General features: G+C 42.5%; 8 protein-coding genes and 1 long non-coding RNA gene across 12 annotated transcripts in view; 7 read left to right on the forward strand and 2 right to left on the reverse strand.

The window, feature by feature from the left end:
* The first annotated feature begins 4,088 nt into the window (after positions 1-4,088).
* LOC139623407 (rap1 GTPase-GDP dissociation stimulator 1-B) lies at positions 4,089-19,136 on the forward strand. Its single transcript, XM_071481639.1, has 14 exons — positions 4,089-4,454; positions 7,692-7,796; positions 8,356-8,478; positions 9,247-9,372; positions 9,718-9,846; positions 10,051-10,176; positions 10,883-11,026; positions 11,658-11,789; positions 12,217-12,351; positions 12,660-12,785; positions 13,057-13,196; positions 13,413-13,539; positions 14,907-15,035; positions 15,182-19,136. Exons 1-14 carry the CDS (start codon positions 4,442-4,444, stop codon positions 15,307-15,309), a joined length of 1,683 nt encoding a protein of 560 aa, XP_071337740.1. The 5' UTR covers positions 4,089-4,441; the 3' UTR covers positions 15,310-19,136.
* A 691-nt stretch (positions 19,137-19,827) lies between these two features.
* galm (galactose mutarotase) lies at positions 19,828-30,273 on the forward strand. 2 transcript variants are annotated; one of them, XM_071481640.1, is made up of 9 exons: positions 19,828-19,952; positions 20,520-20,713; positions 21,595-21,749; positions 24,404-24,517; positions 24,827-24,919; positions 26,816-26,897; positions 28,763-28,913; positions 29,013-29,187; positions 29,846-30,273. In XM_071481640.1, exons 1-9 carry the CDS (start codon positions 19,900-19,902, stop codon positions 29,921-29,923), a joined length of 1,095 nt encoding a protein of 364 aa, XP_071337741.1. In that variant the 5' UTR covers positions 19,828-19,899; the 3' UTR covers positions 29,924-30,273. The 2 variants fall into 2 exon arrangements, with proteins under 2 accessions (XP_071337741.1, XP_071337742.1); XM_071481641.1 differs by having other exon boundaries at positions 19,923-20,180; positions 20,488-20,713.
* Positions 30,274-39,027: 8,754 nt separating this feature from the next.
* Positions 39,028-78,858, forward strand: LOC139623409 (heterogeneous nuclear ribonucleoprotein L-like). The gene is made up of 14 exons (XM_071481643.1): positions 39,028-39,426; positions 54,763-54,881; positions 56,290-56,399; positions 56,516-56,643; positions 59,117-59,202; positions 59,286-59,382; positions 62,855-62,927; positions 70,780-70,851; positions 72,088-72,305; positions 73,495-73,616; positions 74,227-74,428; positions 74,783-74,840; positions 75,008-75,106; positions 75,735-78,858. Exons 1-14 carry the CDS (start codon positions 39,220-39,222, stop codon positions 75,788-75,790), a joined length of 1,647 nt encoding a protein of 548 aa, XP_071337744.1. The 5' UTR covers positions 39,028-39,219; the 3' UTR covers positions 75,791-78,858.
* LOC139623410 (uncharacterized) lies at positions 41,958-46,219 on the forward strand. Its single transcript, XR_011691502.1, has 2 exons — positions 41,958-43,513; positions 43,784-46,219. It is a non-coding gene; the product is annotated as an uncharacterized lncRNA (long non-coding RNA).
* Positions 78,859-80,194: 1,336 nt separating the features above from the next.
* cdk1 (cyclin dependent kinase 1) lies at positions 80,195-86,635 on the forward strand. 2 transcript variants are annotated; one of them, XM_071481644.1, is made up of 8 exons: positions 80,195-80,302; positions 80,991-81,033; positions 81,252-81,408; positions 82,939-83,062; positions 83,625-83,795; positions 83,920-84,083; positions 85,098-85,239; positions 86,358-86,635. In XM_071481644.1, exons 2-8 carry the CDS (start codon positions 80,997-80,999, stop codon positions 86,472-86,474), a joined length of 912 nt encoding a protein of 303 aa, XP_071337745.1. In that variant the 5' UTR covers positions 80,195-80,302; positions 80,991-80,996; the 3' UTR covers positions 86,475-86,635. The 2 variants fall into 2 exon arrangements, with proteins under 2 accessions (XP_071337745.1, XP_071337746.1); XM_071481645.1 differs by lacking the exon at positions 80,195-80,302 and adding an exon at positions 80,335-80,356.
* Positions 86,636-91,339: 4,704 nt separating this feature from the next.
* ctu2 (cytosolic thiouridylase subunit 2 homolog (S. pombe)) lies at positions 91,340-101,662 on the reverse strand. Its single transcript, XM_071481646.1, has 16 exons — positions 101,476-101,662; positions 100,832-100,906; positions 99,719-99,797; positions 99,466-99,525; positions 97,726-97,786; positions 97,498-97,607; positions 97,031-97,266; positions 96,410-96,545; positions 96,080-96,211; positions 95,395-95,486; positions 95,128-95,225; positions 93,785-93,883; positions 93,339-93,450; positions 92,824-92,890; positions 92,559-92,617; positions 91,340-91,753 (listed from the first exon to the last, which is right to left on the reverse strand). Exons 1-16 carry the CDS (start codon positions 101,529-101,531, stop codon positions 91,693-91,695), a joined length of 1,533 nt encoding a protein of 510 aa, XP_071337747.1. The 5' UTR covers positions 101,532-101,662; the 3' UTR covers positions 91,340-91,692.
* Positions 101,663-103,455: 1,793 nt separating this feature from the next.
* Positions 103,456-117,503, forward strand: rnf166 (ring finger protein 166). 2 transcript variants are annotated; one of them, XR_011691503.1, is made up of 7 exons: positions 103,456-103,878; positions 107,561-107,717; positions 108,217-108,329; positions 108,744-108,858; positions 109,455-109,562; positions 113,610-113,782; positions 116,912-117,503. XR_011691503.1 is itself a non-coding variant. In XM_071481647.1 (6 exons), exons 1-6 carry the CDS (start codon positions 103,700-103,702, stop codon positions 113,673-113,675), a joined length of 738 nt encoding a protein of 245 aa, XP_071337748.1. In that variant the 5' UTR covers positions 103,475-103,699; the 3' UTR covers positions 113,676-117,503. The 2 variants fall into 2 exon arrangements, 1 of the variants encoding a protein (XP_071337748.1); XM_071481647.1 differs by having other exon boundaries at positions 103,475-103,878; positions 113,610-117,503.
* Positions 117,504-125,221: 7,718 nt separating this feature from the next.
* cyp17a1 (cytochrome P450, family 17, subfamily A, polypeptide 1) lies at positions 125,222-140,964 on the reverse strand. The gene is made up of 11 exons (XM_071481649.1): positions 140,263-140,964; positions 140,026-140,164; positions 138,696-138,931; positions 138,285-138,371; positions 137,757-137,975; positions 136,563-136,732; positions 136,292-136,395; positions 135,528-135,754; positions 132,500-132,608; positions 128,418-129,047; positions 125,222-126,614 (listed from the first exon to the last, which is right to left on the reverse strand). Exons 1-11 carry the CDS (start codon positions 140,749-140,751, stop codon positions 126,436-126,438), a joined length of 2,589 nt encoding a protein of 862 aa, XP_071337750.1. The 5' UTR covers positions 140,752-140,964; the 3' UTR covers positions 125,222-126,435.
* Positions 140,965-142,837: 1,873 nt separating this feature from the next.
* The window catches only part of borcs7 (BLOC-1 related complex subunit 7), a 1,652-nt gene continuing 977 nt past the window's right edge, over positions 142,838-143,512 (forward strand). Inside the window, exon 1 of the mRNA XM_071481648.1 lies at positions 142,838-142,992. Within this exon, the coding sequence (XP_071337749.1) occupies positions 142,861-142,992 (132 nt within the window). The 5' untranslated portion in view covers positions 142,838-142,860. The remainder of the gene's footprint in view (positions 142,993-143,512) is intronic.

A 143,512-nucleotide genomic window follows, 5' to 3' on the forward strand; every position in this document is an offset into this window, starting at 1 on the left:
TTTTAAATCCACCAACACAACATGTCACCAGAAGTGAACCTGTTTGTTAAGACTACATTCGTTACAAATACAGACAAATACTGACTTTACTGAGACAGAATGCAGCACTTTTTGAGTTAATATGTTCACCACCAGTGATAAAGAGTGCAGTCTGATGATATATTTGTGCAGGCCAACCAGGAAGTTAGCATCACCCTGGCTCCTTCCACAAACAGCCAATGGCATTTTCCCAAAATAAGATCTATGACAAACAAAAATCTATGATACTTAATCTGCACAGATGAACACCACCTTTATGATGAATACAAATACAATCAGCAGATAAAATTTACAAAGTTTTCTCCTACAAAGTCAGTAACAGTTAGTAAGAGCACGAGTAGAAACACAATGAGGCTGTAAAGGTGGACTGGTGAGGAGATCAGTTTTCATGTTCGGCGTGATGCCGTTTAACATCCTCTGTAGTGTCATTTAGACACTTGTTAGTGACTGGCTTTTTTCAGAGATGTAAAAGCTAAAAAAATCAGGACTGGGGTATTTACTGAAGTATTTTATGTCATAGAATAAAAGTCGACAATGTCTTGAGCTTGTGCTAACCACAGACCAAAACCCATTCAAAACAATGCAGGCACTTTGGGACCAGGGAACCAAAGTGCTAAAATGCAACTAATGAAGCTGTTTGACTGTTTTAGGACTGATTCCTGCAGCACTCTACCTTGAAGCCACAGAGTGGCCACTAGTGCCACTAGATCTGAAGACATTCTACTGAGGCATCAGCATTCAGTCATGGCGGTGGTGCTTTGTTTCAAATGGATCTCTGTATCTTGATCTTTACTACATGCAATACATATCCTCATAACAATAGTTGACTGCCAGAGTTTTTCCTCACAAGGAGAGCTACTCCAGTTGTCCCCCACCTCCTCTTCTCCTACACACACCTTTAAATAATACAGCTCAACTATTCATTTACTTATTTTTGTTCTGACACATTGTGACGGTTTCCAGTCACAATCCCCAGCAGGAAGAAGTGTGTGTTTGTGTTACAACTCCCTGTTTTGTATCCCAGCCTCAGCTTCACTCTGAATCTATTCAAAGCTCATCAGTTGATTATTAGCTGCACATAGTGAATTAGGGAGAAGGAGGAGAAGGCAGCCTGCACTGAGGAAGACAGAGAGACAGTGACAGACAGACAGTGAGGGGAAAAGGATGAGAAATTTCAAAGGAAAAACAAGCTACTGTCACACAATAATAAAGAAGTGAGCTATTTTTGTGATACATTGCAAAACTGCATATTTGAGACTAAAAGGTAAGGAACTAAATGGGGATTCACACTTAATAATAAAAGTATTATAAAAACATATTATAACCGTAATCTTCATAGTAAACATGTATTCTTTTACTGTAATGTATAAGGAATCTTGTAGGTATGTGTTAGTAAGCTGCTGTAGGAGCACTAGGTGCTGCGTGGTGGAGGAGCAGTGATGCAGCAGGTCAGGAGTGCTGAGTGGACCACGGTGAGAGTGAACACTAAACATGGAATGTTTCAAATAAGCCAGCAATAAGGAATCATAGTAAATGCCTATTATACTGCCATATCATATATGGAATCACACTTAAAATGTTATATTAAGAGTTACATTGAGTAATCATACTTAATACAAAACATATATGTTGTGTGTTAGTAGTTATCAAGTATTGATATAAAAATTTATAAAATATTTAAACTATTAGTATTAGATTAAATCAAAATAATTAATATTAAATACAAAATTAAACCCAGGGCACCAGCCTCAACAGCAGAAAATAGCCAATATTGTACAGTCTCAAATTGGTTATTGTTGATTTGGAACTTTGATCAATAATTAAATTAATAATTTTGATCAAAGTTACCACATCAAGAGTAAGTAAGGTTGAAGGATGTAGGTTCTACTGAGAAGAGGTTGGCAAGGTTCTTCTTTGTGCAACATTAAAGACACCAGTAGATGTACTTACAGATGTTTATTTACAGGGCTGTAAATAACATACAATATCTAATCTACTGTCTACAGGTGTATGTGTGTGTGTGTGTTATATACTATATACTGGTAGTTGTTGGGCACTAGGTTGTGTGTTGTACATACATTATTTCTAAGAAAAGTCACCCTGTTGTCTAAGATGATTAAGACAAATTAACAAACACTACTGTGGTGCAAAAACATTGGCCAATAGCCAATTGAGTCATTCTTGTTAATGAAACTGTTAAATGAATCAAGTACTTGCAGAACATGTATGTATTATTTAATTTATATTTTATTGATTAAATTGTGGGGAAACCAGAGAACCTGGCGAAAACCCACAAAAAAATATGAGCAATTTAGAGTGGCCAATTAACCTAACCTGCATGTCTTTGGAAAGTGGGAGGAAACCAGAGCACCTGGAGGAAACCCACGAAGGCATGAGAAGAACATGCAGACTCCACACAGAAAGAGCCCTCTCTTCCTGTTCCTCAGCTGACTGGTTTGATTTTACTGTTGGATGCAGCAAAAAACACTGGATTTGTTTGGGTTTAAGCCTGAAACAAATTGAATGCATAGAGCCACATTTTAAAGTGATATACTGCCTCATTTGACATTTTTGCTTTGTATCTTTGTCATGTGTGAAGCTAAAAGTGAAAACACTGAATTGCTGCAGTAGGAGATTTGAGCCAAAGCTACTTCACCTACAGTGTTCAATGTTCCTTGATCCTCAACCACATCACCAGGGACTAATCTGTGCTCAGTCACATTATGAACACAGTGTGGAGAAACAGTAATGTTAATTTGTCACCATCTAGTGGTTGGTTAGATTTACTGCAAACTAACTGACTCCTTTATCTTCAACTTCACAAATGTTGTACCTCTGATAGCAACAGACAAAAGAGTCATTAAAAGTGAGGTCACAAAGAGCCACCATGCTGCCCTCACTCTTACTCACAATCACAATTACACCTGGAACTTGAAAAACAAAAGCACATATGGAACACACACATGCACGCACGCACACACACACACACACACACACGTGCTCAGCCCATTGCTGCAACCCGTCAACGTCCAGGACCAGGGAGGACCAGGCAAGACTGACCTGTAAACAAGTTAAGAGTAAATTTCCCTGAGTTGTTGTTATATTCAAGGGTTTAAGATATACGTCTCCACTTACTTATAATCGTGATAGTTTACGTTGTATTCTACGAGTCTGCAGGTATTAACATTAGGTTTACATGAACTGAATTACTTGCACTACTTGGAAAATAATTCATTGATATAAGGAGTTGTTAACACTCATTTGTCAAGCATGGATTTGGTTCATCTTCTTTGTTTAATAGGGTAAACTGGTAAAGGGTAAAATACATATATTTTGAATATCAATATCAACATCCATGACTTTACAGCAGAACTAGCTAATTAGCCGGCAAAGGAATTAGCCTTGGGTTAGCCTTCGAATAAGAAACCCAACAATGCTAACATGCTAACAGGAGCTTGCTACAGTTTTAAGCTGGCATGCATCAACGTCTCTGCTCTGCATGCAGCCCAACGCTTTGCCCATTTTTGCATCAGCCAGGGTTTAGGTGGAGCGAGGCACTGTCAAGATGGCGACAGTGGAGCAGCTGACTCTGAGCTTCAAAACCGCTTTCAGAAACCGGTGGGTGACATCACAGGGGCTACGTCCACCTTTCTACAGTCTGTGGTGGAAATAATCACTTTTCTTGTCATTTCTTTCAGTTGAGTTCAGTGAGTTTTAGTCAGTGAACTTATAGTTGAGTCCTTTGCTACTTCAAGCTGTTGTGCTCCATTCAGTTCAGAACAAAAGCTGTCTCTGAGGTTAATACCTGGTCTTTTCTAACTATTATTCTATTAAATCTTTCTGTAAAATGGAGAGTTCTGTTTTTTTCTTACAGTGTTTTAAAATTTAATAAAAATGTGAGTGAGAAAAATCTGCCTAAAATATATATTTATATTTGGATCACATTCAATGATTTATATTCCCAAAAACATTTCAGATATTCAGTTCATCATGTTCTTATGTACAGTAGTTGCTCTGACATACAATTTTGTCTGAACAATAAAACTTATTTGAATTTGTGAATTGAGAAAGAGAGAGAGAATGAGAGAACAAGGTGGGAACAGAGAGCCAATGAGCAAAGAGAGAGAGCGCAGGCGCAGTGGGGGCAGGGAGGATGGAGGAAGAGAGAGAGAGAGAGAGAGATATGGCTAATGGGATTGAGGGAGCGAGAGTGAGGAGTAGAGAGAATCAGGCAGAGTGAGAGACAGAGTTGGGGTACACCTGACCTTAAAAAGGGAGGGGAGCTCCTTTGCTAGCCACACACGCACACACACACACACACACACACACACACACACACACACACAGTGCTAGCAGGCAGAGGCAGTGAGCCAGCCAACAGAGAGCCTGCCGACCAGCAGCCATGACTGACGCCGGTGAGTAGCTTCATATCCAACATCCAGTGTGGTTGTGTGATTGTGTGATTAGGCATCACACACCAGGGCACGTGTGTATTTCAGTGTGTGTATGAGGGCAATAGCAAAAGATAGATAGATAGATAGATAGATAGATAGATAGATAGAGTCAGTCTCTAATACACAACACCTGGAAAATCATTGTTTCCAAAAAAAAATGGCTCCTTTCTCTGTTTTTTTTTTTTTTTTGCATTGCATTGCATCAAATTTAAAATATTTTCATCTTTTTTGGTGCAAGGCGTGGAGCTGCACCACTCCCCAGTCTCACACTCAGTCCAGACAACCCAGCAACATCAAGCTGTTTGTTTCCCTGGCCAGTAAGAGTGGTCTGTTTAGCTCGGAAGTGCAGGGACAGAAGCTATTCTGTAGCCTCTGGTTGTCACGCATTACAAGCTGAAGACACACAACCACCCAACAACCCAGCCTCATCAGAAATTACTGCCGCTGCCGCCTGCTTTGCATCTTGCTAACTGCTGTTGCGAGGCATGAACCCCACAGGAAGAATCGTATGTTTGTTTAAAAATGATCACAGGGGTGAATCAACAGCTCTCTGACAGTCTAAGCACCACTGAACATAAGAAGCTTCACAGCAAAGGGATTTATTGCTGGACTGTTGTATTGGATTAGATTGTGCACTTGCTGCTGATCAACCCCCTGCCTATCTGTATGTTTTTGTAAGTACATAGGCCTCTATCTTTGAATATGTGGAAACATGCGGAGTAGCTGAGACACTGTAATAAGCACCCTGGGGACTCCCTCACAGCACTCTGTGGGACTGATTAGTAAATTGCTCATCTGCTCTCTCGTCAAACACACATGGACACATGAACATGGTCTGTCTCTCTCTCTCTCTCAGACACACACACACACACACACACACACACACACACACACACACACACACAAATATACATACTCACAAGGACGTGGGGGTTAGATCCCAACCTTGCAGACTGCCCCCTCCACTCAGGCTATTTTCATTCGACTTACAACAGATTAGCTGTGGTGATTACCATCTGCAGGTCTCTCCTCACTGTGTGTGTGTGTGCGTGTATTTATTTGTATGTAATGCATTGTATTGTATGTTCATTTGTGTAAGTGGTTACTGAAGCTTGTGTGTGAGCTGCCAGCAGTGGAACAAATACTGAAGATGTTTCGGGTTGAACGGCTGGGACCAGGCCAAAGTAACTGTGATCAGTTTATTCAGTTCTTTCACCAAATGATAACGTCAGTATCGGACAATGCTACAAAACCCAGATTACAGCCACCAGTTATTCTCATTTCCTGTTTCTGCCAATGGAAAATAGGGTAAAATTAAATTTCAGACAAAAAGAAGTGTTTATGGAAAATAATGGTGGTTGAGGTCAGGCTTGGATAATGTCAGGGAAAGCTCCTGCTTCATCTTAATGACAAGGCAAACATGACTGCAGGGCTCAAAGATGAGTGTAGTTGTAGTCGACCTCCACACATTTACTTTGTGCCTTGTGATGTAAAGGGTACAGTGCTTCCTGTAAGTGTTTGTGATGATGCTGTGAGTGCTGGTGGAAAGGTCAGGGGTCACAATAAACATAATGTTTCTTTTGCTGGGGCCCATGAGTATTTAAATAAATTTACCATAACATTTTTATGGAAATCATTCATTTCAAGATGTTTCTCATGTTTCATTCATCTCAGGATGAAACCTTGAATCTATAGCAGTTCTAGAAGAATGGTCAGGGTCAGCACAGTTATCCAGCATCATTCCCTGGGGTATCTGTATATACATACCAAACTTTATAGTATTATAATTTATATCCTTGCTAGTAGCTTTTGAGACCTTTTGTCCTGGACCAACATATATTGTAGAGATAGAGGACTGTAGAGGGCTGTTTCCAAAGTACAGTGATTGAGGAAGCTTCTTTGCACTGATTAGTCTGCATGGTTTTAATATACAGGCTCAGATATCATGATGCAGGCTACTGTTGTATTTTCTTTCTACATACCATGACAGGTATAAACATTAAGCATATAACAGTTTTCCCTTGGCCTCTGTGCTCAAATATTTACATTAAGCAAATGTATTACAGTAGATGTCAGCTATTCAACAATAAAGCAGACATGTTATGTATGCAGATTACTTATAGAGCTTTGCTATCCCCTTTTTTGCTCTGATCATGGAGTCTTTGAAGTACCTGTGGATCCTTAGTATTTTTATACTGGACTACTTACAGGTACACAGTGCACAAACAAGTCAGTGAGTCTAGATTAAAATGGTTTAATGGTTCAATCCAGTTTTTGTGCTCCTGTATCACAACTTTCCTCACAAATGGTTTTTAGTTATTGTCCTATGTAGTGTTATATGTAGTATCCACAGAGATATTGGAGAAGTGTGGATGTGTGGAAGAATAAGATTGAAGCAGACTCTCTTCATCTCCACACATCAACAAAAAACTATAAAGTATTTTAATGAAGCACCGTATGGTGTTGTTGACAGATGGCATACCCAGAGCACACTGTTTGGTTATTACCAGAGGACTGAAGATGGATCAGGCTCTGTAAATCCCTTGATTGGCTTTGATACAGATCCTGCATACTGGTGTGGACAAAACATAAACATAAAACATCATAACTGCGTATGTCAGTTCAGCACACAGTGACTGATTCATGATTCAAGACCAGTTGCTGGTGTCATTTACTCTGACCTAATGGAAATGACAGTGAGACAATTACAATCCACATGCTGCTGAAAAAAACACAAGAGACCAGGGAAAAGTTCAGAGAACAGAAATGAAATACAGTGTGTTGGTTTAAAGTCAGCAGCAGCAGAGTGGAAACCCAGTGGACCCAGCAGTGCTGCACAAGAATGGATCACAGGCTCACAGCTTAGATCCACAGCTGTGTGGGAATCAGCTGACTAGACAAGTCCCATCATATCCATGCAGATGTGCAGCACAGCCAACAATATCCTGACACTTCTCTCTGTAACTCTGCTGACAGCTAATGATGGTGATTTACTCTTAGATATTTTGGTCTATTTATCCAAGATTTAGTATTCATATTTTTATTTAGGGGGGGTTGGGGGAGACTTTTGTAGCTGACATATTATTAACTTTTATTGCTGTTGTCTGGCGGTGGTGTGTGTGTGTGTGTGTGTGTGTGTGTGTGTGTGTGTGTGTGTGTGTGTGTGTGTGTGTGTGTGTGTGTTTGTGTGTGTTACAGACTCTCTGAGCGAGGCACTAAAGGCTATCAGTGTGAGTACAGAGTTGATTGAGGAGGAGCTCAAGCCTCATTTGGACACAGTGCTGGCTTCTCTGCTGGAAAAGAGTAAGTCATGTGACACACCTGCACCATCCCACACAGCATAGCTCTGATGTGCAAGTTAGACTGAACAGGCCATGATGGTTTTTCCTCACTGGGTTTTCATGGTGCTTTGCCTACTGTCATCTGCAGCTCAGTCTCCTCACTCTGCAAGTGAAGAAGGTTATGTATTACTATAAATAAATATTCATGGTCCCCAGAGTCTTCTGGGGAAGATGAATGTGCTCAGGAAATGTCACAGCAATACAGAACGGTAAGGCTGCTCTGCTCATGAAGGCACCTCAGCTGAGCTCATGAGGGAGGGACATGTCTGAAGGTTGTTTCCTTACATTACTGGAATTTTGTGTGCAAACTGAAAATTGGTTGTCAGGGTGACACAGCTGACCTATCACGTATTACTGGGTGAAAGTGAAAGTCTGATGTTGACAGTAGAGAAAAGGTGAGGAGGCCACCACAAACATCTGTGACAGAGTCATAGCAGAGCTTCACTGTGATCAGCCAAAGCTAACTCCACATATTTCTAGAACAGGCTGTGATATGATATCCTGCCGTTGTGTGTCCACAGAGAAGGATGCTGCAGTTGAGGTTGCCAGAAGTGGGATTCTACCCACACTGGCTCAGGCCTTACAGAGTAAAAGCAGCCTGAGCTGCCAGGTGGCTCTGGTGGTGGCAGAGATGGCCCGTGAAGGTACAGTAGGACACTGCTACACTGGTTATCAGTTGTTATGTTCTTGGAGAACAGAAAACAAGATGAAATAGTGGAAATGGTGATAAAATACAGAAGGCACATGGAAGTTGCTTCTTCATAAAAGTGAATAATTTGTCATTACATACACTGTGATTAAATACACTGTAAATCTACTGTGTTGCTCTGTTCTGTACATATCCCATACAGAAATGTAATATAGGAAATATGTCCCTATATCAAGATGAATGTTGCCATCTATCGCCTTTAAAGGGATATATTATCCTCACATATATTTTTATATGCTATTGCATGTTACAACCAGGTGTGTTAACAATGCAAATTGATATGACACACATATAAAAAATCTATATGCTACATATGTTTTTCTTATTAATTTCTCATTACTTTCAAACATGTCTATCTTCTCATTCTGGGAAGATAGACATGTCTGTCTGTCTGTCTGTCCTAGAAGAGGGCCTGGAATGTTCTCCACACTCTGCAAAGCCCCTGTAGGCAAATTTGTGATTTGTGATATTAACCTGTATAAATATATTCTGATCTTTGACTTGATTTTAAGGAAATGATGATAATTGATGACTATTTTTGATTATATTTCCACCCCCCGATGTAATCTGCTGCTGTAGTAACAGACTACATCACAGCTGCATGTGCTCACAGGTACCATTGGGGTTCAGGGGGAGTTGAGGAGGCATTTAAGGGAAATACCAGAGTTCAAGAGGTAAAATCTTATTCTTGTGTGTGTTGTAGCTGCAGTCAGGGAGCCATGCATTGAGGCAGGCCTGGTGAAGATGCTGGTTCCCCATTTGAAAAGCAATAACCCGGAGATGCTGCTGAACACTGGCAGGGCCATTGGACGCATCTGCTTTGACAACTGTGAGTTGGTGTGGCGGTGCTGGCTCAGTCAGAAGGGTTTACTGATGATGAAGAGTGTGCTGATGAGGCAGAGACTGTTCTGTTGAAGGTGACACAGAGTGACAGACTGCAAGTCAGTCTGCATCTTTAAATAGGTGTATATGGCTTTCATTTTTTTATTATCACTCAATTAAATTTGATGAATTGTATGCAGTTATAAACCAGTGAAGCCATGACATAAAACACTGGCCTAGAAGAAATCATTCTTTTTCGCATAAAAAAAAAACATGACTATAAATTTTACTTTATATTCTTCATCACTTCCCCTGTCTCTCTCTCTCTCTCTCTCTCTGACCTCCCAACCAGCATACCAACAGGACCAGCTAGTCCAGAGCGGTGTAATCCCCAGACTGGTGTCTATAATGAGGGAGTATCCAGAGAACGATCCACTGGTTAACGTTTGCCTGCTGGCCCTCTGTAACCTAGCTGACATGGGTGATTATGTAGTGATTGTACTTGTTATAGTAATTTTATCCTTATTGGTTGTGAATTAAATCACATCACAGCTACCTCTCTGCCCTTTTCATTCTTGGTTCTGTTTATGTGTTGGTCATGCGCTCTCAGATGTATGATCACTGGTAGTCAAGATTATTAGTTACCTCCGACGCTGTCCATAGTTATAGACCCCTGTGTTTGCAGACTCTGCGAGAGAAGCCCTGGCAGAGTTGGATGTGGCAGATGTTTTGACGTTCCAGCTGAAACGGGCGCCTGATGCCGAACGCCGACATGTCATCCTGGAAATCCTGGGCGCACTGGGCGAGAGTGGTAAGACCCTGTAGGGTGCTTCAGGAAGGAGGCTGGGAGAGGGAGGAAACTCTGGTTTCATCAGGACTTGATATTTTAACTGAGATCCATTTGGAAACCTCTCATGTTGGGACTGATGAAGTCAGATTTTATCAGAGATTTTCACGACTCTCTTTACTGAGGTCGCCTTCACTTTAATGTCATTGGCTGTATAAAGCAACTGAGGTTAATATTGTAAATCACACCAGCAAATTTCTGTCTGGTCATTTTATCCATGTATTGTGTATTGATTTTTCATAAAATGTGCTGTATCACAATGTAAACTGGTGTCACAATGTAAGATTACATACATTCCAGTTGATATACACACCCCCACTGTCCACTCTGCAATAGAGGAATGCACAATTCAGATTATCTGGGATAAAAGCGCACAATAACTCATAATACTCATTGATCACAAAGACACACAAAAGACAACTGTTCTCTAGCTTCATAAGCAACAACAGTGATTCAATCTGGACAGCAGGCAGCTTTTCACTGAATCTGATGTGGTCAAAATGTAGAAACACATTCCTCACATCAACTTGCTCTTAAACAGTATAATACAAAATCCTGATCCACTGGTATAATTGATTGTGCTTTCCAACATGAAATTAGTTTTTATCTCCTGTTTTTTCATAATGTTGTATATTTATTGGAAGATGACCTGGTTGTCCTGCACCACCAGATACACTGAAGCTGCAGTTTGCAGAGTCAGGAGTACCAGAGGCTTTATCAGAGATGATTCGGGGTCTGCAGGGAGGTTCTGACCCCCATGACCTCTGCAGCATCAAGATCGCCTCCAACCTTATTGTGTCCCTGCTTTTGGGAGGTGAGTGCAGGTCCTTGTGAATGTGTTTTTTTTTTTGTTTTTTTTTTGCCTTTTTCATGTCTTTCCATCCATCTTCCACCTTGTTCACCTTCTCATACTTTACTCTAAGTCAAAGAAATTCTCCACAATCAATGTGCAGAATGTGATGTGACAAGTCTGGTTTAGGGAATTAAAAAAATTCTGTGCATGTAATAGACTCATTTCATTTTCAGCCTCCCAGTTCAAATAACACTGACTGTCATGTCTTGTTCTCTATCACTGCGTCCATGCAGTCTGTCTGAATGCAACATAAATGTAGTGTGGGCTAAATTTCATCAGCTGTCAGCTAAAGAAAGAGAGAGAGGAGAGGGATAGAGGTAGAGGAGTGCGGAGGGTGTGGGCTGGACATGACATAACAAACCAGCCAGACAGGTTGTTTATAGTATTATCACTGCTTTCTGCCCGACTTATCTCGACAGAGTGACCATTCTGCGTGATAGTGTGTCACAGGCAGAGGACAGACCATTATGTCTCTGTGTGTCTGGAAGCAGACGTCTCAGGGCTGTTTTTATCACTGGTTTGTTTACCCAGAGAATATGCAGCAAATCATCCTCACATCACCCACCATGTATTATCATTGTGTCGGTGGCAGATGAGTCCATGCAGAAGTGTTTTGGTGAGGGATCAGGACTGGTCTACCAGGATGTCCTGTCCTGGCTGCAGAGCTCCAACACTCAGCTGCAGCTGTCCGGAGCCTTGGCCATCGCCAACTTCGCCAGGAATGGTGAGATATTTGTCACAGACTGTAAGAGAAATGTATCGTTGTGCAGCTAATGTGGTATATGCACATAATAATCTTAATCATAATAGTGGGTCAAATAACTCTGCATGGTGTCACACATAGCTAGGTTCTTACAGTGCATGTGAAAAATCTGGGAACAAGTTCCTCCAGGATCCTGTAGCCATGTTTGAGACCAGCACCTAGTGGACATCAGAGGAACTGCTGCTTTTCAACATCAACATGTTGCCTTAGACACCAACAGTTCAACTTGTTAAAGGCTAATTTTAAAGTAAAACAGTATTACTTGGAAAATTAAATTGAGTTTGTGTGAGCTGGGATTGCTGGTCTACTCTCTGAAGTGATGTGCTGACATGTAATACAGTATTCAGGTTTTGAAAGCATCTTTGCTGGCCTCCTGTATCTCTGTCAGACAGTAACTGTGTGAAGATGCTGGACCTCGGCGTTGTTCCTCACATCCTGACTTTGCTGGAGCAACATGTCGATGAAGGAGATGTGTCTGTTCAACATGCCGGGCTGAGTGCACTGAGGAACCTGGCCATTCCTGGTACTGATCAGAGTGAAACAGTGGAGATATAGTTCCACTGATCAAATGTCAAATTACTCAAATGTTTAACACTGTTACTGGACAGAGTGATACATGTTCACACCAAGAAGCTCACAACATGCACCGTGTCATCTACCAAAACTCTACTGAAACAACTCAGATGGGTTTCTAATGTCCAAAAATATATTACATGGGCCAGTGTGGATGGTAGAATTGTCCTGAATATGCAATTTGCAATACATGCAAACACAAACACACATAGCATTCACACTGAGGACGTGCGTCAGTACAACACCTGTGTGTTTCAGCCACTAACAAAGTGCGGATGCTGGAGGATGGGGTGACTGAGAGGATAAAGACCCTGCTGCGCTCTGACATGCCGCCAGTCCAGTTCAAACTGCTGGGTACACTCCGCATGATGGTGGATGGACAAGGTGAGTTTAATAATTCATGCATGGAACTAATGGCATTCAGGATATTGTAGAAGAATCTAAGACTGCCTATGACTCGAGTTGCTGCAGCAGCATGTTCAGGCCAAAATGTGAATTTCACCATTAGGTGTCTAACAGGTGTCAGTTTTAATGGGAGCCTCTGTAAATGACTGTGTATGGGTTTGTGCGTGTGTAGGAGAGAATCAAAAAGGTTTCTGATTTTGTTCTCCTCCATTAACGGTTTTCCTTCCCTCTGCTGTGCTGTGTGTGTCAGAGGAGGCAGCCTTAGTGCTGGGGAGAGATGCTGTGCTGCTGGCTCGGGTCATGGAGTGGTGTGAGGCCAAAGACCACGCAGGGGTCCGAGGAGAAGCCAGTCGCCTATTGGCTGCCTTCATCAGACACAGCCGCAGCCCTGTGAGTCAGTTTGATCTGAGAGTTTACACAAGTCTGAGCAAACACTCAGAGTTTCTTCTTGGTAGTCACACTAAGTCTGTTTGAATTTAATGTGATGTTTATGTATACGCATGCACACACACACACACACACCCACACACACACACACACACACACACACACACACACACACACACACTGACTATCAGTGATGGGCTGATATCCTCTCTCTGACAGGAAGTTGTTCGTGCTGTGGCCAAAGCCGATGGGGTTCGCCACCTCATCTCCATGGCAACAAGTGAGCATGTCATCATGCAGAACGAGGCCCTGGTTGCACTGGCGATAGCGTCCGCCATTGACCTTGGTAAAGCAATTTCAGAGTCTATGTAAAGTCAAAAGTTCTGGGCCAGAATTCAGCAGGCATCTCAGAGTCACCACTACAATATTTGACTTTATCTAAACGTGAACTCTCAGTGAGGTTGAGGAGTACACATGTCAGCCCTGCCTGGAGCGTCTGACAGGTTAGAGCAGCTCTGCTGAAGGAGGAGCTGGAAAAAGGACCTTAAGCACTAATTAGGACTGATTTCACCAGTCTGAGATGTTTGCTAAATATGGGCCCTGATGTCATAATGTAACATAATGTTTATTATACGTTTAAAGATACAGGAAAATCTAAATTGTGAATTTGTAACTATATTGTGATGGTGGTCTTCCATCAGGTCATAGAAATATCATCAATAATTGTAATTTGCTGCAGTGTTGTGTTTTTACTTCATTTCTTTTTCCTTGTTCAGACACTGGGTTTGTTAATAGTTGAACAGTATTTCATCACACAGACAAACATGGCTGAATCTCAGGATGTGGCCCTGGCCATCACTCCTCTCTGCAACAAATGTAATGCAGTGAAATACAGAGCTTGTGTTGTCATTCGTGGATTGTTGCAATGATTTGGTGGATCTGCTTTTAGGTGTAACCTGCAGATACACTATCAGTGTCCACCTCAAACTAACTTTCCATTTGGTTCCTTGTTGTGTTGAACTTGGTGACAACTGCTGCTACAGTTTTCAGCTGTGGCTCATTTTGGCTCAGACATTCACACAGTTTATGACTGAGGGATTCTCCTGTGACCTCTTCTCTGTGTACACACATGGAACACACACGGCTGTATTGTTCCTGACTTGACATGCATTTGATCCCCTTTGAACTCCCATGTTTAAAAGGGAAGAAAGATTAGCTCGTGTGTGTGAGTAGCAGTCAGCATCACAGAGGTTGGACAGCTCCGCCTCAGGCTCACCAGTGTTCGTTATCGGCCCAAGACCTAAAATAGATGCTGACACATGTCTGTATGTTATTGTAATGTGTGAATCAGAAGCAAAGAACCACCTACACACAACAAAGCAAGCAAGGTGTTTGCTTGTATACTATCAAACAAACACAAAAACACTGCAAGGGAATGCAAGAACTAATTAAGTAATACACACATGGACCCTTGGGGCCACTCTCAAGATTCAATTAAATAAAGCTAGAAATGATTTACAAGTGCAGCCAGATGCAGTCAGTGTACAACACCAAGGAACACAGGACTAACCACTTCCATCTACTAATGAGGAAGCTGATGCATCAGTTAGCGTAGATGATGTGACATATTCAAGTCTGGAATGGAATTGTGTACATTTTTGCATGTATGTTCACTCATATGTGTTTGTCTGTGGGTTTGTGTGATCACTGCAGAGTCGATGAAGGATCCGTTTGGGGAGGCGGAGCTGCTGCCCATGCTAAAGAAGATGTTGGAGGATCCTGTAGGGGCAGTCGAAGTCAAGTTCAGTGCTTTAGGTCTCATCTGCAGTCTGGCTAACTCCAGTATGTGTTCACTGAGTGTAGACTGTTGTCCTTTAAAACACTGGTGGACACACATGTACACACCACTTACATTCATACTTCTGCTGCTGGTTGCAACCCATCTCACTGTTGTATCTCCTCTTCTTTCTCACCCTTGTCTGCTGCAGGTGTGATGAAGGAGGAGTTGAACTCTGTGAATATGAAGGAGAGCCTCAGTAAACTGACAGATCATAGCAGCAGTAAACTTGCCTCACAGGCCAGCTCCATACTGGCCATCCTCAGTGACACCAGCTAAACCGGCTCACTGCAGCAACAAGGATCTCATCTGCTGAATGGATTTCCCCAGCTTATTCAATTACATGCTTTAATTCAAATAATTTTACTGCACAGGTTTTTGCTAAATATTGAATTGGCTTCTAAAAATGTCACCTATTTTGTGGCAATCACTTGTTTAGTATGCACATGACTAACACGCTGTGCCCCGAGTAGCAACCTCCAGAGGCTGCAATGTTCACAGGAGGAATAGACAACATGCTGTCAGATTTTGTACCCTCAGCAGAAGGAGGGCTGAAGGTGCAGTGTTTGGTGAGTGTTGGCCTAAAGGAAAGTGCTTCGTTCAGTAACCTGACATCAGATTTGGACATTTTCTCACATACAAATGTACAGTAAGTGTTGAGTTGATGGTGGCAGTAGTTACTGAAAATCCAGTGTTCATTTTTCAAATGACCTTTTCATGGAACAGAATGTTGTTCAAAGGAAAATTATGACAATCATATTCTCCTTTTAATGACATTTGACACTGGCACTAAACAGGAAAGTGATAGAGGCAGCTAAGATCTGGTTGTGGCATCATTCTGCTGATCTAGTTTCCTCTGAGCAAAGTGGTGGGTGGAGGGACTGACATCACCTTCTTTTGGTACCACAGATAGAGGATCAAAATTATTTATACCTATGGGATGCAAGATCCCCTTAACAGTTTGGTATAGACTGAAGTTTGCACGGGTTCAATCCTTCAAAGCAGCTATCAAACTTTCAGTTGTGGTATCTGTTCCTTTAGTCGCTTGTATCATTTCCTTTGTTTGGTGTTGTGGGTTGTGAACTGAAATTGTATTTTGTCAGACTGTGACTGACACAACAGCCAGCGACCACTACAAGGTTCAGCTGCAAGTACATTGTGTAAAGTTCAGGAGTCTCAGAAGATTCAGAGATTTACTAAAATGTGTTAAAAATGCACCCAGGATATGAACAAAGAACCTGGCAGCAAGTTTTCTAAAAAGTGACTTGAACTTCCATGGTCCACTTACTGTATTTCCCTCGGAGCTTTCAGCTGTATCTAATGGCCTTCAGCAGTGGATGGCATTGGTCTGCTGTCATGGAGATTGTTCAGTTGTTGTCACATGATCTAAGCATGGGGGAAAAACCTGACTGTGTTAAATAACTGAATCTAAGGTGTCAGCTGCTGCTGCAGAGCAAATTTTCACAAAACAACTTTGTACTTTGTAAAGTTCCTGTATTGTGCAGCAAAATTGTTTGACTTAAAACATTCTGAATGATTTTTAATTTAAGTACAAATAAAATCACTGGCTGAGATTGTTGATATAAAAGTGGAGGTACGGTGCTTTGGGCTTGCTTTCTCAGTATCCTCCCAAATCAGTGGTGCCAAATTTATTTAAAGACTGAGGTATTTTTGACTGAAGCCTGGTCCATCACCAGAGTCTTTACAACATAAACAGCTAATCAACAACCATTCAAGCAGTCTGTATTCACCACTGTTGTCCTGAAGAGTAGAGTCAAACAAAATAATTAAGGGAGCCACATTAACAAGCAATAAATCTGCATGACATGGCCTAATGTAGTCCCTGAACCTTCATGGTATATTGGATGTTGTCTATCTCAAAGGGTCCTCCTGTAAGAACTGTAGGCCACTGTACATACGTTGGGGATGTCTATATGAATGTTTGTATCATGTTACTGTGCTAGCAGGAGTAGATCAAATTTTAAAGATAGTATATGTAGAACAAAATCCTTAACTGATAGCTCCAACTAAAGGTGCTCTTTGCATCTGTACATGTCAGACTGAAGTGCTCTGATGTCGCAAACATTGTTATATGTGATAGATGGTAAAGATCAGATAGATCAAGATGGTTGGGTTGATGCCAAATTGGTGGTGTGAGAAATAGGAAAACAGTTAACTGACACTGTTGCACCATATCCATGGTGCAACAGTGTCAGTTAAAATTATGTTTAATTTAGTTGAATTGAACAATGGACATTATATGATGCATCCAAAGCTGTTTGTATGTTTCTGCTACTGCTACATATCCTGAACAGCTGTACAGCATTAACAGCTGTTTACTTAAGAGTCCAGAAGAAACATTGCAGGTTCAGCATCAAACCTCATTCCTTTAAGCAACACTAGTTTTAATTCTAGTTTTGCTTCTCTCCTGTCCCTCCCTCTCTTTCTCTGAAGTTAGCAAGCTAACCAGCTAGCCCGTCCCATCTTGTAATACTGCTTTGCAATTCTGAGTCACTGTAGCGTCCAGTCTTCCCTCAGTTCAGCATCAGAGGATCAAGAAATAACACAGCCCTGAGGGCGTACCTTAACCTCTTGTTAATGCAACCATGGCTCAAGTTCTTTGCAAGCAGCCATATTTGATGGCAGAGAAAACTTACATATTGTACCTTTAAGGGACAATTCATATATGTCAGAGCTTTAGGGAATTCCAGTCTGCTGGTTGTATTTATGTCTCAGATGTTGAGCTGAAGCTGATATGACATGAATGCAGCATTAAGGTTTTATCACACCAGAATGTAGGAACCAATATATTACGTTTGAATTGTGGCGTTGCAATTATTGGATGCATTCAACTTGGCAAACCTGTGATCAGGTTAACCATGAGCAGCGGCGGACTGAACTCATCTAAAATGGGTGCAGATTCACTGACCGTGGTAAATAAGCTGTGTGAAAACCATTTTATTTTAAACTGTTAATCTCTGGCACAAAAAAAACATTGTCTGTCTGCATCTGCTAAATCCAAGTTACAAAAACATTCATATTAGTATTTCCTCATCTTGGGTTGGTTTGGGCACATAAATGACTCGGTTAAGTTTAGAAAGGCATTGCCATCATGGTTGTGATTAAAAGAACCCACTATAGCTTCTGTCTAAAATCACATGTGCGGGAATCTGTCCAAGCCGAGGTCATGTTTACATTAAACCTGGAAGACCTGGCTGCTGTGCTGCACTTGCAGGATTACTGAGGAGAGGAGTCTGTGGAGGAGAACGCTGGGAGAGATCATGATTGAAGCATTAATTTCTAATTATTTGCAAATACTGTGACCTGTCATGATCTGCAGTGATTAGCAGGTGAAATGGTTTCTGCAAAGAGCAACAGGCCACGGTGTCAGGTCTGCAGCAGGCAGATCACTACAGACTCTAACTATGTTTTTGACCAGAAAATGTTTTTATTTTGATCTGAAAGGGATGATGTGTGTTAGTGTATTGTTACATTCAGAAATGTAAAACAGATGGGTGTGGCTACAGGTGCGACGGAGCAGAGCACAGAGCACACACCCGTGGTCAGAGGTCCAACACACCCCAAAACTTTTAACCAGAACAGACAATCAAGCACAGCTTTTCAGCCTCATTATAAGTTCAAGGATGACTGGAATGAGTGGAACAGCAATAGGCTGGGGGGGGCTGTTATTTTCCATCTAACAGAGGAATCCTATAGAAGCACAATATGAAGAAGCCACACACACACACACACACACACTCACACATACACACGTGGAACTGCAACCATTAAACATTTGTATATACAATAATTGTAATACAACACCCGTACGACCATGCCCTCGGCACCGCAGGGTGCATTTATAGTTCAGTAATCACAGGGGAGGGGAGAGCATGTGTGTCCTAGATAGTATGAAGTGAAAAGTCTGTCAGTGGACATAAGGAAACAGCTTTGTTGTAATGTTTCATGTAATATCTGTATTGATATATATTCTGTGTACATAACTAGATATCATTTAACATTTGTGGACAAATCTGTATATTTTTCAGGGAGGGCAGAGTTTCGTTCTAGAGAGAGCAGAATAAAGTTAAACAATGTCTTCCCCACATGGTGTCTGCAGTTTATTTTCTGTAATTCTCAAAACTTGATTTACAGATTAAAATACTTGTATCTTTAAAAAAGAAATTCTGATCAGATTTGAAAGTGCCTTTGTCTGTTGTTTTTATAAGGACAACCACTTTGAATGAAAGGTCTGACTTATGTGTGGCTAGACGAGACCACTGATTTCTTACTTGGTGGTTGTTAAAACACAATCATCCAATGTGTTGATTATTCCAAGGAAAAAATAAAATCCAGGGGTTCTGTGTTTTTCAGTATATTCAGCCACATTTCAGTGAAACAGTATTTGAAACAGAGGAAAAGTGCTTGATTTTTAAACATGGCCATCACTTCTATTGCAGAAAATTAAGCCATGTCCTCTGTATTCTGGGGGATTAGGAAGCGTTTACACCCCACAAAAAATTTAGTACACAGTGGACATTTTATGAACTGATCCCAGTATTTTTTTTTCTCAATATATTTAAATGTGTCTACTTTAAGGTCAGTAAATATAGAATGATTTTTCCACCCTTATTTAATTCATGTTTGGAAATTAAATGTATATGTTTATATTTATATATATATATATATATATATATATATATATATATATATATATGCATAAAATAATGAAACATTTTTATAGACTTCATTTGTCAGGTTCTGAGCTGGAACAGGGGGTAGGAACTGCAGCGTTTCTAAAATCAGCTGTCAGGCTGTGCTGAGGGTGTAGCCCCGCCCACTCAACGCGTCATCATAATAGGAAGTCGGATGTTACAGACGCGTCGAGATCAAAGTCTCAGGAGTCGGTGGGGTGTCTGGGGGTGAGAGACGTGCAGTGAACCTCTTGGTAGCTGTCGATGAGTCTGAGTCGCGGATTTTACTGTGGAGACGTTTAGGTGGTGATCAGTTCCGTGGTTAGCAGCCAGTTCACTGTGGTGTCCACACGTTTGGCGGTTTTGTGTGTGTACCTGTGTTCGTTCACATGAAAACACATCGTCCGAGCCTGTAAGATACATCCATGTCTGTATAACAGGCCTGCCTCCATGGATGTATTATAATTAATATTATATACATCCATGCCTGCCTCCCACAGCCTTACAGCCGTCAGCCGGTCGCACTGCGCCCTCAGTGGTGACAGAAGTTAGTTGAGGTCAGAAGTAACTGAGGCTGGAGGAAGTGTGACTCAGGATGCACAGTGGCCTCATAAACTCTTCAGACCCCTTCACTTTACTGTGTTGTAGATTTCATTTTAAATGGAGAAAATTGCCATGTTTGCCAATGAATATCCACTAAAGTGTGGAGAGCAGCCACTGGTGCCACTGTAAGTCATAGGGAACTTCTAACTTTAATGTTAAGGTGACTTTCTGTTCTGTTTTGGTTGTTGGAAGGTCTAAGATGACTGAGGTGAGCCATCAGCCATGGGGAGAGGTGTCCGGCCTGGGCAGTGTGGACCTGTGGGTCCTCCAGTCCCCCCAGGTGCGGGTGGAGGTCCTCACCCTGGGTGCCATCCTCAGGTCTGTGTGCAGCAGAGGGAAGGGAGGTCAGATGGAGGACATAGTCTTGGGCTATGACAACCTGGAAGGTAGGAGGGAATATAACTGCATGAGCATGAGACTTCAGGAGGAATATGAAAGACAAATTAAATGATTGAAATGATAATTTAGATGTGTTCGTGTAGGTTTTTCCGATAGATCAGAATTAAAGAAGCACACACAACCTGCAGCCATTAAACATTTTACACACAGTTTACAGTAATTCTAATAAATATGTAAGGAAGCCAAGAAAGGCCATACTCGCCAATAATTTTTTATGTCGTTATCTCAAGATAAAAACTAGACTAGAACTAGAAAACTCATTTTTGTTTTCTTGAGATAATAGGGTAGTTATTTTGTGGTTCAGGTGGGAGCCTGGTGTTAACCTGTGCTGGGAGCCTTGTTGCTCCAGGAAGGAGGTCCAAGAAAAGACAGCTCCAGGTTGCAGCTGTGCTCGGCTGGTGCTAGGAGCCTTGTTGCTCCCACAGAGAAGAGGGCCAGGGAGAAGAGAGAAAGAGGGAACAAAAGAAGGGAGCTGAGTCTTATTGGTCTTCTGAAAAATTGTTTCCCCCTGATAATATCTTGTTGTCTAGAGGTAACGGGATAAGAGAATATTTGTGAGTATGGCCTTTCTTGGGTTCCATAAATACAGTTTGCTGTAAGTGGTAAAGTGTGTATTTATGGTGTAGTTTAAACTGCTGCATTGTGTCACACCAGAACAACAGTGTTAGCTCAGCTGTTTTGAGTTTGAGCAAAAACATTTTAGGCAGCAATTGAACAGAGGAACATTGAACACCTCATAAATTCTGCTCCACAGAGTCTTTATAGTAATACTGTGTGATCTGAATGTGGTAGAGCAGTAGTGGCACATGAGTGTGAGCCAGGCTTCACTGGTGGAGGTGAGGAGGAGTGACCTGTGTTGTGTGGTCAGGTTATGTGTCAGATAAGCGGTACCTGGGAGCTGTGGTGGGCCGCGTGGCCAACAGGATTGCTCGGGGACGCTTCACAGTGGAGGGAAAAGAGTACCAGCTTGATATCAACAATGGGCCGAACGCACTGCACGGAGGGCTGCGCGGCTTCAATAAGGTAAGACTCAGTGAAGGAGTTTGTAAAAATCTTTTTGTAGAACCCGAGTGAGATTCCTCCCTCTTTGTACTTGTTTCACTTCCCAGTTGCAGGTAAGCAAGCTTTTGTAGATACAGTCATAACATGAGCTGCTGCAGTATTTTAGTGTAACCTGTTATTTCATCAGGTTTGCCTGAGGCATGACGGTCTGTCCTAACAGATGGACCTGTTTGTGCCCTTCATTTCCCCTCATTAGTTTTCATTCCAGTGTAAACACATAAACAACTCACATAAAGAAGAGTAAGTGAAATGAGCATCAGTCCAGAGAGGACAGTTTGATCAACACCCAGACAAGATTATCTCCTTATTACCAATAATCATTTCCACTGTTGGGCTGTGCTCTCACTGTGCTCTGACTTGTTGCCACTAGTCTTAAAATGACATTGTTCATACCCAAAGGAACAAACATCGCACTGACCTACAGCTTCTTATTGTGGTAAATCACAGCACACAGGCATCATACAGATGCTGCTGGCCTTTCATCTGCTTTGATCATAACCATCATATCATTTATTTAATGTTTCTCTGTTGAGCCATGTTAGCAGCTCTGTGAGGCTGCATTTTAGCCACAGCAGCACTAGCCGAGCTAAATGCTACGTTTTAATCCTCAGAGGGACAGCTGTCAAGATGTTTCACTTAATATAATATTAACCATCATGATTTCCACTATCATATATTGTTGTACCATATTATACTATCATCATCATACATTACGATTATTACTGCATTGCCTGAATATATGCGTGACATTATATTCTATTGCAATCTTATTACTATTACTATTATTATGATTATTATTATTAATAATAATCATAATAATAATAGTAGTAATAGTAGTAGTAGTAGTAGTAGTAGTAGTAGTAGTAGAAGTAGTAATAATCACAGTAGTAGTAATATTACAGTTATCAGTATTATTATGTCATTGCTGTCATTTTTACAATTTTTACTGTAATGTCTAGGTTATCATTACTATGATACCCATAAGAGCTATCATTGTTATTGTAATTACTATTATTAGGATACACAATAAACTCCCACTATTCTACCACACACACACACACACACACACACACACACACACACACACTTACCTAAATCTTATTTTATGTACACTTTGTCTGTTATGTTCTATGGTCACAATATCCTCTGTCTTTTTGTTTCCTCTGTTTCTCACTTTATGTTGCACAATTTTTAAAAAATAAAGAAAAAAGATGTTTCACTTCAAATGTCAACCTCATGGTGGCATTAAAGCAAAAAAGGATCATTAGAATCATAAAGATTCATCATCTGGGGACCATGAATGACTAGACCAGATCGTGTGCCAATCCAGCCAGTAGATGTTGAGATATTTCAGTCTAGACCAAAGTGGAGGATTGACCAGCAGACTGATAGACCCCTTACCCTGACCTCAACCGTAACTAAATGTAAACTAAATATAATTTATAAAGAATACAACTGAACAGTTAATTGAATTGATGAATATAAAATAATCAAAATAATTAAACAACTCCAGAGACTTTTTTTGGTGTCCTGAGCTGGGACAGTATTTTACAGCGCCGCGCCAGAGACAGCCTGTACGTCCCAGTCTCGTGGACATAATATCTCGGTAACGCCTTGACAGAACTTCTTCACTTCTTGACTCAAGGACGAACTGATTAGACTTTGGTGGTCAGAGGTCAAAGGTCAAGGTCAGTGTGACCTCTCAAAACACTTTTTAGCCACTACTCAAGACTTCACACAGCAGTTATGACAAAATATCACACAGATGGTTAATATTATGACTCTGGATTAACAGGGTTGTGATCTGAAACTAGTCTGAGTCATGGAGGCAAACAGCCGCGAGGCAGTAATTCTAGTTTTCTATTTCAAATGGGTAAAATCTTATTTCCCTGTAGAGTTGTGCGCAGTATATTGATGGACTCAACCTCTCCGTGCCCCTCTCGCTCTTTCTCTCTCTCACAAACACATCGACTGTGACAGTCAGATTATGTAAACACAGAGATGTGTTTGTTCATATATAGAGTAGGGAAGTGAGATCAGATCACAAGGTCACTGGAGACGTACTTAAATGTCAGGTGTGAACTGAGCTGTCGACTTGTCAAATAGAACAAATATAAAGCATGAGTATAAATATAATAGTATATTTTAAACAGTAAACTTGATTGGAAATCATAATTGCACCAATTGTATTTATAAATGACACCAATGAAGAATTATTACTGGGTGCGGCAGCAAAGACAGAGCTCCTCTTAATGTTATAACAGTGATAGTGGACTGTATCTGTAGTCCGATTCCTTTACAAAGCCACAGTACTTTTAGAAAAAAATCCACTGTTTGTGAGAGATTCCTGCGACCGTCACTTTGAATTTTGGTTAAAAAGAGCAGAGCTTTTTATTGATGAAGCCTCATGTTAATACAAAAACAGAAATGACTCATAGTTGTGTATCTGCAGGTGTTCCTCTTGCACCATCACTCCACAGCATGTAGCTGCATGTGTGCTTCCTGTAAATGTAGTAGTAAATGTATTTAGCATTACCAGTTATTGATCTCTTGTAAAAATGACTTCTTCCACATTAGAATCTCATACTGTGTAACACTGTGCATGTGTTTGGCAGGCGCTCTGGCTCGCTACAGCGGTGGAAGGTGGTGTGCAGCTGAGTCTTACCAGTCCAGATGGAGACCAGGGTTATCCTGGAGAGGTCCAGGTCTCTGTCTCCTACACCCTACAGGTAAACACACCTGGTTCATTACTTTACATTACATTGTTCTCAGCTGAGGTTTGCTTCTGGCTGCAGAGTTTTAGCTCATGGGGGATTCAGTTTCACGTTTAATTAAGAAACCAAACAACTTTTGGTGAAACTAAACAACCAGCGATGAAAAATGACAAAGGTGGTAAATGTTGAGAAATTAGAGTATTTGTCACAAACTTAAAGGTGAACAACTTAAAAACAAAGATTTACACAGATGTTTTATTGATTTTGAATATAAACAAATGGCTTGCAGATGTGAGTTCAGTAAGGTCTGAGTTGTGTGTTCAGGGGGAAACACTAACTGCTGAATACCAAGCCAGGTCGACCAAAACCACCCCCATCAACCTGACCAACCACTCCTACTTCAACCTGGCTGGACAGGTAAGAGCTCCTGAGCAGCTGTGATCCTCTCATCCAGTGAGTCAGTCATGTGTCTGCTGAAGGAAAGATGGAAGAAAAACAGGAGGGGAGAGAAATATAGAAGAGGGCTGGAGGAGAGAATACAGGGAGAGATGAGGTTTGTTTAGTCGGTTAAGGTAGATCAGTCAGTCAGTCAGTCAGTAAGTCAGTCATCAGTCAGTCAGTCAGTGTTTTTTTATTCAGGAAATCTCACTGAGTGTTAACTCAGCAAGAGACCTGAGAACAAATTACATAAACACAAGATCACAACAAGAAAATTCATTCACTCAAAACAACCAACATGCACACGCACGCACATGCACACACACACACACACAAACACACACAAACACACACACACACACACACACACACACACGCACACACACACACACACACACACACACACACACACACACACACACATACACATACAAACACACACGAAATATAGCTTGATGAGTGTCTCTTAGTTCAACTAAGTGAGTCCTCACTGGAAACCAGCCTGTCCCAGTTCGGTTGGTATGAGGAACTTTATAAGCTATCCTCACCTGTGACCTGTTGCCATGGTGATCAGCTCTGAACTCAACTGAGGGTGTTAAAAATGTCAGCTACATTGATAACAAGGCCTTATGAAATAAAGACACAGGTGTGTTGATAAGACTATTAAAATATGAACTGGTCTTTTTTATTTATTTTTTTAAAAACACAAACATTTATTCTTTAGCAGCTAATATCTGTGAAGCTATAGCCTGATATTACCATAGAACTACAAAAATTATTCAGTCGGTCCTGCAAGAGTCAAGCCCTGCACACTAGGTGTGTGTCCATTCACCTGCTTAACGTACAATTTGAAATTGCAAACTTAAAAACGAGTAAAGAAAACACATGAATTTTGAAAAAGAATTTAAATGCTTGCATGAGGTGTTTTTTCAGCAATATTTCACAATATTTAAGTGGAAATACTTTTCACATTCAAGTCGTGGCGCCTGCCAGATCAGGCTCCAGGAAGCTGGTTCCAGCTGAGAGACAGACCACTGGAAATCTGTCATCATGTGTAATTGGAGCGATATCATGAGAGGAGAAAACACAGCTTTATTCACATAACATCACTCAGTGGAAACACAGACCATTCGCAATTGTGTTTTATCAACATTTCTAAAGCTCACAATGGAAACCCAGCTACTGTGAGCACTAAGTTTATGGCTAAACCATGGTTTCAGTCATAGACCTTCATCTGCAGGACCTCACACTATCACATGTCTGTCTGCCTAGTGTGCAGGTGACAGTATTTAAAATGACAGTCCTCATTTGTAAATACAAAAAATAAAACTTAAGTGTCCCTCTGACCTTTGTAACAGCAGCTATAAAGCTGAATGACAGAAGCAGCATTTTAAACTGGCTGGCTGTTGTTGTACACACACGATGACCTGTCTGACAGTCAGGATAGAGTACAGAGCAGGTCAGATCCGCCCCTCACTCCTCCTCAGCTCCACCTTCCCATCCAAATATGTTTTTTTCTGGTTTAAAAAACCGAGAAGGTGACGGCGGCCTCAAAATGGGCAGCTCACAAACCAATGGGTGACATCACGGTGGATTGACACTTGGTGATGCAGGAAAAGATGAGCTTGGGGGGCGACTGGGGGAAAGAGCAGCAGGTGAGAGTGGAAGGTGACAGTTGAGACAGAGACTGATGGAAAAGTCCGAGGACATCTGGTGGCCAGGTGGTGAACGACAGGACTTGGTTTTAGGGTTAAGGTTAGAATCAGGTTTAGGTTGGGGTTGGGGCGTTTAGCTGTGATGGTGGAGGTTAGGCTGAGGGCAGGAATGCATAATGAGCATCCTCACAAGGACTGAAATACTCATGCATGTGTGCAGGGTGCAGCAGATATCTACGACCATCAGGTGTCCATCAGTGCTCAGTCCTACCTGCCTGTGGATGACACATCAATCCCTACAGGTACAGTGTTTACATCATGAGACAGAACCCAGCAATGAGGAGTGATTCATGTAGCTGCAGTTTAAAGTCTGTGTTTATGTGGAAAGTGTTGTGCTCCGTGGTGCTCACAGTGAATCGGGACAGTGCAGAATGGTATCAATAATATTTGACCATTTCTACATTATAAACATAACAGCATCTGTTTTGTTGTGGCCTTGTGTAATAGTTGATTCTGGTTAAATACACCAACCACAGAACTGATGGGAAAGTAACCACAGACACCAGATTTAAAACTCCAGAATACTGCGACATACACAGATTTACCTGATGCTGAGAGGCTCAGTCAAAAAACAGGCATTATATGTGTTTTTGGTTTCCCCTCTTTCAAATACACAGTGCAGTACAAACCTACTGGGAAAAATCAGGAGGTAGTAGTTTTTATAGACATTATGCTTCTTTATGTTTTTAACTCCACAGCAGAATGCTCTTCCCTTCTAACCTCCGTGTATCTGGTTCCTGTTGTCTTTGTTGCAGTTTTATTTTCTGTGTAACTGTCTGCTCCTCAGTTACTTTGTGTGAATGACTCTGTGGGCTTGGTACAGTATGAACTTTAATTATGGTGTATGCTCGCTGTAATGCCTGTTAATACAGACGTGTGGAAGCATGAACACTTGTACTTTGGGTGGGAGTGTGTTTCTTCATGCTCTGTCAGACAAACATTCTCATTACTCTGCAATTAGCTTTGGTTTCCCCTGGAGACAGAGGAGCTAATGACTGTCTATTTATATCACAGAATCAGTGTTACAATGGAAATCCACCTCAAACCCCAAATTAGAGCATGACTTTAAAATATGGAATCAATTCTTTGTCATGCACAGTGAAAATTAATGGTTTGTACTCAGCACTTGACTCCCACCCTGTGTTTCCTGTCTGTTACATCCACAACAGAAGGAGAGTTTGAGGGTGAGATATCCACACTAAGTTATATTTACAGTAAATCTGTATTTTTTTCCAGTTCAACCGTCAGTTCAGGCTTAAAATGGAGATCTCCAAAGCTTTTGCAAGCAGTGATGTGAGCAAGCTAGTGAGGGCTGTGAGGCGGTGACGTTAAGCAGGAGCTTCAGTGCCTGTCACTGTAGCCGAATAGACACAGATCTGACGTCATTAACGTGGATTTATGATGAGTTTGTCAGATGATGCCACAGCATTTGAAAAATAATCATTTTATCGCTGCAGTGCAGCATCTTGGGAATGACTGCAGGTAAAATGTCGCATCACAGGGAGCAGGAGGCTGGGGCCTCATTGATTTCAACAGGAATGGAGCATCTGTGTGGAGTTAGAAACACCTGTAAATATAATAAAATCCAAAGGAACTTGTGTCGGTGCTCGGTTATCATATGGTAGGAAGAAATCCAAACAATTGATAAAATCATGCACACAGGTGAATAAAGTGTGTGGTAAAATAATATTTTAAGGAGGACTAATTGTTAAGATAAGACTTGTAATATGGGCCTATGACCTTTAGAATAAAAGCTAGTCAAGTTATATATGGGTGTTAGTGTTCAGTTAATGTCATTTGTTATTTATAACCACTGAACAAAAGCGTAGACCAATAACCTGCCAGAAACACTTGAATCCAAGTCCTCTCCTGTGTGCAGTGCAGGTGTGAGGTTGACACTGTGCATGATTAATGCATGATGTCTCTGTGAGGATAGAGTTAAGACTGGACGAGGTTTTTAAAGATGGAACATGCTGTGACTTGCTTGTTCTCAGTCTAGAGGGAGAGATAGGAGTGGAGTTATAGTGTTTTCACTGTTTCTGAAATCTAATTCTGCACCTTCTGAATTCCCCCTAAAGATCCCAACCAATAAGTCATGTATCCACAGGAGAGATCAGAGCAGTGGAGGGCACGCCCTTTGACCTCAGAAAGCCTGTTCTGATTGGCCCTCAGCTGAAGGAAGTTCCATGTCTGGGGTTTGACCACAACTTCTGTCTGTCATCACCCGGAGACAGCTGGACAGAGAGACAGGCTGCCAGGTTTACACTTACACACACAGTCACACACAGCAGCACACAACAACACACATGCCTTAGTCTTTAATAATTCTGACAGAAAAAATTCTTTCTTAACCTCAGAGTGTATCACCCGGCCAGTGGGCGTGTCCTGGAGGTTTCTACTAGCCAACCAGGAGTCCAGTTCTACACTGCCAACTTCCTGGATGGCTCCATGGCAGGAAAGGGTGGGGCTAGGTATGGGAAGCACAGCTCCTTCTGTCTGGAGACACAGAATTGGCCTGATGCTGTCAACCAGGTATGCTGATGATGATGATGATGATGATGATGATGATGATGAGGATGAAGATGAAGATTAAGAGAAAGTCATACAAAGCTGTTGTGTGGAGAGATGTGTTGTTGTATTTGGTTTCATGATTATTAAGAAAGCTTGTGTGTCCAGTCACTGGAGACCAGTGCCTTGGTTTTCATACAAAGTAAATGAGGTGGTTGTAAAATTCTAGTGTTAAAAACTAGTGTGAGGACAGCTAGTGCAGGAATGTTATTTATCCCCAGATTTATTTATTTAATTAGATAAAAGAAAGATTCTATAGCATTCATGTTTAACCTGAGCCATGCCACACAGCAATGATACCAATCAAATTGCATCCACACAGGGTTAGTGGTAAACAGCTGTTTGTAAAGCAGTGGTAATGGATCAGTACTTGGTATCTGCCAATACACAAGCTGAGGTATCAGTTTCAGAAAGGAAAAAAAATGGTATCACAACGGTGTGTCCAACACCATTTACATAACCTTTTGGTTTCTCAGTATCTCAGCCTGACAAATCTTCCACAACCCCATGCGGTTCTGACCTCAAGGTTAAGCAACCCTGGTTTAGTATGACTCAACTTAGCAAAGTGTTCTACAACTCACAACATTCACTGCCTGTGTGTGCGTGCGTGCGTGCGTTTCAGGTTGCGTTTCCTGACTGTCTCCTGCGTCCTGGTGAGAACTACCAACATGTCACTCGCTTCACCTTCACCACTGTCTGATCTGACCTCGAGCAGCGGGGGGATACAGAAGAAAACTGGATAACTTAGTAGAAAATGAAGTCTGTTGATTAATTGTACATATCAGCTTTTTCACTATAATCATGCACCACAGAGCTCAGCAGCCTGGGCCTTTCTCAGTGCTCATTTCCACGGTGTAACTGTGATTCAGTGCAGATTATTTTCTTAATGTGAATAACTGTCTCAGTGCTGTGATGAGCTCTCCAGGCAGAATAATGGCAGCTGCTCTCATAGTGCAACCTGACCAAATTTGGTCAGGTATGATGTGGTTTGTGATGTGAATGATCCTGTGCCATAATTCTGACATTAAACTAAAAAGTCATTAAAGCTTCCTCACTCAGGCTGTTTATTGGTGTTTGTTTGGAAGTGTCAGATTCGTCCCTGTGCATTGAATCCATTGTAGTCCACCTGTCCTATTTGTGCAGTATCAAGAATTGGAGAGCAGTCAGAATGAGGCTGTACACATTATTTATGTTATGTAACACTGCACTGTGTGCGAGTCTTCACCTGTGTGTGCTCAACATTTTTACATGAGCTGAACTATCCCTCGAGTGTTAGGTTAGGAGGCTGTTACAGGTGAGAGGGCATCCTGCTACTCTGCCAAGAGACATATTGTGTTGCTATGGCAACCTCTCATCCATCACTCAGAGAGGCTTTTAATGGCTGGGATTTCATAAAACATGGTAGAAGTTGTGAGCCTTGCTGGTCCAGAGCTGCAGAAAAGAACAGAAAAGCGATCCCCATCACACAGTGGCTGTGCGTCTTCCTGACATCCCACATTAGACTGTAGGAGCAGAGTGTGAGACACACATCACACTCAGTATCAGGACGCTGCTGGATTTCATGCAGGGAGGAGTGAGAGCTCTGATTCATAGTGGTAACAGTTTCACAGACACCGAGAGAGGAACACTGACATCCCCACCCTCTCACTGTCACTGTTTTATTTCCTGTCATAAACTGGCTCTTCTGTGGAGGAGTTAGTGGTTCTTGCTGTTTTGTTAATAGATAAGGAGGACTGTGATGTCACTGGGGTCTTATCATTTCTACCACATTTGTCTTAACATAAAGATCCACAATTTTTCAAGTCTGGTCCCCTCAACATGCTGACACTGCTTCTGTTTGCTCTAATCATTCCTCCTGTTCATACTGAAGAGGTGAAAGGGTGATAAAATCCACTGCAAGTATATTCCAAAGGTTATAGTATAAAATTCCCTGTTTGTGTTACAGTGCACAGGGTTTTCCCACTGGGCTGCAGTGCAGGGATAGTAAGGGACATGTTGCCATGTGAGATCAGACCCTTTCTTTGCAACTTCTTGATTTAAAACTTAAAACTTCTTGATTTGAAAACTAATTTAAACACTGGTTGGCCTTTACATAGCATAGCTGCAGCATTAGAAAACTACTGAAAGAATACAGATAGGCGAGCAAAGCCGAGCAGCCAACTACAACAAGAACAACACAAGCGTTCAAACAGAACAATGAAAAGGAGGAGTGATGTGAAGGGAGCAAGATGCTGGAACAGGGAACAGAGAGCTGAGGAGGTGATGAGTGGGAGGGAGAACCTCCATCGCAGTAAGAGACAGAGAGCGAGGCTGTGCATGAATCATGTGAAACTGCTCCTGAAGCAAAATACACTGGAGGCAAGATTTTTATTTAAAATTCAGCTGAGTACGACTGATCAAATTTTTAACTTCAGCTTTATTTTAGGACAAGAGCTTGTCAGCCAGTCTGTTGATAGAGGATGGTCAGTTATCACCTAATTCTGTAGCTTCACTGAGCTTTCAGCCCTTTAAGCTCATTGTGTTGGTCGTAGAAACCACCCACATACACCACCAGCCTGTCCAGCTACTGTGATGGTGCCAAGCTGGTGGTGAATGCAGAGGAGTATCTAGCAGCTGTAGGGCCAGATATTGATTTCAGAGTAAAAACGTCAAGAAATTGGGAAAATGACTCTAAACTTTAAATGAATGCTATGTTATTCTGTGTGTGCTAGCAGTAAAGGTAGTGATGATTGCTAACAAGTTAGCAAACACGTAACCATGTTCCTGTGGCCTGTTGTTATGATCTCTATGGTTATTTTAAAGCATCTGCTTCAGTTGGCTTATGATCAGAAGGTCGCTTGTTTGATCATGGGACCAAATGCATTTATCCAGGTGGGGAATGATTTGTTTTTACTGATATGCCTTTGAGCACGGCCTGGCTCACCAGCTGATCAGACTGTGGTTGTATTGGGCAGCTTCACATGTGGAACAGTGTGATTGGGTGTTCCTGAAAAGAGCCTGTCTGGCTGGTGACATGATCACAGGTTGTCATTTATCACTGGTAGGTTGCCAAGCAGCAAGAAAGTGGGTCTTATCTGATATGAGCCTGTCATAGGGCTGACGCCAAGGGGAACAGAGAGCGTGATGGGAGTTGGTGTGACAGACCATAACTGATACTCCTCATCCCTGAGGTTTGTCTGCATCTATTTGTGAACCTGTATGAACCGAAAGCAGCACTGAGCTCAGTGCACAAACTGTTGGTGAAATGAGGAGATGGAGTGGTTCCAAGGGCGTTGGTTTGTCTCAACATTGGCAGGAATGATTTATTAACATATACAATCTGTATAAAGACTAAAGACTAAACTTCAAGAAATGTTACTAGAAAAGAAAGAAAGAAAACATACAATGTTTTTGCATTTTTGCATCAACATGTTTATATTCAGTGGTCCTGCCAGTGACCAGTGCTGCAGTTCCCATTTTCATTAGATTCCACATTTAAAGCTGGCTCCACCATGAGCAGCTACAAAAGTAACATGCTGCTAATCCAGTGATGTAAAAACAATCTAATAATGTAAATTTGGTGACGTGAGTTAGCTAGAGCAGGTTTTCATTTTAAATCACTGTGGATGCAGGATGGTCAGTTTACTACCTATTACCGATGCTCTGGGTGGAGTGAAAGCTCCTGAAGTCTCTTTGCTGGCATGATATCTACAAAGTCCAAACCCTGTGGGCATGGACAAAGTTAAATGATGTGTGCTGTAGTTCAGGCAACAGAGGGGAGGGAGTCATCTGAAGTACTATGCTCAAGGTTGGGACTGACACAAATAACTGACTGCACACTGATCCACTCTCGCCTCCTCCGTATCTGCAGTAACTGTGGTGTTTGTACATGACATGTGTCTCCAGACAGTCCCCGCCCTTTCAGCCAGTCAAATGCCAGCATTCCTAAATCAGTTGTCTGGATATGTGTGAACAACAGCTAATGTGAACATACATAATGTGAACAAGTTCACTCAAATATATGTAGGGACGGTTGTGTCCATATGCAAACCTACACCCATGAGTGGGTCAACCTAACCAAGTGAAGCACAGCAGCAAGCTCAGTGACTGAATCATCCAAGTCTTATCAACAAATCATTTTACCAGTAGTTCTAGCTGTGATGTGACACCGTACAAATAAAGGTTAAAGAAAATGTAACATCCAACCCCAGCGGTGCCCCCCCTCCTTCCATACAAACTGCGTTCTTTGGTGCCACTCTCATCCTAATGATTCATATAAAGATTTCACACCTGTAGTTCAGTCCAGTCGGTCCTATCCAAAGAAATAATACTCATTCCTCTTAGTTCTGGTCCATTTCTTGTTCACACTGGCTTTTTGCAAATAAGTGCAGTAAGTGCAAACATGAAACCATGGAACTATCGGACACCTGCATCATTAGGCTGCATGGACACCTGCATGGAGAAATGGATGATTACAACCAGGAACTGCGTATAGCCAAGTGTAGAGCCCAGAATAAAGGGTCAATGAGGATTTGTTATGAAGATTGTGCACCATTTCCGTAGCGTGATCATCTCCGTGATGATGGAGAAGTGTGCACAGCAGTGCTTAAAGACAGTTGGCACTGATGGGCTGTTACACAATCTGCCTGCAACAGAGGCTGCAATACATTAACAGGAATATGAAAGTCTTCTTCTTAATTCACTAAATCCCTCCTAGAACATAGGCCCTCAACAACAGTTCTCCAGGCATCCTGGTCCTGAACCAACATCTCCAGCTGTCCCCAGGTGTGGCCAATCTTTGTGGCTTTTGTATCCACATCTTGGCGCCATGTAACGATGGTGACAGCCCTGGATGAGAGGATGGTGGTCATCAGGGTAGCTTCCATATGCTTTTAATGCCCAGCATCATAAGTCTTCCTGATAAAGATTCTTTTTTTTTCAGGGGTGGGATTTCTTGGTTTATTCCTGTAGGTGTATCTGTAGCTATCGGGGTAGAGGAGCGAGCCCCCTCACCCAAACCACCTCTCTTCACATCTGGGCTTGGGACCAGCAATATCAGATTTATGAGTATGAAATACCAGGACATTACGGCCTGATGAATGGGTCTAAATTAGTAATTTACTTAGTGATAGACTAAGAAATTGCCAGTGATTTTCATATGAGTTACTGAGTTGATTTACACTTCATGCCCTTTATTTGTTTTTTACTTATTTTCTGATTTAAATTATTAGCACACACTTGTATTGATGACATTCATCTTCTACTGATATTATTGCATAACACTACATACACATACAATAATGCACAGCCAAGATTAACAGGTGCTGGGCTCAGTTGTGTTCCTGCAGGACCTGGCAGTAAATACACACCACCTGGCATGACAGGCAGTGGCTTTAGAATTTCCGGATGAGGAAAGACATTTTCCTGCACTTGTGTAATATCCTGAACAAAACAAAGAGGGTATATCTGTGCAGGCTTGCCACAAACAATGCATACTGCTCTGTTGCTAAGATCTGTGGCGTCAATTCCTGACCAGCCTGTGAAATAACTCAAGATCCTACGACTGCAGTTCATGTGACCATGAAAAGGAGGGACGTCAGGGGGGCTTTCCACTGGTTGTGGGAGTGGGAGGACTCATCAACATCAACAGTATGGCAGCTTCACACATACCTGCTGATTATTATTATTATTATGGGAAAGAGGATCACTCATTCTGCAGGGAACTGTAGACAACAAAATAATAACAACAAGCATTTTGGGATGCGACCTGGTAAAAACTATAATGATGCGATTAGTTTATCAGAAACTCAGGTCCAGGATGGACAGAGTCCTCTGGAGGAGTGGATGTGCCACATTTCGTCCTTGCAGAAGCAGCTAAACAGCGGCTGTGTCAGTCCAACAACAACCACCTCTGAAGAACTCATAGGCTCCTCTAAGGCCAGTTGTCTGCCAAAGGACTGTGATGCATGCGTTAACCCAATTAGTACATTTCACATATCTTTACATTGTGCGTCATGCAACAACTATGAGGAGTGCACAGAACATGTCAAAGTACTTCTTTCTGTCACCAGGAATTTTGGTACAGATAACCAAACCACTAAAATTAGTCTTTTTTTTAATCCCTGAAGTGGTACTGCAAATTCATCACACATTTCCATGTGCTGTTGTTGTTCTTCTTCTTTATCATAGCGCTCTTCTACAGTCAAGTCGTGATGGAGACTTTATTGGAAACAATAAAGAAAGTAAAAGACAAGAGGGAATAAAAAGGGCCCTAACACAGTCCATCTCATATGAAGGCACTCAACAGTTGGTTACTCATATAAAACAGAAACATGTTTGTGAGTCTTTTAAGTATATTTAATGAGGGGAGGGCTTCTAAAGTAACTGTGTAACTCCCTCCAAGGTGTATAAAAGGAGAACTCTGTTTTTCTGAGTGCACCTTTAAAGAATCTGATCAGCAGATCTAGTGCTATAGTAGCTGGTATGGATCAAATAATGATGAAGTTTCATGCATATATGTTATATCACTGTATTCTAATATTGATATGAATGAGCTTTGTGCAGTTTTCTTTCTGGCTTCAAACGGAAAGAGAAGCCAAGTTTGGTCCTCAGCTTTTTCAGTAAATTATCAATGTGCACATTCAAAATAAACTTTTCATATGTCCCTTATAATGTCAAGATTGTGGGATCAGCCACGTCAAGTGTGTGTGTGTGTGTGTGTGTGTGTGTGTGTGTGTGTGTGTGTAACAATGTTTTGAAAGTATTAAGTGAAAGAATCATTTGAAGAGTCTCGTCTTTCCCCTGCAGTCTTGTCCAACAGGCTGTGCCACCTGAAAGCTGATCTGAATCTGTCTGTGTGAGAACAGGCTGTGTGGGAAAGACCAGGTCAGACAGAAGGTAACTGCTCTATTGCATTATTCTGTTTGTGATGTCACTCCCGGGCCACACATACATGTAGAAACACATACACAATACAACACAACAGGCTTGTTCACAGGCTCTGACCCTGTGACACTCAGACCACGGTCACACAAATGTGTTATCTGAGCCACGGCTCGATGACTCGATGAAATGTTGCATCACTGACACATTTTAAGCTCGCAAGATTTCTGCAAGGGTTGTGTCTAAGGATTCTCTTAAAGAGGCAGACCAGATCAGGCAGTGAGCTCATGTTTATTCACTCTCACGGGTGGGTCTGCCCACCTTTCCACATGTCCCAAATCTTTAGAAATGGCTCATAGTTATATTGTTTAAAAAAAGGCTCTAGGGTTTAAGGGCAGCTGTGAAGGTCAAGCAGGTTGTCCACGAATCAGAAGGTCAGTGGTTCGATCCTGGCGTGTGGAAGTGTCCTTGGGCAAGAAACTGAAATCAAAATGACCTCCGATGTCTGTTCCACCAGTGTATGAGTGTGTGTGTGAGGTAGAGCTCTGTATGAGGAGTAGAAAATGCTGGTCACTGTATTTCTCATCACACGTTACTCAAACAGGAGGAAATAATGTAAAATAAAGCACAGTGTGTGTTCATGGTAACAAAGCAACATTACTGGACCCACTGGAGTATCACAGATGGGGATAAATAAACATACAGTAGTTACAGAATGCCACCAAACTTTTACAGCCCTTTTTCTGACACGTCAAGCTACACACTGGTGCAATCCCTAAAGGTATGACCCCTGGTACTAGCCCCCTGTTGGCCACACACCTTATTACACTCTTCACCCCCCACCCTGCAAATGTCCACCGCTACTCTCAGATGTCTAGGGTTAGACTAACTGTCTCATCTATTGGCCAAAGCCTCCCACTCCCACACCTGTGGTCGTCCCAGTTAGGATCACCAACAGATCCAACAAACCATCTCCTTCAGTGAATGTTCTGTGTTATCACAGAAAACTAAATTATTTAATCAGAGTAAATCATGCCTCTTGTGCTCTTGATATTTTGACGCACTCTAAAAGACTTGTTTACAAGGTAAAATGAGTCTTTCCTGCTCCTGACTGAAACCTGGCGATGGAACATGGAATTTATCCATTTAAGTGAACTGTGGACTGATCATATATTGTGGGTCCACAGCTGTCAGGACACAGTGGAGGTCTCACTGTGGTCTGGAAAAATCTGTATTCTTGCCAGTTGGAGAGCACAAAGCTCTGAACTACAACTGACAAAAGTCAGTGCACTAAAGTCGTTAATCGACCCCCTGGCCCAGCTGATCAGTTTCTATCTGAGTTCACTGACTTTAGTTGACCTCTATTATCAAGCTGGACAAGGTGATGTTAATCTATGATATCAACCTGCTCTGATCACACTGAACACAGGCCTGCTGACCTGATTTTCGCAGGCAGTTCATTCAGGAGTTTTGGGGCTCTGACTGTGGATGCTCTTTCACTTCTAGTTTTCAGCCTTGCCTCTGGAATAAAAAATAAAAATAAATAAAATACCTTTGCCCAAGGAAAGTCTGTGAAAAGTCTGTTTGCAGCTGTGGGTGGTGAAAGGTGATGACTCACTGGAGCCTGCAAATCCATCAAGGTAAGGCAAAGTGTGGCAGGTAAGACAAGGACTCAGAGCCAGGTGGAGCAACTCAGTGCTACTGAGCCCAACTTTGCAGATGTTCAGGAGGAAGTACAGTGATACTGGCAGAGCTCACTGCAGCATGGACAGCAATTACCCACCCTATGGAGGCAGGCTGCACAGGCTTCAGTGGAACACCTACACAGAGCCTCCTTGGATGTGACTGGAGTCAAGCTAACAGGGATTAATGGTGCAGTGGACATGATGTGTGACAGGCAGCAATGCCCTGCAGGTACCTGTGCTCCCAGAATGTGAAACTGTTTATAAATGTGTTGTCATTTTTGATGGGAACTGCACCAATTTTGCAAAGGTCAGTTTACCAGCCAAGTTCAGCATTTTGGGAATTGCAGAAGTCAACATTTTTGAACCACACTAGAGACTAAAAGTCAGGACATCTTGGTCTCTGCTGTATTTTCATATTCACACAGCTGTGGAAGATTCACAATACCTAAATCAAACCAACTGAAATAAAATAATAAAATGAAATACAATACACATGTATGTATTTGCCTTTTTTGTCTTAAGGGAAAATAATTTAGCTTTTTGTCTTTAATAATGTCACTGTGTACCTGAGATAATTCTTATATAAATGACAGCTAACTTTATATATGGGAGCTTTAATTGTAAAGTATGGGTGTAATATTGGTTACAGTATGCATTATTAATGCATTCGACTGGAGATACTGCTGCTCTGCTGAAAGCATGCTGTTGCTGCTTTTGTAGCAAGTCCAGGTCTATAGCACAACCTGCTCCAAACATAGGATTACATCTGCCTTTAAAATCTGGTTGACCTCAGTTGACCTCTAGTCCCCAGGTGAACAGGTGATTATTTTACATTTTAGCATTGACAATGCATGATCTTTTATATAAAAGAAAAAGCTCTCTTACAACCTCCTCATGAAAACTAATGACAGTGTTTTGCATTTAATATTGGCAGGTCTTAGCTGCTGACCTCTGCTTGGTGTCTGTAGTAAGACCCAGTGATGACAAAGAGAATGATCCCTTTAATAATGCAGCATGTAAACGCTCGCACTGACACTGTCTCTCCCTCTCTCTGTCTTTTTTCCTACGCTCTGCAATTTTTAAGTGTTCCCTTCTCCTCCGTCCTCATGCAGCCCACCATTCCCTTCCCTGCTCCCTCTCTGCGCACTCCTCTGCAGAGCGTGGAGAGCCGTCTGTTGACGCACCGACACCGGCCAATCACACGCCGTATCTCCAAGGTGCAGGGCCAGACTGGCCAATAAGAGGACAGCACGGGGCGGGATGTATCCAGACCACTCACACCTCCACACAGAAAATCAGTGGTGTTGGAGAGCGACGGGGACCGATGGTGCAGCAGTGAGACGGGGACGCAGATACCCAGGGAGGCAGACGGAGACACAGCTGCTGGCATGGACGCGTCAGTGTGACCCGCTCCACACACGGTCCCGCTCCCCCAACACGTCCACCGAGCATGTCGACGGCAGAAGCGGCCGGCCAGCGTGAGGAAGGGGAGTACGGAAGGGCGGCAAAGCGGCTGAAAACAGAGGAGAGGGAGGAGGGGGAAGAGGAGCTGGAGGAGGGGGAGGATTCGGACTCTGGTTCGCTGCCCGGTAACGGAGAGTCAGCGGCGGACAACCGGGCCCGGTGGAGCTCCGGCCAGTACGGAGCAGGACGGAGGGTAAGGAGAGCAAACATGATGTAACGACACCCTGCAGCACAGCATCACGGCCGTCAGTGTGTGTGTGAGCTGCCTCCCACCTGTCTCACACACACACACACACATGTCAGCATTGTTCATCTCAAACAGGACGTGGGCTGAAAAATCCCGGATCTATTTTTAATTAAAGCTAAAATGATGATCTTTCATGAACAAAAATTACACACCATAAATACACAAAGCATGTCCAATGTACGGGGTCCCACTTGTTATGATGAATGTTAATGTATTTATTCTCTAAACGTAGATGAGATCTGTTTACTCTTTAGTTTGGGTTCAGTTATTTGGGCTGAAAGTAAAAACCCTTTGACTTGTCAGGCTGCAGTCACCAGTGGGGCTGTGACATTTCTTCAGATCACTGTGAACTGAGTTCAGTTTCACAACACCCCCAACTGGAAGTGGTACTCTTCCTGATCCAGAGGGTCGGGGGTGGGGGGTGGGGAGGTGAACCAGAGCCTCTGATAATCTTGAGCCCAATCTGAGATGCTATTGTGTTTGTAAACTGATATATATGTGCACGGTGCATGCTCAGGCTACAGGAAGCCCATATTACCATTAGTAAAGTGTGATGCTGAGTGTTCTGAAGACAGAACAGAGCGGCTTTGAAGTTGATTCTTCAGATTTTAGTCTGGTGGCCTCTCTCGCAGAAGAGATTTGTGAGCAGCGCCGACACACAAGTTGCACAACGTCCCAGCGTCACATTTCACAAATCATTGTTGCTTGCAAGTTGCTAAATGAACAGGAGGAGTTGCTGATCTCATGTTGCAGATGTGTTGAAATGGTTGATTTGGCAGCAACTATGGTTACAGGTGGTAACAGGGAATGTGTTTTAATTAGGGATCCTAGGCTGTGGATAATAAACTTGTGACAACACAGAAGTGTTACAGAAGTGTGTAGAAGTGTTACCACCACCTTCATCAGATAAAGTTTGCAGATTGCCTCATTATTGTTATGAATTAGAATCTGACATATTGTCAAATGGGCACTTCTGCTTTTTGCTTTGTCCCTGGATCCTCTGTTATAGTGTTGTAGTCATGTGATCAAACTCCACTACTCTGTGATGCAACTCTGCTCTGCTGCTGCACAGAGAAGCTACTTTCAGTTTATAATTGTATCTCCCTCTACGTATTGATAACTAAAAGTTAAAAAATGGGTGATGGGTAAGTTCTGTAATCGATGTGTGCCTGAACACCGTGGAGCACCGGTGACGTCGACTCCTGTTGCAACCCTAGTTTCAATAATTCAGGTCCTTTTGAAAATGACACGACCACACTTCTGCCAAAAATGCAACCAAAGAGCAACAAATGTGTGTGTTTCTGTGTCTGCTTGAAGTGTCTGTGCCAGGCTCTCAGTGTGTCCTTGAACACCAGTGGTGGGTTGGAAGGACGGTGTGGGATTTGAAAAAAAAAAAGGTCTTTAGGGTTTGATTAATTTACAGGGATGTCTGTTCACATAGTGTTACCCCACTACTTTGTGAAATGAGAGTGAGATGAGGAGATGGATATCTGTGAAGCCTAGAGCTGGAGTTAGGAAACAGCCTGGCATTGAGAAATCAACAGCTTACCAAAGTCGACCAAAACTTTGTACTGTTCTTGTGCTTCACAAAGCCAAATTTGATCTGCTATGTATTTTTAATGATATGTTTATTTGTAGTTTTACTGCAGAGTCAGTTTTCAACCAGCAGCAGCATTATAGAGACGTGATGCATCTGCAGAATTCATCAGCTGTCTCTTCCTCATCAGCAGCCGTTTCTTAACAAAGTGACTGTGCTCACGTCGTCAGCAGTTACTTGCTGACATATCAGTACCTGAATCTTCTGGCTGCATCAGGAGCCTGTTCCAGTGTGGTACATGTCATGTTTTTGATATTTACTGTGAATAACAACCGGAAAGCAGTGGTCCTATACACTACACTGTAATTTCCATTCTTGCCAAGGCCAGTCCACAGTTATTCTGATCACAGTAGATTTGTGCTGTGTTTTCCAAGCTCAGGTCGTAAAATGGTGAAACTGACATTTGGTTGTTGCTCTTTTATTAAGTCTCCATGTGATGACTTCAGTTGTAACACAGATTTCTCACGGGCGTGAGGACGCAGCTTAATCCAACACTATTATTGTGTTACACTGGATCAAAATGATATAGCTGCCCAGGATGTGGTATTTTGTTGCTTATAATAAACTAATGATAACAGCAGTGTCAGTACCATCATTCTGCATGTGGTTCAGTGAGCACCAGGCTGAACGCCATCAAATGTGCATCAGGCTGCAGTTGAAGATTTCCATTGATATTATCATGTAGATTTAAAGTAATGATTAACATGTAGATCTGTGTTTAGTATCAGGGGCTTAAATAGTGAAAGGGACACCTGTGCTGCTCACATACTGGAGGCAGAAAACAGTCTTATAGATAATACCTATTTATGTGATTTATTTTATCATGCATGCTTCTCCTCAGTACTTCTCCTATGTGCTCTTCTCCTCCCACACTGTTGGTGCCACATACACGTACAAGGGCTGCTCGATTGTGGCAAAAATCATAATGACGATTATTGTGATCAATATTGAGATCACGATTATTTAACACAATTACTCATTGACTTTGGAAACACCACGCATTTACTGAATTCATATGAATAATATCTAAATATATAGCAATAGAGCACATCAACCCTGCCAGCATGCATGTTGATAGTAAAGCTAATATCAGGCACTACCAAAACAGAAAAAACATAAAATAAAAAAACAGATTCCAAAACAAAAAGCCTTGTGTCTATGTAGTTTTTCAGGTTATACATGACATAAGTTACAGATATCTGAGCGAGGAGCAGCAGCCAAACAGGACATGGTCTCTCCTGATTATAAAAAGAAAGTCTCTGAACATGCAAACTGCTCAAGATGACGCACTCCTACGCACGTTGCTAACGTTTGCCATTTTTTTAGGGGGATGAAAGTTGTTCAGAAACAGAATGTGGCACAATAACTATTTTATCTTGATTATCTTGTTTTCATAATCAGCCAGTTGAGGAGCTCTGTTACTGTTACGTATGTCAGAGCATGAGTCAGAACAGCACCACTTTGTCGTTCACACACACTTAAACACAGCCCAGACACACACACACACACACACACACACACAGACACACGCACACAGAGAGCTCTATCTGCTTTGTGCTACTGCTGTTATGAATGCTAGCCCTAAGAGTACCATTTGTGCTACTATTAGTAACACATAGAACATATGAGTAAGTACATCGCCCCCAGTAGCACCCACTCACCATATAAATTACACATCACTGTGTGACGTGTGAGTGACTAACTAATACGTTACTGTGTGTTTTAATAAACCCCCAGCAACAGCCTGACCAGTTTTTTATGTATGATAAGTTCAGGGTTGGTAGAGGAATCTAATACAGTTTCCATATGCTGCAGCCTGTCAGTGGGTTAAGTTTTAAATTGCCATCTGTCTCACCTGTTGTCTTCATGATAAAGCTGTGATCTCTCTGAGCACATCTCTCTAAGTAGTTTTAATGTTTATGCCTCTGTGCTGGTGGATTGTCCTTGTGTGTGTATGTGTGTAAAATTCTTGTTGCAATGATTTTTGCCAGATATTGTGGTTGTGATATGAGTCACAATTTCAGTTGGAATTTTTTTTTCATTTCCCCATTTCAATGTTCCCTTTCGTCTTTAGTATATAATTTGTAGGCTGGAGCATCTTTGTTGCACCACAGTGCTTATAGTGCTAACAATGCACACCAATGTTGTGACATATTACCTTTATCAAAAAAATTGCAGCTCCTGCGATTTGGATATTGGACTTGACCGTATTGCATTTGAATTATATTTTGATTATTGTGCAGCCCTAGTATGTATCTATTTTAGTAATGCTTTGAAGCAAATGTTCACTGGTACTCAAGGATGAACTGATTAGATTTTGGTGGTCTAAGGGCAACAGTCCAACACGGTGGAGGTACGTTCCACCTGAGGGACAAGAGACCTGCCTGCAGGCAAGACAACCAGAAGTGGGAGGAGGCAGGACTGGAATGTGGATCGGTAAGTGGATCGGCCCTGTCCGTCCGAGGTCCGAATAGTGAATGATTTTTCTGTTCCTGAATTGGGCTGCATGACGTAGATAGACCATACAGTCATTTGGCAGCAATGCAAAGCATAAGGTCCTGCAGCTACTGTTCAGGAGCTTCAGTTAATGTTCACCTCAAACATCAGAATGAGGAAAAAAGGTGATGTCAGTAACTTTGACTGTGACATGACTGTTGGTGCCACATAGGCTGGTTTTAAACTGCTGAGCTCCTCTGATTTCCACAGACAGTTCACTGAGAGTGGTGTGACAAGAAAAAACATCCAGCAGCTCTGTGGAGGAAACACCTTGTTGATGAGAGAGGTCAGAGGAGAATGGACAGACTGGTTGGAGCTGACAGAAAGGCTACAGTCACTAAGATAACCACTCTGTACAACTGTGGTGAGCAGAAAAAGTTCAGACTGAACAACAAGTTCAACCTTGAGGTGGATGGACTAAAACAGCAGAGACCATGTGAAGTCCCACTTCCTGTCACCAAGAACAGAAACCTGAGGCTGCAGTGGACACAGGCTCACCAGCACTGGACAGATGAAGACTGGAGAAACTTAGCCTGGTCTGATGGATCTGGATTTCTGCTGAGGCAGCTGATGTAGGGTCAGAATTTGGTGTCAACAGCATGAATCCATGGACTCTACTTACCTTGTGTCAACAGTCCAGGCTGGGGATGGTGTAATGGTGTGATGTACCTGGAATCTGCTGGAGCCAGTCTGCCAGTTTAAAGCCACAGTTCACCATCTCCTAATGGCTACTTCCTGCAGGATAATGCTCCAAGTCTCAAACTGGTTTCATCAACATGACAGTGAGTCCAGTTCGGACTCAGACCTGGATTCAGTAGACCCCCTTTGGGATGTGGTAGAACAGGAGACCTGCAGCATGAATGTGCAGCTGACGGATCTGCAGTAATGATGTGATTCAGTCATGTCAACATGGAGCAGAGTCTCAGAGGAAAGTTTCAACATCCTGTGGATCTGTGACATGAACTGAGGCTGTTCAGATAGATAGATATCTAACTTTATTAATCAAATAAATTAAATTGTCTGTTTGAGAGCAGAGGAAGGAACTACTCAGTATAAGTATGGTGTTCCTAATGAAGTGCATGTTTCTGTTGATCTTTTTGACCCAGCAGTATAACCTGAGCTGATCCACTGATCACTCAGACAACAGTTGAAAAGTAAGGTGACATCAATAGCATGTGTTGAGTTTGTTAGTCAAAGATTTCTCAGTTTCCAGACACATTGATGAAGCATCTTTCATTGTGAACTAGGTTCTGATCTGCACATTTCCACATAATCCAAGGTAGAGTTTAAAGCCGCCCTATGATTCTCTGTCAGCAGCACTCGGTGTGTGTGACAGTAAGTGTCCAAGTGTTATCCATTGCAATCATGACAAATAGAAATATTCAGAGCCTACATTTCTGAAAAGATACATTCAAATGAGTTTTCACTTTCAGTCCAGTGTAACAGTCTACATGTGCATGTGGAGAGAGTGTGCGTAGGCATGCACTGCAAAACCTAAAGCATATGCTTGTTTAACTTTCAGTCCAAAAAATGTGTTCACTTGGCAACATGTCAGCATACAATGTAGAAGACTATATATGTATATATACGCTCTGAAACTTTTTTGCTTTCATTGTAAAAAAAAAAATATATGTTCGTTGTAAAAAGTTGATGTGTTAACAAAGTGCCATAGGGAGGAGTTTTTGGGGCTTTTATCAGAACATATCTATCCTTTTAAATCCAGCCCTTCATGGCGAGCCCCGTTAAATGTGGAAGTAAGAGAGGAGCATGACAGAGAAGTGAAACTCTGATGAAATCATTTCCGAACTTGGAAGATGAATAAATTGTCAAGTGGCTTGGTGCGCTTGGAGCTGACTGTGAAATATGAGGTTTGATCTGTTGTGTGGCAGGTATAGATTTTGTCACTTCTGTGTTTTGTTTAATGATGCAATTTCACATGTGTGACAAAAATACTCTGACTCAGATGACTTCATTTATCAGTCTTAACTTTCAGATGCAGTTCACCTCCAAGTTGTCACTGGAGTCCTCTCTGTTGTCTGTCTTTTGGACTCACCCTCTGTGATCGGCAGATCATTTACTGTAGTGTTGTGACTCCTACCTCTCTGGAATACAGTATGAGGGCTTAACAATCTACACAGATGCAGCAAGGCTTCATCAGACAGATGCGGGACAACAGATGCTTTGTTGAAAATGATGTTTGTGTCACCTGATGGATGAGTATGATCCAAGAGAGCCAGGACGTGAAAGCAGAACTTCCTATTTCTCTTCCAGGGAAAGGAAAAACTCAAAATCACAAAGGCAAATGACAAAAAATTCAGACCCCTGACCGAACGTTACTCAACAGTGTGTCGAACAGCAGTATGTCTACATGTGTGTCTGGGTCTCTGCATGAGAGAGCAACACAGATAAATAACCAGCAGAGTAAACGGAGAAGTGTGGCTCCAGTAGAAGGATGTAAGGTATACCTGTGGCTATCACTGTCAACCACACTGTTTCCCTTCCCTCTGTCTCACCATTACAGGATGCAGGGATACTCTCTCTCTCTCTCTCTCTCTCTCTCTCTCTCTCTCTCTCTCTCTCTCTCTCTCTCTCTCTCACTCACACACACACACACAGACCTGAGTGAAGGTGGTATCACCTTGCCATGTAATCAGCATTACACATACGTCATCTGATCATTAGAGGGTGATTAAGAAGATGGATGGGCTACTTAGGGATATTCATTCCTTCGATCATTATTTACAGTCGGAGCGATGCATCGAGGCGTGGCAGCGTTCAGTCCACAACTCAGAGCAAGATCACACAGAGAAAACAACAGAGGAAATTCAATCTATTTAAAACACACACACACACAAAAATCCATGTTATCTATTGGATCCTCACCCTCACACCTGCATCACAGACCCCCCAGGACTGAGGCCTGCTACAGCAGAGGGTTTTTCGCAGCTTTGTTGAATTTGGTCTCGCAGGTGCAGCAGTAGCTTGATTCACAGTCAGATCTGTGCAAGAAGATTCAGATGAGACAAACTTCATTTGCCCTGTTAGGCTTGTTTTTACCCAGGAGGCGTCAGACAGAGCAGGTTTTTTATTTTTTAAAGAAAGAGCGCTACGATGAGCAGTGCACTGTGGTGCTCAAAATTATTACAGCCCGACTGACACGAGGGTGCCTCTAAATAATTCAATAAAAATAAATTCTCTGTGCATGTAAACAATCTGTATAAATAGAAAGGGAGGAGCAAATTTTTATTAGTTTGGTTTTTGACCAGATTCTTGCAAAAACTATGACATTTACATCTGCATCAGCTGCACTTTGTATCTGGTACTCAGTAATGTTATCATGCTTAACACAGCAAATAAAAAACAAAGCTGGTGAACATGGTGAACACATGAGTGCCAAACATCAGCATGTTAGTGGTTGCACTGCACAGAGCAGCTGGAACAGCTGTAGACTCCTGTGAGCTGATGTTTAGTCATAGATTCAGTAATGCAGGGCCTCATTCTTCATACGTGGGTAACCAAGTTATCCAGATTAGATCAGCCAGATGTTTATGATTTGATACAGACCTAGATTTCTGGCCTCTTCAAAGCTGGGGCTCTGGGGTTGAACTTAGTCTGTCTCTCTCTGGGTTATCTGGCTTCACTGAGTCTAACAGGAGTTATCCTGGATAACCTGTATCATGAAGCTGGTTATCAGCTGGTTCTGTTCACTCTGGCTTTACTGACGCAGCTTCGAGTTCATGTGAGGGAGGAGGAGCTGTTAACTACAGGCCACATCATCAGAAGCATGAATGGAGGGATTAATATGGGATGAGATGAAACAGTGATACCTGCAGGTAAATGCAGACACAGCGGCAGCAGGAAGTGAAATTCAACGACGTGAAATGTAAACAACATGATCACATGACTGGAATAGAAGCTGTAAAAAAGAAACAGAAACAATACATGAAAAATCAAAATATTAAAGTACGGATGAAGAGATACTGTATGCAAGTGCAGGGATTATTAATAAAGGTCTGTAGTGTAGAGTGACAATTTTTTCCTCTGATGATCAAACTATTCTGAACATGTGATGCACAGAAGAAAGTTAAAATTTAGATGAATTGTTTCTGCTGCTAAAGCAGAGATTGAGGACAGAGGGAGAGTCTTTCATATCTTATGAGCTCTGGCTGAAATGATGCATTCAGAATCATAGGAAATATTGAACAGTGTGTGGACTATTTTTCTAATAAAAGACAACAGAGGGTTTAGTTTTACGATTAACATCACCAAGTCTCCTCATGTTATTCTGAGCTGCAGTGATGGAATAAAAGAGTAGAGAGATCAACACTGTTGGGAGTGAAAGAGCATTTGTGCAGTTAGAATGCAGCTTTAATCAAAACAAAATGATTCTACTGGACTGTAAAAGTCTCCTGCACATCCAGCGGTGGAGAACTGCACCAGTCACGCGCCAACATCCGTCAGTCTAACCACTGCACCGGTCAGATCTGAAGTGTCTGATGTGGAACAGTGATGAAAGTGTGGAAACAGTAACAACACAGGAACATTCATAAAATTAGACCTATGTCCATGAATCTATTGCCCCAGTGAATGCTGGGAGCATTCTCAACACATCTATGGTAGATTTTCCCTTTATTTTGTCTTTATTTCAAAATAAGAGCGCACTGTTACTCAAAAAGAAATTCATGCAGAATCAACAAATCAGTACTCTAAGCTACCTTTAAAGAACAGAGTTAGCTGTTTGAGAATGAACAGGTTTATTTTAACAGCATGTTAGCCTAAAGTAGTTACACCACGTTTGAAGAAACTGGAAAATTCCAGGACTTTATCAACTCATTAGCAATCAAATCAATTCAAGTCTGATATCCACACATGAAGAACAGGACCCAACCTTCTACTACATGAATGAGATGTATTTTTTTACATAAACACACAGCAGCTACAGTTTCAGTACTGACATACTTATGACTAATTGTGTAAATGTGGGTACATTTCTGTGACTGAGGAGCAACACAACACTTGTGACACTAGATAAACAGTTTGGTAATAATATATTCTGTTATTTTTTTTCTCCTCTCCTCTCCACATGTCCCCCCCCCCCCCCCTCCCCCCCTTTTTGCTGCGCAGTCATCCTGTTATGTCTGTCTTATTATATGTTGTATGCCCTATGTGTAGACGGGGTGATTGTTGTAATTTCGCTGTAATTGTACTTGTACTGTTACAGTGACAATAAAGCTCATCATCATCATCATCATCATCATCATCATCATCATCATCATCATATGTGTAACGGGAATCTGACAGTTTATTTTGAGCTCGTCACTGTAATTCTAAAACTCCAGGACACAGTGTTGACATGAGTCATTGATCTAATTAGTGTGTGATAAACAGAGGGATGAACTCTTTGCCATGAACACCAAACACACCAACAGTGTCACTGCCTCATGACCACTTCAGGAGTTATTGAATTTCCTCACATCCTTCCTGAAAAAGTGAGTTTTATGGTTTATCTGAAGCCCTAATGTTCAGCTGATGTGATGTTGTGTGTTAGAAACAAGTAGATAACGTTCACATAACATTTAGGTTTATTAATAACTGCAAAAGCTGAGCACAGTTGGTCTCTTCATTCTCAACCAGAGCTGGTGTCAAACTAAATGATTTACTTCACGGTACAACGACATGATTTCAATCACTTCTCAAGACTCCGGTGACTTGCTGTGAATGTAACTGTGCGTGTTAGACCGTGCAATACATCATGGCTTCTCCAGCTTTGTGTAAATCCTATACAGGATTTTGTATTTACATTTTTGATGCATTGTCTTTTTATATAAATGTTGCAAGGTTTTTCTGGCCTTTTTTTTTTTTTTTTTTTTTTTTTTTTTTTCAGTCCAGCCTGGCACAATGCAGGAAAGGACCTCTGTTTGGTTTTAACCTCGGTGGTCTGAGGTCGGGGTCGGCCAACAGTCTGATCTGATATTCAGCACTTTTCCTGTTACTTCCAGTTCATTGTCATTGTGTCTGATCTGATTGCAGATTAAGTAAATGAATTGAAATTTGGCTCCTTTTGCTCTGATGCAGCCTCCTGTCTCTGAAAGGTTACTGCTCATATCAGATTAGTTCCATGTCACGAGTAGATAGCCAGTCAACACTACACTCTGTATTTGTGAGAAAGAGGAATGCAGAGAGCTGCATGGCTGAGACCCGAGGCTGTTTTTTCAAGAGGAAAATGCAGATGTTGTTGAAGTTATAATAAACATCAGCATCATTGTCACCTATTTCAGTGATAATACCCCAGTTTGATTTTTTTGTGGACTCCACTTACAACGCTGAATTTGTTATTTTTTGGCGTAGTCAGTTTTTTTGAAGTCCCAGTCAAGTCTGCTGAAAATGGCTGTAATCAGTATTATATTATCTGCTGCATGCCATCCAGTCTGCTGAGAACACTGCATCATCATATCTAAGGAATGCAAAGCATGTACTGCATTATCCTTACTCCTTTATCTATACAGTTGAACGTGATACTGAGGCAGGGAACAGGGATGGAGCTCTTTGACTAAGATTGACCTATGAGAACCCATCTGGAGACATGGTCATCAGCCTGTGTCACACTTCATAATCATGTTGTAAACAGAGGATAAAGTAACTACTGATATGTACATCAATATATAATATAGATATTCCTTTCCCTTAGAGAGAGTGAGACTCAGATTCAGACTGGACGGTACAGCAGTAAGTACAACAGTAGACGTTTTAATTTCACCAGTTTTGGATCTTTCTGGGTTAAAATTCTGTGGATCTGAGCTGATATTAAACTGTTATTAGAAAATGGATCTATGCAACATTATCCTGCTAAATAAAAGACTAGATTCCTGTTTTCCTCTGCCTGACACCTATGTTGTAAAACTTGACTGGTGTTTACACTGGACTTACTGGGAGCTGTGGTCTTTAACAGCAACAGTCCAGTGACATGACGGCCTCACAGAGCCACAGTGGGGCCGATCACCACACACAGCTCTCTCTCGCTGTCTCCTCCCCCTCTAACCCTCTGAGGAAATCACGTCCGAATTCAGCACGTCAGACATTCTCTTAATGTTAATGAGCTAAAAGAAAATGTAAAAAATAATGATTGTTCATGAGTCCAATATCTGGAGTCGGAGTCAGGTCTCAAGTCACTGTCTGTGTGACTTAAGTGTGACTGGAGTTCAAGTGACAAACTCGAGTCCCCATCTCTGGATGTAGCGTACTAGCAGAAAAAAGAAACGTTAGCAATTTTTCAGGAACCCACCTTTACCAAAGGGTTAGAATGCTGAGGGATTTTATTCATCAGAGGCAAAAGCAGTGGCTTTAAATCAAGTCACTGTTCCCCTCCCTGTGTCCTGTATAATGCACTTTTTACCAGTAGAAGGTAGCTAACGCTATCATTGGTTGAGTTGGTAATCTTAGTGCTAAAGCAGCGAGAGCTAACTGACATTTGTTGTAAATATTCTCATAGCTCATAATAGTAATAATGGTGGTAGCTAGCTAGCTCATGTTTAGCAAACGTAACATCAGCTGTGCCAATGTCAAAGCTTTCACCTCCTTTTCATTCATGTGTGGAGATCAGTGGGAAAATTCTTGGTCACGGTCTGAATCAGTTTAGCCCGGAGGACCCAGGATACAGGGGGACGGGCGGACCCCACCACACTCAGTGCATCTTTTCAGGAAGCCTGACTGAAGCCTTCGTGGTACTGGCTTTGTAACCTCTCTTAAAGCTAATTGTGACTTTACTCAGCACTGTATGGTGTAATGTTTTACTTTCTTGCCCTAGCAACACCAACTACAACACCAAATATTGCACAACCAGTCCGCCTCTGTGTTTGTTCATGAAAGGCAGGCTTTCCGCTCCTCAGATCTGTTCTAAACCCTCCAACCAGAAGCACTTTTATTTGGGGAATTAAAGTGTTAGCTGTTTGTGTTAGTGTGTGAGCTGATGACTAAGAACATGACTTCATGTCAGAGAGCAGTGAGAAGATGGTGGCAGTTTGTGTTCTGCAGGCCGCTGCACAGAGGCAGAGATGAGATTTTCAGACTGCACTGCTGCTTCGAACATGAAGGAAAAGACGCATTAGTCAGAGTGTTAGAGAAAAACACCAGTGCTGAACACTCAGGAACGTTACAGTCCCTGTTGTTTGGTGAAACTGATGATGTTTTTGAGTTACTGGGAAATAATCCCTCACAACAATAATTTCTACCTGCTAAGTATTTAATAGCAAACACACAACTAAGCAACAAACATGTTGCAGTTTTACTTGAACTCTGGAGAAGTCAACCAGGCCCTCTCAGAAAAGCATGTGGCAACAGTATCTTGACATAAGGAAACACACCTTCATATACCTACAGTACACGGAGCAGCAGGCTGTTGATGGAAGCCCTATAAAGAGGAACCTTATCAACAGGCTGATAAGCTGTAGCCACCCTGTTGGACACAGCAGTGCCCTGTGGGTGCTGAGTTCCTCTTTAAATGCAGCCTCTCCTGTACCACTGCAGCTCATAGGGTGCCCTGGCTACCCTCAGATGAACCTGAGGCAAGGAACTGAACTGAATGTTCCTAAACTGCTGTATGAAGCACTGAGCGCGTTGCAGTTTCTCTTATCATAGCGAAGTGTAACTGTCTGCAGGTTTTCACTCAGTCATTTGGAATGAAATCTGCACACTGTTGTCTTCCCTGCTGCAGATCTATGATAAGAGCTGAGAATGAGATGCTAATGTGTTGCATGGTGCTAATGTGGATAAGCCATGTGAACCTGGAGTCATCATGGAGACTCCTCAGCCTATTGATGTACATATGGGTGTGGTGGCCATTTTTTTGTCAGACAAAGATCCGACTGGGATTAAAACGTCAGTTTAAATCTACTTGTGTTTTGCTGGCTGTGAGAGGGTGTAACTCTGGTAACTGATGCCGGTTTTGTGGAGCAGATGGCTGTTAGAAAAAAAAAAATTTTGTTGTATGGGTGACAGTAACAGGAAAGAATGGGTGCCATCATGGAGCATGGTATCCAGTTGTCTGGTGTAATGGTTAATGAATAGTGCACAGCTAAGAGCAATTGGGTTTGGATGTAAGGGATTAGGATGGAGACATGGGGCTGTGTAAAGGTATGCAACAACAGTAGGAGTGAGTCAATAAAAAATAATAGAGTGCTTACAACAACCTCTGTAATTACAGTTGTTTATTGTCCTAAGGAGTCAGCTGCAGATAGTTGATAGAACACACTGATTTATAAATGTGAGTGCTACGGAAATAATGCTTATGTGTCTGAAACAGAGAAGCTGGCACCCCGGTCAGCAGAGAGAAAAGTTAGTCTCATGCCCTGTTTTTCCTCTCCAAACACTCAGAAGAGCCATCTGCCTCTATAAATAGACTAAAAGGAATGTCAATGTGAAAGAGAAGGACAAAAAGAGGGAAGATGGGGGAAGGGATGGATCATAGACGGGGAGTGAGATAAGCAGAGGAGGGTAGAGATTAAAGTTTAAACAAGACAGAGTATCTGAGGGGATAAACGAGATGAGAAGAAAAGATTAGATCAGAGAAGTGTGAGGACTTGACTACAACTCTCACACACTCTCTCTCTCTCCCTCTCCCTCCTATGTCCTGATTGTGAGTCTTCACGAACACTGACAGTCAAAAAGAGCCATATTGTGTTGAACATGGGCTTTTTCCAGCCCTGCTGCTCTGTAGTGAGCAGTGATTTCCTGCTTGTCATCAGTCTTATGATTATTCATAATGAAACACTGGGAGTTGTGGAAATGCTTCAGACTTGCACTGATTAATTTTCCTCCTGACAGAAGTCAGTTGTTGTGCTCAGCAGGCCTGAGCCGACTGGCTGGATGCGTCGCAGCTGACTGGTAAAAATTTCACTTCCAGAACGAGGCCCAAGCCTGAAAGTCCACTGGAGCACTGGCAGTGCACAAATCATATTAGCAACCAGACTGAAGAATGTTTTTTCTGAAGCTGTGCTGACATTACAGTATCTAACTGGTAAAGAGGGTAAATACACTCAGTGCCCACTTCATTATTAGTTATATTGTGTAGTTCCTCCCTTTGCTCTCCAACAGCCTCAGTTCATGTCACAGATCTACAGGATGTTGAAACTTTCCTCTGAGACTCTGCTCCATGTTGACATGACTGTGTCACATCATTACTGCAGATCCGTCAGCTGCACATTCATGCTGCAGGTCTCCTGTTCTACCACATCCCAAAGGGGGTCTACTGAAACCAGTTTGAGACATGGAGCATTATCCTCCAGGAAGTAGCCATTAGGAGATGGTGAACTGTGGCCATGAAGGATGAACATGGTCAGCAACAAGACTCAGACACACTGAGACATTCAAACCATGATTGATTGGCATTAAGAGTATTATGGATCCATGGATTGATGTTGTTCTGAACCTAAGATCTGCAGCCTCAGCAGAAATGCAGATCGATCAGACCAGGTTATGTTTTTCCAGTCTTCATCTGTTCAGTGTTGGTGAGTCTGAGTCCACTTCAGCCTCAGATTCGCTGACCGTGGACCCTGCTCTCCTTCCACTTCCTGGACCTGCACTCAGAGATGCCCCTTCAGCAGAGCGCTGTCGCCTTCCTGGCAGCTCGAGTCATTCTCCTCTGACCTCCCTCATTAACAAGGCACTGTCACCACACAGCTGCAGGCCACTAGATATTCTATACATAAATAAATGTTTCTTCATGTCTGCCAGCACACATATGGATTCAGGTACAGTGTGTCTGTTATAACCCAGTCTGTTAATAATGACCAGCTGTGTCCGTCGGCCCCGAGATATTTTTTTCCAGCAAAAGATCAAAGCTATGAACTCCTCAGGACAGAGCAGGTGTTTAGACAGAAACAGACACAGGGGCTACATTTGTAGAGGGGGTGGTGAGAGGATGAAATATGATCATGGGAGTCAGGAACAGATGACTGTGTTTGGATCTTCATCAGCTGTTATCATTGTGACACTCATTTTATACCAAGGGGAACAGGAAAACAATGACATACATCTTACAAAGTGATGAACCAGTCTTTTTGGACATTGCAGTGCTCTGCTGTATGACATCACATTTCATTGTGGCTAAAGTTGTGCCTGCATCGTTAGGCCAGAGAGCTCTGTGATCAGAACATCAGCCTGATGTGAACTGTGTGTAACTGTGTGTGTTGCAGGATAATGGCGAGGACTCCCACCGTATCTCCCCCAGTCCTGTGGTCCATGTCAGGGGTCTGTGTGAGGCTGTGGTGGAAGCAGACCTGATAGATGCCCTGGAGAAGTTTGGACCCATATGGTGAGACCACAACAACAACCACAGTATGTGTGTGCGTGTGTGTCTGTGTGTCTGTGTTTGTGACAGAGAGGGAAACAGAGAAACTGAGTCTTGTATCTGTCCATCCACTCTCCAAATGAGTGTTTTTGAGCTGCGGGGGTCTGGAAGTTAAATGTATCCCAGCATGGATGTGATGAAAGGTGTTGTCCACCATGTGGTGACAGGTGAGTCACAGTGTCTGTACACAAAGGGAGAACATGTTCACACCAGCAGGACAGTTTTGGAATTGGCCTAACCTAGGTTATAGCTGAGCCATCGATCATTTATCACCTGAAGTCATGTCAGAGCAAACACACAGCCACACCTCCCCGTTCAGCCTGCAGGCCACTGTACTACTGTCTGCTGAGAGCTCAGGTCACGGACCAGGCCCACATCAGCACCAGAGCACAGAGGGACACTGGCAGTGATCTGCAATCTGAGCTTGTCACTATTCCTGTGTGTGTGTGTGTGTGTGTGTGTGTGTGTGTGTGTGTGTGTGTGTGTGTGTGTGTGTGTGTGTGTGTGTGTGTGTGTTGGCAGAATACACCTGTTGCTAAACCTTGTGGCTGACAAATGAGTCATCAAATCTTTTTATTTTTACGTTATATTGACGGTGACAGTGTAACCAGACAGGAAACACAGGGAGAGAGAGCAGGGAGAGAGACATGCCGTAAGCGGTCTGGCCGGCCGGGAGTCGAACCAGGGACCTGCTGCTCAGGACTTGAGCTATCGGATCTCCCTCCTCCCCCCTCCACATTCAGGCTAACAGGCTGCTCACCTACAACCTGTGTGGAGCATTTCTTTCACTGGTTAAAATGAGAAATGTCCCCACTATAGCAGATTATATTAGCTGTTGCTAATTAACGTTAATTCCATCAGTAATTTGACTTGATGTCTCTGTAGGACAGAGTCTGTTCTCAGCCAAAGATTCTTTGAGGAAAGAGATCATAGTTATCTCAGTATGATCAGGACTGGACTGAGTGTAGATCACTGAGACCAAACAAGAAACAATTATTTGTGTTTCTTGTTGGTCGTTCATTTATCACACAGTGTAAAGATAGTTACACATGTTGAATAATTGAAGGAAACATTTTGTGATGCTGCAGTTTCCACTCTAAATGACTCCTGCTCCATTATTAACACTCTCTGCCTGTTGCAGTATTCATTAAGCTCTCATTCACCTGGACCGAGCATGCTGTGGAAGACACACACACACACACACACACACACACACAGTGAAGCAGCTGCTGCTGCTGGCAGAGGAGCTGTGTGTCTAGAGGTGGAAAAGATCTGAATGAGCAGCATGTGTGTGTGTGTGTACTGTCTTAATGTGTGTGTGTGTGTGTGTGTGTGTGTGTGTGTGTGTGTGTGTGTGTGTGTGTGTTCTCAGTTACGTGATGATGATGCCATTCAAGCGTCAGGCCCTGGTGGAGTTCTCTGCAGTGGAGAGCGCTGACCGCTGTGTGTCCTGCGGAGCCAAGGAGCCTGTTTACATCGCAGGTTTGATCCCCAGACTTTTCATTGTGGAGACTCCCTGATGAGGCTGATTGGCCTACGTGTGCTCGTATGTGGCGCAATGTACGTGTTCATATGTGTTTCATCCATTTGATCATCAGGCCAACAGGCGTACTTTAATTACTCCACCTCCAAGAGAATCACCAGGCCGACCAACGCTGACAACCCCAACAGTGGCAACAAGGTCCTGCTGCTGTCCATACAGAACCCCCTGTACCCGATAACCACGGTAAACACACACACCCAAACAAATTTGCATATATGTGAACTTATTTCTATCATATCAGTGGTGTTCAGACAGAAACAAACAAAATATGGTATAATATAGTGTCAAAGCTTTGGTGAAGCAGCTGATTATCAGCCCGATCTTACCGCCCACAAGAACAAGTCAAGCTGAACTATATCATAGTGACAGCAGTCTCCCCAACACAGTATCAATATCAAAATCACCTCCTCATCTCTTACTCCAGCCAAGGTCATCACAAACCTGGGTGTCCTGTTTGAGGACCAGCTCTCCTTCTCTGACCATCTCCCGGGCGTGCTGCTCTCTTACCTGACTCAGTCCTCCACCCAGCTCTTGGTCCAGGCGCTTAGTTATCTCTCGCCTCACCTACTCCAACGCTGCACCATCCACTTGAACTCAACACTCAGCCTGATGCTCCCTCTCCTCCACTGTGTTCCTCTAATGAATGTGGTCTGTCATCACCGTCCCTGCACACAGACAGTCTGAGTCCAGACCGCTCTGTGGTTCCCTGATGGTGGAACCAGCCCCTGAGGTCTGTCAGAGCGGGGGCGTCCCTCTCTATCTTCAAGAACCTCTTGATGAGAAGACTCCTCTCATCAGAGAGCAGCTCCTCCTCTAACACCCAAACATGTCTTACCAGCTCTGACTGTGCACTTCTTTACTTGATCTCTTTGCTCTTATTGAAGAGATGTAGGTCTTAGTACTTACACTAAGGTCTCCTGCTTTAGTGAGGTCCCTCAACGGTAAGTCACCTTAGATAAAAGTGAGTGAATGTAAATGTAAACATCATAATGTAAATTTTACAATAAACACAAGAGGAAAATAAATTCATTGTAATGAACTGATCAGGAGCTGGTTATAAGTCCCTACCAGTTGATTTTCAGTGGCTGCTCAGAATGTATGAAAACACATTGAAAAGAGTTTAAAAATGAAATGTGCTTTCTGATCTGATTTCTGACTCTACTACTAACATTTCATTTACTGTCTGAGAGCCTCTCCCTCTAAACTGGATTCATTATACTTCCCTTAAAAGCAGGAACCATCTGTCTAGACTCCTCTGAGGTTTCTCCTCATCTCATTCCCTCCATCAGAGTCTCTGCCTCTCTCTGAGCGAACATCGAAATGACTGCAAAGGAAATGTTGCTAAATTTAAAATGTATAATTATATTTTACAATGTGGCCTCAGTGAATATTCATATTCAACATAATAGAAACAGCTGAATTATTGACACTGTTTTTCACATTAAGTCCATCAGCCAATCCTAAATATATCATGTGGGAACACTGACAATTCAGATTTGAATAAAATGGAAATTTGCTGTCTTTGAAGATGAGCTGGCTCATCATTGCTTTTTTCAAAATGTTTTCCAACCATCAACCTGACATAAATCAAACAACAACCTTTTTCCAGGACAGTAGTGTCTACTATTTGTCTGTTGTGCAGCCTAATGGGTTCAGTTCCACATAACTTTGTAATAGGGCTGAACGATATGCAAATAAAAAAAAAATCACATAGCGATTATTTAGACAGATATTGTGATATGAGTCACGATTTTAGAGGCAATCTTTGCATTTTATTCTCACTGAAAAAAATGATGATGATGTGATTTTAGTTGGGGCTTGTTCTCTTATGTCTGGAGAATATGATTTGTAGGCCGTGGTGTCTCTGTAGCACAACAATGCTTCGTTTATGGTCTCTTGTTGTGACACATTTTACCTTATCAAAATAAAAACAAGCTCCTGTGATTTGGATATTGCACTTGCATAATATTTGGATTAATTGTGCAGCCCTACTTTGCCAGCTACCTGACCTGTTGATTAGATAAGCAAGGTTTCACTGACATTATCTTTAGATACACATTTTTATTTATAGAATTAAGGCAAAATCAAGCATCCGAGAGAGTTCACAGCTGATTTTTGACCATGTGCTTCATGAGTTTTTCACATGTAACAATCAGGAACACAGTGAAGGTGAAGGAAGACTTTACAAAAATGTTGTCAGGAAATCCAGACTGATCCAAATTGAATTAGGCAGAATTTCCTGAGTGACACAATGACTGACACAAAGCTTTTTTGTCAGCCCATCAGAAAGAATCGACCAAAATATGAGGTTACTTGTTAAAGCGTCATCGTCTTGCCTGGAGGTAAAGTTTGTGTAGAAACTATGACTGATTTGAGCGTTCAAATGTCTGAGGAACATAATAAACACAAACAGTACTTTGAGCTTGAAACTATGTTTGAATTGTTTTTGATAGACTGATTCAAAAAAAAGAGTTTTGAAGAAATCTCCAGATCTCAAAAAAAGTCCTGAAAAAAAAAAAAGTTTTTATGGTATTCATGAAATGCACAGTGGCCTCAGGTCCGAGCATCATGCATATTAAACACACTGCAGACCTGGAAACTTTCACACTGTGTTGAATGTTGAATCTCTGCTCTTTTTTTCCCCACTTTGGTCCAGGATGTTCTGTACACGGTCTGTAATCCCATCGGCAGTGTGCTGAGGATCGTCATCTTTAAACGAAATGGAATCCAGGCCATGGTGGAGTATCCTTACTCAGTGTGTGTCTGTACATTCTCTGTGGCTCTGTGTGGTTGAATGTGTAGTGTCCTTAACACCACTCCCCCAGGTTTGAGTCGGTCCAGTGTGCTCAGAAGGCCAAAGCTGCACTCAACGGAGCTGACATCTATGCGGGTTGCTGTACACTCAAGATTGAATATGCAAGGGTAAGGTTTTCTCCAGGAAGTCACATAGATACATTCAAATCTAGGATCCTGGAATGCCAGTTGTTTTACAAGAAAAATGATAAAAGGCTACATTTAAAATTGTGCTCAAAGTCAATCACATTCCTGGACAGGCAGAGGTGAGGGGTGGGTCCAGTAAGGGGTGACATCATATGTGGGCCATATACAGGAGATGTGCATCTAAGAGGCAAGCACTCATTACTGGACACATCCCTCACCTCTCTGCCTGCCTGAGAATGGCCTGAAGTCACATGACCATATATCCATCCCATCTGTGTGGGCGCCTCTTTAGGCTGATGTGTGTATGTATATGACTGGTTACCTTATTTAAATGTTCTGTGACCCTGATGAAGGCCACACGCTAGAATACACGGTCTGACAATAAGTTTGTTATTTATACTAGAAGTGTTGCTGCTGTTTCACGGGCCAATACTGGCCCGCCAGCAATAATATCTGGCCCACCAGATTATTTTGATAATCAGATTTTTTAAATCCTACAGTATGGACCTGACAGTGTCACATTCAGCTGTAGCTAATGTAGAAACAGAGTCTCCTCCCACCTGAAGATGCTTATTATACTTTTATCCACGTTGAGAGTGAATGACAGACACAACCTGTCACTTCAGGAGCAGCGCACAGCTCCTGGTTCTACAATACCAGTTCAATGAGTCAGTCAAACGTATATATTTGACTGTCGCCACAAAGTAAATTTAAGTTGTATTTTTATCAATCAGGTTCCTAAAATTAGCCTTTCATTGTGTTCTGGCCCAACATGTAATGGGTTAGGAAAAATTGGCCCGAGGCCAAACTAACTTGCCGACCTCTGCCATGCAGCTTGGAATTAGACAGGGTTTTGCCAGAATTACTTGTTTTATTTCTACAAATTTCTGAAATGCAATTTTCAAGATTGTGGAAATCTTCATCAGTCATCGGGTGAAGTTGAGGTATAGATCAATGTGTCATCTGTGTAGCAGCAGTGAAAACTGACGCCATGGTAACAGTCTAAAGCACACGGTCCAAACCACATAGTGCAGGTGCATGTAGCCCAAATCCACTTCTGCTAATATCATGGTTGGAAAAAACGGTCGCAGACACATGGTTCAAAAGGGTTGCACTTAGTTTCTTAATTAATCATGGGGAAGTTTTGGGTGTAACATGCAATAAACCAATCAGAGTGCCATCTTCCATTCCCTTCAAAAGCCAGGCGGGCTTGCACCTTGGTGGATTGTTATTATATTGGCGCAGTGTTTCACATAGAATTAGATTCTTGTGGTGAGTTGTTCACATATTGTGACTGACCAGTGAGCCCAGTCTGTGCCCCCTGAGGGGAAAGGAAGGACTGAGCGAGTCAGTGTACCATGCACAGCTCTAAAAAAAGAGCAATGTATTGTAATGTTCCACCTGACTTATCTAAACATCCAAAGCGCATTTTCAGCTCACTCTGCTTGTTCCTGAGAGCTTGTTGTGCACCCACCTGTGTAGGCACATCTCTTAAAAATGTGCCCTTAAAATAACAGTGAAATACTGCACCACTGACGTCAGACCAGTGTTGTTGGACAAGCGCTGAGATAAAGTTCACAGCTGGGTTTTGCTGATCGGGCGTCTGCATTAGGGATGAAAATTCATTTGTAGATATTGATTTTTAAATGACAGGTGACCAACTCTAAAAAAAAAGAGAGAGAGGGAGTTAGTGAGAGAGGGACCAAGTGTCGGTGTGTGGGCATGTGAGAAAGAGAGGGTTTGTGTGTGTGTGTGTGTGTGTGTGTGTGTGTGTGTGTGTGTGTGTGTGTGTGGACAGAAAAGAGAAGTGAAACTGAAACTTCATGTCATGTGATCAGTGTAGGTCTGTGGTTTATCAGTGAAGTGTATGGATCACTTCTAACAGTGACAACCAGAGGTTCGATCGTTGACAACTGACTCCGCTGAAGTGGGTCAGTTCAGTCACGTTACCCACAGTTTGCTGTATGACAGAGCTGTTAACCTCCAGGTGGAAAAAAGAAACAAGCTCAAAATGGTTTTCTGTTTTCTTTACCTGTGACTGTGATGGATGGATCCCTGTCATCCCCTCAGATCCTCCTTTTTGACGAAATATTTTCAGGAACTAATCCAGTGAACTAAATTGTTTCATTTACACATCCCTGTTTGCAGGAAGATAGACAAAATAATGTGATAAGAGATGAAAAACAACGGTGTTGGGTTGGATGTTTGAGACGTAATAAGAAAACAGCAACACAACCACATTTTTTTTTTTTTTAAATCAGTAAACTTTCCAAGAAATATGCACCTCTTGTATGACTGTGGAGAGTGGCCTGACAGATGAGTTGAAGATGCTGACAATACAATCACAATGACCCCACTTTGAGTGTGGGCGAGACCTTTGTTGCATGTCATCTCCTATCTCTCTCCTCCCTCATTTCTCATCAGCTCTACTGTTACTGTGCAAAAGCAAAATAGAAATTTGACTTAAAAATACCTATAAAAACAACAAACCGGTGCTTGTTTGAATTAAGCTGCTCAGAAGTTGTAGTCAGACCCTTGTTCCTCCAGTTAAAACACTTGCAAGGTTCCTGAGTTCCTTAAATGGTTCCTATTATAGGGCTTCTGCTCTTTTTCTGGATGGTTTGTGTTTTCTTTTTTTAACTGTTGCTGATCTTGGATGAAAACTGCAAATGAGACTAACTGTACTGTATCCTCTCCAACAAATAGCTGTGAAGACCCCAGTGTTAATGCTACTCTGTCAGTGACCTGGCATTATAATGTCTGTGTATAGATGTGATCAGAGAGCAGATACTTTTTCTAGTAGAGTTTTGTAGATAATGTTATATTATAATTTATAAATACTGCAGAGCTAGAAGATCATCCCACCTCACAGGAGACACAGTGATGAGTTGGGGATTCATTAGCACAGTGCAAAGAGCCAAGAGACATTAAGCTGGACATCAGTATAACCAAGCACAGAGGGGGTGGTAGATTAAACAATGATCTTGACTAGCAGAAGATGAGAACATGATTTACATGATGATGAAACATGATGTGCAGAGATTCAGCTCTGATAGTGGGTTTGCTCAGCAGATGCTCCACAGGGGTCTTAAAAATGAGTCTGTTTTCTAAGCATATTTGTAGCATTCAACAGTTTCAGTCTTAAAAGCCTGCAGGGTTTGGATGTTCCTTAAAGTAGCTTAAACTTAGTTTTTTTACATAAAAAAGCTGATGCTGAACAAGAGAGACCTTAAGTGTATCACGAACAGATTGTAGGTTTACATTGGCGACATTAAGAGAAAAGCTTGTTGCATATAAAACTGTGTCATCTGCATAAAATAGTACCTTAGAATGTGGTGTGGCAGAGACATTATTTACGTATAGAGTAAATAAATTGGAGCACGAATGCAGCTTCTGTATATCTGAAATACATTGAACTGGATCCTGAACAATTGTTTTGTCTTTGTGTCAACAGCCAACGCGTCTGAATGTCATTAAGAACGATAACGAGAGCTGGGACTACACTAAACCATACTTGGTCAGACGAGGTAAGACACACACTGTCCCACTCTGTCTCTCTGTCTCTTTTATCTCTATTTTATACTTTGACTGAAGTCAGACCGTTTGGGGTGAACCTACTTTTTTACAATACAGGAGAGCCTGTGTGGAAGGTAGGACTGTTTTCAGTTGGAATTCTCTTTAGCAGCACATTTCCCTCCACTGCAGGCTTCCTCGATTCACAATACACCCGTACACGAAAATGATCTTAGTTTTCACAGTCATTTGTGAAACCGTGTCCAGATCTTCAGTCACTATGGGTCAGTCTCCAACTGTGGATTAAGAATATAGTCATAAACAGTTTGGACCGTAGACCTCCATCACACCAAGACTCCTCTGCCTCCCGTCTCTCCATCTCCAATCTAAACACTCTCACACCAGCCAATCACCGGCCTCTCACAAGCCTGCACCTCCGCTTACCATGGGAGAGAAACATTGAGGGAGAGAGAGAGAGAGAAAGAGGGATGGACGTCAGGCTGACCATGCACAGCAGCTTTCTTCCATCTTCACCTTCTGCAACCCAGCAAAAAGAGAGAGAGAGAGAGGGAGAAACAGAGATGGATCTCACTCCTGCTGACCACCATGCAGCTGCTGCTTCAACATGCCCAGGAGGCCTCAGCCCCACCTCTGTCTGCAGGACTCCAGTAGCACTTCCTTCTATCTATCTACTCCACCCTGTGTTTTTACTCACCTCCTCTGTCTGGAGAAATAGTCTTGCATGGCCTGATGTCTGGTCCACACAGTGTGATTAGCTCTTCAAGGCCTCTAGATTCCAGATTTTACTCTCAGCGTGTCTTTAATGATGATCGTGCAGGTCTTCCAGCAAACAGATGAAGATTTAATTTGTGCACCAAACTTCAATTTTTTTCACAGCAAAATCTGATTAACAGAACTCTGTGGTTAACAGCAGTCAACAGTGTGGACCAGACATAAATGTTGGTAATCAGAAGTCTGGCTCTTCGAGTCTACAGTGTAGAAGTCTGGCCTAATCTGTCACTTTATTCCATTTAAATTAGGGCTGTCACGATATCAACCTCCTCTGACCTTTGACCTTTACTGTGTCACAGAACATCACAATAATGGTAATATCTCCAAACAATAAATAAATAACATTATTAAGAATCATCATCAAAAATGATTGAAGATTAACATTGAACATGTCATTGATCATTTCATTAGCACATGTGTGTGTATCAGGGGTGAGAAGGGACATGGAGGATGAGACAGATGTACATAAACTGTACAAAAAATCTTGTGTGTGTGTGTGTGTGTGTGTGTGTACGTCTGTGTGTGATTAGTACAGTTCAGCCATGTGACACCTAACACAGGGGCGTGTGTGTGTAGGTACATGTGACTGGTAACGATCATTCAGAACATAACATTTAATGTGGTTGAGCTGGAAAGTCAGTAACTCAGTGTGTTTTGATCTATGAATGAATGTGGGTGATTCTTATAGTATCTGCAGTTCACAGCTGCCTTATACTGGATGAAACATTTGTCCTTCACTTCATTAAATCCATGCAGCATCTGAACGAGCGCAGAGCACCGTGCCGTTACTTATTCACTGCGTTTACTTTCATTAAATCACCTGAAAACGACACCAGGCTGCAGTATAACCTCACTGACCTCTACACACATGAGATTAGATAGTTATAAGTGGGTATTTTACTTTTTTAAGAGCATGTGATGAGTCCTGGTAACCACATGTCTGCTTAAAATAGAACCACTGACAAAACAGTAATTAAAACAGTAGCTTTTTTGTCCTGTGTGAAAGGGGCTTTAATTAGTTTAGTTTAGTTTGCAAGGTGAAATTACTGTTTTTGTCAATGGAGTCTGGTCGCTTTGAATAGGATCTTACTCTTGAACAGAAAGGTCTGCGTCTGTAGGAATCCTCCCATAATGTTGTCAGACACAACAATCACAGACAATAACAATCTGAACCTGTCAGTGGCAAAGCTGTTGTCCAGAATCACCCACATTCAGTCAAAGAACAAAGCAGGTTGAGTTACTGTGTTTCCTGCTTTCTGAAGCCTCTTACGTGAAGAGTCACAAGTTCACGGGCAGGTACGTGTGTATGCACAGGTGTATATACACATGCACGCCTGTGTCACACGTGCACAGGCATGAGGGTGGCTGAGCCAATGACACATAGATGCACATATAGTACATACACACACAAGACTTCAAGTAAATAATCACACAAGTGTATATACGTGTGTCTTGCCCTCTGTGTCCCCTCTCACCCCCCATATAGTAAGTGTGTGTGTGTGTGTGTGTGTGTGTGTGTGTGTGTGTGTGTGTGTGGGGGGGGGGGGGGGGGGGCTGAATTAGCTAACTCTGTCCTCTTTATAGAACCCAAACTATTCCAACAATCTAGCAACTTCTGTTCTTTTTGTAATGTTATTTATGTGACCAACACATCATTGGCAACAACACTAACCTGTTGTTGTAAGCAGTGAATACCCAGAATGCTCAGGGCCTGTGTGTGTGTTAGTGAGCAAGGATAGGTCAGAACTATTTGCTGCACTGTTTGACTAAATCACACAATGTTAGTGTACAAACTGTGATGATGGTGTAAACTAGCATATTGTGACAGCCCTAATCTAATCCCCAGATGACAGTAGCTGTATCTTCAGACACGTGCATGGATGTGCCTTTCACATACTGTAGCTGTTGATTGGTATATTTCTGATATAAAAGATTGGAATGTGTCAGTGACTTGTTAAAAACGAGGCCAAACAAAGGTCCTTGTGTAACATGAGCAGTGGCAGTCTGTGTTATCTATGCACGGTCCTGTGTACAGTGAACTACTACAGATGCTGCATTCTCTGTACTGTATGTGGTGTGTAGCTGAGGATTCTCTCTGAAAAGTCTTAAACTGTGAGCTGAGATTAATGCTGGGATCAGTTCATTCTGCATTCAATCAATTCAGGAAACTAGATTCACTTGCAGACAACATGAATGAAAATACCTGTGAGAGCTGAAGCTTCTTTAAACTATTACAAACTGGTGTTTAACAACAAATGCTCTGGTTTAGTGTTGAAGCCGAGGATGGACCAGAAGAAGAGATCTACCCACCTTGAGGCCAGATTTTTCCACTGTTCACAATAAATGTCAGTGTTTAATGAGAAATCCCATTATTCAATAATATAATTAGTATTATAGATTATTATCATCATCATCATCATCATCATCATCATCATCATCATCATCATCATCATCATCATTATTATTATATCATTTCAGAAACAGAACAAACGTAACTTTCAGCTCTGGTGATTGTGGGGCGTATGATGAACAGTGGAGCCTGTAGGAGTCGCTGCAGAAGCCTTCGACTGATTTGTTTCAAAATGATTCATGAACTGATTGATATCATTGTGAACTGGTCCCAACTGTGTTATTGATGATATATTCACTAAATAAATGCATATCTACAATGTTATATGTTTTCAATGGAGGCACATTGCAAGGACACAGACAAGTCACAGTTGAACATTGTCTCAGAGAAACTTTGGGAGTGACTGGTCACACAGTCTGTGTGTAAAAAGTGTGTCTTCAAGCTCCTGTTGGTCAGAAAACCACAGCTGTTAAACAGTATGTACGTATAACTCAGATACAGATTCACAAACGAGGAGTCTCAGAAATGTAGAACTGTAGAGTTAATGTATATGTAATGTGTTGTAAAGGTTTGGACACGTGCACAGTGTAATGTCTGTATATAGATGTAATGAAACACTGTCTTTGTATTTTATGAGGCTGATAATATTTCATGTTTTTAAGATGGTCCTGGAGGATTATATCAGAGAGTTCAAGATGTCCATGCTGCCAAACTCACAGTGTGAACGCTTTCACCCTCATCTCTGCCAGAAAACTCTGTTGCTCTTCTCCTCTTCCCCTTCTTCTTCTCCTTTCAGCTCATCCCTCCTTTTAATCTACCTCCACATCTCTGTTTACCTTCTCATGCTGCTGCTGCCTCTCATCTTTCACACTCTCATCATCTTGTTCCTGCCAACCCCTCTCTTCATCCTGTCATTTTCCTCTCATCTGTCCATCAGCACACCTCTCCTCCCACGTCTCCCTCCTACTCAACAGTCCTTTTGTTCTCTTTCCTCCATCCACATCTTCTCTCTCATTCGCCTCTTCCTCTTTCTCTCATTCCTTATTTTATACCTTTTCTCTCTTTTGTCTTTTTGCTTTTCAACCATCATCCATTCTTCTGTTCCCTTTGCTTTCCACAGCTTCCTGCCCTAGTCTTGTGTAAGCCTACATTATCCATGGTGTGTGTGTCTGTGTGTGTTGAGGCAATGCATGGCTCATATTGTTTCAGATCAGCTGACTCAAGGTCACAGTCAAGGACAGAGGCGGCCGCCCGTCCTGACATGTTGCTATGCCACTGCAGGTTCCTGTAGATCTTAATTTGGTTCTTGTCAGCTGAGCTGCTCATAATAACCTTGATTGAGCAGCTGGTAATTAGTCAAACCTCCAGGGGACGTGGTCTGAGGAGGGTTTGCTTTGATGCAGTGAAGGTAGAAATGAATTGATGTACGTAATGTTACATTTGTTACTGGTGCCAGTTTTACCAGTGAAAATATCAAAAATAGTGATTTATTTGTTGGTTTATATTTTATTTGTGATTTTTTTTTTGCGGGTCCTGCTGCACCACTGACCAGACTCCTGTTGCTTTCAACTGTCAGCAGCTCTTTATGCCTCTTGTGCTGGTGACAGCCGCAGCTGGAGGCATTATGTTTTCTTATCATCCGTCCATCCCATCCTCATGAACTCTCAGTAACATTCATTTGGACTCAAAGATGAACTAAGACAATTCTGTTTTACCTGCACTAATGTGAACTCACACATACTCACAATGTTGTTTTTGCAACTGGGACAAAACAAAAGACGACAGTAACGGAACCAGCACTTGTGAGTGGTGGGTTTAAGTAACGAAACAAAGATGAGCTTGACCCTCTGGAGAAGATGGTGATTGAGCTCTTTATCAGACACCTCCCACACGCCTTGAATAACCAAGTAAATATTTGGCTTGGCTTGCTGAAGTTAAGACTGATCACTGTTTCCCTCTGATTGATTATTTCAGTTCCGGCCTTTGAAACGAGACACCAGTGCTGCTAGAGCCCAGGTAGCGTCTGAGTGTAAATCTGTGTTGGAGCTCCAGGCTCATACTGAGGATGACAGCTGTACTCCAAATGATTTTGTTGCATGAATGTGGAATCACTGTGGAACGGCTCACCAGTGTAAAGCGGAGAAGGTCACACACCGTTAGATCCTTGTTGTGTCGGAAGATGAATAATTACTTATGATACCCACGCTGTGCTAGCGCAGTATAAATTAGATGCAATGCAAATGCTGCTGCTGAATACAAGTATTGAGCAACAGGAAAATAAAAGGCTGAAAGACAGCTTTTTGTCTCAGTATGTTCATTGCAGTGAAGATCAAATGGTAACATTGCATGAAGAGGCCGGTCTGGGCGGCTGATACACACTGAGCTCAGCTGCCTCTGTGACTAAGCAGATTCTCTGATGGTGCTGACTGTTTGTGCTGCTAATCTGTGGTGTGAAGGTCAGTGCAGAAGGCCATCCTGCCGTGTGGATTATCTCCACGCCGTCTCACTTTTCGTTGCTGTAGTATATTTCCTCTAAATGTGTGTGTGTGTGTGTGTGTGTGTGTGTGTGTGTCCCTATCTTCAGGATACAACACAGCAATGCATCAGCACTCTGCCACATAACATTGGCCTGTGTGTGTGTGTGTGCTGTGGGGGAGCTGACTCGGGCTCTTAGAAAAAAAGTCAGTGTCATTTCAATGTGCCTCCAATGTAGTTTTTATGTACTATATACACTGCAGTATGTACACAGTGACGATGGTGATGTTTTTATCATTATGATGACGATGTAATGCAGGTTGATGTTCTTTCGTGCTGAGGGAGAAAAAAGAGAAAGCTTGATGCCTCACAGGTACTGTCTCTTTCATATCTCTGTTCATATGACCTCTGTATCATTATACCTGCCTCTCTGAATAAAACCACATTGAAGCTGTTTTTTTCTTATTTACTCACCTGCATCATCACTATTAAATGTACTGACGTTTTATTTTTCTGTAGAAGGATTGTGCATGATCGTGGTTTACAGAAATGAATGTACTCAAAAACCAACACACATCTGTTGTGGTTTGTAGGACTGAGGAGTGAGTGTGAATAAAGCAGCTGCTCTTCCCTCTGACCTTCTTACCTCACACTCCTGGAGCATTTGTTTTTGTAATTCTAATCTCCGAATGACAGATGACAGCACTGAGGCACAAATGACACACTGTTTAAAAGTCCCATCATGTATATTATAAGACATATCAAATAAGGCCTTCTCTGTCGAGGTAGTATTTCAGCAGTCAACTTCATTGTGTGTGTATTTGGTTTTTTAACAAAGATATTCTAACTTACATATAAACAAAATGCAGAACAAATGGCACAATGTCCCTTTCTTCACCACAGAGAATGCATGCAGTGCTCAGCTAGCTTCACAGCTGTTGTAATGTTTCTGCTCACTCATCCTCTGCTGTCCATCCCTTCTCTGCACTTGGATGATATTAAAAATTCATGAGATTTCATGCACTCAAAGGCTTCTGTTTTGGGGATGCTGTGTGGCAGAGATTTGTCCCACAAAAGTGGCAAGTTATTGTGTCTCAGATCTCAGTTATTAGTCAGGTGAGAACAAGATTCACAGAGACCGTGGACTCTGCCAGGATTGTGCAGTTACATGGACAGAATCTTGAGATGCAGCAGGGGCTGCAGGACGTCCTGTACGGTGGCCTCAGAACTGCGTCTCTGCTTTTTGCAGATGATGTAATTCTGTTGGTTTGATCAACCTGTGATCTCTATGTACTGTGGTGGCTTGTAAAGTTTCAGGACCTCCAAGAACTCCATGCTGGTAGTACTCTGCAGGAGCATGTATGTCAGGGCTGTGGCTCACAAGCGATAGTAAGATGGAAGACAACGTCAACAAGCAGTAATGTGGGTGTTGGGACCTGAGCCTGAAGGCAAAGCTGTTGATTTACCACTAGATCTACGTTCCAACCCTCACCTGTAGTCATGAGCTTTGGTTGGTGACCAAATGAAAGACACTGTGGACTGAGGCACAGGAAATCAGTTTCCTTTGTGGGGTAGCTGGGCTCACCCTCAGAGAAATGGTGAGGAGCTCAGACATGTCCAGGGAACTCAGACTAGAGGATGAGGATGCCTCCTGAGAGCATCTCTCTTGAGGTTTTCCATGTTTTCATGTCCAGCTGTGACACCCCCCACCTCCGGCTCACCTGGAACATGATATAGGGGTGAAGGATGTATAGACACAAACATGACGTGGTATTATACTCTGTGGCTGTCTGTTAAAAGTGCTGCTAAAAATACTGAAGGTTATTTTTTTAAAACTTGGGTCTTATTCTTGTTGTTTCATGTGTCAAGTGAACATTGCAATCACCGAGTTAATTGCTGAGATCTGGGAACGTGTCAACAGAACAGAAAGGTCCGATGGGTCAACACACATGATGTGAGACAGGCAGGTTGTCAACAAAACAAAAAGACAACAAAAGTGACCAGCAGGACGGTTACACAAACCGTCTGTTGTTAGCCCCGTCTGCAACTTGCAGCCGGCGAGTCAGGCAGTTTCATGCAGTGCACATGGGTTCAGTACGTTTTCCACTTTTACTGTGGAGGCTTCTGAAGTAGTGAAAGCAAAGTCTACATCTGTGACTGAAGTCCGCTTTATTAAATTACTGTGGCCCTGCAATAATGTGTGTGTGTGTGTGTGTGTGTGTGTGTGTGTGTATGTGTGTGTGTTTCAGACCGTGGAAAGGGCAGGCAGAGACAGGCCATTTTAGGAGAACACCCATCATCCTACAGTGAGAACGGCTATGGTAAGACTAAGACACACACAGACACACACACTTAGAATTAAAGTGGTAACTGAATCAGCTGCTTTACACAATGCTGCTACTTCATCTACAGTCCATATACCTCAGAGGTGAAACCTGACACTCACTCACACACACACACGCACACACACACACACACACACACACACACACACACACACAAACACACACATTTACTCAGGGTAGGTGCAGATTGTCAGTCCTGTGTAATGGTCAAAGGTGCAGCAGTAGGTATACCTTCACCTGCATGGAAACAGATCCCTGTCAGTTACACTGTCTTTACTTTAAGCTGTCTCACAACACACACACACACACACACACACACACACACACACATTCCCACACTATAGGGGGAGATAAGAGTCATCACAGTACCACATGCCTACTACACCACACTGCACGCACACATGTGTTTGTCTGCCTCTTTACATGCTTGATGTGTGATTGTTCAAATATATTAACGCAACACACACACACACAACATGTTAAGTTTGGATTGTCTTAATGCAGTCGTTTCATACCATATGCACATGTGTGGCTGTGGGTATCTCTGTCCTCTTAGAGGTGGGAAGTGATCTTGTTCTTGTGTGACTCCATAGTGGTGAAATGCATTGTCTTCATCCCGTGTAAACAGTTAAGCTGAAGCTAAGTTGAGGCTTCAGGAGTCTTAACCAGCCAAATTCCTTTTTTGTGTGTCTCTACTCTGCTGTGGGTCTGAAAGGAATCACAGTCTGGAGACACATTGTCTCACAGATTAAAATATGTCTCACATAAAACACTGTCATCATTAAAATCTGTGAAAGTGGTGTCATTTTCAGTGATTAATGTGCATGGTTCTCACTGGATTGTAACTAGTACAATGTATGATAAATAGGCTAACTTCAAACAAAATGGAAATTAGAGCAGGTCTCATTTATTGTTGTGTACAGGGCTGAATGCTCACTCAGGGGACTCTTTGAAAGCTGAGAAAGGAGTTTAACACAGTCCAGTTCGTTTATGAGGTGTGAGGTTGCATTAACATCCCGACTCTTTCTTGGAATCAAATCATCAGCTGTACAGGAGTTTTGTGGAATTTTAACTGAGACCATGTGTAAAAGGAGAGTCACCAATCTAACAGCAGCAGCAGACACAGACGTTGTTGTTCTCATGACTTTGATTGAACTCAACTTTATTGAACCGTCCTGAGAGTCTCAGCTCCTGCTGTCTCTGCCTCCTCAGGTCAACCCTGCCCCCTGCTGCCTCTGCCCAGCAACAGCAGGTATAAGCTCACCTCAGTGGATGTTCCAGACATGGTGTCCTACCCTCTGCCCCAGTCATCCTCTTCATACTCTGGCCACGCCCCCAGCTCTGTTGCCATGGTGAGCGGCCTCCATCCATCCAAGATGAACTGCACCCGCATCTTTAACCTCTTCTGTCTGTACGGCAACATTGAGAAGGTAGGGGTGTGTGTGTGTGTGTGTGTGTGTGTGTGTGTATGTGTAGGATTTTCAGACTTGTAGGGGGGTGGGGTCGTCTTTTGAAAAACGTGCCCCTGAAAATAAAGTGCTTAATTTTACAAAAATGAAATAGGCCTAAAAAGTGCAGCTTCAGTTTCCCTGTTTCTTCAGCAGCTGAACATCTTTGACACCTCCTCTTCTCTGTCTTTCCCTCTTATATCCCACTCTCACATGTATTCTCCAACATTGTGTCTTGTCTCGTCTCCCCCATGTGTGTGTGTCTCACTCACCGACTAAAGTTGCAGTCATTGGCTGAGTAGCATCATGTGACCAGTGTCGTAAAGGCAAGAAAAGATGTGCTGGTTAAAATAGAAATGCTCCGTACAATCCTCAATAATTTATAGATTATAGTCCAGGTCTGGAAAGGACAGCGTCTGGGTCAGGATCTAACCCAATTACTGACCTCTGATCAGTGAAACATATCACAGGGTGTCTCTCCTGTCAGATTGCTGTGGCACTGTTAAGTGAACATTCAGTCACAGTGGATGGTGGTAGAGGAGCTTGTACCAGCGTCTGGTTCAGAGCAGTGGAGCTGACTCCACTGAGTCACCACTGGAGCTGAGAGCATCGCAGCATTTTGAGACTGACATGAGTGACTCCCACCCTGATGATGATAGTGTCCAAGGTCGAGACCTGTGAACACTGTCATCAGAAGAATTTATACAGCTGCATTACACTGAACAAACTAAGCAGTCAAATCCAGAAGAACCTTCTGTAACTTTGGTTAGAAATGCTGAACTACACCATAAAACATGCTCACAGCTCTGATTACAGTTAAATTAATAAACAGTAAATTCTGCAGAGTAATGACCTCATTCCCTTGATAAATGCAAATAAAAACACATATTAGCCCCATATCATCTTAGAACAAACACTGTAGATTTCATGCACACACTGGAAACATCTTAGTGAGGGCTCTACTGACTGGTTGTTAGGAGTGGGTTGTATGAAAAAATAATTACAGCGAGTAAAACATGTTGCAATCTACATATGGGCACCTGGCCTTTGTTCCTTTAAGGAATCATTCCAGATGGAAGATCTGAGCTGTAAGTACAGCTTGATCACAGTGTTTTGCTTTTATTAGACAGCTGTTAACTCTGTGTGTGTGTGTGTGTGTGTGTGGATGTAGGTGAAGTTCATGAAGAGTGTTCCTGGTACAGCGCTGGTAGAGATGGGAGATGAGTATGCTGTGGACAGAGCCATCACACACCTCAACAGCATCAAGGTGTTTGGCAAGAGACTCAACGTCTGGTGAGAAGTAGATCGACACAAACACGTGCAAACATTTTTATTATTTATTAAAATGTAATATTGCTAAATTATTGATCCAAAATGTGTAACATCAGTCTCAAGTGTTAAAAACCGAGAGGATGATCTGAAAAAGCTCACAGAAACATGAATTATAACCAACGCACCACCAAAAGCCTTTAAAGGTTTTTAATCTCATAGTTATTTTTCAATTAATTATTTTGTCTTTAAAAAATAGTTATTGAGAAAAAAAAAAAAATTTGGTTTGTTTGGTTGATTAATGACAAAACTTGTTGTTCATCAGTTTGTTGCCAATCAACTGATCATTAAATCAATAATTAATACTTTCATGTCCTCATCATCGTGCTTGACCTGTATGAACATTTGTAGCAGGGAGTCTGGATCCTTTTGTTGGAAAGCTTTAGTAAATGGGGCCCCAGGTCATGTCCTCTGGGTGGTGCTCGACAGTTCACTGTGTCACTGGATGTGGAATGATGACATGACTGCACACAAACCTGATGTGTGACATGTTGTCAATATGTTGCCGGTGTTTTTGCTCTCATGATTTGATCCAGACTCCGTAGGTAACACAAGTGTGTTGTGTTGTGTGCAGTGTGTCTAAGCAGCATGCAGTGATCCCCAGTCAGGTCTTTGAGTTGGAGGACGGCAGCAGCAGCTATAAGGACTTTGCCATGACCAGGAACAATCGCTTCAGCAGCGCTGGACAGGCTTCCAAAAACATCATCCAGCCTCCATCCGCAGTGCTTCACTATTACAACGTTCCTCCGTGCATATCACAGGACCATTTACTCAGAGTACGGTGCTTCTGTCTGATCACGGTTCTGTTCCCCCCCCCCCCAAGAGAGGCTCATCCTATCCTGATTTTATGAACAGCAGATATTGAAATTGTGTATATATGTACACAAACAATGTTCAATGGATGTTCATTTTTAGTATCATCCTTGAAAATGTGCATGTTTGTGTAGATTCATCATCATACCAAACAGTTTTGAACTGATATCACAAAAATGATGCTGCAGGGAGGAGCAGTGTCAGATGTCTTCAATAAGTGGAGACAGATGGAGAAACCCACCTCCAGGTCAGGCTGTGTGGTGACTGTAGTTGTAGATCAAATCTTGTTTAATGCTTAATTGTGTGTGTTCTGGCAGCTGTGTACGGAGCATGACGTGCCCGGCTTTGTCAAATTCAAGATGTTTGATGCCAAACGTGAGTAGAACTTTACTGTGTGACTTTTTATTGGGTTTTGTTCAAGTTTGAAACAGATATTCTTTTGTAGTCAATCTGTGAAAAGATGTCTGTCCTCCCCTTCTCTGCTGCCGTGCCCACTCATCTAATCCTCTCTTTTCATCTCACATTCTGTATCTTTCTCTCAGCCTCCTCTAAGACCATCTCTGGCTTGTTGGAGTTTGACAATAAGACCGAGGCTGTGGAGGTTCTTACTGTTCTCAATCACTACCAGATCAGGATACCCAGTAAGTCCACTCAGCCAAGATTTCATCCAGCTTGACTATATTTACACCTGGTAGTGAAATCTATGTATTTATATCCAGTGTACACTTTTCTCTTCCCATGGTGCCAACTGGAACATCTTTGGTCACATAGCTAACCAGTGTTAAAGGTCCATACAGTCTGAAGGTAGATGTCCATGTCTTTTTCTGATTCTAAAGCAGGTCTAGGTTCTATATTAATATTGTAAAAGTATCAATGCCTCAATCCCCAGAGAAATGCACACAGCCTGTATTCAGAAACTGAGCCTTAAAACCAGCCGTCAGGACTTCTGGAACTTTGTGATGTCACAAAAAAGCAGTCACCGCTCTCAGCCAAGCCCCAAGCCCCGCCCACCTGGACCCACCATCCAACCTTGCAGGATTTGGTTTACCTGAAATCTGCTATATCTATTATTTGATCACTCAGAAAACAGTCAGCCAATCAGAGCCTCTCCTCTGAGCAATGAATATGTGATGTAAATGTGTTAATAGTCGGTCATTGATTCATTTTAATGTAATCATTGATACTTGGTTTAGTTGTACTTTGATACCCTAACATCTGTGTGTGTGTGTGTGTGTGTGTGTGTGTGTGTGTGTGTGTCTGTGGTTTCAGATGGGTCCAACCCTTACACCCTGAAACTGTGTTTCTCCACCTCATCTCATCTATAAAAAGCTGCAAAGCACAAGGAGAGGCTGCTGAGCCTGGTGATGGTGGTGATGGCTGACCTCTGACCTCTGACCTGAGAGAGGGATGGGGACCATGAGAGACAGACAAGTGGAGGAGAGCTAAAGTGTGAAAGAAGAGAATGGGAAGAATGGGGAAGAGAATGATATTTAAAAAGAAGATGTAAAGAAAGGTGTTAAGGAGCGAGAAGACACCGTCACTGTCTCCAAACCGAACATCAGACATACACCCATCATCCCACCGTCCAGTCAAACGCTGACAGACTCGTGACTGTCTGAAATACTCTAATCATGTCTGTATATTGTCATGAGGGATGTCTGTAGGACACTGCTCATGTGTTTGTCCCAGACGTCTCCACTGCATGGTGTCTTAAACACAGACAGACAGAGACCGACTCTGAGGAATCTACAAACCTGAGTCCACTTCAGGCTCGGTCCGTCATCTCTGAAATCATGATCTTCACTGTTTTACCGTTTAAAAACTGATGAATACAGTGTGTTGCTTTGAATTGTCATTGAACATATATAGTAAATGTGGATATGATTTTAACACAAGTTCTCCTTTAGGGTTCATTAAAACTACATGAACTTCTCTGCCCCAGCAGCAGCGGGGCTTAAGGACACAAGTGTCACTCCACTGCTTGGTCACAGAGTGAGATATCTCAAGTACTGACAAGACGTTAAGTTTGCTGTGGATATTCGTGCTCCTCAGAGGAGGACGTCGTGGTTTAGGCCACCCTCTGACCTGACTTTTCCATACCGCCAGCATAAGGTCAGAGTCTTCATCCAGCACTTGGCATCTGGAAACCTCTTTGCATTTTGGACGTTCCATGATCTTCCTATTAGCGCCACCTTCAGGCAAAAATATCAAGAATAATGCAACTGTTTCCTGACCACACTCACGTTTCCAAGCAGATGAACCCCTTTTGATTTTAAAGCCTCTGTCACCTTTTCTCTAGCACCACCCCAGGACAAACGGTACATTTTCAGGCCCACTGGTGAGGCTCAAGAATAACAAAGTTATTATCATGCACTCTGTTCAGTCTTTCAGATTGTGAGGTGTAATGAAATTACATCCTAAAACTCTTATAAGTCATTTTAGTATTTGAAAATAATCCCATGGTCTGAAAACTTGTGATACCTCTGTCACTCAGTGTTGTATATGCACAATCTTATCTTTATTCTCACATGGTACTAGTGTAATATTACAGAGGCTGCCCATGAGTCTGTGCATTATGTTTATGAGTGTGTTTTGTGCATTATTCAAAATTAACATTTCCACATCAGAAAAACGCATTGGTGATATGTGGCACTGACTTTACTGTCTGAGTGAAAACACGGAGCTGCTGGAGTCTTTACTGTGATGGAGGGTAAATGCCTGGAGAAGAGTAACAACAGTGTAATGAAGAAACTGTTCATACAAACAGTGTGCAGCTTTCATCACATTGCCCCATTGCCTGTGTTGTACATTGTTGGGTTTTCACAAAATACAACAGATAAATGATGTTTTTTCTTAGTGTGTGTTGAGCCAAAAACCATAATAGACAAGTACCAATCCTGCCTGCATGTAAACACAATCAGTGTTTGATGCTTTGACTGAAGATATTGGACCTAATGCATCAACTGGTCAGTATTCACGTCTGACCTTTAGAAAAATACAAAATACAATACAGTCCTTCCTCTTGAAACAGGATTTTGCTGTGGGACACAGTGACCGATCTGTTTATCAGTGTAAACCAAGGGGATATAATTGATAGGACTTGCAGGAAGGCAGGGTTGAGGGAATGACTTAGTTGACTCGATACACCCATTATAGCAGCCTGAGGTCATGAGGTCACCACTGACAACTCATCAAAAGTGGCACTTTTTCAAGAGGGTTGAGGGCCCGTCTTTGAGTCCATGTTGATCCGGTTTGAACCTTTGAAACGGGTGAAGTCACCTGAAATATCTGTTAGTGCACAACTACTGTAAGACCAGTGTATCAAAGTAGAACTGTGAATAATAGGCAAATTTTACATCCAAACTCTGGAATTACATAATATTAAAGTACATGTTGCTTTGTCATATTAAAATAGCATATTCATTTTTACTTGTAATATTTTCATCTTTATAATTAATGCTAAAAACAATTTTTTGGGGCGGGATTTTGCATGAAATGTGTGAATAGACAGGCTACCTAAAATGTGTAAGATGCATAAACATATATGGATTACTGACCAGCCCCAAGGGCCCAAAAGGTCTGGTGGTCCCTGGGCAAGAGCCTCAGTATGAAGTGACTGAATATTTCTCGTTTGAAAGTAAAAGAGCTGTTAGAAAACACAAAGTGACCACAACAAGATACAAAACGACTATATAGAAGTGGGGGCCCATTTTCTCATCATCCATCCATGTCCAGGCCCAGAGTGATCACACACACTGGGCTTCTTTGAGGCCAGTTCTTTGAAGTGCAGTAACAAAAAGCGTAATGTCTCTGTTCTGTCCTGTGTCTTATACAGGACATGTAGATTTCACTACTCCAAGCCTTTTTTTTTAGTACACCAGGATCCATCACACTTGAATTAAGGCATGCTTTTTGTATATGTCAATAAGGAAATCATGAGACAGGTTTCCACAGATGACGCCTGCTTAGTCTGCAGTTAAATTATTGATCCTTTAGATGCTGTGCAACAGCTTCATTAAATTGATTGCGAGAGGTGTGTATGTGTCTTACAGCACTTCAATCTTACCGTATTTCTGATGAGGTTTTATTTATTCTAAGTGTCTGAAGCCTTTAAGGTGGTTGGATGAATGGGGGCTGTTGTCACTCTCAAGCTGATACGAGGTTTTCATCACAGCACTGACAGCGTGAGACAGATCCACAGGTTTCATGATTTTTAGGCTGTAAAGGTGTAATGTTGTTAATAGTCTGTAATCACTGACAAAACATTTAGAAAAATACATAGAACTATATTGTGCCATTCATTTAAGAATCCCTGTGGTTGTAACTTACATGTAAATGTTCAAGCTGAATAAAGTCAAGTCTGGGGCTGTAAGGTCAGCCACACTCAGCTCAACCCAGCTGTCTCTCATGTGTCTTCATTCACAGATAAACATGGTGTATTCACATAAAAAGGATCTTTATCACATTCAAGGTCAGTTGGGTTTTTGGCACATACAGAAAAAATACTGTAATGTCAAGGTTACATTTAAAACAAATGACATTTATCAGACATTTTCTTGTTAATTCAGTGCTATTTTCTTTTCTCAATATGCTGTCGTTATAATTATGTAGGTGCATAAACACTCACTGAGCACTTTATAAGGAAATCCATACTGATACTGGATCGTCCCTCAGCTTGCTCTCAAAACAGCCTCAGTTCTCTAATTAATAAATGACTGTTTATTGAATAAAGTGTCTGAGAATAATGAAAAATGCTCATCATTATTCCCTGAAGTTAACATATTCAAAGATTTACTTTTGAGAAGCTGCTACCAGGGTTCTGTTTTGTTTTGTTATTTTTGCTTAAAAATTACTTAAATGATTAATCAGTTATCATAATGGCATAATTGCTGCTAATTTCAGTCATCTAGTTGAGGTAGGGTAATAGGTAATTGGTTTCCAGAGAAATAATAAAACTGTGTAATAGAGGCCAAACAACAAATGTTAAAAGTCAGCCGTGCCAATACTAACCTTTATAAATTTTAAGAATTTTCTTACTCCACAGCACTGCTGAAATATATGCAAACATATACTCCATCATATTAAACACAGAGCTACTATGTTAGTGCCAGTCTTATACCCAACTTTCAAGTAGGACTGTAACACTTGTCCACCTCCTCAGCCTGAGCTCAAGACGCTTCTAACCGTCCATTCAGTCTTGTATACACTGTCTGGGTATTTTCTTCCATTGACCTGAAACATGTTGCTCTGCTTTTCTGTGCATATTCCAAAATGACTGGCAAATGCTGCACTGGTGAGTAAAATCTGAGCACTACACCCGACAAAACAACTATTATTCTCTTATCCATCACCTTACTTAGGCCTCATAATTGTAACTAAACTACGTAGAAAGACGAAGTGTGTTGTATATCGGCTGTCCGGACATTGTTGTGAAAGAAGTTCATTCTCTGGGACTTGGTTGTGGTACACAGGCTAACCCAGGGTTAGGGCGTCGTTTTAATAAAGATAAATGCAAACATACATGTAAGCCTGCCTGAAATTCCGATTAGTTCTACAGCTACAACCCTCCTGACAGGAAGTCTGCTCGGGAGAGGGATGCGGTGTCTGCCTGGAAGACCACACTCTGGGCAGCGAGCCGTTCGCTGCGTCGGCGCGTTCGCTCCCGCTCATCCCACGTGACTGCGTCCCCTTTCCTGATTGGCTGTTTTAAAATGCACCGCCTGCGTTCATTGGGCAGTTTTGAACCACTGCAGAATTGTGGTGAATTCAAAAGAGTGAGCATTCCAGCGGCAGTCTGTACAGAGAGAGTACACACAGCAGCGAGCCAGGACAGTCCGGTAATTATTATCATATTTTACACAGGTTGAAACAGGAGCTGAATAATCTTTCAGGTTAGTTGAAGACGTAGACAGAAAGAATCTGGACAGAAATTGGTCAGCTTCCGCTGGAACGTAGACAGTCGGTAAACTCGACGATTTAGCATTAGCTAAGCTAACGTTGGCGACCTTATCATGCTCACCTAGCATGAAGAAAACGGTAAACGTTAACGGTAACCAGTTTATATCATGGCTGTCTCACACTAACATTAGTTACCTGTTAAGTTATAGCTAATGCCACAAAACACCGAAAAAGAATAACTTTGTACTGCAGCAGTTTTTCAGGCAAGATAACTCCAACGTTAATGTGTTTCCAGTTCAGTTTGAATCACCGACTTAGTCTCTGTTTGATTAAAAAAAAAGTCTATGAAGCTCTGCTGTACATGGTTGGATCAACAGTCAACCACATAATGTGCTGAATTCAAGCTGTCGATTATGTCTCTGCGAGTTACGCCAGCCTCTCCCAGTCTTGTTACTTACAATCCCACATTTTACACTGCAAGTAAAATGGGCACCTCAACCGAATGTCATCAGTAGATATGTCCCAGTAATGACATCTGAGTGTGTAATGAAAAGGTAAGGATCAGCTGAAGCTATTGGGAAGTAATGATTGTTTTTGAAGTATAACAGTTTTGTTTTGTTTTTTCAGGCAATAATGGAAGACTACTTGAAAATAGAGAAAATTGGAGAAGGTTGGTCTGAATGTTTCCTTGACTTTATCTATTAATGTATTGTTGCTGAAATCACGGAAGGTTTGGGCTTCATGCCTGTAGAGTTACATTGACAAATTGTTCCTAACATCCTTCCATTATCATTATGGGTAATTCAATCAACAATCAACTGTTACGTTTGTTCAGTGTTTGGCTCAGTTTCATACAATCAGAATTACACTGGTAACTTGTTCTTGCAGGTACCTATGGCGTGGTGTATAAGGGCAGGCACAAGGTCACAGGGCAGGTTGTGGCCATGAAGAAGATCCGTCTGGAGAGTGAGGAGGAGGGTGTTCCCAGCACTGCTGTCAGAGAGGTCTCTCTGCTTCAAGAGCTGAAGCACCCCAACGTTGTACGGTATGCTCACTTTGTATGCAGTAGAAGGTGTTAATGCAAATTCTTTCAAGTTAAAAGATTTTAAAAGTCAGATATGATTTTCCATTCTATGAAATGCTAATGGCATCTGGAGACTCTTTTAGAGAACAGCTGCATTACATCCCAGTCAAACAGGCCCCAAAATACGTAACATCTGCAACAAGGTCAAAAAGTAGCAGATGGTCTGCCACTGTTGTTGTAGTGTCCTATGTCACTTCTGAGGTATGTCACTGTCAGTTTTTGGTATGCTGCTGCCGTTTTACTGACTTATGCGCCAATAAACTGTATGTCACTCATTGTCTACTGGAAATGCCACTTTACACAGACCAGTGCGACTGCCACTCAGAAATGACACGTGCCACTAGAACAACTGTTGCATACCATCAACCCCTTTTTCATCTGCATCTCTCCAAAATAATTTCAACATGTTGTGTACAAATCAGAAGAATACATCACCACACAGCAACATGCATTGCCATCCGGTAAAATAGCCTTGTATTAAATGCTATTTTTGTGAATTCTAAAATGAGCAGATTTTGTTGTTTGCTACTATGTCAGCGCGGTGATGATGCAACTCTCTCTAAGTGGAGTTTAGGGCTGCCCCCTAAAAGTCTAGGAGACCCTGAGTCGGTTTTCTGCAATTGCTGCAACAGAAATGATTACAGACAGCGTGGAAGAGAACGCCCAGGCGCTCAACCTGCTGGCTGAGGTGGTTGACAAGCTGCAGGGGCTCATAGTGGCCAGCAAATACCCAGAGTCGTCACCTCCACATAGGCTGAAACAGCACACTTCTCCCCCACTTTCTCGAAGGGTCTCCTCAATCTCTCCAAAAGTAGTCTGTAAATCTCCCATGTGACACCGCTCATTCTCCTCTTCTTCCTCTTGCTCCTCTATGTCTGCCAGTTCCTATGAGGATAGCTTTCTGGCATCTCAGAGTCCAAAATGAATGAACAGAGGCTGTAAAAGGACAGTGGCAGGTGTTTTTACAATTGAGTCTTGTCTTAAAATGACTTAACCACAAAACTAACTGTGATGGAAACTAGGAGTAACACAGTCATGCACAGAGTGTGTGGTGTGGGGAAGCTGAATTGACACTACAAGTGCTGGGGAGAATATGATACGTTTCTCCTATTTGTAGACAAGGTGCAATGATGAGAAAAAATCAGTAATAATGTTGAGTGGCTATAAAAACAAAAAAATATAGATAAGAAAAAGGCTGAGCAAACGAGCCGCAGGTCCCAGAACGGTTAATATGAGTGCGTCCTCTGTCTTTGCAGTCAGAAGAGAGGCTGTATAAGTAAAATTATTCTCCCAGATTTTGATTTTGACATATTCGATTGCCGGAGTGTTGCCAGATGATGTTTTAATTCGTGGAAGCCTGTTACAGTATAAGCATCCAGCCTAAAACATCACATACAGCATGTGATCAAACAAGGATTGTAAGAGTCAGTGTATGAAAGCGTGTAAATACAGCATGGACTAAGCCTGTGTGTGTGTTTGTGTATACCCCAGACTCCTTGATGTCCTGATGCAGGAGTCTCGTCTCTACCTCATCTTCGAGTTCCTGTCCATGGACCTGAAGAAGTACCTGGACTCCATCCCCTCTGGCCAGTACATGGAACCAATGCTGGTCAAGGTAATTATGTGTTAGTGATCAGTAAACTCAGTGCAGTTTATCAGATGGATCTTCAGTCTATTTATGTGGAACAGTAGTTTGACAGTTGTGTTACTGCAACATGGTGGCCTAAAACTCTCACATCAGTCATGTGCTTTGAATTTCTGGCCACGTTAATTACTTTGTGGCAGTTTGTCTCATTCCCGTCAAACTGGTTATACAGCCAAACTGACTTGAGTTAGAAATCTTATAATCCTACACATAAAATCCAGTATCAGTTGAAGTGCATGCTATATTTTGAATATTTCTGCTGCTTTATCTTAACCTTTGAATTTCTGTATTCCTACACATAAGCATACTTACGCAGTGCAGTGCAGATAAGTGGTAAACAATGTTGATATTGTAGTGGCCACCACAAATAAATCAGTGTATAGGAAACACTGCTCAGGTTTCAGTTTGGGAACCACTGCTCTTCAAATGGATCAACGTGCCATTTCTCTTGTTCTGTCAGTTCAGTTTCACAACTCTAAACACATGTCCATCTCCATGTCGACCCCCCCACACCCCACACCCCACCTTTTAGAGCTACCTTTACCAAATCTTGGAGGGTATTTATTTCTGTCACTGTCGTCGAGTCCTCCACCGGGACCTGAAACCCCAGAACCTCCTGATCGACAACAAGGGCGTCATCAAACTGGCAGACTTTGGCCTTGCTCGGGCCTTTGGTGTCCCTGTCAGGGTCTACACCCATGAGGTAAGAGTCCATTCACACACTGCTGCAACTCATGGACTAAAACTGCATGGAGACAGCAGTCAGAGGTAGAGCGTCATTAACAGTGCGTGATAACATGACACACAACCCTTTTGTGTGTTCACAGGTTGTAACTCTTTGGTACCGGGCTCCAGAGGTCCTCCTGGGTTCACCCCGATATTCAACCCCTGTCGACGTGTGGAGCACTGGAACCATCTTTGCTGAACTTGCCACCAAGAAGCCTCTGTTCCATGGAGACTCAGAGATAGACCAGCTCTTCAGGATCTTCAGGTAGACCCACCACACCACACTTACATCTGTTTAGTAAAACCCTCATCAGCTCTTGGACTCCAATGTGAATTAAAACATGTAAAGTAGTTGCTGAAGACAACTGTGAGTTATCACATTTTTTCCACACAGTGCCAGCACACCGACTTCCGTTAGAGTGATGCTGCTGCTATGATCAGAGTTGTTAGGTGTGTGTGTGTGTGTGTGTGTGTGTGTACGTACTTGTACTTGTACTTGTACTTGTACTTGTACTTGTACTTGTACTTGTACTTGTACTTGTACTTGTACTTGCTACATAGTAAGGATTACTATGTAGTATTTTACTAACAGAGTGGGGGCACTTTGGGAAAGTGAGGACATTTTGGCCAGTCCTCACTTTTTGAGACACCTTAAAATCACATTTTGAGGGTTAAGACTTGGCTTTAGAGTTATGGTTAGAATTAGGTTTAGGTTAAGGTTAGGGTCAGGCACTCAGTTGTTATGGTTAAGGTTAGGGTAAGGGGCTCACAAAGATAGAGGTGTGTGTGTCTGTGTGTGTGTGTTGCGGAAAGACTCGGTTTTCTTTTCGCCGATCATGTTAATGAGTTGGGGCACACACTGTCTGCAGGGCTGTGTCGTGTGATTTAGAGATTTGGCGTCTCGCCTATTTTTCACATGTAACACATGTCTCCCAGCAAGACAGAGAAAAGACCTGCTGATGTCATATTAATATCATATCGTAAAATTGACACCTTTCACTATAGTTGTCTATGTCTAGGCCGAATCTGAAAATGACACAGACATGGAAAAATATTTAAAAAAAACATGTAACTAACTGCAGTATTTGAGCAGCAGCAACATTCAGCCCTGCAAGCCCCTCCCTGAAAGTTCCTGAAGTATGAAGTATCATGAAGTAGTGTCACTGGGACAGGTACAGGTCCCTGGTTCCTCCAGTCAAAATGTAGGTTTAGTTCTGAGGTTCTTGTAGCTGTTCTTCTCTGCAAGACCCTCTTTGATTACTTCTGTATGTTTTTCCAGGACTCTGGGAACCCCAAACAATGACGTGTGGCCTGATGTAGAGAGCCTACCCGACTACAAAAACACCTTCCCTAAATGGAAGTCTGGGAACCTGTCATCAATGGTGAAGAACCTGGATAAGAATGGCCTGGACCTCCTGGCAGTAAGGACTACTCCGATGTCTTAATCTTCAGGCCTGCACCGTGTGTCTGTGTAGTAACAAACAGCTCAATTTTAAACATCATGTGTCTGCATAACAAATATCAGATAAAAATGATGCAGGTACTTGTTACCTTGTGAGGTTAACACTGGTTTTCCAAGGTTTCTACTCTTTAAACCAGTCAGTCAGATAAAAATCAGAGGACAGATAGACTTAGTTTAGATGGAAAAACAGAATTTATCTGTAGTGGTACACTTTCTCTTACTCTGTAACTTTAAACCTTTACGGTCCTGACATTCAAATATATTCTGGCTGTATTTGTTAATAACGTACTGTGGTTAAGTTGTTGTTAAGTTGTGTTAGAAATGGTTAGTCATGTACTCCATCAGTGTCATATTGCACCTATGTAAAGTTGGGACTTCTTCTGAGGTTAGAGTTTTTCTTTTGTCTTGTGTCTCCCTCTGACTGAGAATGACAGTCAACTAATTCAGCATCAGTATTTTAGAACGCTCGTCACTGTCACCAAAGTCATTTATCAAGTCTGTCACAGTTTCTCAGAGCCTAAGGTGATAACTTTGTCACATCTGTGCAAAACCCAAAGATGTTCAGTTTACAATGAATGAAACAAAGAAAATCATTAAATCTGCACATTTGAGACACAAACCAGCAAAATTTTTTTCCATTTTTATTTGAAATGATCGAAACATTGAATTGATCATCAAAAGTCACTGATTAGTTTCCTGTTGATAGACTAAGTGATGAACTGACTAATGCTTTCAGCTCTAGTTGGCAGCTCTTAACATTTGTTTCTGGTTGTGACAGTTGGCTCAGATAATATGAGAAGTGCACAGATTTTCATTTGTCTACTGCCAAAGCAACAGAGAAACTGAAATACAGGAATGTGAATCTAGAGTTAGTCATGTGAACTAACAGGGAGGTTGCTATTAAACGGCTACTCTTTTAAAGCCTTTCCTCCATAATGAGACAAACATGTCAGATATCGTCAGCATTTAGAGGCTCCCAGTTCTTACTGACCATCCTCACTGTGAAACAGGTTATCATCACCTAATGTTGCTGCACATTAAACTGTCTCCTCTTCCCCGTCTTCTTCTCTGTTGTAGAAAATGTTGACCTACAATCCTCCTAAGAGGATCTCGGCGCGGGAAGCCATGACTCACCCGTACTTTGATGACTTGGACAAATCCACCCTGCCCGCTGCCAACATCAACAAAATCTGAAACACATACTGACTTTACATGCAAACACATTCATACCCATTGTGAATTATCATTCTGTAAATACTTGTGTGTGAAAAATGTTGTAGACCTTTAGTAACGTTTTGTCTTTCAACAACGTATTTTCAATAAAACTGCACTTTCTGTGATTTTCAAAACTTTAACCGTTGTGCTTTATCTCATTTTTTTCCCCTCAGCATTTGTCTGAAAATATAAAGCACAACTGAGGTTGAAATGTCTCAATTTCTAAAATGGTTCAAGGCTTAAAGAGTACATGATATGTTGAAGTGTGTGAGTTTTTTATGATTGAGGACCTCATAATAGTAGATCAGGCCGTGGTACAAATGTTTACTGGATCCATTCAGCCTAGGTCCAAGGCCCAGAAAATGCAAGCTTCAAAAACATCTTCAGCTACAGGTTTATAAAAACTAAACTGATGCTAAAACATTTTGATATAATCCACAGGGATTTCCCTCCACTTTGATATCGCAGCGTGATGTTATCAGCCTGACTGATGTTGTGTTTGGGACCTAAAACCAAGATCCTGTGTCAGAGAAACCTGAGGTGGTTAATGCTGCAGTGTAAGAATAATAATTTTACATTGTCCATTATTGCAGCTCAGGGTGCAGTTAACTTTAAGTCTTCAGGACAGAATGCAGTTTAAAACCCCTTTCGCCTTCATGCTGTCTGATGTATGACAGTAGGGGTTAGGGTTTGTATTCCCTGATATAATGATCTAGACTTGATGAATGGGTCAAAAATTATTTTTGTGTCATTGTCATTATGTCATTAATCTTCTGTACTAGACTGCTGAACGTGGAAAAGTGAATTGAAGGTTTATTTCTATGAAAATTTCTACTTCTAAATATTGGTTTCAATAACAACTTTATTTTCCCATGAGCCTCAGCATTTAATCCTCTCACATACAAGTACTCCACTCTTCATCTATTCATGTTGCCTGGCTTGTAATGAATAACATGAACGTCTTCATAGCTGAAATAGTAAACTCAGAGTTAACTGAACCAGTTGATAACAGATGGATGAGAACAGCTGATCAGGATCAGTGAAGCTGGTGAATCAGATTGAACTGAACTGTTGTGATAAAGCACCAATACAGTCTGAAACTATGTCCTTACCAGTAAAAGCTCTGCATTCAAAATCTGACTTTAGAGAAAGCATGGGTGGACGACTGAATGGGCCAAAGCTTCTGTATGAAGTGACTTCATATTTCTTGTTTGAAAGTCACAGAGCTCAGTCAACAAAAAAGGATCACAAAGAACAAAACTACTAGAGAGGATGAAACATTAATGGTAAAGAGACACAAGTGAGGCAACACTTCCATAGAGAGACACAAAGCTACCACACAGAGACAGTGACAACAAACAAAGAGACAAAAAGTCAAAGATGTGCAAAGCGACCATAGACAGAGAGAGAGATAGAGAGCATAGATACCGAAGCATGAAGATTGTTTTCTTGACTGAACCTTTGCTAAGCTTCATGTCTTTTCTCTAATCTTTGTTTTTTGTTGAAATATTGACTAATTTCACCTCTTTGTGCCTCAAACAGTGACCACATGAAACCAGAGAAGCTCAGAGGAGAAATGTCTGTGGAGGAACTGCCAGCAGAGACATCTTAACAGATGATGACTCCACTGTCATTCAATTCAATTCAATTCAATTCAATTCAATTTTATTTGTATAGCACCAAATCATAATATACATTATCTCAAGGCACTTTACAGGGTAAGGTCAAGACCTTACTTACAGAGAAAAACCCAACAGTTCCCACAACGAGCAAGCGCTTGGCGACAGGGGGGAGGAAAAACTCCCTTTTAACAGGAAGAAAGGGTGGGGGGGTCTGCCTCGACCGGTTGGGTTTAGGAGGAGATAAAAAGAGGGGGTGGGGGAGGAGAGAGGAGAGAAGAGAGAGAGAGAGAGAGACCAGAACAGCTGTATATGGTGTTATCAATAATAATGACAGGTAACAGTGGTTAATAGTAAAGATGAGTGGTGGTGGATCTGGATCCTGCTGCTCCAGAGGCAGAGAGACCTGCAGAATGAGGACAGAGAGAGAGAGAGAGAGTCATCACCTCAGATCTGAACCAGAATCATTCAGCAGGTGCAGGTGGAGGCGTCTGAGTGAAAGCGGTGACTTCTGAGCGGTGCAGTCAGGTTTTGATGTCTGACAGGAAACACACTTAGTGGAGTAATGTGTTGATGTGTCGTCCACCCATGCTTTCTTTATCATCAACAGGGGGAACAAATGATGGTTTCAGGAGGGGACAGAGGAATTATGAATAAATAATAATAATAAATAAAGTTAGTTACACAACTGCAATCTCAATGCTTCTTGGATTCACAACAGAGATGAGGAGGATTCCTCAAGAAATGGAAAACTGGAAACTACAAATGATGTGACGGCATCATCTGTAGTTGTCTGGGGGTGCTGTATAGGAAGGCTGGGGGCTTTTAACCGTCTATGGCCAGAGACCTCATTTTTCATAATCCATCTATGGTCATGCTCGTGGAGCAAACACATCAGAAAACAAAATTTTTCACAACCTGACAAATCATAAAGTCCCTAGAACTAGTTTTCACTGTGCGGGTGTCTGCTAGCAGAACACCACACCTCCATGTCTGTGGGTGAGCTGAGGGCAACTGGGCTCCAGGGATACAATATCTGAGGGGGGTCCCCTGCCATAGACCTTCCTCAGATATACAGTATGTGTATTTCTAAGTACACAGACATACAGATACATCTATACATATGAGGTAAAAAAAAAAAACAAAAGGGGAAATTGCAAAAACTTATATAATGAATTAAAGTCAAAATTGAGAAACATGGTGCAACATATGCAAGCAGTGAAATCAATGTCTCTATTAGATACAACTATGATCTATGAATGGAAAACATTAGTATGAACAGGTTTGAGTTTGAGGTATTAACAGCACATGATAATTATATTTAGTCTCAGTGTGGCCCCTCACCCACAACCAGTTGGCAGTGGGAGAGCCTTCCAGGAGCAACACAAAACCCTACCAGACTGTTGGATGGTTTTACCTGTCTGTAGCTAAAAGTTATTGTTTTTATTGACTTATAATGAACATATTAAAAGATGATGTCAGGCGAGGTGGAACCAACTTCTCATTTTTATCAACATGCTTAGAAAACATTAGCGTCCTGCATAGAGCGTGCTGTGTGTTTGAAATGGGTTCACATGTAACGTTTTAGTCGCCTCTCCATCCTCACACCACCCCTCTTCTCTCCACTCAGAGCTGAGCCTGATCCTGAGACTCAGCTCTGTCTCTTATTCTGCTCCCTGACTGTTGCACCTCCACCGAGCATTTGGCACAAATTGCACTGAGTGATCATAAAAGTGGTGGACGAGCTAGAGATGACCACAACTCTCTTAAGTCTAAATGTGAGTGGTAAACACTACACAGCTGCAGCAGATGGTGCAGCAGATGGAGCCGAAGATAAAACTTTCAAAATGCAAACATCTTTTTGGTGCAGGACAAGAATCCAACACACTACAATAGTTAAAACCAAGTACCAGCAGATCATTTTCAGATCCTGACATTATGGCAGAGCAGGATGATCAGACTGTCCTGTTCAAGTACATTAAAGCCAGTGGTGGCACTGGAGTTTGCAACAGTGTAAGAGATTTAAAAAGTTCAGACCTGTTCATCCAATAGCAATAATTTGAAGATTTTTGTTTTCAGTGTGATTTTCATCTGTTTTAATTGAGGTCTCACTATCTGTCTTTCATCAGCACACTTTAATCTTCCTGCATCTTCTCTCTGACAGGTGACAGATGTCCAAAACAGTGAGGCAAGTCTGGTTGTGTCACTGTACTTTACATCTGGTGACCCACATTACTTCATTCACACAGGTCTCTTTGCCAGCACAACAGTTAATCTCACATCCAGGATGCAACAGAACACATCTCAGGATCAGCTCTGGGACCAGAAGACTGACGAGAAAACACACCGACCTAAAACACACTAACAGTGTAACATCACAGTGTGTGTCACTGTTGTCTTTAAAGTAGCTTTTATATATGCAGTGATTTGGCATAAACCAAGATTTCATTACAAAAGAGATGCATTTCTTTGCTCCATGAACAGAGCTGCCTCACAGTTATTTGTTACAGAAACCAATCAGAAATTATGCTACATGCTTCCATAGGTTTTAACCTTCTGCCATTTTCGCAGCGTAACCACAGTAACTAAATATATCCACCAGACATACATGTGTAGTTTAGCTACTGATACAGAAGTAAATGCTGTTCAACCCTGTCTGTTCTCGTCTTCCTCACACCTCCTGTCCTCTCCTCAGGTCACCTGGAGAGGATCTTTTTGCAGCCTGATCCATCCTGACAATCTTCAGCAGATGTGTCCAGAGATCCAGCGTCATTGTGTCCAAGCAGGACGTCGCATCATCAGCGTTCACCTGGCATGGGCTGTAACCCGGTCTGTGACAGTTACAAACTGATCTGGATTCAGTCTCCCCTCCCCCCTGTCCTCACCTGGAACAAGTGTTTTTTTTGTCCCAAATTATCTTTTTAGATGTAGACGTAGTAAATTGCAGTTTAAGGTTTCGAACATAACTTTAATAGTTTTTACTTCAAAGTGTTTGCAAGAGACTGAAGAGTTAATGGTGCACTCTGAGTGTCTGTGTGATTGTGTAGCTACACTCTCTTCATACAGCATGTGCTTCATTTTGTGAGTGTGGAGGGAGCTGAGCTCTAACAGCAGCTTCAGCGCATGAGCACGATGGGTTTTATTTCAGAGGCATGCAACACCATGTAACTGCAGAAAATGAGCTAAATGCTAAGCTAATGCTAAAAAATTTCACTGGTTTGAAAGCAGCTTTAAATAAAAACTTTATTTATAACAGCGATTACAAAAACAAAATCTCAGGTCCAGGTCCAGCTCTCCGCACATCAGACAGACAGGAGAAAGAATGAATGAATGAATGAATGAATGAGTGAATGAGTGACTGTGAAAAACTGACAGCTGGGAATGTTACTCTGACAAAAGGTACAGCTTAGCCATTTGATGTATGAGTGACCTGTCTGTGTACTACCCCACCTCTCAGGTGTGGCTGATTTTGTAAATGTTCTCAGTATGTTTGTTAGTATTCAGATCCACTGGCTGCAGGTTGAAGTGAGCAGAGTGGACTGATGGAGGTGAACTGTCAGCTTCAGAGCCTCCTCCCTCTAACTGCCTTCATCACCGTCATCCAGCAGGAACTCACTGATCTCCTCTCTCATCTGAGACCTGCACAACACAGCACAACACAACTTAGCAACAAATATGACAGTACTGGAATATTTCTGTGTCTCATCGTCAAGCGTTTCAGTTTCTGCTCATATTCTTGGCAGGACCACGACAGCAGGGCCAGTCCTATAAATGCTGATGTGACTTTGGTGATTTTTTTTCGGGCGACCTCACAATTATATAAAATCTGGATTTTAGCAGCAGCAGCTTGAAGTGACTACTGGTTAACATGTTGTCTTAATGGGCCACATTTGATGATTTCATACTTGTTCCGTTGCCATGACAACAGAAACAGCTTTATTGTGGACTCAGCTGTATTAATGTACTGTATATATGCACAGATAAAGAGCTGACAGCAGCTGACCCGAGGCTGAATGCAGATGTGACGTGATGACATCATTCACAGCAGTTCCACATTTTACAGGTTTCTATCACTGACCATACGTGGTCCAGCCATATACAACCCGGTGTTGTTTATCTTGAGGTTTAGTTAAATGATATAATACATTGTAAATTTAACAGTTATAGTTTTTAATATGACTGATGACTCTTATTGTTCACTAAATGTAAAAGACTCCACAACAACCTGCCAGAAGATACGATAAGTTAACTCAGCATCAAAAACCAGTGAGAAAAAAAAAGATGTGATGATGTTGATATGGTCAGTTTGTTTGGGCCACACAGAGTCTGGGTATTCATACTGAGCTGACATGAAGAAAGGCATTAAATAACATTTATGCTTTGGGTGAACTGGATGTTATTCTTGTGCGTAGATTCTTTTAAACGAGCCAAATATTCTCCTCACCTCCTCTGTCTCCTCTGGGCCTCTGACAGGATGTACTGAGGGAGACGCTCCACTGACGACTAGAAGGAAAACACAAAGAGCAGCAGCTGAGTGTGTGACACCTGTGTGTTCTTAGTTCTCTGCTTCTTTGAAGAACACGTGGAAATGTTCTGTGAGACCAAACCAGTTTCACACTCATGATAAACATAATATTCTTACTGCAGTTGGAAATCATGACACACACCCAGGATGCTCCCGTTGCACCTGTGCAGGTGTTTCCACTCACCATGTCTTTGATGGTCAGCTGACAGCTGTAACACAACAGGCTCTTCAGACTGGTTCTCTCCAGTTCCCTGTGAAACAGCACACAAAACGGTCGAGTGTGAAGATGATGACAGTTAACTGGAGGGTGGGTTAGCACCCCCCAGAAAATACAATTTAGTGTAGTAATAAGAGGAAACACAAATACAACAGGATCATCAGCCTTGGCTGTAGTCTGTGCTGATTAGCGTACGAGCTAGCATTGCTGTAGACCGTTTGGTTTAAATCAGCTGTGTGCGAGGCTCCTGCAGTGTCACCCAGTTCAGGCAGAGCAGAAAGAAGTGAGCAGCCAAGGTGAAAACACACATACAGCCCAGTGGTTCTGGTCATCAGTGACGCTGGAAATCACACTTCACAAATGAGGTAATGATCCGACACTTGATGACAACACTTTGCACGTGTCTGTGTGAGACAGACACGTGCATCACCGCACATGAATCACTGCCACAAGTTAACAGCCATAAATCCCCGAACACTTACTTGGTAGAGAAACAGCAGCCTCCACCACCACTCTCTGCTCTCCCACAATTCTCTCCTCCTCCAGAGGAGCAGCACTGTCCAGGTGGGGGAGGCGATTCTTGCTCTACTGGAGCTTTAATGGAAACAGAGGAAACAGGTTTTATTAGCAGCTGAGTGCAGAGACGTCCCTCTGCAGGACTCAGGGCCACATCATGTGAGCCCAGCTGGAGAGGGTTCCTGCCCACTGCCAAATACCAATGTTTCAGCTGTGCCACTATAGATTGAAATACATCAACACAAGTATGTGATTCAGATGAAGATTCATAACTGACACTGACATTCAGAAAAGACACTTTCAAGTTAATCTGTACTCTGCACTCTACTGATGACACCTGCTCTTCTATCTGAACTTTCTCTCTGGCTGCAGACATACAGAGGCCTGAGAGCAGGCGAGATGTGCACTGTACCTGGGTTTTGTCTCAGGGTCTCAGCCCTGGTAGCTCCTGAAGATTTATTCTGGGAGAGCTGCTCTGAGGTCAGTGTGGCCTGAAAGGCTGAAGCGTTCTCTGAAAGAAGGGAGGGAGGCAGAGGGGAGGAAAGACGGATAAACTCACTCACATGACACTGAAAAAAAAATCTGTTGTCCAAATGGTTACAGACGTGACAGAAGAAAAACCAAAGATTAGATTTTTCTAAGAGCTATATGTTATACAGTTGCTATACAGTTCACCTCTCACCTGTAAGGCTTCTTCAGGTCTGCTGACTGGTGCAGAGTCCCAGGTATTTCACCTCTTGTGGGGTCATTATAGTTAATCTATAGTTATAGTTATAGATAGTCTGGCTGAGCTGCCTGTTATCCTTTGGATGGTGCAATCAGACAGTCGAGGCACGTCTTTGCTGTTTTTTGAGGTGTTCTCTTTGCAGGGAATTGCTGCTCATCTCTGCAGGCGCAGATGTTGCCCTAAAACAAGCTCCCCTCCGACACTGTTTCTGCTGAGCTCAGTGCCTCTCAGGACAACTGTGACTGGTCTAAAGAACTGCAAATGAGCTAGAGCGGTATTTTCTTCTATAGCAGAACGATAATGGTGCAGCCACTGACACAGCACTGTGGAGAGTGTGGTCTGACCATGAACGGAACAGAGAAGACTTTTGAATGAGAGATGAAACATACCTTGACCTGCTTAAATCTTAACATTGGCTCATCAGATGTTATTTTTGTGGAAAGAAATTTGGCATTTCAAGGGAAGCTGTGTGGAAGGTGAGCTAACATTGTGTCGCACAGCATGTCTGCTGCAGAAACACATGCATACATCCACAGGAGAGAAACTACAGTCCAGAGCACAGGAATCCAGGGAGAGGCTCTGAATACAGGACCAGAGCTCATCCTCTGTCACTGAGTGGGACTACAGCAGCACGGCCCCGTGCAGCTATCCCCTGCTGTGACACTGGAGTGGAAATGCATTTCATCACAACTTGGCTCGGCTCAGCACAGCTAAACTGGATCGATCCAGGCTAACGGGAAAACCCTATCAGAAAGCTGTGTTCTTCAAAAGAAGCACACTTCCTGATGACAATCACTCTTGAATGATAAAGCTTCTGGAACATGTTGATTTTAACTAATCTTTCATATTCATGATATTTTATATATTTTAATGTTTTATTTATATGATGGTGTTATTATTGGTCCTGTCTGTCCTGACCTTGTTTGCTTATTAACATTAACACAACTCCTTGTTCAAAAGTTCTATACCTCCATAAAGAAGTTGTTGCAGCCATCAATAATAAGAAAGCTGTTCCCTACAACACTCACCAACAGCAGTGTCCAGGGCACACATACAGAGCAGACACCTGTCACACTGCTCAGCGGTGGATGAGCTCCTACAGGCTGTCTGCAGCTTCTCGCTGGTCCTACAGGACACACAGCAGGTCTGTCATGAGTTCCTGCTGGTTCATTACTCATAATGAGACAGAGCAGGCGGGGACACATGTTTCCAAAACTGTCCAGTGATCATGAAAATGACTGAGTACCCCCTGCAGACTGTGCCTGTGTACATGACAAGTGCAGTTTCCCACTGACCTGTAGATGGTGCTGACAGTAGAGGGGAAGTCCGCCTGCAGTTTGGTGACAAAGCTCTCTGTCAGACGCTGGATACTGGCTTTGTCTGCTGTCTGTGGGACACACGCAAACACAAACACACGTGTCCATGTGTTGACAGGCTTACAGACTGACAGTAGACTTGTACATATATATTAATGTGTATTGATGCAGTAACAGGGACATGAACACAGTGGCTTCAGAAAGTCTTCATCCATTCACTTTTTTCCCCCCAGTTTTAGTAACTAGTGGGATCACACCAGCTGTGACACCTGTTCACATGTTGATGCTGCGACCCAGGAGGACTCAGTGGTCATAGGTGCCGTGATGGCGCGCACACACACACACACACACACACACACACACACACACACACACACACACACACACACACACACACACAGACCCACAAGGTGAAAACAAACCCAGCCACAGCGTCACTGCTGGTAAACATCAGTGCATTTCCAAACTGTGCTCAGGTGCTTCCTGTTTGCTGTAGTTGTCTGTGAATCTTTCAGAATGTTGGTGAGTGGAATACGTGAATCTGTCATATAAGAACTGTGAGTGGTAGAAACTCACATGTTGGGGTTGGATGGGTTTTAAAGGCCCATGGCCCACACATGAACTGGCACTACAAGGTGTGACTGCTGATGTCAGCTGATCTTACCTTAGTGTCCAGGCTCGGTACGAAAACAGAGGGAACGCTGAACATATGGTTGTAGTACGCTATTTCTTTGGCTGAGTAGTCCCTCATTGGTCTCACTAATATGATGTCACCATACCTGGAGTCTGAGAAACCCTGTTAACACACACACACACACACACACACACACACACACACGCACGCACACACGCACACACGCACACACGCACACACGCACACACACACACAGTACAGCACAGTAAATGCAATGTTATTCCTGTCTCTCTCTGTCTGTCATCTGTGCACACACCCACACACACACACACACACACACACACACACACACACACACACCGTGTCCTGAGCCAGCTGTGCTCCTCTGCCCAGTGATATGCTGGTGAGCAGTTTCACTGCCACTCTGGTGCAGTTGTCTCCCAGCATCAGTTTGCTGTAACCCTCAGTACGAGCTGTGTGCACCAGCAGGTGATGCCTGTGGAGAGACCACACAGAGGGATCAGAGGGCTGGTCTGCTGCTCTGAGAGAGAGAGAACATCAAAATCCTTACTCTGCTGTCTCAACATGATGCAGTGTGTTTAACCACAGAATAATTTGGACAGATGTGGACAATGTCAAACATATATACTACATTTCCTCTGCACCTCTGCCACCGCTCTCCCTCTTGGCCTCACTCATTATACTGTGTGGCTTCATTTCAGGAGAGCAGAAAATAAAGCTCCCATGGAAAAAACATGCCACTCAGATAATGGTCACTAGTGCTGCCTGAGGTCCAAAATGAACAGGAGTCAATGTTTCTTCTTCAGCTTTTTCATCACACATGACAAAACAACGGAGGAGAGAGTGGTGTGTCATTCCAGATCAACATCTCTGGTTAAACTTGAAACTGAAAACAGAACCTGCATCAGTACATCCTGTAGGATTTATCACATCATGATTTCATCAGGAGCTCAGCCTGACCTCAGTGTGTTCAGCAGGTCTTGTCTGGCCGTCAGTGTCTTAGCGGAGCCGATCAGCTGCTGCAGGAGCTGTGAGTGGGACTCCTGAACCTCCGGCAGTGACGTTTGCTCCTGCGGCGTCACACAGCTGCTGCCGTCACTCTGAATGAAGTGACCCACCGCAGCTTTGTAGGCGCCGGCCGGCTGCTCTGAGGCTGATGACGCCGTTACCACAACTGAACTGGGGAGATCCAGAACCTGAGAGGACGTTGGAGGACACATTCAGGAAACAATCAGATCTGAGGAAAAAAAATGCTGCTGTCGTCTTCTTGTTAATGTGAGAGGATTAGTGTCATGTTACAGGTTCAACCTGTTGCTCATGTGACTTTTATGTATTAAGGTCGCAAAGTTCATGTCAGAATGGGGCTTTAGACTCAACTTGAAGTGACTGAGTGGTATAACAGCCTGCTGAGGTCCGGCCTCACTCACCTGCTCCAGAGGCACCATGTGGACGGGGAAACCAGTGGCTTTGAACACATCCTGCAGCTCAGCCAGCGTCCTGCGTCTCTCCTCCACAGACTGACCGACAGCTCCACCCTCTGGGAACAGTCACACACACACAATCCATGTAAAATATTTTGGCCACCATTATTTCAGGGATGACAGAAGTCATGAAAATGACTGCAGTCAGTTAAAGATGCTCTTCATCTAATTTACCATCGATGTAGACAATGCCAGGTAGGAACCTCAACTTCTTGTGAGCGTTCTGACTCAGACCCTGAGAGGAAGACAAAGGTTTTCAGCTGAATCAATGACATTAAAACTAAAACAAAGTTATGTTGTATCTACAGTGATAAGAATCTATATTGATTAGCAATAAACACCAGAATTATAAGCAGCATTCCATCATCTATTAGATCATTTAATGTTAAGGAAACAGGGCCAGGGTGTTGGTAGTTTGGTCCATTCGTGAGAATCATCCACTTGGCCATTTACAGTAGATCAGTGGAAGCCTTTTGGGGTTTTGGGGTGCGAGAGGAAAAGTCATGGGGTCTTTAATGTCAAAAGGATTTATCCTCTGAGGAGCAACTAACACAGCGAATTTCCCGCCTTTCCTGTGGGCCTCCCATCACACAGTGAAACTCTTACAGATTGTCCAGAATCCAGCAGCCTGCCTGATCTTCGATCAGCCTAAAAGGTCACAGGTCACTCTGCTACTCCTCGACCTACACTGGTTCCCTATGATCACCAGGATCAAATTCAAGTCACTAACGCTGCCTTCAGAGTCATTTCTGGGTCCGCACTCCCTACTGTACTTGAACTCAATCATTCAGCGTTCTTCTCCTTCTCTTCCAATGTGTTGCTCTAATGAAAGTGGTCTGTCATCACCATCCCTGCTCTGTGGTTCCCTGATGCTGGGACAAGCTACCATAAAGATTTTAACCTGAGCTCCTTCCCTTATTAAATAGATTTAGTAGTTAGTACTTACAGCAGGGTCTCCTACTGCAATGAGGCTTTAGAGATGTCCCTCACTTGTAAGTCTCTTTGGCTAAAAGCATCTGACAGATGATTAAATGCAAATTTCAGTCTCTTCAGTGGATGTTGAACCTGCTGCAGGGATTGGCTCCCATTCAGACGTCATCACCGACCATCAGAGAGGTCGAAACTGATGGTTGGTGACGAGGTCTGGTTCACAGGTGCTGGGTGGGTTGAGAACAGGGGTCTGTGAGCGCTGGTCAAGTTCTTCCAAACCAAAACACAATTGAAAGCTAGTATCTAAAATGTCATCTTGAGAGAGCTGGGGCTGGAGAAATAAGACTTTCTTCATCTGAGCTAAGGAGCCCAAACCAGGAAAAACATGGGTTTCCACAAACTTGGGTACAAATTTGTAGGCTTCATGAGAAACCTACAAAAAGGATAACCAGACATCTTGTTTATGAAACAGATGGATTTTGTGGCCTGAGAGTGGAGAAAAGGTTAGAGGTAACTAAAAACAGTAGCACAAAGGAAATGGATAACAAAACTTTACAGATGTGTTTTTAGAAGGCGTATAATCCAAAGAGTGGGTTAGCGTGGGTTGGTGTCCTGACTGCAGCACTACAGAAAAGTGTGGTATTCTTGTTGTTCATTGTGCATTGAACCTGAATGTTTGACACACACACTGATGGCTGGACCTCACCATCCTCAAAGCAAACAAGACAAAACTAACAGCTCTACATTTGTGCTCCTCATTTAGTGGCTTTAACATATACACAACTGTCAGCATCACTCAACAACGAGCCTGTGCAGCACCACAGCCAAACAGCTACAGAGACACCTGGATTACTGGGGTTTCTATGTTCCAACAGGACAATCTACCAAAGCACTGGAGCTATTTCTCTGACAGTAATACGTGTTCACTGTGCAAAAACAAGCTTTCATGGTGACTACACACAAACAGAGAGACAAACGGTAAACCTCTTGGACTTGACTGAGCATCGAAGAGGACGAGGGACCTCCGGATACAGCCAGCAGCACCTACAAGCAGAGAGGACACTCACAGTTACGGAGCCGATACAAACATGCATCAGACCTCTTGTGTGTGTGTGTGCAATGAATTCAGAGGATGAACTGCAGCAAAGTCAACGTTGTCGTGTTGTGTCAGGAGAGAACATGAGTCGTTTTTCAGAAAACAAAGTATCTATGTATCAAATAAAAGCAGACATTTCACCTTCTCTCCAGGGAAGATGATCCGGTTTTTTCCCAGCATGGCTCTGAACTTGTGGATGAAGTATTCTTTGAAACAGCCCCTGACACAGACAGAGGACTGATGTGAGCACAGTCAGTAAATCACAGGCAAGTCTTCTCATACTCTGTAAAATAACCTCTAGACACACACCCCAGCTCTGACAACACGGCTGGAGACATTTTCACATTCATTTCTTCCAAACCAATCCTCCCACACACACTGTGAACACTGTTATTACAACATCAGCTCTGGAGCAGGTTGAACACCTGCACAAGTTAAGAGTAGACGGTATATTTAGACTGTAAGTTCTAAAATAGTGCCTGTTATTTACATCAACTGCAGAGAAACAGGCATTTATTCCCAATCCCTCCTCTGCTGTAATTATATTTCCTGACTGTTTTCTGATCTGCTCCTGTTTTAAACTGCAGTTGTTTCACCTCCCTTACACTGTTTACATTTACTTTTCATTTACTCCACTTTTTAAACTGCTGTAAGTGCAACTCAAACCTTCCTGCACAGATCGCTCTGCAGCAGCTGATAAACATGTACATTTACAGGAAACTGGCAACAATTAGTGAATGAGAACAAGACTACTTTTAAAAAGAGACACTGTTGGTGAGTACGACATGACTCTCGGTTGCAATGTCTCTGTCCCAGCTTTGAGAGCCAGCCACTACCCCAGCTGAACTATTTAAATCACCAGGCATTTATTTGAGAATCAACAGACATGCACAGAGCGTGTGAAGCAGAATTTGATATAAAATGACAGTAATACATGTGTCTGACAGATCAATTCTCATTTTAGCACCAAAGAGTTATCAGCTGTCTCTTATATATAGAATTTATTTGTCCAGCCAACCTGTTTTTTTAATCATCCTGCTTTTCTTCTTTTAGGCACTGAAAATGACACTTTAACATTAGATTTCTCAACATACTACAAACAAAACCTAATGCTATCAGGACAATTAGAAAGGTGCTATCTACACAAATGGCCTGTTTGCAGTCAGGTTCCTCACAGCCTAAAAAAACCCACTATGTTCCAGCATCACAGATCTGTTCTCAGTGTGTGGAATAACCTGGTCGGACCAGTCTTACCTGCAGTATGTATCTCCTGCTCTGATGACCACAGCTGCACTTGCCTCTTTGCATTTGACACATTTCTTGGAAACACTGGTGAGCAGAGGAAGAGCAGATGTCTTACAAACCCATGTGCACGCATTCATACTCTATGACTCATGTATGGGCTGACACTTTTCTTTGGTCATGATTTGTTCAAACTGTCTTCTAATCGGAAGTGACCCCCCCCCCCCCACCCTCTGTGCATTGTATGTGCAACATGTTTCATCCAAGTTCCCACTAAGTCCAGTGCACAGAACTGACAACACATGACAGCCCACAGACTACCCAGTAGCCTACCGCTGAGCTGGACTACCAGCCCATGTTCTGGGTGTCACTTAGTTTGTTGTGATTTGGATTTTTATTAATTGATTTCAACTTTTCCAGCTGACATCAGTGAACGGACTTTGGGCCCCTAGGGGTCTTGGTTCCTGCCAGTTTGCCAGTATGTCCACTTTGCCTGCTGGGTGACCCAGCACTCATGACTGACTCCACGGCTCCAGGGGACCCTTGACCGTCCACACTGCTGGTAACAGACGTGGAGGGGAGGGAGCCCGGGAGATGAACAGCTGATCAGACCCGGGTCTGTGCGTGGCGTGACATGGCGTGACGTGACGACCTACCTGGGCAGCTCTGAGCGCTCGAGCGCATCGTGGTAGTCTTCCTCCACCTGGCACATGATGAAGGTGCTGGAGTCTGTCTCAGAGCGCCTGTGATAAAGACGTTATTTACTTCACGTCGGCCCCACACACTGTCACATCACATGTCTGTGCGTGTCACTCCTTGATGACGTAGAAGAACTTCTTCTTCTTGACGTTTTATGGCGACTAACAACAACACAGCAGAGTACTTACCGCCACCAAGTGGCGGGTCGAGATTAAAAATCACAAAAATCGCTATTTCTTGTTTCCTGTTTTCACACTTCAGTATTGCGCTGTTGTGTGACCACATTTTAGACTGATATATTATTGTTTCCCCTCTTCTGCTTCTTTGCCATCACTTCTCCTCTTTTTTCGTCCTCCCTGCTTTTGCTATCTGTCTTTCACTCTTAGAGCTTTCACTTCTGTCTCTCTGACTTTAGACAGATAGGTGGGATAGAAGGATGTCAGATGTTCTTCATGATGTCCAACAGTGTGTTGCCTTTCCTGCTCAACGTTAAGTCACATTTCTACACATCACTATCTTCTCTAAGCCACACTCCACTGATTTTACACAGCAACTTCAGTTTACTTAACACAGGGAGTACTCAGCCTATGAAAACAGCTGAACCCTTGTGATGTCATCGTGATACCATCAGGGTTATCTTGGCCTCACTTGGAAACTACAAATTTAGAAGCCTCTATTTCAAGCTGAGGGTGTAGGGATTCAAACATACAAGCATTAGCCAGGCAGGAAAGAAAGGTCTATTGACAGACACATCAAGTTCCTTGCATCATGGGAAATATAGGACCCACTGTTTTGGGAGCTTCACTCATACTAAAGGAAGTAAACATCAGGATATCTTTGGCTTCTGCTGCATTGATATTCACCACTTTAAGAGATAAAGGAGCATATTCATATTCATAAGTAAGCTATCATACACGACAAAGAGAAAGCAGATCTCCTTCCTTTAGAATTTAGCATCAGATATATCCAGTAAAACAAATATTGGAGAACTGATATTGAGCAGTTTTTGAAGAAGTGATTTGCTGTCTGTTTGTGGACGTTCAAAATGTAAAAGTAGAAAGGCTGGCTAACAATCCACTTTCATGCAGAGAATTGGATTCAAACCAAACACTTGACTCTCTCATTAAGCACAACTTCAATATGATGTATTTGTTTATTTCTCTGTTTTCACTGGTGGACTAACCTTTAATATGCACTGGTTGTATCCCAGGCATGAAAAGGTTTGTACATAATGTTTTCTGTAGGTTCTTTTGACTGATAAATAAATGAATGAATGAATGAATGAATGAATGAATGAATGAATCAATCAATCAATCAATCAATCAATCAATCAATCAATCAATCAATCAATCAATCAATAAATGTATATGTACAAAACTTTTTATATGTTCCCTCTTGTGAAATAAACATCAAATCGTTTTTCCTCTAGTACTAAACTAGTATTATAGTCTGTTAATAGCAAACCAATTAATATTAATTATCAATAACTATATTTATAGATATTAATCATTAACAACTCAATTCTATTCCAACAGCTTTGTGACACCTTTTTTTCTGTAAACCAACGAGCTACTGTTTCCCAGTTAATATTCACTGGCATTAAATCCCTTGAAAAGACGTTAAAAAATGGAGATAACGCGGTTCGGCACGTTTGGCCCAGGCGGCTTACTGTACACTTCTGAAGTGAGCTCTGGGATTGTAGTTCTAAAGAAATGTAGAGTACTGAGCTCAGATCACGACAGAGACTACAACCCCCATAAAGCCCAGCTCGTGGAGGGCTTTTGTTGTAGCCGCCTGTGTTGCTCGTGAGCGTCCACTGGCGCCTTTCAGGAGGCGCTGATCTGACAGCCAGGTGGATGTAGCTCCAGCTGCTCTCCGGGAGTTTAGACATCCATGCTTTCTATCCAGGTCACCCTCGCAGCACCATGTTGGCACTCGTCAACTAGCTGTGCTCTCAATGTTTACTTCTCCGGCATGTCTTCTCCAGCCAGGGGGAAGTAATGCTTTGTTTCAGTGAAGATGATTTAATACCCAATATATCGAAGAGCCACCATGTTTGTACGACATATATTCAAACTGCTGTACGGATAATGCTCCAGCTACCAGCACTTTGAACAGTTGCACAGCTTCCTCTCTCGGGAAGCGAGCTGTTGTCGACAGTTGCAGATCCTCTCCGGCTCCATGATGGCGATGTTTCGGAGCTTTGTCTCGGCAGGCACCCAGCTCCGCCAGCAGCAACAGCCCAGCAGCGGCTCAGGCTCTCCGGCAGCCCCGGCCGAGGGCATCGAGAGCCAGTTCTCTTGTCCTATCTGCCTGGAGGTCTACCATAAACCCGTCAGCATCGCCAGCTGTGCTCACACGTAAAGTATCTACTTCTTGTCTGGATGTGTGTTACTGTGTGGGGACGTGCAGTAAGTTACGGTGACATGTCGCTTTTTCGCTTCATAGAAGTGCTGTGTGTGTGTGTGTGTGTGTGTGTGTGTGTGTGTGTGTGTGTGATGTAGTGTGGTTCATGTTCAGGTGTGTGTGTGTGTGTGTGTGTGTGTGTGTGTGTGATGTAGTGTGGTTCATGTTCAGGTGTGTGTGTGATGTAGTGTGGTTCATGTTCAGGTGTGTGTGTGTGTGTGTGTGTGTGTGTGTGTGTGTGTGTGTGATGTAGTGTGGTTCATGTTCAGGTGTGTGTGTGATGTAGTGTGGTTCATGTTCAGGTGTATGTGTGTGTGTGTGTGTGTGTGTGTGTGTGAGATGTAGTGTGGTTCATGTTCAGGTGTGTGTGTGTGTGTGTGTGTGTGTGTGATGTAGTGTGGTTCATGTTCAGGTGTGTGTGTGTGTGATGTAGTGTGGTTTATGTTCAGGTGTGTGTGTGATGTAGTGTGGTTTATGCTCAGGTGTGTGTGTGTGTGTGTGTGTGTGTGTGTGTGTGTGTGAGATGTAGTGTGGTTTATGCTCAGGTGTGTGTGTGTGTGTGTGTGTGTGTGTGTGTGTGATGTAGTGTGGTTTATGCTCAGGTGTGTGTGTGATGTAGTGTGGTTCATGTTCAGGTGTGTGTGTGTGTGTGTGTGTGTGTGATGTAGTGTGGTTTATGCTCAGGTGTGTGTGTGTGATGTAGTGTGGTTCATGTTCAGGTGTGTGTGTGTGTGTGTGTGTGTGTGTGTGTGTGTGTGTGTGTGTGTGTGTGTGTGTGATGTAGTGTGGTTTATGTTCAGGTGTGTGTGTGATGTAGTGTGGTTCATGTTCAGGTGTGTGTGTGTGTGTGTGATGTAGTGTGGTTTATGCTCAGGTGTGTGTGTGGGTGTGTGTGTGTGTGTGTGTGTGTGTGTGATGTAGTGTGGCTTATGCTCAGGTGTGTGTGTGTGTGTGTGTGTGTGTGTGTGTGTGTGATGTAGTGTGGTTTATGTTCAGGTGTGTGTGATGTAGTGTTGTTGTGTGTAACAGCTGAACTGGGAGAGTTCATCTGGCCCATTGTTTTTCTAGGTAGTCAGTGTATAAAACATCTGGCAGCAGCTGCATCACTGAGTGATACTGTCATGCATCTGTGACTGATGTTGACTCCATCACTATAGTAATGATCCTCATGTTAGCAGCAGGTCATGGCCGATATTCAGTCATTTGGTAAACATCCTCTAATTCATTGCAGCTTTATGGTTGTGGAATAAGTTTCAGGGTGTTTTTTTTTTTTTTTGTATTTCAGAAGAATGGTTTTGATTGAAGTTTAATGAGATGCAACCATATTGTTTGTGTCTGTCAAATAAAATAAAGTCCAGCATATTCATATATCATACATTGTTATCAGTAGGCTTTGAGGACAATAAAGGACAATAAAATTTTATACATACAGTCCAGCCTAAATATTACGATAAATGAGATTATCATGATATTGTATTTGATTCAGGTGCTGCTAATATTAGCGATGTTGCCATTAAATAGCAGTTCAAATTTTTATTTGTCACACACCTTGGTACAATGTACAGTAACTGCAAATGAATTAATAAAAAAAAAATAAATAAAAATTAGATTCTATGAAAAATATCTCATATGGCAGGAAATTTCATGATATTCAAATATTACTGAATATTGGCCCAAGCCTAGCTGTCAGTGTAAATGTCGGGAGAGCGGTTAAACACAAATTTACTGTACAGAAACACCAAAGAGGTGTTATGTATTTTAGAGACAGTGTCTCAGTGTCGTAGTTTTTCCATCAGAGAACACTGACGAGTTGAATTTTACTTGGTATCACATTCACAATTATGTGTAAATGTAAATGTAAATAATAATAATGATTATATGGTGTTATCAATTTTATTATGAACCGATTTAGAATTTCAAAATGGAACCTCAATACTTATCACTGTGTGTAGTAGAGCTGTTGCAGTGTGCTGTGTGGTCAGTCTTTGTTATGATTGGAGTGTTCAGAAAATGGAGTCGTTTTCATAGTAAGAAACAAAAACATATGTGAGTCTTATTTGAGTATGTTAAATCCATATTTATTGTTATAATGGAACAAAAATGACAGTTCTGTCACTACAGACAGGGAAACTAATTGAATGAAGCAGCAGAAAACACTGCCACACCTGTATACTAGGGTGAAGTATTTCATGATTTCATTCCAGCCAATTCAAAACAGACACATATCAAAACACTGCGTCATGTACCGGTTGTGACAGAGACACCTTCAGTCAAACACAGAGTTGGTGGGGCACAGGAGTAACAATACCCCTCAACCTCTGTGGAGACTTGGGCTCGACTCCCAGTGGTGGTACCTCACACCTGGTAATGTGTTTGACTGAACAGTAGTGGGAAGCTCGTGACATCAAGTTTCGTGCACAAAAAAGACAAAAGGGAAAACAAGGCCACACAGCTGTCAGTCATCACCTAGATGAAAACTCTCTGCTTGTCAGCAGAGCCAAGTGGAAGATGACAGACCTCAGGCTACAATACCAGAAACATCTTCACCAGAGAAGTGTATGTGGTTTTCCTATCTGAAAACCAAGGTCATCTTAGATCATTTGCAGTCAGCCTAATGTTGACTTGTGGGACTTGTGTTACTGATGGGATAATGACATTATCAACTCTCAGCCCGGTGTCTGCAGGTGTAATGAGTCAGAGAGGTGTGTTTCTAATCTGTCTCCGTCTGGTGCTGAGAAGAACAACAGACAGCAGATCAGACCTCAGGTAGCTGCAGTTCTATTTCTGGTTAAAGGGAAAATGCAGCTATTTTTACTCCTCTGCTGCTAATGAGGTTGGATGAAACATGAGGCACTGACACTAATGTTTGCTTGCCACTGGCCCACACATACTGTACACACACATTTGTACAGGGAAACAGTCGGAAACAGACCAGACTCACCTCTATACTGTGTGTTAACTACATGTCTGACCTTTAAACCAAATCCTCGTTGAGATAATGTATCTGTCCAGAATAGAACATTTTCGCTCAGTGTCAGGCACAGTGTGTGTGTGTGTGTGTGTGTGTGTGTGTGTGTGTGTTGTGTTGTGTTGTGTTGTGTTGCATATTGTGCCACTCACTTAAACATTGAATTTTAAAGTAAATGTAGCTGACTCAAAGGAGTTTTAAATCGAAAGCAACTGGACTTGGTTATTTGTCTAGGAAGACATTTCACCTCTCATCCAAGAGGCTCGGACCAGTCCCAGCCTGGTCAGGTGCGAGAAAGAACTGATGAAGCCTCTTGGATGAGAGGTGAAACGTCTTCCTAGACAAACAACCAAGTCCAGTTGCTTTCGATTTAAAACTCCTTTGAGAAACTATGACCTGGACAAATGAGAATATTCACAGGCCTAAATGTAGCTGAGTTCAGCAGCTTCACTCCAGTGCAGTGTTGTTTCTGATGGTTTGGCAAAATACAGACAGTGGCTGTAAATGCCATAAAATAAACTTTTATTCTCATTTCATATGTGTATTGGTCCGTTAAAGGCTGGAGAGCTGCTCCCTGCAGAGTGAATGTGGGTGAGGACAGAGAGGGAGCAGTGCCTGCCCTGTGTGCAGTAACCTGACCTTTCCTGTCCTGCTCTCTGCTGTTCCAGGTTCTGTGGGGAGTGTCTGCAGCCGTGTCTTCAGGTGACCTCGCCTCTCTGCCCTCTCTGTCGTGTGCCCTTTGACCCTAAGAAAGTGGAGCGCTCCTCCAGTGTGGAGAAGCAGCTGGCCTCATACAAAGCTCCCTGCAGGGGCTGTAGCAAGAAGGTAGATACTAACCATCATCACCCATGTCAGAAAATCATGGGTGCAACTCTCCGCATTGGGTGTCTGTTTATTATTATTTGGTGGATGAATAAACTGACTGTCTTTTATTTTTTCAGGTATCATTTATTTTACAGCTCCTGTGAGAGGTGATGGTGCAGTGAAGTGTAAAACATTTTAGAAAACAAAAACACTTCACAGAAGATAAAGTGAACCAAATAAATAACATAACAAAACACCTGTACAAAATAAAACAGATATGGCAGATTGACATAAAGTAACATTTGGTAACTGCAACAATTAAAATGTACATGAGCACAAATTTGTACAAAGCAAACAGTTTTATAAAAGTAAAGACACTGTATCTGAATCTATGGTTTTTACAGTGGAGCTCTTATTGTTATTAATGTACAGTCATAACTCTGTGTGTGTGTGTGTGTGTGTGTGTGTGTGTGTGTGTGTGTGTGTGTGTGTGTGTGTGTGTGTGTGTGTTCTCTCTCAGGTGGCTCTGGTGAAGATGAGGTCCCACATTGCTTCCTGTTCTAAAGTACAGGAGCAGATAGCCAACTGTCCCAAGTTTGTCCCTGTGGTGCCCACCTCCCAGCCCATACCAAGGTACACACACTCCGATCATGTCAGGGCTCCGCTGCAGAAACAACATACGTTCACATAAGCAACTACATCTCCCATGAGTCTCCTGCCTCACATGGGCAGAAAACCTCTGTCAGTCTAAGCAACTCTCTGTGGGAAAAGACAGAAGCCAGACTCTGACTCTATAACCTCAGCTGTCTGTAGTTACAACACACTGTATACAGCACATTCCACACACACTCTGACTCCACTGTGCAGAGGCACCTTCTACGTCACAATGAAGTAAACTCAAATGCAGATCATTGAACATGTGATTAATTGTGCAGACAGTAAACATCATGAGTCATTAGAGAACAGAACCTATAAAATGCCATGGCTACTTCAGACTGCTGATAATCCATGTCCTCATTATGTGTGTGCGTATCCTCCCTCATATAGCAATATTCCAAACCGGTCAACATTTGTGTGTCCGTTCTGTGGGGCCAGAAACCTGGACCAGCAGGAGCTGGTGAAGCACTGTATGGACAACCACCGCAACGACCCCAATAAAGTGGTAAGAGACTGCTCTGTTATATAGCAGATGATCAGGACTGACTCAGGAGATCCTGAATCTCTGTACAGAAACAGCCCTTTTCACTGCATGAACTTTTGGTTTTACTACATGAACCTGGATCCAGGTTTGGTTTCCTGGTCTTTGCTCCTGCTGGCGTCATGGTTGGTCCTGAGGTATCAGGGGGTGTCAAACAGAGGGCTACAGACCACAACACCTTGTAATATAATGTAACTGACGACTCCCTGTGTCCAGTTTTGTGCATATGTTTTATGTTGTTGTGTATTACCTCACATTTGACATATTTGTGAATGTTCCAGGTGTTTGTTTAGATGTAATTTGTCTCACCTTTGACAGTTTTGTATTTTGCTAATGCTCATTTTGTGAAATCGTGCTGTAATAATCTCTGACTTGACTTCAGTTCAGTGTCTGATACACTTGTATGTGACTGTCTGAGTTGTACTGAGGTGTGTGTGTGTGTGTGTGTGTGTGTGTGTGTGTGTGTGTGTGTGTGTGTGTGTGTGTGTGTGTGTGTGTGTGTGTGTGTGTGTGTGTGTGTGTGTGTGTGTGTGTGTGTGTGTGTGTGTGTGTGTCTCCAGGTATGTCCAGTGTGTTCAGCCATGCCGTGGGGAGACCCCAGCTATAAGAGCTCCAACTTCCTCCAGCATCTTCTCCACAGACACAAGTTCTCCTATGACACCTTTGTTGTAAGTCCAGTGCTGTCGATGATGATGCTGATTTTTGTCTTTAAAAATAACCTTTTCATGTTTTACTGTGGGGAAACCATGAAATCATTTCAACAAAGCTAAAGGGAAACATATTATTTCACTTTCTCGTGACTGATATCTCTCCATGCAGATACACTGAACAAAAATATAAATGCAACACTTTTGTTTTTGCTCCCATTTTTCACGAGATGAACTCAAAGATCTAAAACATTTTCTATATACACAGAATAACCATTTCTCTCAAATATTGTTCACAAATCTGTCTAAATCTGTGATAGTGAGCACTTCTCCTTTGCCGAGATAATCCATCCCACCTCACAGGTGTGGCATATCAAGATGCTGATTAGACAGCATGATTATTGCACAGGTGTGCCTTAGGCTGGCCACGATAAAAGGCCACTCTGAAATGTTCAGTTTTATCACACAGCACAATGCCACAGATGTCGCAGGTTTTGAGGGAGCGTGCAATTGGCATGCTGACAGCAGGAATGTCCACCAGAGCTGTTGCCCGTGAATTGATGTTCATTTGTTCATTTCTCTACCATAAGCCGTCTCCAAAGGCGTTTCAGAGAATTTGGCAGTACATCCAACCGGCCTCACAACCGCAGACCACGTGTAACCACACTTGCCCAGGACCTCCACATCCAGCATGTTCACCTCCAAGATCGTCTGAGACCAGCCACTCGGACAGCTGCTGCAACAATCGGTTTGCATAACCAAAGAATTTCTGCACAAACCGTCAGAAACCGTCTCAGGGAAGCTCATCTGCATGCTCGTCGTCCTCATCGGGGTCTCGACCTGACTCCAGTTCGTCGTCGTAACCGACTTGAGTGGGCAAATGCTCACATTCGATGGCGTCTGGCACGTTGGAGAGGTTTTCTCTTCACGGATGAATCCCGGTTTTCACTGTTCAGGGCAGATGGCAGACAGCGTGTGAGGTGTCGTGTGGGTGAGCGGTTTTCTGATGACAGTGTTGTGGATCGAGTGGCCCATGGTGGCGGTGGGGTTATGGTATGGGCAGGCGTATGTTATGGACGATGAACACAGGTGCATTTTATTGATGGCATTGTGAATGCACAGAGATACTGTGACGAGATTCTGAGGCCCATTGTTGTGCCATTCATCCACGACCATCACCTCATGTTGCAGCATAATGCACGGCCCCATGTTGCAAGGATCTGTACACAATTCCTGGAAGCTGAAAACATCCCAGTTCTTGCATGGCCAGCATACTCACCGGACATGTCACCCATTGAGCATGTTTGGGATGCTCTGGATCAGCGTATACGACAGCATGTTCCAGTTCCTGCCAATATCCAGCAACTTCGCACAGCCATTGAAGAGGAGTGGACCAACATTCCACAGGCCACAATCAACAACCTGATCAACTCTATGCGAAGGAGATGTGTTGCACTGCGTGAGGCAAATGGTGGTCACACCAGATACTGACTGGTTTTCTGACCCCCCCCCACCCCAATAAAGCAAAACTGCACGTTTCAGAGTGGCCTTTTATTGTGGCCAGCCTAAGGCACACCTGTGCAATAGTCATGCTGTCTAATCAGCATCTTGATATGCCACACCTGTGAGGTGGGATGGATTATCTCGGCAAAGGAGAAGTGCTCACTATCACAGATTTAGACAGATTTGTGAGAGAAATGGTTATTTTGTGTATATAGAAAATGTTTTAGATCTTTGAGTTCATCTCATGAAAAATGGGAGCAAAAACAAAAGTGTTGCATTTATATTTTTGTTCAGTGTAGTTTTGGATTCATCTGTCTCTGAGATTTCTGCCTTCACCCCAGAACAGTGGAGATGCATGGAATTTATTCTGGGGGTACTCACAGGACTGAAAAATATTTTTCATAAACATTCAACAGCAGCATCATTACTGAGAACACCTTGGTTTTTTTATGCCTCCGCTCTGGTGACAGCCAGGGCCGAAGGTTTTGTTTTCATGTTGTCTGCTGTCTGTACAAACGTCCATCCGTCCAGTTGTTGTGAACGTGATATCTCATTAACGCCTTGATGCCTTCTTCAAATTTGACACAAACCATTCATTAGGACTCAAGGATGAACTGAATAGATTTTGGTGAGCAAAGGTCAAAGGTCAAGGTGACTGTGAGCTCAAAAAACACATTTCGGCCATAACTAATTCATACACTAATTATGACACAAACTCTAATTTGAATGTCTATAAGCATAAAATCCAGCAATTACATTTTCCAATTAAATTAAATTTAAAAAAGTACATTACAAACGGTCAAAGTTAAATTTCACTGTGACATCATGCTGTTCTGCAAAAACACTTCTGGCCATTATTCAATGCTGTACCTCAGAAAGGGGAGATTGTGACCATGTTTCCTGCAACTTGGCTGCTTGGCAGAGGCACACAACCACGAGGTGGTGACTGTAGTTTTCCATAAGAACTATTTCCTCTGTGGATAGTTGTGGTCGTGGATCAGAAAATGAGTCAGTATCTGGTGTGGGCACCATGTCCCTCAGTGAGAACCAGGACCAGGAACATTTACTCATTCAAGTTGGTTAAGGCAACAAACTCCAGTCAGGTCAACACCCTGAAGGGGACGATCAGTGTACGCACAGAAGCTTCTGACAGTTTGTGCAGAAATTGTTTGATTGCGCCAATCAGCTGTTGCATCAGCTTGTCCAGGTGGCTGGTCTCAGACGAGCTTACAGGTGAAGAATCCAGATGTGGAGGTCCTGGGCTGGTGCGGCTACATGTGGTCTGCAGGTGTGAGGCTGGTTGGATGTACTGCCACTGTCTCAGAAACACCACTGGAGACGCCTGATAGAGATTTCACTAAATCACCATTCATTTTTGTCCCCAGCCCAACACTATCTCCACTGCAGCTGTAGCTTAAACAACACCCCCTAGCTCTGCCGGGACCTTCACATCCACACTCACTCACTGTAACTGACAGAACATTTATTTACCAACGTTACTTTTACCATTATTATTAGTGTTTTTTACTGTTTTCACACCTGTCAGGTGGATGGATGATCTTGGCAGAGGAGACGTGCTCACTGAGACTGATTTAAAAACATTTGTGAACAACATTCAAGAGAAATAAAACCTATATAAAGTGAGGTGATCCCTGAAGCCATTGCATATATATATTCCATATATTACACACCTCAATATATATTACATACAGTATATATACACACATGTAAGTTCTATAGGTTCACCACTGGTAAATTCATTTATTTTCAAGGACTTATTTGAGAATTATTCTCAATACTAGTGAAACAGGTTCCCAGATGTTGATGAATTATGTGATAACATGATATGGAATGTTTGGGGATTTTCAAACCATATCATTAGGACTTTTTTTCACTGATTCACATCTAAGAATTCATCATCTACTCTACTGTGATATGTTACAGTGAAGCCAAGCAAGTCATCAGTCTTGGTTTTGATTTCACATTATTCCAAAACTCTATAATCCTTAAAATGTTACACTGACATGCACTCACTGTTAAAACCGTCTGATAACTGGAGTCACATGTGATTTGTCACTGATCTTCTATTGTACAGCTCATTCTCAGTAATATTCACTTGCATTCTCAATGCTTCGTGTGTTCCCAATGTCTAATTCCCATGAGCACCTGCTTGCATAAGGAGATTTCTCCAGGTTGACAGTTTCGCTATAAAAATAACTCAATTTTTTTGTGTCCACTTCGTCTCAAATTTACAGATGTCTGGAACATTGTTTTTGTTCTAGTCGACACACTTGTCAACTGTTCTAACAAAAGGAAAAGCATAATATATTTTTAACCAGGTAACTGTCTTTACACGTAATGCTAATGTGTCTCTGTTAATGATGTTTGTGGTCATTTGCACATATAGTCACACAAAATGACATTGATTCTATGCAAATAAATACAAGTGTCCCACGGAGCAGCCTCCTTAACTAATGGATGGTCTGTAGCAGAGCTTTGATGGGATGCAGGGTGTGTTGCGTGCTGTGCAATGACTCTCAGCTGTTTCTCCTTGCCTTTTGTCAGGACTACAGCATTGATGAAGAGGCAGCACTGCAGGCAGCTCTGGCACTGTCACTGGCTGAAAACTGACAACTCACACCACCACCATCATCATCCTCCCACCCTTTGTACCAACTCCACCATAACTGCTGTCACCCTGGTCCCGCCGCACTGCTGCTGCTCTCCTGACTCACAAGGTATCATCACCTGACCCAGCCAGCTCCACAGTGTCTGCAGAGATCCACCTCACAGAGGATCAGGTGATAAACTCTGTCTTTTCACAGCAAGGATGCTTTTGTTCTGGTGTAGCAGTTAGCTACATTACAAAACAAAGGCAGTTTGGTTGCACTGTATCTTCACTGCTTCTTTTGGACTTGATGATTTGAAGACAAACGATCCTGTGAGTTTGGAATGGATCCAGTGACCATATCATATGTGAATTTAGTTGTTTGGACCCAAACACAAATGCTGACTTTAAAAAAGGAAATCTACAGCTTGGAAACAGTCCATCCCACTCCCATCGTCAGTTCACTTGACAGCTGTCAGCCGGCCACCACAGCATGAAGGGCTACCTCCATGGAAACGAGTCTGAAACATCCTGCTGACTTTGAGGCCCTGTTCACACCTGGCATGAACGTCTGTCTCAGGTGATCCGATCATAAGTGGACAGCTCTGAGCGTGCCGGTTCACATGGGACTAATCAGGCTGTGGCAGAGGACATCCGTTGAATAGGCGGTCCTTCAGTGTGGCCCAGACCACCTCCAAATGTGGTCTGAGTGACCTCAGTGCATCTTGGGTGAGTTCACATCTGGACTTAGAGCTGTCCACTTGTGATCAGATCACCCGGGTCTAATCAGGACCTAAAACCTGCACCAGTGGTTCAGCTCTTTGACTATAGTCATCACTGTCTAGGAGGTCCTGATTGCTGCTACTCACTGAGTGTGATGCTCAGATGGGTCTGCAGAGACCAGGTCTCAACAGGCACATTTACATTCACACACAGTAGCCAGGCAGTAAGAGCTGACCAGGAAGCATTTTGCAAATAAATTTAAGTATAATAATCTGTCATAACAGTAATAAAAGCAGCACTGACAGAGCAGAACAGAAGAGTTGCTCAGCTCTGTAGGACACGAAGGACTCTCAGGCGACTTGTTGACCAGAGCTGCTTGTAGTGTTGTAGCATGGAAACACTTGCAGCTGTACTCTCCATGACATCTAATGGTCGTGGTCTACAGGTTGGAGGACCACACAGTCCCAACCCCAAACATTTATACTATCTACATCCGCAATACAAAGTAAATTTCTCCCTCTGCTCATCTCCACGAGGGTCAATGTGAACCATCTGCGCCAACAAATATGTGCGCTGGGTTGGCAGTTTATCAGGAACACCCAGCTAATACTAATACAGTGGCATACAACTGCCCTGTAATAGATCCTCATCATGAAGCTTTGGATGTTCAGTTTGTGTTTGTGTTTCAGAGAGGCGTTGGTTCAACTGCATGGTCGTCTTGGAGTCTGCAGCTTGTGCTGCTGTGGAGAAACACAACACAGTTCAACAGCAGCACACACTCCATCCTCCAACATGGTGACACAATTTGGAGGATTAGACTAGATTAGACCAGACTAGATTTGTTTTTTGCTGTGTGTTCCTAATAAACTGCCAACTGAGTGTACATCTGTGCACTGACACCCAGTGATACATACTAGTGCTGTCTACAGTCCTCACCCCTCTCCCCAACACACACACACACAGTTACACCCCTGGTTTCCTTGGCTCGTTGTCCTCTCAGTGCTTTGCCTGGAGGCTCAATCACAGATGTAGACAAAGAAGCTTGAAATCAGTGTTGAGAGTTGAGGAAACTTCACTTGGTGCAGTAGTGGTAGTGTGACTGGTCAGTCGTGATTGGCAGGTTGTCAGACCTGCTGATATACGAGCTGCTTCAAAAGGAGCAGCACTGTCAGAATAACCAGGTTTTACTAATCCATGACTGTGGTCAGAGACTGAATTCAATATTTATCTTCAGTCTGTGGACTGCAGCAGCTGTATATGTAAAGGTCCTTTAACCAGATCCCAGAACAACTGGACTCATTGGTAAATTGACCCCAAGAGGTGAATGTGTAGGAGCTGTCAGAGACAGACAGACCTGTGGACCTGATCAGTGCTGGGTTTACTGTCATGTTGAACTAGTTTGAACTGTTTCCATGATACATGGGCCAAAGGAAGCTTCACAGGCTGACGTCTGATTCACTTCCTGGATCCCAGCTTCACTGAAGACAACAGCAAAGACCTAAACCTGAGAGCCGACAGACTGGCGTCAGTGAAGGATCATTTACCGTGTCCCTAACAGCTCAGAAGGCCAACAACACCTTCATGATTCCCACAGTATGTTAACGTTTACAATAACAGACATTAGCAGCCCATTCACTGTCACACCCAGAAGCAAAGTCCAACAGTTCCTATTTTTTATTCGTGTGGATATTTGCACTTGTTAACATTTTTTTCTACCAGATTGATCTGGAGATATTAGCTGGGAAAAATCAGAGCTGGGGAAAGTGCTGGATCGTGGTCTAACCTCCATTTTACTGTTACCTGCTTCTTCAACTCTACAAGGAATATTTTTATGATGCATCTGTCAAGATAAATGAGTATAAAAAGATATATTTTTGGAAAACGTTTCCGTTTCAAACCGCCAGACTAATATCAGACATGGGTCAGACATGTGTCTGCAACCTTTCTTGGACACTGACATTGATTTACAAACTTGAATTGCCGTTCACACACGTACACATACACAAGAAACCTATACAGGATGAGAGAGGATGGGACTGGTTTCCTGTAGTTGAACCAATAGATGGCGTCCTTCTCCAGACATGCAGAGCATGCAGAGCCATACTGAAGCCCACACACACACACAAACATATGTTTTCTATGGAGGCAGGATGTGGAGAAAAGAGAAAGGCTAACTTTGGGTAATGTCCACAGAAGGATGCATCCGTCATTTGCACTTTAATTCATTCAGTTTTTTTCAATAATAGTTGGAATTCTTTTTGTATAATCTTAACTCTTGTTTAATGTTTTTGCAATTAAATCTCATTGAAGAGTCTTTAGTTTAAAAAAAATGTTGATAAAGATCTTGTAAATTGTTAAAGGCGTCAGAGGTTAGTTTGTTTGATAGAAAATGTACCATTAGTTTTATTTGTATGACAAAAATCTTGTTGACTGACTACTTAATTTAAATGGGCAGCATGTGCCATGTGTTTCTTCCAATAATATTTTTTGTGGTGAAAATAAGTAGAAATGACTGGGAATCCTCTTTATGCAACAGCAGAGCTGACGTGCACCCACAGTGAGAACAGGAGGAATTCTGGCCTCAGATCACCACAGATCCAAACATGGATCCCATCGTATCCCAGTCCTGATCACAGCTTCAGTGCTGATGTGCAGAGCCACATCTGGAACTGGTTATAATGGTAACACACCAATATGACATGACCGCAGCCTGAGGGGTGGAGAACTGAAGTGTCTTCAGACTGAACATGAAGCTGATTTTTCTTTGCGTTACTGATGCAAATTGGACTGTTGTTAACAGACTGTGCAAAGATTTGCTGTCTGACGTCAAATTTCAATAACTGTTATTTTCCACCACTCTCCTCTCGGTTTCTCTCGTCTCTGTACGTGCATGAATCATAAAACGTTGGGATCAGCCCACATCTCTTGCTCATGTCGTTACAGTTTCAATTCACATCGATGTGTTTTTTTCACTGTAATCTGAGCTTCCTGGACAAAAATCTGTCCATTGTCACATCTTTGCATTGATTTAAGAAGGTGCTGCACCATTTTCAAAATTGACCTCAGGTTCAGTCTGAACACAGCTTTTAGATATTGAAAAACTCTAATGAAAAAAAAAAAAGAAAAAAGTCACATTTCCGTCAGTCTTTTATTTATTTATTTTTATCTTTCCTGACGACTGACACTTTTAGCGTATGCACAGTAAAATCTCTCTCTCTCTACACTGGTGTCAGTATTCCTCTTCAGTAAAGTGCATATCACGCTCATGATATAAAAACATAAATCTTTCACCTAAATGAAAGTTGTTTTTAATATTTAGTAGGTTTCAACACAACTATCTCCTCTGTTCACTGTTTTTTATATTCATGTTATAATAGCAATCTTTTCTAAGTGCTTGTTACCTTATGCTCGTTCACAGCACTCTTACCTCTGTAGCAGAACTCTTATTAGAGTTTTCTTTTGTTACAGTTTGTGTACTCCATGTTTATCAGCGTCAGTCTGATCTGTTTAGTTAAACACATTTGCCCAAGAGATGTAAATAATCTGTTTTTGTGCTGTTGCATTGAATCTGTTGTTGAAACTGCTCCTGCTGATGTGTGAAGGCAGCTTGTACAGGTTAGAGAAGCTCAGCAGTCGCGTACAGAGACACTGAGGAGCCAGGTGTGTTGGACTGTGGAGGCAAACATGGAGGTGCATGAAAACTGTCTGGCTTGTCAGGGTTAAAGGAGTGGTTCATCTGGTTCATCTGAAAACAATGCTCGTGTTCCGTATGTAGTTGCTGTAAGCTGCTACATGGCAGACATGGTGCAGTTGAAGCTGATGGAGTTCCAAATCGAGAGGGCGTCTCTGTTCTGGTAAATCTCCCGTTGGTTTATTATGTGTGTTTCCTCAGCGAGGAGACACTGCCTGTGGAAGCATGAAGAGCACGTTTCTTTCTCAGAAGTCTGTAACTTTAGAGGCCCCCCGCCTGAGTTGGCTAACTCAGACTGTCAGGCCTCACGTTAGCATTAGCATGCACTCTGGCACAGAGCAAAGCTATGGCGCTACAGGGCGAGTGTGGAGAGGAGGGTTACAGTGATTACAGCCACCACACACTCTTTCAGTGGACACGTGTTGTTTTGTGATGGACAGGAAAAATGCAAACCCCTCCTTTATGTATAGCTAACTAACCAGCAGGCTCATTGAGCACCAACATGCTAATGCTACCTTCTGCTCTCAGCAGAGACTGCGTTTAGCCTGCTAATTACATTATCTGAACCACTGCTGCCCAGCACCTCTTACTAGAACCTCAAACTTCACTAGTAGAACTGTAGCCTGCTTTAACCGGGACCCCTGCTGGCTAACAGGGTGTCAGGGACTCACTGGCCCTGAGTGAAGTGGATTTGCGGTAAGATGAGAGCTGACATGATCTTCTGCTGAATATTTTCACCTTCGGAGTTCAAACCCCCTGATGAACACATGAACAGTCTGAGCTGCTCTTAGACAGTTGTGTGTCACCACACCAGCTGCTTTAAAGGGCCACTTCACAGATTTCACACATAAAGGTCAGTTTACTTGTGACGGTGAGTCCTAACCAGTCTGAGAAAACAGCTGTTTACTATCTTCTCTGGAGCTTCGTTCAGTCTCAGAGAATATCACACTCATGATGTCATAGTGATGTCATCAGGGTTAGCTCAGCTTGGCTCGGACACAACATATCGATAACAGAAAGCTATGTTACAAACTGGGGCGTGACTGGTTTATCAGAGCAGAAGAGTGTAAGAACAGATGCTGTAAAGTTGAATTGTGGGAAATGTAGGATCCAGTGTTTTTTTGAGCTTTACTCAAACAAAAGAGAAGTCAGGCTATCACAGCAACAGCTGTTGATATATATATTTTTAACACTGTCTCTTATGAGCTCCTCACCCTCACCACTAACACACTGTGTCCCGCAAAACATAAAAACACAACACTGCTGAAAAACTGTCAGACGTGATGAGAAGTAAAGAGAAGCCGTGAACAACACCTTAACAACACTGGGGGAAAACTGAAAAGAATGGGTGGATACCATCTTCATATTGATCACATGAAAATCATGATTTGTTGAAAAAAAGAAAAGAATCAGACATCACCTTGCTAAAAATACTCACAAAAGTAACCAACCTGATGTAAATTTAAATTAGCACATTTGACTTGAGACTAAAATGATTCAACTTGTCACTGTGAGGTGAATTTCACGGAGGTCGTGTTTGTGTGGAAAGAGACGTTTGGAGAAAAGTGTTTAAAGAGCAGACGAGTTCACTGAAGTCTGCCCTCAGTGTGATTTTATATGCATTGTCTCTGAACATAGTAATAATACCAATAAGAGGTGCTTGCAGTGACACTGCTGCTGGAGATGATGATGATGATGATGATGATGATGATTTCCAGCTGTTTCACTGCTTTGGATTTTATCAAAACACAGTTTTTTTTTTTCCCTTTTTTTTTTTTGTTTTTTTTTTTAGCATTTTGTCTTTTCCCCTCAAATAAAATGGAAAAACACAGAATACATTGTAGTTTTGTTTTTATTATGTGGAAGTCAACACATCAGTGCTCTTTCATACTGTAGTTCAAGGCTGTGTAAGGTCATACACAGTGTGCCTGAATCACTATGTCAAGGGGTTTTGCTAAAATTGTGCTCATGGGGTAAATGCACAACAAACCATGAGAAGAATTAAGCTACAAGAAAACAGTGGAAGAGACGAGATTATCACCTTTTGAAAACAGCAGGAAAAAAGGAGATGAAAGATTAGTGTTTTTTATTTATAAGTTAACACTAATAATTACAATGGCTATCGCTATACTCAGGAATACTTTCCTGTTTGTCATAAGAATTTTATAGACTGATAATATGTCAGATGTTTTGTTTTCAGCTGGTTCACTTGGACAGAAAAACAAAACAAAAAAATAATATTAATACAATGCACCTTTAATGAGCATGTTTCATTTCCCTCCAGTGCATCTCTGTTTGTCAATAGTTTTGACTTCATCTGAGATATTAGTGTCCTCTCCAGTCCAGTGGAGGTTAGAGTTTATGAACTATTCATAGTAACTAGGATCCTGTTTGTGTGAGCACCACACATGAACCTCCACTCACCTCCATCATATTGAGGTCTCTGTGCACAGAGAAGAATAAATTGGGTTAACTGACCCTTTAATAGATGAATTAAATAGACTGATGGGTTCACAGTGTGCGGCCACTGCAACGACACACACATACACACTCTTGTGGTCGTGGTGGAAAAAGAGGCGGGGGTGTAATGGCTTGGTTTGGCATAGTTGGAAATGTTAGCACGCAGCACCTGTTGCAACCTCACTGAGCTGCACAGATAAACCCAGCTCCATCGCTCCACCACCACAACACCCGCCGCCCCCCCACCCCCACCCCCACCCACCCCCCACCCCACAGAGTCATTCTACTCTTTTCTCACTTCACTCATATAAACATGACCATGACATGATGCGTTTCCCCAGCAACAAAGTGAGATGTCTCTCTTCTCTCTTCTTCTCTGTGACTGAGTGTGGTGTGGTTGCTGTGGTACAAACGGCTGCCATGTCAGCATCATTGTTACTCTGTGTGGATTAGAAATGTGTGAGGACAAATCCACACACTGACACTTAGGGAACCTCTGGCCTGAGGGTTTTCTTTTTGAAATTATTATGAATATTCCTTATGCAGAGGAATCTCTAGACTGCAGTTAAAGGAGTGCACACTGACGGTTGTAGATGTTCATATTAACTGAATACACTTGTACATGTAGAACTGCACACTGTCTTATTCAGGATGCACCGAAGCATATGGACACACAGTTTAGTGTGGTGGCTGCACCTCCATCATTCACCTTCATATACAGGTAAGTTTCTAATTTTCAGTGGCAGATATGATCTGAAACACTGCCACTGGGATTTCATTTTTATGAACATAACAAGGTAAGTTTTTTTGTTGTTTTTTTTCAACTTTTTAGGTAGCGTCCTCCATTTCTTCCATTTTCTAGTAACGATCGATGCTCTGGACCTAAGGCTGAACGTCATCTTTTCCACTGTGTAGATTTCTTTAACTCTGTCAGTTCACTGTTTGAGACTTTGGGACAATTCTTTGTAAGTGTTTTTTTTTTTACAGGCCAATAATAATATTTTACACAGGGATGTAAAACATGCTTTTGGTTGCATTATGGGAAATGCACAATCTGGTTTTTAGGACCTGGTCTTAGTTTATAGAGGTGCAATAAGAAATTGCTGCAGTTCATCTTTACAGGACAAGTCTACCTATATTCTCTGTATTTCATCAGATCCCACACACAGACTCAACACAACAATGAATGTCTCATACAACAACTGTATGTGTATCAAAGCCTGATCACTGCTCCATTGTTGTCCAGAAACACATCTGCGACCACACACACTGTGGTTTATTTTGACTCAGTCCCACACACAGCGTCCTGCAGCCTCAGATACTCACTGTGGCTCTAGAAATCAGTGTCAGACAGGCCTTGCACAGCCACACAGCTCTGTACCTGTCTCCTGTGTCATTTTCACTCATAAAGCCTTAAACACAACCTCAGATATTCATTCTGCTTCCCCTCATCTTACTTCACCACAGCATCTGACCTTCTCCCTCCTTCAATCCTAATTAGCACACACACACACAACCTATTCCACACTGAGGCAGACGTCTTGGTAACAAGTGTAACACAGTGTCATTTGCAGGGTATCAAAGGCCTGTGGTGAGGGACTGGAAACAGACAGACTCACTGTGGAAAATACCAACATAATCTACTGGCCACTGTGTCTATTGCTTCTCCCACCCGACACACACATATCCACACTCACACACGTGTTTTTTACTGTATCCGCTGGCCTAAAATCGTAGCCTAATAATAGGTCTCATGTCTTGACAGCAGCTAAATCGGGCGGTGCTGTCTTGTATTCCTGACACACTGCGAGATGGAGAGCTGCCCTCACGCCTAATATAACAGTTTTCCATGTATTTATAGGCCTGCAGGGAGTCAGAATAGCATCTGTGTGTACTGAAAATGAACCGAGCTGACTGGTTGGGAATATTTAGACCTTGTTCCACGGTTACTATTCATAGCATTCCATTACATCACAACAGAACCATTCTGGGCAAACAACAGGTGCTCAGACTCATACTACAGGTGCAGGGCAGGGCAAGTGTTTGCAGCATTGTGACAGCGAGTCAAACATCTCCGCTGCTGGTGGAAAAACTTGGATCATCTTTTTATTAAACCGCACATTGTCGCCCAGGACATTCTAGTGCATAAGCCGAGACCGCGCTGACTGATAGTGAACCGATAATTAACTGATAATTCAAATATAGATTTGAGAATTTCTCAAGGCAGCAATCTGGGGTCACTCTCATTCTGCTTGTACGTTACCTTTACTTCATGACTTTGGCTCTGGCATGTCTGAGGTCAGCTTCCACTACCTTCTATAGCTCATTCAGCTTTTCTTTCACCTGTATCTCTGAAAAAACCTTCAGGATTTTAAACAGTTTGAAGTTAAACAACAGTCACTTTGAGTCAGAATGAACTGCAGCTCCAGTATTACATTCTAATCTCTGTCGCTGATATAACAGACATGTCTGAACTCACATCATCGGACTTTATTTGTATAGCAAGTTTCATACAAACACAAGTAACACAAGTGCCCCCCTCCAACACACACACACACACACACACACACACACCAGTTAAAAGACAGAAGATCATGAGAAAAAACAGGAACTGTGGAAACGCTATCGTACATCCCATATTTACATGAGGAAACACTAGAGGCAGAATGAAAAGAAGTGAAATAAAATTATGAATCAATGAAAAAGTAGGGTATTTAAAAGGAGAAAAAGGATGAATATTAAAGATAAAATATATAAGATAATAAAATACAGAAAGACAGGAGGTGGACTGAAGTAGAGATAGAACAGTTGGGATAAAATTAATGAAAGAACAGAGGAGATGTACTGAAGTGATTAAAACCAGAAATAAAAACTAAGGTATTAAAAAGAAAATGATCGAGAGAATAAAAATAAAACAAAAAAGAATAAAAGAATATACCAAGTAATAAAACAGAATAAGATGTATAAATAAATGGACCAATAAATAAACTAGTAAAATTCAAGTAAAAGCCAGATTAGGGTCTTGAGTCTGCTTTTAAAGATATCAACGTTCTCTGCTGCCCTCAGAACAAACCCCTCATGGACTCACCTCTTCTGTAGTTTGAGTTATTAGTGCTGTTGAAAATGTCAAGAGGAGGAGGAGGAGGAGGTTTTCTTACTTCTGCAACGGAACCAGGAAGCTCTGTTGTTCACTGTGGGTGAACTTTTCATGGTTCTGTGGACAGTCAGAACCAGAGTCAGAATCAGGTTTACTGCCAAGTAGGTTTTCACATATGAGGGATTTGCTTCAGTGTTTTGGTGCATAACAGGAAACACAGAAGAATAAAAATATAAAGAAAGACTACTGCAGGTCAGGTAGTTCAATATAAATAGAACAATTTAACAATAAAATATTTACAATAAAAATGTGAAAAAAAATATAAATATAATACAATGCATATATGTACACTGTGCAGCAATAATGTGTCCATAAAATAAACCATGCAAATATTTCATGTCTCTCTGTAGTTGTGTTTTTTTGTTGTCTCTTTGTGGTCGTTTTGTCCACTTTTGTGATCATTTGTGTGTCTTTCTGTGGTTGTCTTGTGTCTTTTAACTGAGGTCTATGACTTTCAATCAGGAAATAATTGCAGTCATCGATAGAGAGGCTCTGGCTCTGGGGCTCCCTGACCTCTTAGGCCCCCGGGCCTGCTTGGTGTTGTGGGCCCATTCAGTGATTAATTCCTAAACCCTCATCAAGCAGTAATTTTGATTTGAGCAGGATGATGAACTTGGAAACAGCAGTGAGACAAAATAACCCTGACATCAGGGACCATTAGCAGGATCCCAGGGCTGGAAGAAGTACTGAGCAGAAGTAGCAGTGCCCCCCTTTACAAATAAAGGTCCTACATTCATACATGTACTGAAGTAAAAGTACAATTTATTTGACTTAGTGCACACAAAAGAAATGTGGGAGGACTCTTTGGTGATTAGACCCACCATGAGTTTTGTTTTAGTGGAGGTCAGGCCAGGAGCTGTACAGGAGATGTCTGGATGGTTGAGTCTGGGTGGATGCGATGTGGAGCAGGATTCTAAAGGGAGTCCTCCAGTGGACGATCCATAGACAATGGATCTGATAAAACTAGAACTGCTTTGACCTGACTCTGAAATGACAGCTGGCCGCAGCAGAGAGAGGAACAGTTTTGACAGCAATGAGATGATTGGCTCACGCAGACTGAGGCAGAATCTGATTGGTTGAACTGAAAGCGTGACCGCCCTCAGTTGGCTGATCGAGTTGGAGACAGGTCTCCCTGTTTGACTGAGCTTCATTTCCAGTCTCAGGCAACAGAATGATCCTCTCAGTGTTTAAATGTGTGATGAATGAATACAACTGACATCGTGCACATATGTTCTAATGAATAACGTTCAGTATGTGAACTTACATTAGGCTCAATGTGGTGCTGCAGAGCAGTGTTGTGCTCTACAGTGGTCTCTATACCCACACCACGTGCAAGCCTCAAGGTTTTGCTTGTTTTCTATGAAATGCATCTTAAACATTGTCATGAAGGAGGCCCATGGTGAAATCTGGTGAGAATTCATGTGAAACTACATTTTAAATAAAGTTTGGATTTTTCACTTCCCGAATGTAAGATGACTTCCTGTCTATGAGCTTCCCAACACCAGAGTACATCTGCTCCCTTGTGTTGTCACACAAGTACATGAAAAATTCAGGACTTCATTTTTGTCAACAAACATTTATTTTTAATACAAAAATATACACAACAATCCTGTGTTTTAACAGAACATAGTGTGTCATTACAACTAAAGTTTTATTCACTCGGTTTAAAATCATTTCAAACAGAAACAAACCAACTTCATGACATCTATCACAATTTCAATGTGATTTAACACTAAATTCTGAACAATCAGTCTGCTACTTTCTACTGCAGCTGATGAGAGAGAGGCCTGATCTGTTGTGGTTAGATGTAACACGCCCACTACTCCGCTTCTTTTAACATTTTGTTCCTCATTTAACTTTGATCATCAGGTCTTGAAGGTGTGGCCCATACAGTCCATAATAGTCCTCTGAGCTCAGTAATGTGTTACTACACTGTGAGTGACTGCATGCTCGTTGGGACCAGGCGTCCACTACAAGTTTTATTCTTGAGAGTCGTCACGTTTCCTGCTGGTGTTTATCTACATGTTGGAGTTTAGCTCATTTGAAGATGGATTTATAGTTGCATCATGACACAGCAGTGGAGCCTGTGCACATATCAGCTGTACCTCACTGCACCTCCTCACTCAGCTACAGACAGATATCACAAGGAGACTCCATGTTTTCTCCCTCCTGTTTCTGAGGAGAGGTTATTGAGTGTTGGGGACGACATGAAGCAAGTTGAAGAAAGACACCTGCACAGTAATCACTGTCCTGTATCAGAGTCAGTGAATGAACATCAGCAGTTCCAGTAAGGTCTTCAGTAGTATGAATACTGTGCTGGTCTGATACCCAACTATAAATCCAAACCTGTAGAGGAGACACAGCAGTGTAAGTCCACCTCACAACATCAAGCCTGTTTGATGAGCAGAGCATCTCAGATGAGGTCAGGAGCGAGACCCCAGCCTTGTAAACACATAAACACTGGGGGTGACAGGAAATTACAAATGTAAGAACGCAATTTTGTTTCCTCTGGAAAATTATTGTTTTGATGAGTCATCAAATCAAAGTGTTATCACATGACAGCTTGTTATGCCTCCACGTTGGCAACAGCCAGAGACAGAGCCATTATGTTTTCGGGTTGTCCATCCATTTGTCCAATTAGAATTTGGTGGTCAAAGGTTAAAGGTCAGGAAGGGGTGATTGTGACCATATTTCCTGCAACTTGGCTGGTAGGTGGAGGCGTGCTCTGGAGCAGGGTGGAGTTTACAGGCTGTCAGGACACAGGGCAGCCGGCCTCTTGGTGTTTGGCTAACAGTGAGATCCTGGAGAAGGTCTTGAAGCAGCTCCCACACTGGTACTTCTTCACCTCAGAGTGGGTCTGGAGGTGAGCTCGCAGGTTGGATCGGTCGGCAAAAGCTCGGCTGCAGTGGAGGCACGAGAACGGTTTCTCTCCTGCAGAGGGAACACACACTCGTGTCAGTCATAATATACTGTATATTTATGTTTCTGGTAATCAATCAACCCTCTGACCAATCACAACCACATTCAAAGTAGGGGTGTGGTGATATAATAGTACTGATGGTAATCATGATATATAAGAAATGAAATATTGATATCTTATTCATAATATTTACGGCAGATGTTAGACCTTGGGGATCTTTTGTTTTCAGTTCATATTTTTGCCTTTTTACTGTCCATTAAATGTAACTGGTCTTTTTGCTCACTTTTATTTCCCCACCTCCTGACACTCGTATCTGAGCCGAATTCATTTGCCAAAAAAGGCACAAAACACACACAATAACAAAGTTAAAGATGAGAGTTGAATGCGATGGGATGATGTGAATGACCACATTATTGTTTAGTTTAGTTTTTTTTTTAAATTATTATTCAACAGATATCATAATAATATTGTTATTGTGAATTCTTTTGGCCATGATAATTGTGTTTTACAAATCTGAGCCCTGAATATGAGACATTCAGAGCGACACAGTGACGGGATGTAAGTGTCAGACCTGCTTGATGAACACGGACCCATTATGACAAAGGGCCCCTGGGCAGCCTGTGTTGTCTGATGAAGCTATCACAGGCAGATGTTGGTAGTATCAAATGTGGTGTCTATTAAGGCATCATTTGTAGAAAAACTGTAGCATATTTTGGATCTGATTGTATTTGATTTCTATTTAGACTACGACTTTGTAAAATGGTGTCTGATAGTGTGTTAGGACCTGCTGTTTGGTTTCTAATTACAGTACAATTTGTTATAATAGTCTTGGTATAATAGTGTTGTTTATTTTGGTATGGTGTCTAATTAGGACATAACTGTTTCTTTACTCTAATTATTTCTAGTTCTTATCTAATTTGATACAAAGGACAGCTTGTTACGTCTTATTATTGTACCCTAAAATAAACCATGCAACCATTTTGTGTTGTTTTTGTGTCTCTCTGTGGTCGTTTTGTGTATTTGAAGTTATTTTGTGTCTGTTTATGGTCATTTTTGTGTCTTTCTGTGGTTGTTTTGTGTCTTTTAACTGAGGTCTATGACTCTCGATCAGGAAATAATTACAGTCATTGATAGAGAGGCTCTGGCTCTGGGGCACCATGACCTCTCAGGCCCCTGGGCCTGTGTGGTGTGGTGGGCCCGTTCAGTGATGCATCCACGTTGATGAAAACACAGTATCTTGAATTATGGCTGCATCTGACCTTTCTGTAACTCTCTGGAAAAGATAGAGTCAAATGGATCTTATGGGCCTGTGTTCCCTGGAACCACACATAGAGCCCAGTGTAAAAATCTGGGAGTGATAATGGAGAGTGATTTTAAATAAATTCAGTGATCAAATCCACCTTTTCCAGCTGAGGTTCTTCTCTAAGGTCAAGTCGTTTAATCATTTCATGATTTTGAAAGGGTTGTACATGCATGTACATACATGTTCATCTCATCCTGACCTGACTTGACTACGCTAATGTACTGTAATGTACTCTCACGCTGCAGCTCATCTTTAAACGGCTGGAGCACATTTCACCTGTTCTGGGGATTAGATGTTGTCATCATTAAATGGATATACTCCAACATACACCACAACCACACTTCCCATCAAGCCCACTCAGGTCCAATGACCAGATGCTTCTTCCACAGGCCTGACACTTTGATCAGCTCTTGTTGTTTTTAAAATGTGCTTTATATATAAATTCGACTTGACTGTCTAATGAGCTGAAGAAATCTTCTAAAGTATGAATGTTTGTGTGTGTGTCACTGACCGGTGTGTGTGCGTATATGTCCCTGAAGCAGCCAGGGTCTGGAGAAGGCCTTGCCACAGAGTTTACACACACAGGGCAGTGTGTGTGTCCTGATGTGCATCTTGAGCGCTCCCAGGCTGACGTACTCCTTCTCACAGTACTTGCAGCTGAAGTACTTCTTACTGCTCCACTCACACTGGAGCTGCTTGTGTTTGGTCCGGCCTGAGAAGCTCAAGTACTCTTTGTGACAGTCCAAACACTCAAAGCTCTCCTGGCTGCTGCCGCCTGGGAGGACGGCTGGAAAGAGGGCCAGGAGAGGGAGGGACTGAGGGAGGAGGCTCTGTCTCCTCCTCTGGTCTCCTGTGACACACTGGATCTCCAAGTTCACTTTGGTACAGGACTCTGCTGGTTTATAGGCTTCTACAGGGCTTATGCTGTACACCTGTGAAGAGGGGCCTAAGAAGGACAGAGGGGAGGTGTTGGGAGAGGATGGAGGGTGCAGTTGGGGTGCTCTGAGAGGGAGAGCACAGGAGGAGGAGGAGGAGAGAGACTGGGCTCTGTGCTGAAGCCATGGGCCTGGGTCTAGACGATGATGGTGAGGGGGGACGTCACTGTGCAGCAGAGACTCTTCTCGGGTGCTGCAGGGGGCCTCTGTGGGACACACAACACATTTGTACTTTGTAAGGTCTCTCACTGACATAATGCATTTACTTACCCCTCACCCCAACCTCTACCATCACACTTCAATGCCTAACCCCAACCCTTTTACCATACCCCTACCCTAAACCTCATTCAAACCTAAAGTCTTTATCCTTTAACAGCCTTTGAATGTGTTTCACGAGGTGAGAATCAGCCAAACTGTCCTCACTCCGCTGGTAAAAACTCACTTGTCCTTGTAAAGATTTTACTTTTTACTCAGTGCACAGGTACATGTTAATGCCATAATTCCACAACCCTTTACCCCAACCTTAACCTCCAGAATGTCTCACCCTAAACCTAAGTCTAAGTCTTAACCCTCAAACCGCCATTTAAACTTGTGGGGTCCAACATTTTGGTCCCCACAAAACTGCTGGATGCCACAAGTATAGTGAGCTCCCAGTTTTTTTGGATCCCTCAAATATAGGATTTCAATTTTCCATCTCAAAAGAAAACTAGAACTCTTATGACACTAAATTAATTTGCATTATGTTAAATTCAAGTTGTTTTTTTTTAAGAAAATAAATAATTGGCCTTATTGGATGTGTTTATGGTTAGTTTGAAATCACAACATCATTAGACTTTCATAAACAAATTCTTTCAGGCTGCATGGTGACTCTTTGTTATGAAATATTTCCACAATGCTGCAGAACTTCCATGTCCTGTGACGTCATCTCGAAAAAGAACTTTCTGGGCTTTGGAAAAGTTTTACAAACATTAAATCCCCATGGCTTTAAAATACACAATACAAAGTAGTTGTTTATGGTGAAAATGCTTTTTGAGCCACAGGAGATTTCTAGCTGCAATACTGCGAGTGGCCACTGGGAAAAATCAGCTTGTAATCTGCTGTTACCTGTTCACACTTGGGAAGAAACGATTGTTGAAGTAATTTTCTAATGCGCAGGTGCAGTTTCCACACAAATCCACACACTGTGTATAATAATATGAAGATCTTAACTGATCTCAGAACAGTGGAAGCCGAGCAGCTTAACAAGCTCACTGTAGTTGGCTAGGCACCCGTCAAGATCCCAAGATTGTCATTGGTTCACTGCAGTTCAAGGTAGAGTCAGTCATGGTGTTGACTGATCATTTCACTCATCGATTATTTATCTACAGGCCTTTTTGCTAAGAATATTTTAGAATCAATACTCCTTTATTATCTTACAATCAATATGTAATTGAAAACAAAAAAATAATCAAATATTATAAAAATTGCAATATGGCCAAGTGCAATATCCAAATTGCATTTTTTTTGGATCCACGTAAACTGTGTCACAACATACCATAATGAAGCATTGTAGTGCTACAAATGCTATTCTCTATCATTTTTTTTTTCCAGTGAAAATTAAGTGCAAAAATTACCAAATCATTACATACATCATAATTACATTCCTAGCTGAAAGACTGAAATTATTTTCACAAGAAAAAAAGCAAACATTAAAGGAAAAAACAAACTGAATTTTGAGTAATTTAAATGTTTTTTTTGTTGCTGTCCTGTCATGATGTCCATCTTTTGACCCCTCAGATTTATCCTCTGACTCCTGTGGTGACTGCAGACCCTCAGGCTGTTGTGCTCTGGTGCTGCTGAAAGAGCATGCATTGTGCATTTCATGATATTGATTTGTTGCCCCGCAGATACGTGTTACACTGCTTTGATGTGTCTCTACGTGCAGAATAAAACCGATGCTCACTCCTGCTGTCTGGTGCCAGGGACAAATGGGGATCACACACACACACACTTACAGAGCACAGCTGTGTACATTCATCCCATAATCATGTTCTCTCACCGCCAACTCTAGATCCAAGGCCTGATCTTAAGTGGCAGCGTCTATAAAAAATAATCAGAGTATTAATTCAGTTTAGCTCACTTTTACCTTAATGCTGCACTGAATTACTACGAGTGATGGGTCCCACATGAAACCATTTCCTGGACAAAGTTGCACATAAGATATTTCTGTATTTGCTCATGTTGTCAGTCAGATCTGATCAAGCCACATGCTCACAGTCCTGGTAGGCAGATCAGCCGAGTCTGTGAACCACAAAAATCTGATCCACTACCAAGTAACTCCAGGACCTGTATTAATAAGTGGTTCATGTACAATATATATTGTGCATCATAAATAAGCTTCCTCTAAATATATTTTCATTGCTACTAAATTATTTGCCAAACAATAAGCATTAGGGTTAGGGTTAGGCACACAACAGCACCAGAGACACAAAGAGTCTTCCTGTGCCAGAACCTGGTCTAACACGAGATGGATCGATCCTGTTCGTGAAAGCGTCTCCAGTAGCATCAAGTCTGTTCTGCAGGTATCAATCTGTCTACGATCAAGTTCTACTTCTCATCTTAATCCACGATCAAAAAAATCCAGAATTCAAAGAGTTTTTCATACAGATAGCAGTTTGATAATGCAAACACACACAGACACACACACACAGTTGAACAGTTAAAGTTTGAACAGCTTACGTCACTGTACCGTTTTCTTTAATGTGATGATGATTTCAGTCTTATTTCCAGCTCTTTTTTCTTGGTGCCATTCTGATGGTAACAGAAGTACATCAATACAGTGGGATGGGGAGGGGAGGGAAGGGGGCTTGGAAGGGGGGGGCTCAAGCTTGCTTTAGAAGTTGTATTGGAACAAATACAATGGTTGAAGGAGGGATTTGTTGGTAGGAGCCTGGAAGGCCGCTACATAGGCTCTTGAGGCAGCTTAATGGGGCCCTTGTGGTCTCTTGAGGACCTGGGGACAATGCTATAACTCTTTCAGGATGGATTTTGCACCTGCTAAACACAAAACTACATTTTTGTTTGTGGCCAAAGACAAATCTATCATTTCCCTTCATGCAGCACTACTTTCTTTTCACAATTAGAGCAAAAGACAAAAACATGTGTTAAACTCTGAAAAGGCTGAGCTGCTTTAAAACCTGCCGCAGGATGAATGTAGGACTGTTCCAAAGTCTTTAAAGTGTGGACATCCTTCATCTCCATGAAACCGCCATCTGTAATGACTGTGAAAAAGTGCTGATCTAAATCAGATCTATATTAGGATTAAACATTATTATTAACATTATGAATTATAAATGAGGGCAAACACTGAAATACTCTATTTGAGACATGATGAGGAAAAGTTAAGCAGTAAAATTTACTTAAATATAAAAACTGGAGTTCAGTTAAGAGTATTTATATGTAGCAGGGGTAATGTACAGTTGTGTAAATATAAATGTACCATTTTCTTTTCTGTGTTAGTTTATGTAACTCTGGGTTGGATCCTGTTCTCATATGAACTCTTAATCTAAAGCAGTGGAACAAAAACTTCTTGGTTCTATTTCCAAATAACAGACGGAGTCTAGCAAAGTGTTGTCGCCCCAGTGGAGCTCACTGCGCTGGGCTCAGCTCAGTCTCTTACCCTCGGTCTGAGTCCTCAGTCCTCCGTAGCTCGGTTTCTTGCTGCTCTGATGCGTCTTCACTAAGAAAGACCGCGGCATGCTGTCGCAGCGGGGGGGCACGGCGCTCCGCTGAAGTCGGTTAACGGAAGCAGCTGTCGCCGGCGGCGGGAGTGAGTCCGCCCGAGGCCCCGGGCTCCTGCGCTGTGCCGCTGACTGCAGACGGTCAGGTACGAGCCGGGGGTCGCAGGGGGGAGCTCCATACACACCAGTGTTGAACCAATTACAATGAAAGGACAAGTGCAGGGGGCGGGCTCTGCGTGTCAATCAGCACACCCCAACAAAACAGGTGTATGAATGGAGACTATAGAGGCGCGGAAACACTTCACACCGCTTCACATTGCTGGAGCTGGAGTTTCAGGCACACACACACACACACACACACACACACACACACACACACACACACACAGCTTTTGTCTTTAAAATCTATGAAAACGCTTTGGTGTGCGCAGAGCAGGCAGCTGATGAGCCTGGAAACCCCCCCAGAGACACAGCAGCAGCAGGAAGAGGCAGAGCTGCAGCTCAGTGCCACACTCAGACACAGACACACACCAGGCTGGATAAATGTGGACTCAAACATCTGCAACAATTCACCAAAGATTTTCTTCATTTGAATTTGAAATCATTTTTTATTTGAATGAGACAAACAGCAGTTTGGCTGTGTGTATCGAGAGAGGATAAGAGAATGACAGAGCGAACCAGACCCCTCCAGACTGAGAACAGGCCTTCATTTCTCATGTCACCTGTTTTACACATTGATTTGATGGTATTTCAGAGAGAGGCCACTGGTTTTCTGACCTGCTGTTAATGTAAACTCAACATTTCCTCCATGTTGTCCCAATAAATTCAGAAGAGCAAAGTAGAAGCAGCTGAATCAGTTAACTCAGAGCCACAGGGTGAGGAGTGTGCCGCTCCTCTCCTGATGGGTCAGTGCCAATGGCCATGTTACTGCCATAGCAGGTCAGCTCAAACACAGTGGTGGAAAGCGGGCCTCTTTGGCTTGTGATTCCTTACAAGGGGCCAGTGTGTAGTTGGGGCCCTTTGTCATGTTTCAGATGTGGCTGAGTTGTCAGAATAGAATAGAATAGAATCTTTGTTATGTCATTGTACACGTATGTACAATCAAATTTAATGATTGTAAAATCCTATTCTTCCTCTTCTTCTTCTTCTTTCTTTCTTTCTTTCTTTCTTTCTTTCTATCTATCACTATGAACAAGCTTCTGTCTTATAGATATTTTACCACAGGCAGCACTTGGTTGTGCTTTTGATGCCTGGATTGCAATTGCTGATTGATATTTCTGTTCTTTTACTAAGTGAATTTTGAATGCAGGACTTTAACCTGTAATGGAATATTTTATCATTGCTGTATTGGTACAGTTGCTTACATGAAGGCTCTGAATACCTCCACTGCTAAAAGTGCTGCTTAAAGTTCAGCTAATTCCAGTGTTTTATACCCAGCCTTTATCAGGAACAAGCCTGTATTTATTAATTTTTCATCTGAAGAGCCTTTACTGGTGACAGAACAGATAATTAGAGACAGACTTCTATTTCCTGAGTGTATTTTATTATATTTCAGTGCCACATTAAGTCTGATGTTGTTTGCTGTAATCACCAACTCACCATTAAAAACAAATTAAGATCACTCAGTATGTGTGAATCTCTATCTATGTATCTGTTTAAAAATGTCCGAACATTAAAACATAGAAACATACCTGTACACTCAACGCTGCCCAGGTGATCTCATTAGGATTATTGATGTTATATATTTACACACATTCAGAATTGAATTCCACACTGAGAAAAATAAATCACAGGGACTCAGGTTCTCATTTCAAGTAAACTGCTTTCAGTCAGTCCTCTCCAGGGTTTTCTCGGGGGTCAGAAAGATATTTTGGTCAATATGATTGTAGGAAATATAAATGTTGTGCAGATTCCAAACCAAGATCCCCGAGATAATGCCTGTAAAATGAAACTGAGAAAATTCTGGTTAAAGGACAGGTGATGACTGAAAGATCTGCACAGCCGATCCTAGGTCAACATGAGCATCATCACCACACTGATGATGCTCATGGATCCATTCAAAGGTATGAAAGACTCATTTAGTTTTTTTATTCATTAACAGATGAACAAACATGATTTGATTTTAAAGAATGTTGCAGGACCTGAAACTACATAAAGAAAAAGATTAGGATTAAGGTATCCTTTATTAGTCCCACAGTGTGAAATTTGCAAAAAGTTGTTCCCTGACCGGGAATTGAACCCCGGCCACGGTGGGTTGAATCCTAACCACTACACCACCAGGAAAAAGGAAATGAGTGTGTAGACCAAAGCTTTGTGGAGATCTTGAAAAGATCTGGGGCCACAGAGAGAGAGAGTGAACATCAACTGTCTCAGTCAGAGGGGAAAAATTCACACGTCACGAACAGGTTTCTTTAAAATAGTGGCATCCTTCTGTCTGTCACCTTGATCTATTGCAGAGATGAGACTCATATCTGTCTGAGTGCAGCTTTTGACTGGTGAGTGTCCTGATCACAGGACGAAGGTAATAAATACATTTTAAAAATAGGAACAGACGTCCCACCTTGCTGTCGTGGACTTACTAATGTTAGAATCTGCAGCTCAGTGGTCACCTGTTAAATGACTCTTTCAATACAATCAATATATTTAGTCTTTGCCTCAAAGATTCTGGCAGCTTCTTGAGTTAAAAGTCTGTGGACAGAGAAGAGTTTCTCCTACTGAATATTTACTATAGTTATGTGGTCCCTCGTCTAGCCTATTTCATGGCACCAGAGAGAACTTGTTCCACTGTTTTCATAAATACTGTTGGAAACTGTTGGTTAAGAAATCATGATACAAAGAGACGTGATATGTCCAGTTCACCGCTGCACACTTGATCTCCTGTCTGATGTATGTTTGGCTGCAGTCCAGACCATCTCAACATGCCTGGTACTTGTCCCTCTCCCAGCCCGGTCTGGGCGTAGCATTCACTTTGTACTTGGCCGGCTGCAGGACCACACCAAACTTTCCGTCAAGGCTGGGCAGAGCGTGGCCTGGCGGGACAGAGAGGGTGAAGTGCTGTAGGATCCAGGACAGGAAGAGGAAGAGCTCCATCTTGGCCAAGGCCTCGCCCAGACACACCCGAATCCCGGCACCGAACGGCAGGTAGCTGGACGACGGGATGACCAGACCTGTGCCTTCACTGTTCAGGAACCGACCTGCACGGGACGAAGACAGGGATCCGAATCAGCACACACAAGCTGAAGTGGAAAAATCACACCCAGATGTTCTGATCAGATTTGGTCCACGTGTGAGAAACAGTTCAATCTGACAGTTTTTATAAAGCAAAAACAAAGAACAACCAGTTCCACTTCTGGGATCTAATTATTCACAGAGTTTTGGTTTTATTTGTCCAATATTTGAGATATCTGCATTTACCACAGAGACAGTGGAGGTGAATGGAAGTGGAACAACAGCTTGTACTCAGATCTGGAGTGTCTTGAGTAACTTGTTTTTTCTGGAAAGGCACTTATCCAGGACAGTATCCTGCTTGTCCCCCAGAGTTTAAATCTGCAAATATGTTTTTACTGCATTTACACTTTTAATCTCAGGATAATAAAAGAGGCTCAGGATGGGGATGAGGGTGAATAACAGTGGCCAGAGATGGTTTCTTCATGTGTATCATCATCATTAATGAGGTTCTTTAATGATTCCATTTAAATAACTTCCGGGATCCTCTTCCAGTTTCCTCTCACCGGGGTCAAAGAGCTCAGGGTTTTTCCATTCCTTCTCGTCATGGTGCAGAGACCACAGGTTGATGATGACTCGCGTCCCCTTCCTCACAGTGAAGTCCCCGATGCTACAGAGCAGCACAGAGACACAGGATGATCAGACATAAGGAGATGAAGCCCTGTTGTTCAGTACAACATAGCTGCTGCTGTATTGATTGATTATTTATTGGCAGCATCCTGTCACAGGTGGAAGGTGAACGGCCCTGAATGAGTGTCGTGGTATGTTTGAGTGTACCTGGTGTCACTGAGGGCCACATGGGGGATGAGTAGAGGGGCCACAGGGCGGATCCGTAACACCTCCCTGATGGTGGCCTCCAGGTAAGGCAGACTCCCTCTGTCGCTGAGCTGAGGGGACCGCCCTGCCCCCACCCTACTGTCCAGCTCCTCCTGGATACGCCTCTGCACCTAAACACCCCCCCCCCCCCCCCCCCCCCCACACACACACACACACACACACAGTCAGAAAGATCCACATTGTGCACCACGAAGGCACTTGACTTTAATGAACATGTGTCTTTGTCTTATCTGTCAGGGTGTTGGAAGTGTTTCACAAACCCACGGTTCAGAGAAATTTCTCTACTCCTTGGATTTGTTTGACCTTTATGTAATTTTTAATATTTCTTTACTGGATGGCGCACAGTAAATGAGGGGAGAGAGGTGTGGCACATTGCAAAGGTTCCGGTTATGTGGTATGGACCGCAACTATGAGGACACCCTGTACGAATCTCACACTGCAGACACACAGACGTGAGTGCTCTGCAGCTGTGGATCTCTTACAGGCTCCACAGTTTGTAGCTTGTTGTTTGCAGCTTGTTTCATGAGATACAACCACCACAGACATTTTGTGGTGACGTTGTGCTGAGGATGTAGCATCTGTGACATCACCCCCATGTTTCTGAAGAGATGGTCTGAAGTCTGAATGTCTGAGAGGAGTCTGGAGTGTGATTGGCTGATGTCTGTCAGTCAGAAAACATACTTCTCTTTAAACCTTATCACCTCTTAAATCTCTTGAATACTTAAAAACACAAGACTCACAGAAGGAGAAGTGACGCCTCTTACTGAGAGACTCAAATGTGGAAATAAAATGACCTTCCATCTTCCTTTCAGTAGAGTCAGAGCAGCATCTAGTGAACTCCTGAGGAACTGCAGGTTCAGGGACCAGGGGTCGACTCTGATCTTTGTAACCTCAAAAAATGATAGAAACTCAAAACCTGAGCCTGATCTTTAACACTAAGCGTAACTCTAACTGAATTCACACAGAGTCAAGCCTGTGTGTGATGCAGCAGAAGTCTGTCACAGCTGACACAGCAGTTTTTTATTTAGTCAGAAATTGAGGCTGGATAACTGAATACAAGCATCTCATCATCCAAACAGACAAGGTATGAGAGCACCCTGCCTCTCGTGCACCCTGCTGCTCTTCCTGCCTCACCTGTGGGTGATGGATGAGGTAGATGACGGCCCATTTGAGCACAGTGGTGGTGGTTTCCACCCCGGCTCCAAAGATGTCCCCCACAGTCATGAGGAGGTGGTCGTCACTGAGCCCCACAGACTCTGCGCTGACCTCTGCTGTGTTGTTGTTCTCGGCACTGCGTTTGGCTCTGAGCAGAGCGTCCAGCAGGTCTCTCTGCACGTGGTCACTGTAATCTGCCTGGGGGATGGGGGGGCACCGTGTCAGTGTACAGGACGCACACACTCATGGTATTTGATGGGGTTTGCATTTAGCAGGTAGATCAACTTAGACTATGAAGTATGTCAGTATCTGTGTGTTTCAGAGACGGATAAATTGACTGGATACGAACCATGAAGCCAATATTATAACTGAATATTACATTACAGCTGAACACTGTCTCCAGTTGCCCTATTGTCACTGTCAAATTATACACCAGCAATCATTGGTAGTGTTCACTTGTTGCTGTATGTGTAACGGCACAGTGGGAGAGGAAGAGGAAAACTCTACCTTGTGTTCATCATATTTCTTCTGTAGCAGTTTGTCTCTGATTGAAACACACTGCTTTAGAAGACACAGGTCTGCATTGGGAAAGATCTGTGACAGACAAAGAGACCCTGATCAGTTTCTGATAAACTGTATTTTCTGTAGACATTTCAATGTAAATATGAGTATGAATGTAGTGGAACTGGATGGTCGTATTAGGTTAGGAAGAGTTTTTCAATATGAACAAATAACTGAATTGATTTGAATCAGTAAAAGTACTGTAAAAAACAAGACCCTGCTGTGTACCCACCAGTCCACAATAAGACAGAGCCTGGTTTGTACTGTCACACAGCAAACATCCACAGCAGTTAAATGTTAATTATACTGATTCAAACTGTGCTCTAATAGTTTCTCCTCAGTTTTTGTGTTGTCTACCTGTAACCAGGGGAAGATGTCCACCAGGCTGTCCTTTGCCACAGTGTCCACGATACCCTGGCTGTAGTGCAGCATGGCCTCGAACTCCGGGTCTCCTCGGCGGTAGGAGGAGTTGAAGCAGAGCGTGCAGATGACATTGGTGACGGCCCGAGTCAGCTCAGGAGACAGATCCAGGCCGAGTCCAGCAGCTGCTGCCTTAGACAGGACGGAGCATAGAGACTGGGCCTCTGCACAGACTGAGCAGGACACAGGGTACAGACCACCTTCACTCAGTGACATGTTGATGATAATTAGTCTCTAAATGTCTTGATATTCACTCATTCTCACTGCACATACACACACACACACACACACACACACACCATCCTGCTGCAGCTCAAAATACTCACTAGAGCAAGCACCAAATGTGGGTTAATCCGCTGCTGAAAATAGTCCCAAACAAATGCACTTTTTCCTCCTGTTTGGTTGTTATTGTTGTTCTAGGTAATATTGTCAGGCTTCTGTTTCAACACAGGCTTTCTGTTGTAACACTCCAATTCACACTTAAGTTGTTTAATTTTTCTGCAGCCACCAACAATGCTGTAAACAGTGGTGGAGGAAGTACTCGGAGCAAAAGTAGCAATACTTCAAAGTAAAAACCCATCACAAGTCAAAGTGCTACTAGTATAAAAATAGGAGGAGTCAATAATGGCCAGTTTTATTTTATGATCACTCTTTTTGTATTGTAATAACACTGGGATGTGAGCATTGATAAATAAACAAAGTGACATAAGAACACTTCATTCTCACCTCCATTCTAGTGCTGGTCTAAAATGAATGACTTTCTACTGGTTCGATACGGATCCAGTTCACACTGGTACAAACTGTCTCCAGGAAATAGCCATGTCCTCCTTCTACAATCCCACACTGATAAAAGCTTTCGCCGTCTCCCGCCTGCTCAGCTTTGACACCAGACTAACTGTCAGACATATAAATGAAAGCATTGCAACCTGAAACAGTGTTAACTGTGATATTCCAGTTATGCTTCTCATATTTATTCAGACATTTCAATCTGATCTTTGTGGAGGAATCTCACTGTTTCTGCTTCATGGCTCTAGGCTCATGTTGGGTTCCTCCATACAGAGGTACTGCTAGAGAGAAGAGAGAACATCTGTTGCAGTTTGGGTGAAGCGACCCTTTCTCTGATCGCCTGTGTATCTGATTTAGGCAGAACATCCAATATTCATCATAATTCCTGTTAATGTTGTCTCAAGTGAGAAAAGTCAGTGAGCAGCCTTTGTCACGGTTTGTTACCCTCATGTTAAGTGTGTGTAGAGTGACGTGTACTCACTGATCTTCTCGATGGAGGCAGAACCCTCCCCAAACATGCACAGAGCTCCGTGGACTATTTTCCTGTGGAACCTCCAGGTAGCACTGTAGTCTCCGAATGCAATGTCTCTCCCATCTCTGGTCAGAACGTCTGTGGTCACCTTCATTACACAGGACAGGGATGGGAAAGGAGAATACATAAATGATGACTGCAGCTGCTGAGGAGAAGAGGAAGACACTGATGAAGAGGTATACCCACGGTTCTTGGCCTCCCTGCAAATGTCTTTCCCTTCTTCAGCAGGACTTCTCTGGCGTCTTTGTGCTGGTTGACGATGATGACGTTGTGGGAGCCCATCATCAGAGAGTATGTCGGTCCATACTTCCCCTGCAGTCCTTTGAAAAGCACATGAGGGGGATGTGGGCTTCGCAAACTCAGCAGACTGCCGATGAAAGGTAGTGCTGGGAGGCGAGGGGGCTCCTGGGGGCCACACACTGATACTCTGAGCTTTAACTGCACTGCAAACAAGGCCAGAGCCACAGCCAAAAATGCACACAGACACAGAAACCAAGTCATATCTGTATCAGAGGGCCCTGAAAGAGTGGTCTGGTTCAGCGAAGGCCGAGCATGACAGAGAGGAGCTGTGCAGGACGGCCCTGAGCTGCTTTTATGCTGCTCCTTCAATGCCACATCCTTGACTCTGAATATGAAAGGCGGTGCTAATTTAAACAAGATAAGATGACACTTCATTTAATGAATCCTTGCAAAAAAACATAACAAAACATATCCACATGACACTGTGGATACTAACTAATTACACTGCAAGTTTGAGATGCTTAGTCTTTACTGGAGTTTTCAGTTTTCTGCAACTTAACATTTCCATGCGGCATAACCCTGACCCGAACTGGCAGCTGTATATAATGCAAAGCTCCTCACAAAAACTGGGCACACACTCTCACACAAAAAACAGTCACACAAAACACAGGGAAAAAACACATACAGGTCAACAATACCATGAGGACTCTATAACACCCCCATCCTAAAATCAGCCAGTCACGTTTAGACCTTTACTCTTTAGCTTCATGAAAACATTCTTATCTGAACTTTTCATTCTTCCCTTTCATTTTATGTAGTTACAAATCTGCTTGATAAGGAAATCAGAGCTTTATTTAAGAGATTTTAGTATCTATATGATATGATATCTATGACATCTATATCAAACTGTAAATCATGAGATGACCTTGGCAAGGGGTCTAACACGTGATGCTGACCAAAGATTTCACCAGTTCTCAGTGGGAGCCAGAGGACTGAATGATAAATCAAATCAAATCAAATCAAATCAAATCAAATCAAATCAAATCAAGATCACATATAATTAGAAACCAAATCTAATAACAAATCAAAATGACATCAAACAAAAATCCAAATCAGTAACTGAAAATCTAAAATCTGATCAAATCAAAAATCAAATCAAATCGTTGTCTGTGTGCTGAGCAGGAAAACATCCAGTAAGAAACAACACTGACACATGAACCACAGGAACATTTCTGACCCTGAGTCCACAGACGGGACTGTCTACAGAAACATGTGCACGCTGCAGGCACTGACAAGAATGTCTGTGTTTCCTGAAACACCAGTGGAACAGACTCAGGACACTGTATGATAAATGTAGCATTCTGCATTCTTGAGTTAAGCACTGACGCCACATGTAACATCACCAGTCAGCTTTTGAGCCTCGTGCTGGGGTGCTCAGACCCCTCTGTCGGTGGGGGCCTCAGCACCGAGCACAAGCTTCAAGCTTGGCTCGCCCTTTACACGTCTGTGATGTGGCTCGCTTTTAAGCGTTGCTGGTCTCCGGTCTCAGACGTGATCCGGACCAGAGCTTTTACGAGTCCTCTGAGAGAGCTTGTGGCAGGCAGCCCGTTGGAAGCACCGGGACACCTCCCAGTGGCCTGAGGGTTGCTTTGGCCTGTGCCAGAGCACGGGCCTGCTCTGTGTTGAAGTCCCACCAATTCACGACCGCCTGCGGGTCCTCAGAACGCAAAGCTCCTCACAAAAACTGAGCACACACTCTCACACAAAAAACATTCACACAAAACACAGGGGAAAACACTTATAGGGCAATAAAAGCACCAGGACTGCAACACCCTCTTCCAAAAATCAAACTTTTCTAAAACCAGTGTATAAGAGGAAGACGATTAATTGGGTTTTGTGGCCAGTTACATTCAGATATTTGCTCTTTTGCTTCATGAAAACATTCTTATCTGCAGCTCTGCACAATTACAGAGATACACAACAGTTACAAATACACTATCGTGTATGATGCAACACAATAGCAGCGGCAGATATGTTGTATTTTACAGTACTGATAACGCTACTGTACTTTTGCTTTAAGTGCAGTGGCATGTAAAATGTTGAATTTTAGTGGAGTATTTGTTACTCTGTGGTATTTACGCACCACTGACTGGTGATAGATTCTTGCTGTATGCTACACTCACTGTAGTTAACTATTATTGTTAACATTATTTGAAAAACATTGTACACAGTTTACAGAGGCATATTTCATTCTTTGGCAGTTTTCAGAGTCAGTAAAAAATGATAACACCATCATCAACCGGGTGAATCACTAACACAATTATTAAGGAACTTTCAATTCACACATTCATTCCAAGAGTTTACAGTGGCAGGCAACAGGTATGTGAAATGCAAAGAAAGACAATGGACCAATTCATTATTTTTACTTTGAGAGAGTCATGAATTGTTCTGCAGTGAACGAAATATTTGTTGCCAGTTTGTGGAACGCGTTGCTGTATTAGATTTTGACCCTGCCCGCGCACCGTCGGTAAACCACAACAGAAAATGGCGTCAACTGAGTCTCAGCCGCGGTTCGGCCAGTCTGTCAAAGGTTTATTATCCGACAAGGTGGGCTCCTGTAGCGGGGATGTGATCGCACTGACCCGCCAGGTGCTGAAAGGATCCCGCAGTCAGGAGGTAAACCGACACGAGTGGTTTTAGTCACGTCAGTTTCCTCAGGACGCGAGATACGCATAGAATAACCGGAAACACCGCCAGAGCAGCGACTCTGTTTTCAGAATAAAAGCATCGATACTACACACAAGCACGGGCCCCAGTGGCAGGGATTTAATTTTGAAAGTTGGGCTTCAGGGTTTATTTTTGTGAACTTGATAAAGCTAACGCAGGCTAACAGGGCCCTGTAATTGAATCTGTAATGCAGGTAAACTTCCTGGATAAGAGCCTTTAACAGTTAGTTACGTGTAGATGAATGTCAGCAGTGGGATAATACAAACGGAAAGCCTGTGCTGAAGATGCAGTGGTATCTGCCTCTAACCCCCTAACCCTAACCCTGAAGCTGATATTTGTTTGTTTGTTTGGGGCTTTTGAAGCAAAAACGCGAGTCTCAGCTGAGAGGGTTTTCATGTGAAGATCTTCGAGCTTGACCAAAGGAGAAAGTCGTGGTCAGAGTCACTGATGATGTGATCAATCTTTAATT

Source organism: Trachinotus anak, unplaced genomic scaffold (assembly GCF_046630095.1).
Source record: "Trachinotus anak isolate AG129_WGS33_773 ecotype Australia unplaced genomic scaffold, CSIRO_AGI_Tana_v1 ptg000007l, whole genome shotgun sequence".
NCBI lineage: Eukaryota > Metazoa > Chordata > Actinopteri > Carangiformes > Carangidae > Trachinotus > Trachinotus anak.

Excerpts from the sequence above, each read along its gene's own strand:
- rnf166 (XM_071481647.1), top strand. The coding sequence starts at position 103,700 with ATGATGGCGATGTTTCGGAGCTTTGTCTCGGCAGGCACCCAGCTCCGC. Across the intron at positions 103,879-107,560 it reads ATCGCCAGCTGTGCTCACAC|GTTCTGTGGGGAGTGTCTGC; the intron begins GTAAAGTATCTA and ends CTGCTGTTCCAG. Across the intron at positions 107,718-108,216 it reads GCAGGGGCTGTAGCAAGAAG|GTGGCTCTGGTGAAGATGAG; the intron begins GTAGATACTAAC and ends GTTCTCTCTCAG.
- LOC139623409 (XM_071481643.1), top strand. The coding sequence starts at position 39,220 with ATGTCGACGGCAGAAGCGGCCGGCCAGCGTGAGGAAGGGGAGTACGGA. Across the intron at positions 59,383-62,854 it reads TCAAGATTGAATATGCAAGG|CCAACGCGTCTGAATGTCAT; the intron begins GTAAGGTTTTCT and ends TTGTGTCAACAG. Across the intron at positions 74,429-74,782 it reads CACAGGACCATTTACTCAGA|CTGTGTACGGAGCATGACGT; the intron begins GTACGGTGCTTC and ends GTGTTCTGGCAG.
- ctu2 (XM_071481646.1), bottom strand. The coding sequence starts at position 101,531 with ATGTGCCAGGTGGAGGAAGACTACCACGATGCGCTCGAGCGCTCAGAG. Across the intron at positions 99,798-100,831 it reads GCAGGAGATACATACTGCAG|GGGCTGTTTCAAAGAATACT; the intron begins GTAAGACTGGTC and ends TGTCTGTGTCAG. Across the intron at positions 93,451-93,784 it reads GACCCTGAGACAAAACCCAG|CTCCAGTAGAGCAAGAATCG; the intron begins GTACAGTGCACA and ends TTTCCATTAAAG.
- cdk1 (XM_071481644.1), top strand. The coding sequence starts at position 80,997 with ATGGAAGACTACTTGAAAATAGAGAAAATTGGAGAAG. Across the intron at positions 81,409-82,938 it reads AAGCACCCCAACGTTGTACG|ACTCCTTGATGTCCTGATGC; the intron begins GTATGCTCACTT and ends TGTATACCCCAG. Across the intron at positions 85,240-86,357 it reads ATGGCCTGGACCTCCTGGCA|AAAATGTTGACCTACAATCC; the intron begins GTAAGGACTACT and ends TCTCTGTTGTAG.
- cyp17a1 (XM_071481649.1), bottom strand. The coding sequence starts at position 140,751 with ATGAAGTGTCATCTTATCTTGTTTAAATTAGCACCGCCTTTCATATTC. Across the intron at positions 138,372-138,695 it reads ACATCTTCCCCTGGTTACAG|ATCTTTCCCAATGCAGACCT; the intron begins GTAGACAACACA and ends TGTCTGTCACAG. Across the intron at positions 136,733-137,756 it reads ACCTCATCCATCACCCACAG|GTGCAGAGGCGTATCCAGGA; the intron begins GTGAGGCAGGAA and ends GGGGGTGTTTAG.
- LOC139623407 (XM_071481639.1), top strand. Across the intron at positions 7,797-8,355 it reads GGCTTCTCTGCTGGAAAAGA|AGAAGGATGCTGCAGTTGAG; the intron begins GTAAGTCATGTG and ends GTGTGTCCACAG. Across the intron at positions 11,790-12,216 it reads CGCCAACTTCGCCAGGAATG|ACAGTAACTGTGTGAAGATG; the intron begins GTGAGATATTTG and ends TATCTCTGTCAG.
- galm (XM_071481640.1), top strand. The coding sequence starts at position 19,900 with ATGTTACAGACGCGTCGAGATCAAAGTCTCAGGAGTCGGTGGGGTGTC. Across the intron at positions 19,953-20,519 it reads AGTCGGTGGGGTGTCTGGGG|GTCTAAGATGACTGAGGTGA; the intron begins GTGAGAGACGTG and ends GGTTGTTGGAAG. Across the intron at positions 28,914-29,012 it reads ACAGAGAGACAGGCTGCCAG|AGTGTATCACCCGGCCAGTG; the intron begins GTTTACACTTAC and ends TCTTAACCTCAG.